Below are 144179 nucleotides of genomic sequence, written 5' to 3'. Positions count from 1 at the left end.
GAATCTAACAAAAACTTTATGTAAATGCATTTGTGGAGAAAGTTATGAAAAATGTTTAACATTAAAGAACACCTAGATAATTAAAAATTAATATCATATTCATGAAATGGAAAGCTCAATTCTGTAAAGAAATTCATTTTCTCCAAATGATCTAGTGCTTCAATGCAACATGATCCAAAGACTTGAGCATGTATTCTTCCCCAGAAGTTGGTAAAGTGATACTAAATTTTCAATAAAAGAGAGCTAAACAAAAGCAGTCAGGACATTCTTAAAAAATAAAAAATTATCATTCTGAAAAGCATACTTATTTTCCACTTTAATAACATGTTGCAGAAAACAGAATAGTTAAATAGAAGAGAGACACCAGAAATGTACTTCTGGAGACTTGATATATGACAGAGTTGACAATGAAAATCTGTGAGGAAATATGGAGCTTTAGGTTTAAATTTAAATATACCTAAAGATGTATGTATCTATTTTCATATTATCTTAGATAACCAGTTCCAGCTAGATTACAGAACCAAATTTAAATGGAAACACAGAAACAATTGATCAGGGGACAATTTCCATTCCCCTTGACTTGGCCTGACCTATAACCTGTGGCACTGAACAGTGATATTTCCCAGAAGTGCTGAGCCAGATCTGAGCCCAGACAGGAAGAGGATTTTTTCCCTAATCACTGACTTTGGATCACAGCACTGTGCTGAGATAAAGACCAAGTCAGTTTACCACAGTCTAGCCAAACGTATATGAAAAACTACGCAGAGAAGCATGCAGGCTCCTCTAACAAGAGCCACATCCAACTGCTAAAGCGGAACTGCTGAGCTGCTCTGCACTGAACTGCAAATGCATGAGAGAGCCCAGCCAAGAGGACAACAGCTTAGTTGAGTGTGGGCTGATTGTTAAACCACAGAATCAAGAGAAGCATAACTGATCTCTACATTAAATCCTGAAATTGGGGAGGGTTTTCTGTGCAGCTACACTAAGAGGACAATATTGGTCTCCCACACAGAAGTCAAAATAGAAACAACCAAGCTAAAGTGGATAAAGTCTTGAAGAGGAGCTTCTCAAAGGCAGAAACTCATGGAAATTAAATGTATGAAGATGAAACCTTGTTAGTATTCAGGGAAATACTCTGTTCACCCCTCCACCATGGTAAGGTACAAGGAGAAGCTTGTGACCTGAAGGAGGGCCCTCACCCAACCACACAAGCCCCCTGACCTCAAGACTCCAGCTTCACAAATGTGAGAAAGAAATTTCAATTTTTTTCTCAGCCACTCAATCTGTGGTATTTTGTTGGAGCAGTCCAAACAGCCTAAAAATTTCACAATTTCATCAATTGAGAACAAAGGAAATAAGATGTCATTTGCACAAGGTGACAGAATAAATTGCAGAAGTAACACTGGAAATAAATCTCTGTCATCTGTCTAAACTTGGCTCAGATGGTGAAGAATTGGCCTGCAATGCAGGAGATTCCAGTTTGATTCCTGGGTTGGGAAGATCCCCTGGAGGAGGGCATGGCAACCCACTCCAGTATTCTTGCCTAAAGAATCCCCATGGACAGACTAGCCTGGCAGGCTACAGTCCATGCAGTCACAAAGAGTCAGACAAGACTGAACAACTGAGCACACACATCTGTCCAATGTTAACCCTCTCCAGCCATGCCACATTTCCTGTTGCCACATCAGGAGGAGAAAACTACCAGGAATACACACAAGGCGTTCATGCACAGGGAGGAACAGGTGACTTGTCTTGACTCAAGGAAAGTCTTGAGAGACAGACAAAGAATGACCCTCGTGAAGGATATTCCTTAGGAGCCCTCTGCCCACAGCCCCACTCGTCATCACCTGTGTGTTCTCTTTGATCCGCTTCTTGTTGAAACTCTTGATCAGAACCACAATCCCACGTTGTATCTGGTAGCGAAGGGCAACCAGAGCTGGGGTCTGCTTGTTCTTTTTGGCAATGGCACAAAGAACTGGGTCCTCCAAGAGAACGGGGTGGTTCTGGTTCATCCTGGAAGGAAATTCAGAAATGCCAAGGAGCTAAGACTAAATTCTCAATTTCGAAGGAGGTTTCTCAAACAGACCAAGTAGGTCCACTCCAGGGACCAGCATCATCAGTATCACCCGGGATCTTGTTAGAAATACAAATTCCATGACTTAGTTGAAGACAAACTGAATCAGAATCTCAACTGGGTCACTTCCCATTCTGTGTTCACAAAGTTCTGCATGTAATTCAGATTCATGATTGAGTTGAAATCACGCCTGCCAAACTCGTGGAATTTTTCCTTTACTTCTCAGTGATTATTTTTCTTTGATAATCAAGACCATGAGTAGAGAAAGAGAAGAAAAATACAAGAAAAAATTCTAATGTTACTTTTCTAGGCTTTGATAAAACCTGAGTAGTCCCAGAATGACAGTCATTTATTTCATCATTATTCTCCTACAGATGTTTACATAACTGGTTCAAATTGAAATTTTTTCTAGCATGACAGACCTAGGAGTTACATATTATTGTCCCAATTTTAGACATAAGGTAAGTGAAGTTTGGATCCTCTATTTTTAGAAATGTGTTCATCAGTTAATAAGCAAAATCATGACATAAGCTTGGGTTTCTGGTCTCAACTGGGAGATTATATACAGATTTTAATGTAATTGATGAATCTACAAGCAGGAGACCTGGGTTGGATCTCTGAGTCAGAAAGATCCCCTGGGGAAGGGAATGGCTACCCACTTCATTATTCTTGCCTGGAAAATCCCAGGACAGAGGAGTTTGGTGGGCTACAGACTATGAGGTTGCAAAGAGTCAGACACAACAAGCAACAACTTTTTCACACAAGCTGATACAGTGTAGAGAAACTGTCTGGGTGATGAGAAGATAAAAGAGAAAAAATCAGTCCACCCTTCCCCTTTTTTCCCCCTGCTTATGAGAGTTATCTCCTGACCACTGAGTACTGTATGATTTAAACCATTTCATCAAAAACTGAATTTTAGGTAAACACCGTGTTGTCTTTCTTAGGGTTCATTACCATCCTTTTACTCTTTGGGATCCCAGAGCACTATAGGCAACAAGAACAATATCGTGTGACTTGCAGAAATTCAGCAGTTTACTCTGGTTGAGATAAGGGTGACATTCCACCTGTAGAATGCCAAGAGAGAAGAGTGTCAGATTATATGGAAAAGTAATATTAATACAACAGAAAATTTAAAAGTTTTAAAAATGCTAAAGGAAAAACTATAACTTCAATGTAAACTTGAAATATCGACATCAAGATAAAAATAGAGAAAAGTGTGCTTAAAAGTTAGTTTTATGATAGACATGGATGAGAGAACCATTCCAAGCTTGAGTAATCACAAGGTGAGCTCTACATATGAGTAAATGTTTCTGAGTAAATATTTTATTGACTGTTAGTATCACCATGAGCCGTTAACTTCAGCCTTTCAACTGGATGACTTTCATAGTTTTCAGCACATTTTCGGTACTGAAGACCCAGAAAAGGTGAAACATTGAAACTAAGGATTCAGCCATCCAAACCCCACGCAAATTTTAAACCAATATTACCTGATTTATCTTTCTTTACACCCCATGCCATGTTTTCGTGGTCCTCCTTCTTGTCCACAATTCCCTCCCAGGCAATTTTAACATCCATTTCTGGACACCCTTTAGACTCAGGTAAACACCACCTTCCTCTAAGTTTTGGGTGACTAGTCCAAACCGTCTTCACCTCCTTTACCTTTCCTCAGTCTCCACCAAAATTTAGCAGGACCCCCTCCCCAGCTTTTCCACCCAGACTTTATCAAACAGAGATACCACTGTGGGTTCTATTCACAATGTTCCATAAATACAGAGGCTCTACTCTCTAGAATATTCTGTCCACAAAGAATGATGACCAGGAAGAACAGGAGGGAAGGGCAGACAGACATCAGGCTCCAGTGCAAGAAAGAGGTTCTGAAGAGCAGGAAAGAGAGGACCGGAGCTGCTCACCTGGTTGCAGACGGGCTTGTACTTGAGCCCCGGCTTGTTCAGGATCTTCTCCAGCTGCTTGTGGTTGAAGTTGGACACCCCAATGGACTTGGTCAGCCCTGCGTCCTTACACTTCTCCAGGGCCTGGGGAGGAAGGGGTGGTGAGCAGTCATTTAGAATGGGCAACAGAGCAAAAATAAATGCTGAAAAATTATCTGTCAACAGGGTCACCCGTCAAGAATTAGCATTGATTATCAAGAGGAAAAAAGAAGTTGTGACACAAAAACAATTACCATTTCCTCCTTAGAAAAATCCCTGAGAAGACATATCATATGGAAGGAAAGAGATGCCTGTCTTCACTGTCCCATATTCTCCTCCTTTGTTCCTCTCTGTGAGCATTCCAGCAATGGTTTCCTCCCCAAAACCCCAGCACCACAACCCTTAGATTCATGAACTGCTGATTCTGATGGTCCACAGCCTATTCTCACAGATGGAAGAAATGAAGGAGGTTCCCCCTCTCCTGGCTCCTCCCCTGATTTTCTCCTCCCCAGACTCACCTCCCACGTGCGACAGAGATCCACTGAGTCTAATATTATTTTTCCATTTTCATCTTTTGGAAGCAATTCCTCCCCTGTCTGGAATAGAAGTAGTCATTTTAGAGATGTCACAAAGTAGTATCTCTACATTTAGCCTGGCTGCTTGGCACCAGGTAGTAAACCTTCATGAAGTAGGTATTATTATATTCTGGATACTAGTATTTGCAAAGTGATTTGCATATATGGAGTTGTAAGCAATGTCTTTAGGAGGGAGGCTTATTCTAATCTCTTATACTTTATATATATATATATGTTGTAATAGATATGTGGGTTTTTTTTTGTTTTTTTTTTTGTTTTTTTTGGTGTATTCTGTGTGGCTTCAGTGGTAGGTAGTGTTTCTAGGTCCTAAAAGGGGATTCCCATGACTTTTGTGGAGTTTGTGTGTTCCTTATACTTGTCTCTTTTGAAATGCTTCTCTTGAGCTGGAAAAGGCAGTAAGTTACATGACATAATTTCCAGAATAAAAATTTCAATCTTGATATGACTAGATAATCAAACTTCCTTTTCCATCTGATCATCAGAAGCCCTAGAGCAGGCATGTGAACCAGCAAGGTTCTCTTTAGGTTGATATGGAATATGGAAGATCCAGACGTGCTCTCAAACATTCATGACCATGAGGCTTGAGCTGCCCCAAGACCATATTTGCCACCAATCAAAAATGTCACCAATGTTCAGTAAAAATAAAGCAAATCATGACCAATGCCATGATGTGTCTGTGTGCTAAGTTGATTCAGTTGTTTCTGACTCTTTGTGTCCCCATGGACTGTAGCCCACCAAGCTCCTCTGTCCATGGGATTCTCCAGGCAAGAATACTAGAGTGGGTTGCCATTCTCTCCTCCAGGGGATCTTCCCAACCCAGAGATTGAACCCACATCTCCTGCAGCTTCTGCATTGCAGGCAGATTCTTTACTGATGAGCCACACGAGAAGCCTCCAATGCCATGATAAGAGATAGGAAAAATAGACATTTCTGAAGAGTACAGCAAATCCTTAAATCTATCCATGATTTGGACTTCCCATCTACATAGTCATCTAAGCTATTTTGCATAAGATGGCTTGAGTAGATTTCTGTAACTTAAAATCAAGAGTTCTAGATAACACAGTTTTTTGTTGTTGTAGTTTCATTGTGGGTTGTTTCTTTTTTTTTTTTTTTTTTTTGTCTCAGGCTTGTGGGATCTTAGTTCCCCAAACATGGATTGTACTCCTTCCCTCAACTCAACTTGCCTCAGCAGTGAAAGCATGGAGTCGTAACTATTGGACTGCCAGGAAATTCCTGTCTACATAATAATACAGTTCTTAAAGTCTAAGTGCAGTCTACAAACTTCATCATGAAGACAAGCAACAGTGTAGGCAAGGTTTCCCAAGTCCCTATGATGTCTGCTAGTTTTAGACCCATCCAGATGGAGCACCACCAAATCTGCTAAACTCAAAAGGGTGAAAGAGGAGAAGAACTCATCACATTCAATGTAAGATTATGTCATTGCTCATCATGGCTGCACCAAACTCTTGTTTCATGAAATCCCTGGAGATTCAGGAGTCATATTCAGGACTGTGTGCAGAACTCACCTGTTTCTATTTCCTCAAGTTTTTAAGGCAGACACTGAGAGATTCTTTAACTCCTTTCTCTGGGAGGTGTGTAAGGGATTCAAAGAAATTCAGTAAAAAGATGATCCTGAATGATTATTAGGGGGATTTTACTCTAGTGAGACCCTCCCTACAACCTACTAAGATAGATCTTAATTCAACCATCCATGCAAGTTGATACACATTCTAAAAAAAGAAGTAAAATAGAAGCGATCATACAAATTTCCAACCTTCATGGCCACTGGGAAATGAATGATATAGAGATCAACATAATCCAGTTGAAGATCTTTCAGTGACTTTTCCAAGGCTGGTCGGACCAAATCTGGTTGAAGGAAAGTGCACCAAAGCTGTAGAGATTAAAGAATGGAAGCTGTGTTAATAATACTTCAGGAAATTTTTTGGGGGGGGAGGGGGGCTTACCACATGGCTTTTGGGATATTACTTCACTGACCAAGGATTGAACCTGGGCTCATGGCAATAAAGCACTGTGTCTTAACCATTGGAACACCAGGGAATTCCAATACTTTAGGAATGTAAGAATAAACATGGGTCACCAAACAACTCTTCACCAAACAATAATCCTATTATATAATAGTCACCTGGGCACAATCTGTTGCCCACATGTGCACACGCACAACACACACACAGCACCTTTGAAGTATAGAAAATGTCTTCTCTCTTCACAGTGCCATCTGCAATCTTGCTTCGAATGGCTTGGCCAACCTGCTCTTCATTTTGGTACAGATGAGCAGAGTCAATATGGCGGAACCCAATCTCTATAGCAAATTTGGTTGCCTCCAGAGCTTCACTCTTAGGAACCTACATGAGCAACAAAGGTAGTACTTACATATTCACGTGGTTAAAAGATTGCTAAAGCACAAGCTTTAATCTTCCCCAGATTCAACTTTTCTTTGGGTAGTTCTGTATGCGTGGTGATGAACCCATAACAGTTTGCTGAACGTTCCTGGTCAGTAATTAAATAAACACCCAGGAACTCATCAACCCCAGGCGATTAGTGGTTGATCACAGGTATCAGAGGACCCGAAGGCCACCTCCAGGTTCAGTGATTTGCTGTTAGAACCCAATGGACTAAACATAAAGTTGTAGTCATGGATAGGATTTACACTGTGAGATGTTTGAGGCAAAATTGACAAAGGTATAAGATGTATGGTAAAAGCATCAAGAAACAAGCTGGAAGCTTCTATGACTTCTGGCTACCACTGAAGCCACACAGAATACGCCAAAAAAATGTATCTATTCAAGGTATACAAAGTGATATTTTCATATAAGTGCAAGTGTGCTTAGTTGCTTCAGTCATGTCCAACTCTTTGCCACCCTATGGCAACCGTAGCCCACCAGGCTCCTCTGTTCAAGGGATTCTCCATGCAAAAATCCTGAAGTGGATGGCTATGCTCTCCTCCAGGGGATCATCCCAACCCAGGGATCAAATCCTTAACCTTTTATGTCTCCTGCATTGGCAGGTGGGTTCTTTACAACCAGCACCAAGTGGCACTAGTGCTAAAGCAGTGTAAGTACTGCTTATAATCACTCACTGTTATTGATGATCACAATCAAGCTACCAGGAGATCCATCACCTCACATAGCTAACTTTTGAGGGTGTTTGTGAGAACACTGAAGATCTGCTCTCTTAGCAAATCTCAAGATAGAATCCATTATTATTAACTGGAGTCACCGTGCTGAACATCAGGGGTCAAGACTTATTCATCTCAAACTGAAGGTCTGTCCCTTTGACCAACATCTTTCCCTTTTTCCCAGCCTTGTCCTCAACTTCTGGTCACCATTCCTCTACTCTCTTCTTCTGTGAGTTCCACTTTTTTAGATTTCACCCATATAGAGATCATGAAGTTTTGTCTTTCTATTTCTGGCTTCTCTCATTTAACTTAATGTTCTCCAGGTTGATCTGTGTGGTTGCAAATGGCAGGATTAACTTTGTTTTTAATGCTGCATAATACTCCATTTCTTTTTATGTGATTCAGAATCTTCCCTGTTTCAAGGAACTAGATGATTGGTCTAACTTCCCTCTGTTGGGTCTAGTCCTGGTTTTTCTTAAATACTCAGGTATTTGGGACTGTACCAAGGAATGAACCAGTGAGCTTCAGTATAGCCTGGTCCCTTCCCTCCTCTCATCCCACTTTGCACTACAAGGAAACAAGCCCTGTCTTCTGTCTTGAAAGAGTCTCTGAATATTTCCTTCTGTTTTATAGATGAAGAAGTGAGACACATAGTTTAAGGACCAGTCAGACCCTTGTCACAGCTACATACTCTAAAGACCAGATGGACAGCAAACTTTCTGGCTTCCAGTCTAGACACTTGTCCACTAGCCCCTCATGTCCAAGCACTGAAAACTATACTTTAATAAAAAGACACTGCAAAACCCAAGAAAACATTACAAAGCCTGGCCTGTAAGACTGTAGCTTATCCCCTCAAATGACACTAGAATTCCCATTAGAAGAAGTAGTCAACAGAAACAGAGGTACAGGGTAAAATACAGCTGGAGTGTGTCTGGTCTGGGACCAAGCAGACACCCCACAGTAGAAAAGCAATTCTCTCCCATTAGTTTTCAGCCATTTCATCTTCAGGACCTTTTACCTCAAACATTTCTCTGGGTCATGTCTTTTTGGAAGATGGAAGGAGGTTTGGAACTAACAAAATACACAGAGAAACCCGACCATTGCAATCCCCCTCAGAGCAAAGCAGCTTACAGTCAGTGTTCTCGACACCCAAGTCTCGCCTCTTCTACAGAGCTGGGGAAGAGATGGAAACTGGAGGGGAACCCAGAGTAATCTGCAGGTAAGCACAGCCTCAGACCCTGATGCAGCGTGGAGACTGGATGCTCTCTTCCCTTTCACAGGGCATGGTTCTAGCCTGGTTAGTGAAACCACGTGACCCTCCCACAATCACCCAGGAACTCAATGCTTGACAACCCAAGTCCCCTTCCTTTCATGTCACATCCACTACTGTTTATATCTCAACCCCAAACCACTACTCTTACCTCCTCAGGTGCATAGGTTCCAAATTCCAGGACAGGAATGAAGTAGCCATCATTAAGCTTCACCTTCTGGCTTTTGAGATCCATTGTCTGTTGCTCCTCTGACTAAGCAGAGTGATTTGATTTTTTTCTTCAACCTTCACAAGTTATAAATAACAGAAAGGTAACACACCAGCTGCACCGTCCAATGATAGCACATATATTATAGAAGGAATAGGATTAAACCCGTACACATGGAGTAAGAAGAGGATTGAAGTGAGTTAAGCAACCTGTTTCCTTTTTTAATCCGTATAACCTTAAGTATCATGTAATGATGAGACTGGCTGAACAATTATTGACCATATGCCAAACTTCCACACAGCAATTGTTGTTCATTTTTCTATTATGAAGCCCAATCTCAATCAAACATCAATTGAAACAACTATCTTTCAGAACAAACATACACACATACACAAATCACACAAACTAAAAGTGTTTAATATGCATTTTTTAAATGTTACCTCTTAATAAAGAATCAAAACTTCAAATGAAACTAAATTTGCCTTTTTACATTTCCCTCGAGCAAAATTATTTGCTTTATAGATCTGACAGTGGTGAAATCCTGAACAGAATATGGAAACCAGACATTTTGGCAAAATACTTATTGGAGGTTAATTATTAACAGCTTTAGGATACCATGTGCAGTGTACAAACAGACTCTTGAGTGTTTATACCTTGTACCTAGGTATATAACTTCTAGAGTACTCTCATAGTGTAACTGATACATATTTTACATAATATACTATCTTGTACAACATTATTCATAAGAGGAAAACCTATAAAAAATTGACAAATTTGGGACAGAAAAGGAAACTGTGATGCACTGATACTTGGGGACATTGTGAAGACAAATAAAATTTAACATGTACAGTGATACCAGCAAAATGGTGAGTTAGGAGGACTGATTTCTCCCTTGGGAAGGCAAGAAAAGGAAGAGAAGGCAGCTGAAAAACCTCATAGGAGTTCTGGGAAACAGTCACAGATATACAGCAACAAAGTGAACACACAACTAGGAAAAATCCAGACTAGAATGGTAGGAAATTTCACCATGTATTTACTCACACGTACTCTCCTCCTGCCTGGGGCAGTGCAGTCTTGATCAGCTCCCAGTTGCCTCCCTCAAACCAGAGTAATCACGGAAAACCTTATCAGCAACCTACTTCGGGGGTGCCTGGAGACTGGTGTCTGTTTTACCGAGCTTAAACAGAAGAGCAGCTGGGATGGGTATTACAGCTGCCAGGGTGCTATATACGGGGCCGGCGACAAAGGAATAAGGGTGGAGACATAGACTATATTGTGTATTAATAAAATCCTAAGTAGAACTGGGGTGTGGATTTGGGGAGATAGTAAGGCACTCAAAAACAGTCATAAGTACACCGGATTCAAAAAGCCACCCAGATGCTGACTCAGAAATGAACTGAATTGCCCTAAACTTTCCTGTTGGGCTGATACAAGGACTGAGAGCATGCCAAGCAAACTAGTGAAAGCCAATCAGGACAAGGAATCAAATCTACCGAGAGTGAGTATTTGCCCATTGTTTCAAGTATCCAACTACGAACACATACACACACACACACACATACAGGAACACACACACACACAGAGAGACACACACAGGAACACATACACAAAGGAACACTCATACAGGAACACGAACACATCTGGATGGGGCAGGGCGGCCATCACAGAAGGGCCCGAGGAGCAGGGTCTGGGGCCTCTGATGGTGTGCTGAGGTTTCACCACATGTGCAGCCACCCGCACCAAGGGCTGCTCCAGCACGCCTTCCTCCAGCTCTGCCACCCTCTGGGGCAAAGGAGCCAGTGCTGGGAGTGGGGGAGGAGGGGAGTGCACACTTACAAGGGGTGGAACCTAGTTAAGGCCAACCATCAGGGCTTCTGTTCCAGCACCTTGGGACCCGCCCAGCCCAGTAGGGTGGGGACAGCCACAGAGCACTAGAGAAACCTGTGCTCACACTGGGCTCTGGCCCTAGCCTCCACTTTCCCCTCCTACCAACTTAAAAGTTGCCAGCAGGCCCTGGGAAGGGATAGCCTCTGACCAGCTCAGCTGCAGCTCTGCCCCAAAGCCTGTGGGCACACAGACTGCATAGAGACACATCTGCACAAGGACACCCCTACAAGACTAGAACAGGAAACTTTTTCAACTAATCTCATGGAAACAGAGGAAATTAAGCAAAATGAGAAGACAGAGGAATTTGTTTCAAGTGAAACAATAAGAAAAACGCATGAAAAAATCTGCTAATGATACAGAGATTAGTAATTTACCAAAATAATCATTTACCAAAATTCAGAACAGTAAGAAGAATGCTTCCCTAACTAACAAATAGAACACAGTAACAGTCACATGATAGGGGTTTCAGGAGGAGAGAGAGAGGAAAAGGGACAGAAATGGATGTGGTGAAATTATGGCTAAAAGCTTTCTGAACCTGGAACTTCCCTGGTGGTCCGTGAGGACTCTGTGCTTCCACTGCATGGGGAGTGGTTTTGAACCTGGTCAGGGAACTACTTAACAAACGTGATTAAAATCATGAGATGGCAGATGTTCCTGGAGTACCTGGATCATGCTAGTATAATCACAAAGTCCTTATACATGGGACCTGGGAGGGTTGTAGTTGAAGAGGAGGTGGAAGATAGGATTAGATAAGATAATCAAAGATTATCTATGCGCTATCTCTGAGATGGCAGGAGAGTCTCCAAGATGGAAAATGAAGTGTTCTCTAGGAGCTGGAAGAGGCAACAAAATGGATTTTCCCCTGAAACCTCCAGAAAAGAATACAGGCCTGCTGGCACTTTGATTTTAGCCCATTGAACCAGCTTTTGAATTTCTGACCTCCATAAATGTAAACTAACACATTGGTGGTGTTTCAAGTCACAAAGGTTTCAGCCATTTGTCGGAGCAGCAACAGTAACTAATACAGATGTGGTTCAAGTCATCCCACCTCCATCTGCTTCATCATAGGTTTTCCTCTCTCTGGGGACTGTTCCTCTGATCTCAGAGGCAGGTGGTCAACTCTCCCAACAGGAAACCTCGTCTCTTGATTCCATTTTCATCTTCAGCGACTGCCAAATTCCTTGGTCCTCATTACAGAAAAGTCTTTGAAAACTTGGCACCATTTCTTGAAACCACTCTACTCAGGGTTTGCCTTCACCACTCTATCAAAGCTGCACTTGACCTTGCCAAGGTTAACTGCCCAATCCAGTGGTCAGTTTCAGTCTTCTTTTACTTGTCCCCTTGGAAGCATTGAACTCTTTTTTCCTTCAAGCATCTACTTCACGTGCCTTCAAAGAACAACCCCTCCTACCTCGTTCACCTCTTCTTCTCTGCCTCATTTGCTGATTCCTCCACTTTAGGAAAAAAAAAAAAAAAATGCCTTCTTAATGCTGGGTCTTCATGAAGCTTGACTTCTCTGTCTACACCACTCACTGTTTAATATAATATCTCTGATTGTCTACTTTCATGACATTAGGTGGCAACTAAATTTGATAAGTCACAAATATAAACATTGTCTAAACTTTTCCTCTAATAGACTTCTATGTCCAACTGTATGCATGCATCTTCACTTGGGTACCTAAAGGCATCTCAAAGATACATGTCTATAATTGAACTCCTAATCTTCCCACAAAAGTGTGCTCCCCACATTGTCTCCATCTGAGAAAATGGCATCTCCTTTTCCTGTTCCTTAACTACAAACACCTGGAGTCAGCTTTGATTCCCCTTTACCTCTCACTGTATGTCTAACATGCCAGACAGTCTAGTTAATGCTGCCCTTAAAATATATCCCTATTCTAATACCTCTGACCACATTTACTGCTCCTTCTGTGGTCCAAGCCAATGTCATCTCTCACCTAGATTCCTATAGAGTCCTAAAAGAGGGCTCTTTTTCCTCTTTTGCTTCTCAACAACCAGAGTGATTCTTTAAAAAACATGTCAGTCAGCTCATGTAACTACTATGCTCAAAACCCAAAATATCGTTCTCCATTTCTCTCACAGTAAAGCCCTTTGAAAAGCCTACACGACACAGACTCCCTAGCCCCACTGGTTCTCTGGCCTTATCTTCAACTCCTGTCTCCCACCTCACTAAAGTCCATCCTCATCAGCCGACTTGCTGTCACTTCAGTGTTACGTGAATACTCTTTCTTCCTGGACTTAGCGTTTTCTGTTCCAGAGCAATGAAGGGAGCCACTGTCTCTGTGCTTTAAGGCTGTTTCTTGTACAAATGAAAAGTGTGGGATGAAGAGTAACTGATGGCTCTGCCTAACAAATGTACAGAAACAGGAGAGATTGTGCACAATTATCTCAACAGGCCCTTACCCATTTCTAACAGCTAAATTCTCCTGATGTCATTCACAGTTTCCTTCTCCACTAGACTAATGATTCAAGACATTCTTTATTTTACTTATTGATATTTACTGATAAAACAATGTCTTACTAAAGAATGTTCAATCAAGTTTTGATGACTGAACAGCAAAATACATAAGGACTCATCAAAATGCTGAATATGGTAGACAAATAAGAAATTACATAAATGAGTAAGATGTGCTGCTTTACAGGAAGCAAAATATAACACTGCATTTTTAAATCCTATTTTTAGCTTATCAAGATACTTATGTTAAGAATATGTAAACAACCTGTGGATTGAAGATTATCTCTATTTGTAAACAAACACACACACATACACATTCGCCCAAGAAAAGCATAAGGACACTGCACCAGAGTTTTGTTGTTGTTCAGCCACTCAGTCCTGTGACTCTTTGCAACCCCATGGACTGCAGCATGCCAGGCTTCCCTGTCCTTCACCATCTCCCGTAGTTTGCACTAAAGTTAAGTATTAGTAAATGGATTTATCACAGCTTATCTTTATTTTCTATCCTTTCCCTTCTACTTTCCAAATTTTCTGTACTTTACCTGTATTTTCTATTTTTTTGTTGTTGTTGTTGTTGTTTTTTTTTGGTATTTTATGCTATGTTAGGCCATTTTATTTCATTTTTCTTAAAACCCTACAGGGTACAAGCAAGTCTGAACATGCCATGACTTAAAACTTCTTTTTTTTTTTTTTTTTTTTATTAGTCTAGTTCAAAATTTCAGTGGGTTTGTCATACATTGATATGAATCAGCCATAGATTACACGTATTCCCCATCCCGATCCCCCCTCCCACCTCCCTCTCCACCCGATTCCTCTGGGTCTTCCCAGTGCACCAGGCCGGAGCACTTGTCTCATGCATCCCACCTGGGCTGGTGATCTGTTTCACCATAGATAGTATACATGCTGTTCTTTTGAAACATCCCACCCTCACCTTCTCCCACAGAGTTCAAAAGTCTGTTCTGTATTTCTGTGTCTCTTTTTCTGTTTTGCATATAGGGTTATCGTTACCATCTTTCTAAATTCCATATATATGTGTTAGTATGCTGTAATGTTCTTTCTCTTTCTGGCTTACTTCACTCTGTATAATGGGCTCCAGTTTCATCCATCTCATTAGAACTGATTCAAATGAATTCTTTTTAATGGCTGAGTAATATTCCATGGTGTATATGTACCACAGCTTCCTTATCCATTCATCTGCTGATGGGCATCTAGGTTGCTTCCATGTCCTGGCTATTATAAACAGTGCTGCGATGAACATTGGGGTGCACGTGTCTCTTTCAGATCTGGTTTCCTCAGTGTGTATGCCCAGAAGTGGGATTGCTGGGTCATATGGCAGTTCTATTTCCAGTTTTTTAAGAAATCTCCACACTGTTTTCCATAGTGGCTGTACTAGTTTGCATTCCCACCAACAGTGTAAGAGGGTTCCCTTTTCTCCACACCCTCTCCAGCATTTATTGCTTGTAGACTTTTGGATAGCAGCCATCCTGACTGGCGTGTAATGGTACCTCATTGTGGTTTTGATTTGCATTTCTCTAATAATGAGTGATGTTGAGCATCTTTTCATGTGTTTGTTAGCCATCTGTATGTCTTCTTTGGAGAAATGTCTGTTTAGTTCTTTGGCCCATTTTTTGATTGGGTCATTTATTTTTCTGGAATTGAGCTGCAGGAGTTGCTTGTATATTTTTGAGATTAATCCTTTGTCTGTTTCTTCATTTGCTATTATTTTCTCCCAATCTGAGGGCTGTCTTTTCACCTTACTTATAGTTTCCTTTGTTGTGCAAAAGCTTTTAAGTTTCATTAGGTCCCATTTGTTTATTTTTGCTTTTATTTCCAATATTCTGGGAGGTGGGTCATAGAGGATCCTGCTGTGATTTATGTCGGAGAGTGTTTTGCCTATGTTCTCCTCTAGGAGTTTTATAGTTTCTGGTCTTACATTTAGATCTTTAATCCATTTTGAGTTTATTTTTGTGTATGGTGTTAGAAAGTGTTCTAGTTTCATTCTTTTACAAGTGGTTGACCAGTTTTCCCAGCACCACTTGTTAAAGAGGTTGTCTTTTTTCCATTGTATATCCTTGCCTCCTTTGTCAAAGATAAGGTGTCCATAGGTTCGTGGATTATCTCTGGCTTTCTATTCTGTTCCATTGATCTATATTTCTGTCTTTGTGCCAGTACCATACTGTCTTGATGACTGTGGCTTGTGTAGTAGAGTCTGAAGTCAGGCAGGTTGATTCCTCCAGTTCCATTCTTCTTTCTCAAGATTACTTTGGCTATTCGAGGTTTTTTGTATTTCCATACAAATTGTGAAATTATTTGTTCTAGTTCTGTGAAAAATACCGTTGGTAGCTTGATAGGGATTGCATTGAATCTATAGATTGCTTTGGGTAGAATAGCCATTTTGACAATATTGATTCTTCCAATCCATGAACACGGTATGTTTCTCCATCTGTTTGTGTCCTCTTTGATTTCTTTCATCAGTGTTTTATAGTTTTCTATGTATAGGTCTTTTGTTTCTTTAGGTAGATATACTCCTAAGTATCTTATTCTTTTTGTTGCAATGGTGAATGGTATTGTTTCCTTAATTTCTCTTTCTGTTTTTTCATTGTTAGTATATAGGAATCCAGATAGGAAAAGAAGAAGTGAAACTCTCACTGTTTGCAGATGACATGATCACTCTCACTGTTTGCAGATGACATGATCCTCTACATAGAAAACCCTAAAGACTCTATCAGAAAATTACTAGAGCTAATCAATGAATATAGTAAAGTTGCAGGATATAAAATTAACACACAGAAATCCCTTGAATTCCTATATACTAACAATGTATTATTTTAATCATCAGAAAAAATGAGTATCCTTACTTTGAAGTCTTTTTTTTTCTCTTTTTTTTTTTTTTCATTTATTTTTGTTAGTTGGAGGCTAATTACTTTACAATATTGTAGTGGTTTTTTTCATACATTGACATGAATCTTTGAAGTCTTTTATTTCATAAAATTTTTTGTAAAAAAAATAGGAAAGGCAAGCTTCCAAAAGTTCAGACACTTCATTTAAGCACCTCCTCTATGTACAAAAACCCTCTTCACAGCCCTAGAAGCCAGAAATTTTTGAAGAACCACAGTGAGAGCTGAGAGTCAATATTTCTCAGAGAATGGATACTCAGGGTAACCGACGCCACTGGAAGAGAAAGAAGTGGATTCATTTATTAACTCTGTCATGTTGTCAAAGAGAAGCTTTATCTGAATGCAGTATGGACAGACTAAAAACTCTAAATTTACAACCATGTCCTGCCATCTCCCCCACCAAGCACACATGTGGGTGTCTGCTGCATGTGCACACAGCACTGCATGCCCAGTCCCAACATTCTGTGTAATATTCACTCCACAGTGACAGGTAGTTTGACTCAGGTTACAATTTATAAAAAGGCACAAGTCCTAGGGCTAACTGTGGAGTTCGTTTCAGCCCCAAGTAGAAGTTTTGACCCTAGATGACGAGAAGGATCACAGTTACAGAATTTGCTGCTCTTTTTCATGCATTCATTCAAAAAAAAAAAATATTCAGCACCCCTAAAATACAGGGTGTCTCCAGTAAGGACCTTTTAATCTATTGAAGAGATACCACATCCACTTGAATTATCATACAACATAAATGGGATTATTATTTTCTTAATTTATAGTTTAGTAAAACACTGGTTATTCAGTAATCTGCATTACTAAAATGAAGATTTAGTTTGCATTTAGATTGCAAACTAAATCATTTTATTACTAATTCTTGTTCCCTTTTCTCTGAACATGTTTTCTGCAGGCAGTTTAAAGTCAAACACCTGGAAGGAAGGAAGAATCATATTAACCTCTCCCCCAAGGAGCCAGCCTCTCCCTGGGGACTGGAGGACTTTCCAACTGGATGGGGACAAGAAGAGGGGACAGGGAAGCTGTGTCTGTCCTCAGCTTTCAGCTGAACCAGCCTGGGACCCTCTGCTGAGTTCTCACCTCTCCTTCCCACACTTTCTCCTTCTCTGTCCACATAAGCAAAGAAAGGCTTGCCATGAATCAATCCCAAACGTTTCTAAGGGAATTGCTTTAGACAGAAAGATCCTCTTTTTCCAGATAAAGAGATAGTTGGACCATCTGGACAGTCTACCTGCACTTGACCAAACTTTACACAGGTTTTTCCTTCCACACGTCCCTCTAGAATTTGGCACAGCCTTGAACTTAAGCAAGCTGGTGGGGAGAGCGACCTCCCTGTCAGGCCCCTCCAATGCTCTGCTGACCTCAGGAAAGAACTCTTCCTGATCAGTCACAGCCCCTGCTTCTCCCACCCCAACACCCTTCCCCTTCTAGTTGTGTTCACCCTTCCCCAGAAAAGTCTTTCCATTAATCTCTGAGATGCCTCTGTCACAGCCATCACCTCCTCCTAGAAGAACCTGCTCTGTTCCCACCTTGTTTCCATCAGCACTGTGAATACTTATCCTCAAAGCATGAACTCCAGCCCATATTCTTCACAAAGCCTATGACCTTGCCAGGTGAGGTTAATCACTTTCTCTTGTGTGCCCTCACATTATTATAGCCCCTATTAATGCAGGTCAAAAGTTCCCATTAGTGAAATTACACTTATAAGGAGCTTGTGCTAGATAAAAACTCTAAGGACTGTTGCTTCATGTTACAATCATGTCATGCTTCCCCACCCAGTATTTGTACAGTTTGACATCTTAGAGCAAACCACAGAACATAACACTGCATTTATCTTATTATTATCCACCCATCCCCCTTGGGTGGTTAAGGTCAGAATTCTGCCTTGATTCGGTTATCCCATATAGTTGGTATTTATTCCATCCCTCTATCAGCTCTAAATTTGATAAGTATGCCCTTTACATTTCCACTGTTAAAAATTAGGAGTAAGTTCTGTGTCAGGTCATGAGAAAATTCTCTCCATCGATGTTGATAGCCTTGAGTAGATCACATTTGTTGAAGACCCCTTGCAAAGTTTATCTGAATTTTGACCTGAATGCTTTGTTGAAAGCAGAGGTACAGTTTCTTCCTGCCTTCCTGATTCACTAGCTAAGGGACATTGTCAGTAAAAGAGAACAAATCAGCCTCTTCCCTGGTAAAGTCACACCAGGCTCTCATGCTCCCTGCCTCTTTTAAAAGGTCTCACAAAACTTGCATTTAAACAGTATCCTGAAATATGTATGGAGATTACTATCATACCTTATGGCTAATAGTTTTCAGCAGCCAGCTTCCCTTTGTAGTTGAGAAGAAATGTATCTTTTCTTCAGACATGTCTCTCCTCTAAGGTTTCTCAAAGGCCACCACTGAGATGGATGCTCTCAAGCAACTCCTGGTCCACAAGAGGGGTGCTGGGCACACAGGGAGACACCCCCTATGATACCCAATTTCATTGACTGGTAGTCATGACTTTGTGAAATACCCTCTCCTTGAGGATGGGTAGTACTTATGACTTGCTTCTAACCAATAGAATGTTATAAGGAAAAGGAATATGATTGCCATTATCAGGCTTTACAAGACTGTGTCCTCCACCTCAACAGTAAACTCTAGTGTCCTTCCAGTTTGCAAGCTTCAATAAAATAAGTGGCGAAGTTGAAGAACCTGCAAAAGATGCAGAGCTGGTTTTCCTCAGCAACACAAGGAATTCCAGTTGGGTGGACGGCCTTGTGGAAGTCATGGGAAGGCGCTGGGTGGTGACAAGTTTGAAAGAATCAAACTCTACTTGAATGAACAAAAGTTTTATTTTACCACAAATAAAACTTTCTTTAAAGGAAAGCTTTCTTTATCTCATCTTCACTCTGAGTGTTTCTCAAAGACTCTCATATTCTGGTGCTTGTTATGGTAGAAAAGGGCTTCCCTGGTGGCTCAGATGGTAAAGAACCCACCTGCCAATACAGGAGATGCAGGTTTGATCCCTGGTTTGGGAAGATCCCATGGAGAAGGGAATGGCTACCCACTCCAGCATTCTTGCCTGGAGAATCCCATGGACAGGAGAGCCTGGCAGGTTACAGTCTATGGGGTTGCAAAGAGACATGAATGAGTGACTAACACTTTCACTCTTCAAGGTAGAAAGTCTCAGTTCAGTGCAGGAGTTTCAGCTAGGTGGACCGATGGCCCCTGAGCACAGCAACCCATCGCTATCCTGCAGGAGGTCTCAATGATGACATCTGTGGGACAGTGAACCCAGCCCTCAGGAGGACAAGGTGGACCCTGACTGAATGTCCTTTTAGGGGACCATCACACATTTCCAACTGCAGGGTCTCAGAAGTATTACACATATTTAAAAAAAAAAAAAAAGCAATGCTTGTACAGAGAAATATATTTGCACAAGGACAGCTCTTAACTCGTTCTCTCTCACACATACACACACGGACACACAATTTCCAATCTGTTCTCCCTAACCAGCCCTTACTATGGCCATAGGTCTTTGCCTCTGTGTGCAGCTGGGGGAGGGAGAGAAGATGAAGGATCTACACTTTCTGACCCTCAATTATCTAAATACATATATACAGGCAGTGCATCCCTCCTTCATGTCATTTTCAGGGTAATATGTGCTACTTCAAGGACTGCAATTTGTTAACTGCCTTTATTTCATCTGGTTTTCATGTCAAATGCAGACACACTTTATGATAAACTTTAAAGAGAGACCCTTGGTCAGTGGCTCCACCACTGCCTTCAGGGAAGCTGGACACTGGTTGTGAAAACACTGCACAAGAGATCCAAGAAACAGAATGATTTTTAAAGTAATAGCCCTCATTTTGTGAGCTTCTTTCCATCCAGTGGGACCAAAAGAGAACCTGTTGGCTTGGAGCCTGTGCAGAAACCCCAGGGCTGTGCTTCCATCACTTCTACTGTGCTCGAAAAATCTTTGTTCACTGTGAGTCAGCAATATTTTTGAAAGAGGGTGGGGTGATATTTTTGACAGCAAAGAGGCAGAAATTTCAAGGTACTAAAAAAACACAGGCAAGTCCAAGTTTCACTCTTCTGTTTTCTCAGAATGCAATGCCAGGTACTAACTGAAAATGTCCATGAACATTGCCCCTCGATAGGAAGGTGGGGTTCTTCAACTGCCCAGTGCTTCTGGGATCCAAGGCTGGCATTGCTCCCTAAGTGAGATGAACGTGGGAAGGAGAGAAGAGTCCCCACACCCATGTCAGCAGGCATAACTGGACAGCGCCCACCCTGGGGAGGACTCAGGAAGGAGAGATGGTTCTGTCTCCTTTATTATTTCACTGAAGATGGAAATTCTGAGCCCATAGTGACATCCAATGGCAATCTTCTCTTACCTCTCTTGGAACGCTGATAGTCAAACTTTTCCACAGTCATGTTTGAGGGAAAGTTATAAAGAAAATCTCAGACTAACCCAGGAAATTCCTCTCCACACATGTAGAAAAGAAACGGTTTTGTTATTGAGTATGCATTAAACCAAGCTGCAGTGACCACTGAAATAATTTGCTAATGAAATTATAAAGACAGGATGGAATCTCGCCCCTTAAATATTCAGATATATATTCTGAAATATTCTGATATACATTTTATATATTCAGCAGATATGGTCTCAAAATACATGATAACTTTGTCCTCAGATGAGATAATGCAACATTTGAGATGCCTTATTTCATAGTTTAATCCTAAACTGACCTGGTCACTGGGGCAGTCATCTATGCTCGTTAATTGCCTTTATCCCAAGGAAAAATGAAGCCTCTGTGGCAACAGGCAATTATTGTTTGGATCAAGGTACCCAGAGAAATAGGAACCTCTTTTCTCTGATGTTTACATTTCAAAGATAAGGTTCCCAGTCCTTTAAGAAAAATTTGCAAAACTGAAAAAACTTTATCTTCACTAACCAATAAAAAGAGGGCCAGCAGAGTAACATCGATCGACTGAGCTGGTCCTGGTTCAGGGCCCAGAATTTGGTATTGATGAAATATAGCCCTCCTCTGTGCTCCACTCAGTAAAGCCAGGACACAGGGTTATGTGAACTTGACAGTGACCAACACTTTGGCCACCTGATGTGAAGAACTGACTCATTGGAAAAGATCCTGATGCTGGGAAAGATTAAAGGCAAGAGGAACAGGGGACGACAGAGAATGAGGTGGTTGGATGGCATCACCAACTCGAAGGACATGAGTTTGAGCAAGCTCCAGGAGTTGGTGATGGACAGGGAGGCCTGGCATGAGGCAGTCCGTGGGGTCACAAAGAGCCGGACACAACTGAGCAGCTGAACTGAACTGAAGACAGTGACCAGAGTAGGAGAACTAGAATGTGTTGAAACTTGCTCCTGGGGAAATGTATTCACAATATTCAAGTCACCTTTGCCAAATGTTGGGATTAGCAACATTTCTGTGGCTTAAGTGTCCTCACTAGAATTCAGTTAGGTAAACAATGAATCTGTTTTAACAGCAAACACCCTTGAGATTTTTTTTCCCCAGGTTGTGCACTCAAGAACAAGCCTGAGAGTTTTGCAATTTGCTTTTGCAGGGCTATATTCTCAGATCTTGCCCTGGCACTTGACAACCATCTTCCCAGAAAGAAGGACAAAGATTTTGTTTGATTTTTTGTTTTTGTTCAGTCACTTAAGTTGTGTCCAACTCTTTGCGACCCCATGGATGGCAGCACACCAGGCTTCCCTGTCCTTCACTATCTCCTGGAATTTCCTCAAATTCATGTCCATTGAGTCAGTGATATCATCCATTGGTGCCAAACAATGCGGATGCCCTTGTTTGTTTTAATTGGAGAATAATTGCTTTACAACGTTGTGTTGGTTTCTGCTATACCATGAATCGGAATGTGTATACATATATCCCCTCCCTCCTTAGCCTCCCCCCACCCCCGCCATCCAGGACCGAGATTTTGAAGTGCTGTGGGAGGGCAACTCTGTAGCCTCCACTGTCTTGCCACTCAGGGACGTTGGAAGGAAAAACCTACAGGAAGAAGAAACTGGGAGCACAAGCTTGTCCTCTCCATTGGCAGGAACCCCCGGTGCAGGATTGAACGGTACAGAGTCACCTCTACAGACTTGCGTGCCAACCCCAGGAGAGAAACCTCCACACCAGAGGCCAGCCTGGGGAACAGCCTCGGGGGAGACGCATAATTAAGGGGACAGGGGAGTAGGGCTCACTCATGAATCAGAACCTGGAAAAGAGGCAGAGCAGGTTTTCCCCCACAACACGAGGAATTCTAGGTGGGTGGACGGCCTTGTGAAAATCAAGGAAGGGGCTGGGTAGTGACAAGGTTGAAAGAACCAGCCTTTACTTGAGTGAACCAAAGCTTTGTTTTACCACAAAATCTGTTTCTTCTTTTCTCTGAGTGTTTCTCAGAGTCTCTTATAACCTGGTGCTTGTTATGGTGAAAAGTTTCAGCTCAGTGCAAGCGTTTGAGCCAGGTAGACCAATGGCCCCTGAGCACAGGAACTGGGTGGTTTCCTGCTGGAGGCCTCACCATTGGCATCAGTGGGACAGCAAGCTCAGCCCTCAGGACAACAAGGTGGACGCTGACTGAACATTCCTATAGGGGACCACCACACACTTCCAACTGTAGGCTCTCAGAGGCCTTACATTTATTTAAAGTAAAAAAAAACAATGTTTATACACAGAAATATATTTGCACAAGGAAAAATTCTGCTGAACACAACTCTTAACTCACACACACACACACACACACACACACACAGGCGTACACACAATTTCCAATCTGCTCTCCCTAACCAGCCCTAACTATGGCCATAGGTCTCTGCCTCTGTGGGCAGCTGGGTGAGGGAGAGAAGATGAAAGATCTATGCTTTATGACCCTCAATTATCTAAATACATTATTTACAGGCAGTGCACCCCTCCTTCCTGTCATTTTTGGGGTAATATTTGCTACTCCTAGGACTGCAATTTGTTAATTGCCTTTATCTCATCTGGCTTCCATACCAAGTGCAGACACACCTTATGATAAATCTTAAAAACCTAAGTGCACCAAGAAACCCTTGGTCAGTGGCCGCACCCTTGCCTCCTAGGAAAACGCACACTGGTCATGAAAACAGTGGAAGAGAGAAGCAAGAAATAGAATAATTTTTAAAGTAGTAGCCTTCATTTTGAGAGCTCCTTTCCATCCAGTGGTACCAAAAGAGGGAGCCTGTTGGCTCAGAGTCTGTGCAGCCATCCCAGGGCTGTGCTTCCATCCCTCTATCCTGCTCTAAAAGTCTTTGTTCACTGTGAGTCAGCAGTATTTTTGAAAGAGGGTGGGGTGTTATTTTTGATAGTAAGGAGGCAGAAATCTCAAGACACTAATAAGTGCAAGCAGATCCAAGTTTCACTCTTCTGTTTTCTCAGAAAGTAATGCCAGATTCTAATCAAAACTGTCCATGGACTCTGGCTCTCAATAGGACGGTGGGGTTCCTCAACTGCCCAGTGGTTCTGGGGTCCAAGGTGGTACCCTCAACAGTCCTATTGTGCTGTCCAAGAGCTTTGTTCACTGTGAGTCAGCAGTATTTTTAAAAGAGGGAGATTAGAGAGCTAATGGTACAGAAACACTTTTGGATTATCACGCTTGGTAACCATGAATGCTTCAGTGAGGACTGGTATGGAGAAACCTCTGCAGGGCGTGTTTTTATAGGAGCCTCTTTAAGCAACTAACGTTTTATGTAAACATTACCTGTTGGTCTTCTTATTGTACTACATGCAAATGGAACAGAACACTGGATTATGTAAGAATGTGAACTGAATGCGTCACTAGGTAGTTAAAGCTTGCTCCTGAGGAAACGCAAAAGCTCTTTTAGCACTGAACCTTGGGATTAGCACAGACAGGGCTGCAGAAGATGTCAAAACTGGAATTCAGTTAGGCAAATACTTACTGAGTCTCTCCTATGTCCAAAACACTGTTTATAATTTTTTTTTAGGGTCACTTAAACAAGCCTAAGTTTTGCAATTTGTAGGACTATATCCTCGAATCTTGCCCTGGATCTAAAATTACAAAACCGTCTTTGCCAAAAAAAAAAAAAAAAAAGGAATAATTGTTGCTGGACCTTGAAGCCCCTGTGCTGTGTGCTGTGCTTAGCCAGTGATGTCCAACTCTTTGCAACCCCATGGACTGTAGCCCACCAGGCTCCTCTGTCCATGGGATTCTCCAGGCAAGAATACTGGAGTGGGTTGCTATGCCTTCCCTCCAGGGGATCTTCCCAATCCAGGGACCCAACAATGCTCATCTCTTGCATCTCCTGCATTGGCAAGTGGGTTCTTTACCACTAGTGCTATTTAGGAAGCCCAATATTGAATATACCTACTCTGAAGAGTCTCTTCTTCTGGCAAAACAACCTCTGTCACTTTAGAAATTCTTTATACTAAAAGTTTAATACTTTCATGATTCACATTGACTTTTTCTAAGCTATCCTGTATTTCATTAGTTGCACATTCCTTCACATAAAATGAAACCAAAGTGCATCTTAAAATTGATAGTATTCCATTGTCTAATGAACAGTTTTTTCTTTCTTAGGTAGAACGTCTTAGTGCATCATACAACCATTTACATCTTAGATTTGAGGAATGAAGGTCACGATGTGGAGCATCACTAACCTCTGCAACATTCAGCTTAGCAGGGCATGCATCCTGGAGCTACTTAATATCATCAGTCATTACTGTAAATCTGTCTTCATACATAAAAATGCATATGAATTCTTCAGAGAGGACTTCCCTGGTGTCCTGGGTCAGGAAGATCCCCTAGAGAAGGAAATGGCAACCCACTTGCCATGTTCTTGCCTGGGAAATCCATGGACAGGGAAGCCTGATGAGCTACAGTCCATGGGGTCTGTGAAGAAGGTGAAGACTAAGACTTCACCTTCCAGTACAGGGGATGTGGGTTTGATCCCTGGTGGGAGGGCTAAGATCCCACATGCCTTGCAGCCAAAAACCCAAAACATAAAAAGTAGAAACAATACTGTAACAAATTCAATGAAGAGTTTAAAAAATGGTCCACAGGATGAAATTAAAAAAAAAAAAAACATGGGGGAAAAAAAAGTCTCCAGAGAGGACATAACACAGAGCTCCATGCTGAAAAGTGAAGAGGTCTTAGAGTGGATTGAATGGGTGGCCCCCAAAGATACGCCCACCCTATAAATGACATATTTCAGGGAAAGGTCTCTGCAGGTGTAATTAAGTTAAGGATCTTGGGATGAGATTATCCTTCATTATCCAGGTGATCCACAAATCTAAGGATGTGTGTTAATCCCTCAATCCTGTCCAACGTTTTTGCTACCCCATGGACTGTAGCCCACCAGGCTTCCCTGTCCATGGATTTCCCAGGCAAGAATACTGGAGTGGGTAGCCATTTCCTTCTCCAGGGGCTCTTCCCAACCCAAGGATTGAACCCAGGTCTCCTGTGTTGCAGGCAAATTCCTTACCATCTGAGCAACAAGGGAAGCCCTAGGTGTCCTTATAAGAGACAGAAAAGAAGACATAGAGAGAAGAGGAGGCTGCAAGAAGATGGGGGCAGAGACCTGAGTGATGCAGCTGCAAGAGGCAGTCGCTGGGGATCAGGGGTCCAGGCCCAAGAACCCCTGGAATCAGCAGAAGCTGCAAGAGGCAGGAGGGATTCTCCCCCCAAGAGCCTGTAGGATGAGCACGCCCTTCATGCTCCACAAGTGAAGACAACAGATATTTCCAAGCCTTTGAGCTCTTCCAGTGGATGTGAATGATTCTAAGTATCCCTTAATGAGACCCTCATCTATCGTGCTCTACCTTAGATTCATGGTCAGAATCCCTATTTGCAAACTCTCACTCCATAGCCACAGGCAGAACTCAGAACATCCTGGGAGGAAAGAAGAGTTTGAGTAAATTGAAGATGCTCATCCTGTAATAAACAAAGATGACACATTGACAACAAATCACTTTAAATGTTGGAGGTTTTCTTATACAGTCTCCTGTTACTCATCCCCACTTGAGACAAGATCAGAACAGCGTATTTCAGGCGGAAGGAGTTCAGACACAAGGAAAGTGATCCTGACCCACTTTGCAAAGAAAAGTTCTGCATCATCCCTTCTAGGGTTAAAAAGTTGGTGGACGCCTCCCCCCAACACCGGCCCTCCAACTCGTGTGCCCCTCTGGGAAGGCTAAGGGAGCCTCCAGTCCAAACAAACTATGACATTAAGCAACTCTCATGCCCTAAAGAGATAAAGAGCCTTCACTCTGCTGCCATCCTCATCACCAATATTTGCTCAAACAAACCAAAATAAACTTGCAAGCTAGAGTCTAGCCGACGTGAACTTCTCAACACTTTAGCCAATGCTTCCCCCTGGTGTGTGGCTGAGATATTGCATGAGCCCAGGATTGGGACTATAAATGGCAGACAAGAGTTTGAGGAAAACCTAGAGACACTTTCAAACTCCTGTCAACCAGCTTATTCCACAGACAAGGAAACTGACAAGACCTGGGTTTCCTTGTGGGTCCCACAGGCAAGGCTGGCGGAGGCGATGGGACTTGAGGGTGCCTATCTCCCATCTTTGCTGCCTGGTCAGATAACAGCCGGGCAGGGCGGGCCAGGTAACAGTGATCCACTCAGACTGCCCAGCTCCCCATTAGGCTTTGGGAAATTCCACAAACCATCAAGCACAGTATTCTCCTCTGCCCCCCAGAAATTTGTCATTGAGAACAGAGAATATGATGACAAATCTCAGTGTGGCTCAGTCAGTAAAGAACCTGCCTGCCAATGCAGGAGACGCAGATTCAATCCCTGAATTGGAAATTCCTTCTCCCTGGAGAAAGAAATTGCAACCCACTCCACTACTCTTGCCTGGAGAATCCCTTGGACAGAGGAGCCTGATGGACTACACTCCATGGGGTTGCAAAGAGTCAGCCATGTCTTAGTGACTAAACAACAACAAAGATGCCTGTGGATTATGAGATAATAAAGATGCTTTGTTAACTACTAAGGAGACACAGGTCTTCCGTGATAGCTCAGTTGGTAAAGAATCCACCTGCAATAAGAAAATGGCCTCTCCAAAATGTCCACTTCCTCATCCCAGAAACCTACAAGATGTTCCCTTATATAGTTAAAAAAAATAAAAATAAAAAGACTTGGAAGGGACTTCCCTGGGGGGTCCAGTGGTAAAGACTTTACCTTTCAATGTAGGGGGTGCAGGTTTGATCCCTGGTCAGGGAGCTAAGATCCCACATGCCTCAGGGCCAAAAAACCAAAACGTAAAACAGAAGCAATTTTGGAACAAATTCACTAAAGACTTTAAATATGGCCCACAGTTAAATAATTTTTTAATAATTTTTTTAAAAGGTGGGGGTGGGATTCCCTGGTGGTCCAGTGGTTAAGACTCCATGCTCCCAATGCAAGTGATCTGGGCTCAATCCCTGATCAGAGAACTAGATCCTGCAGGCCACAACTAAGGCCTGGTGCAGTCAAATAAATAAATAAAATAAAATTTTTAACAAAAGACTTTGGAGTTGTAAGCTAAGGATCTTGCAATGGGAAGAGTGTCCTGGATTATTCAGGTAATCCCCATATAATCATGAGCCTCCTCATCAGAGGATGGCAGAAGGCAGAGCCAGAGGGCCCATGTGACAACAGAAGCAAAGACGGAAGCAGGGGAACTGCCGGCTTTCAAGACAGGAAGGAGCCAGGAGCCCCGGAGGGCAGGCGACTTCCAACAACTAGAAACATCTAGGGAACATTCTCCCCTAGAAATTCCAGAAAAATTGCAGCCCTGCTGACCCGTTCTGGGTGTCTGTCCTCCCCAACAATAAGATGAATCTATGTTGTTCTAAGCTGTCGAGTTCATGTTAATTGGTTACAGCAGCAACAAGAAACCAATAGAACTGAGTTTCAATAGTGTTTGTCTTTTGCAATCCTGTGTATGTTTACTTTATTTTCTGGATTTAAAAACATTACCAAAATAAGGGGACTTCCCAGGTGGCACAGTGGTAAAGAATCCACCTCCCCATGCAGGAGATGCAAGTGTTCAATCCCTGGGTGGGGAAGATCCCCTGGAGGAGGGCATGGCTACCCACTCCAGTATTCTTGCCTGGAGAATCCCATGGACAGAAGAGCTTTGTGGGCTACAGTCCATGGGGTCGGGAAGAGTCAGACATGACTGAGCAACTTAGTACGCACATGATGAGGGCCCATGGGCCTCACTCAACTTGCCATATATCCTGAGGTGTGTATTAATGTTGATATACTTGCCAGAGATCAGTGGTTAGGGCCAGGCTGGAGACTTGGACTCGAGAACTGGAAAAGGCTCGACTTTGGAAAACACTACTGGGAGAGGCGGTCGACCCTGGCCAAGATGTCCTGCACACTCTCGCCAGATGTACTGGTGGTCTCATTGCACTTCCCCAAGGCTTTCTCTGGCTGTGTTCACAGCAAGCTGTGTTCACAGCAAGCCGTCTTCAGGGTGCAGTGACGTCTCTCCACAAACAGCAGGCTGATTCCTCTTGCTGCCAAGGTGGTGATCCCTCCGGGCTCAGTGCACACCCCCTGTGTGTGGGGAATCCCTCCAGGCCCCCAGAAGGTCAAAGTTGCTGACAGGTCAGGCCAAACAGGAGAGAGAATGGACCGCATGATCTGACAGCATGGAGGTCGCTGATGTCCTTGAGAAGAAGGATTTCATGGGGTCAAGGAGGAGAAAGCTCCATGGGAGTGGATTTAAAAGAAGATGGAAAGGGAGTAGAGATATTGGATATTGGATATTTCCTGTTGTTGTTTCTGGCCACAACACTCAACATGCAGGATCTTAGTTCCCCAACCAGGGATTGAACTCCCTGCAGTGGGAGTGCAAAGTCTTAACCACTGGACTACCAAAGTAGTCCCAATAGTGAATATTTTCTAGCACTTTTGCCAAAAAGAGAAATGAGAAAATGAGAAACTCTCTTGTTTGCTCTAAGCATACCTGCTCTTAAATAACAGTTTCGCTATTAAGAGTTGTATAACCCCACACCTGTGGGAAAAACTCGTGCATACCACCTTGGTATGTAACCTGTAAGATATGTACCTCTTGAGGGAAAACAAGGTCTCAGGCCAAAGCTAGGCCACAGGCCCCTGAGAAGGATGCCACACTGCCATCATCACTGGCCAAGCTGGTGGCTAAACCGCATTCCATGGCCAGCACGTGGAGATCTTTGTTTGATTGCCCCTTAAAGGAAATTCTAAGTGCGGTACAAAGGCTTAGAGTGGCAAATGCTAATCAGTTAATATTCCCCAACACCAGGAAGAAATTAAAACAGCGGCAATTAACTGTCTTGATCTTAGAGAGGCCGGTAAATGGTATCAAGTTCCCTATTAGTTCCCACAGCTCATGAGAGAATAACACCAACCTGCCTTCTTATGCTTGCCAGATCCACAGGGTTTCTTTGCTGATCAAGGTGCTCATACCAGTAATAAGCATATTTTAAGAGTTGGCACCAGTGGCAAACCAGCTGATCACCTCATCCCTGAAAGGAAATAGGCATTGAAGTTTTCTTTGCACCAGGAAACTATCCTTTCTCCCCAAATACCACCAGTGTTCTATGGGCTTTCCAACTGTCTCAGACTGTAAATCTGCCTGCAGTGCAGGAGACCAGGGTTCAATCCCTGGGTCAGGAAGATTCCCTGGAGAAGGGAATGGTTACCCACTCTAGTATTCTTGCCTAGGGAATTCCATGGACAGAAGAGTCTGGCAGGCTACAGTCTATGGGGTCTCAAAGAGCTGGACACGACTGAGCAACTAACACTTTTGTTTTCACTTTTCTATGTCAAGAATGAGAAGATGGGATGGGAGAGGACAAATGAACCAGTGGAGGGAAAAAGGGGGATTTTAGAATCCTCCAGCCAGTGGGAATCTTTAAGACAAGCTCCCTTGTTTCACTAAGGCCCAGGGGATCTGGTTGATTCTCTGGAGCTCACCCAGAAAGTCCAGAGCAGAACTGAGATTATAACCCAGGTGACCTGGTGTGCTTTGAAAAATATTACACTATCCAGAAGGACAGGCTAGTGGTAAAGAACCCGCCTGCCAATGCAGGAGACACAAGAGATGCTGGTTTGATCCCTAGGTCAGGAAGATCTCCTGCAGGAGGGCATGGCAACCCACTCCAGTATTCTCACCTGGAGAATCCCATTGACAGAGGAGCCCGGTGGTCTACAGTCTGTGGGGCCCCACAGAGTTGGACAAAGCTAAAGTGACCTGGCACACCCAGAATGATGGCACCATCAAGGGTCTCCCAGAAAGTGGACTGTGGAGCCTGACTGTGGGGCTCAACACCCAGCCCTGACTCACAGTCACCTCGGCAACCTCCTGAAATTTTTCTCCACCTGCAGTAAACGGGACAAATTAGGTACCCTCCATGGGCAGCACATCCTAGAAGTGTTGGGATGTATATAACCTAAACCTTAGCTTATCACATCAACAGCACTCAGAAAATGTTAATTTATTACTTATTGTCTCCCTGGGACATTCCAATCCAAGCACTGGACAACAATTGTACCAGAAATGAGCCCATGTGAGGGAAGGAACAAAAAGTCTAGCAAAATGTGGAATGCCTTGTGACCATGGAGAAGGTCAACAGAAGTTGCAAAATCCTAGGAATGATCACTCTTTCCTTCTAGGCCAGGTTCCTGCCCTTGGAGATGTCATGAGTTCACCGCAAACTGGGTTCTTCAAGCAGCCCCTGAAAATGGCCTCAAGGTTGAGAGAAGAAAGTTCAGTTCAGTTCAGTTGCTCAATCATTTCTGACTCTTCGCAACCCCATGGACTGCAGCATGCCAGGCCTCCCTGTCCATCACCAACTGCCGGAGTTTACTCAAACTCATCTCCATTGAGTCAGTGATGCCATCCATCCATCTAATCCTTGTAATCCCCTTCTCCTCCTGCCTTCAATCTTTCCCAGCATTAGGGTCTTTTCAAACGAGTCAGTTCTTCGCATCAGGTGGCCAAAGTACTGGAGTTTCAGCTTCAGCATCAATCCTTCCAATGAACACTCAGGACTGATCTCCTTTAGGATGAACTGGTTGGATCTCCTTGCAGTCCAAGGGACTCTCAAGAGTCTTCTCCAACATCACAGTTCAAAAACATCAATTCTTCAGTGCTCAGCCTTCTTTATAGTCCAACTCTCACATCCATACATGACTACTGGAAAAACCATAGTCTTGATAAGACAGACCTTTGCTGGCAAAGTAATGTCTCTGCTTTTTAATATGCTATCTAGGTTGGTCCAAGGAGTAAGCATTCTCCAAGGAGTGCTTTCTTCCAAGGAGTAAACATCTTTTAATTTCATGGTTGCAGTCACCATCTGCAGTGATTTTGGAGCCCAAAAAAATAAAGTCAGCCACTGTTTCCACTGCTTCCCCATCTATTTGCCATGAAGTGATGGGACCAGATGCCATGATCTTAGTTTTCTGAATGTTGAGTTTTAAGACAAATTTTTCACTCTCCTCTTTCACTTTCATCAAGAAGCTCTTTAGTTCTTCTTCACTTTCCGCCATAAGGGTGGTATCATCTGTGTATCTGAGGATATTGATATTTCTCTCAGCCTTCTTGATTCCAGCTTGTGCTTCATCCAGCCCAGTGTATTTCATGATGTACTCTGCATATAACTTAAATAAGTAGGGTGACAATATACAGCCTTGATGTACTCCTTTTCCTGTTTGGAACCAGTCTGTTGTTCCATGTCCAGTTCTAACTGTTGCTTCCTGACCTGCATATAGATTTCTCAAGAGGAAAAAAGTTGAGTGCAAAGTCCCTGGATGATGTCCCACAGCCAGCAGACCCGTCTGGTGTGAAGGATGCCGGGGAGTGATCAGACCTGAACCAGAAGCTCAAGGCCAGTGTCAGCAGAGCACAGGGCTGAGGGGGGTGCGGGGGATGGCATGAAGACACAACTCAGTCAAGAACAGCCCTGACCCAGCTGTGGGTCCCAGGGAGAGTCAGCAAGGAGCTGGGAGTGTCCGCCCACTTCAGATCACAGACCCACAACACTGGGTCCCCACTGCCCACCTGCCAAATCTGAAGTCATTTTGCTGAAAAGATAACAACCATGCCCAACAGGCAATATAGTAAAAGTTGTACCCTCTTGACACACTCCCTCCCCCAGAGTCCTTTGCCATGCTTTCTCAGGAATTGCCTTTAAAGGGACTTTTTAATCCATTTTTCTTGTTTCTTTTTTCATGTGCCTGAACATAATTCCAAACATCTCCATCCACCATGCTTTGTTTTCAATCATTCATTCCATGAGCACTGCATGAGCGCTCTTAGTCAGACACCACATGAAGGAAGCAGAGATGTGGGAGCAACTAACCCCAAGAAGAGTGCTGGTACCCAGGTTGATGATGCAGGATGTGTTTCCTAGGTGTGTCTGAAGTTAGGGTCCCCAGACAGACCCTGAGACAGAGAGCTGCATGCAGAAGGTTTGGGCAAATACCCTTGGAGACACACCCATGAGAAGATAAGGATGGTGAGACTGGGCCGAGGGAGAAGCTCGCCTGCAAGCAGGGGCAGCTGAGGCTCCACCAGGCTGGGGATGCTCTTGGCAAGTTGTTGAATTTTGGCAGGGGCCGTGCCCTTGTGTACATACGGGCACCAGTGATCAGTGGCAGGAAATTACCCCAATAGGACATCCAACCTTGGATTGAGGCTGTTTCTTGCTTCTGGGGTCAATCTCCAAGTCCACCAGCAGAGTGGATGAAGAAGATGTGAGATATATATATATATATATATATCTGGAGAAGGAAATGGTGACCCACTCCAGTATTCTTGACTGGAGAATCCCATGGACAGAGGAGCCTGGTGGGCTACTGTCCATGGGGTTGCAAGAGTCAGACATGACTTAGTGACTAAACTACTACTACTACTATATATGTATATAAAATGGAATATTGTTCAGCATAAAAAGAATGAAATAATGTCATTTGTAGCAACATGATGGAGTAGGAAATAGCAACCCACTCCACCGTGTTTGCCTAGAAAATTCCATGGACAGAGGAGCCTGGCAGACTACAGTCCATGGGGTCTCAAAGAGTCAGACATAACTGAGCAACGGAGCAGGTAGCAACATGGGTGGACTTGGAGGGCACTATGCTCAGTGAAACAAGTGAGACAAAGACAGATACCATATGATATCCCTTCTATGTGGAATCTTTTTTTAAAAAATACAGCAAACCAGTGAATATAATGAAAAAGAAGATTCATAGACATAGAGAACAAACTAGTGGTTACCAGTGGAGAGAGTGAGGGATGGGCAACAGAGGGTGGGAGAGTGGGAGACACAAGCTATTGCACGTAAGATGGGCTATAGAGATGTGTCATACAGCACGGGGAGTGTAGCCAGTATTTTGTAATAACTGAAAGTGGAATATAATCTTTTAAAGCTGTATATAAAATGTTAAACATTTTAAAATTTCCAACAGTGAAATTATAATGCCACAGCGGCCACACACATGCCCCCACCCCGCCAAATGTCTGGAGAGCTTACGTCGCCACCCAGGTGAAGGGACCACACCTTCCCCACAATCATAGAACATTCATGGGAGCAGGGTGGCCTGCTAGCATTCCCTCTAGACAAACAAGGTTGTAGACAGCCTGAGCTGATGCTTCACCTTCACTGAGCATTGAATTACCCAGAAGAACATCTATTGCCTCATTAACTCTCTAACTGTGACCACTGCAGTTAGAGACGCAAACACAGCAGCCGGCCAAGGTAAACACAGCCCTGCCAGTTTGCAAGGTTGAGGATGGATACCTCACTGCCAACAGGCAGTGGTCATGAAGGTAGGGAGCTGTCAGCTAATCCTCCCCAGGTAAGCCGGGCAGGGAGGCCCTCTGTGTCTTCAAGCAGAACTCAGAGAAAGGGAGCTAGAGCAGCCCATTGGGAGAGTTCAGCCTCCCCGTGGTAACCCCCAGGAGCCCCCTTTCTTTGTTCTGCTGAGAAGCAGCCTGGAAATATGGAGTCCAAGCACCTTGTCATCACACACCTTCCCATCCCTGGAGGGAAGGCAGGTGCAGGCAGGGGACAGAGGTGGGGATGGGAGGCTGCAGAGAGAGAAATGGGGGCTTTGCTATGTCCTACGTTGATGAGCAGAGCTGAGTCGCATGGAAGAAATGAGGTGTTCTATGGAAAAAGAAGACCAGAACTAGTCTCATCCACTCCCTCATTTCATAGAAAAGGACACTAAAACCCAGAGAGCAGGCACCACTTGCCTGAAGTCACATGCCCCACTCAAGACAGAACTCACATTAAAACTCAGATTCCTTGACTTCCCCTGCAGGCTTCTGGTCACCTCCTCAAAGAAAATGGAGGAAAATGAGAAACATGGGTGACAAAGTGATAAAGTGGTAAACAAAGCGATAAAGCAAGGGGTAAAACAAGAAAAGGGTGAAAAATCCAGCTGGGAAAGGAATGGAAACAAGCAAAGAATATCAAAATCAATGATGATGCTAAAATTCCTGTGCACAGGAAGAGCCAAAAAAAGTGTTGGTAAGGAACAGGATATGCAGCCAGTCCTAAGATTGCAAATATTCTGGACGTACTGTGATTCAGTGTTACCAGACAGGAGCCAACAAATACATCAAAGGAACAGAATATGCAGCCCAGACACAAAGCAAAGTAGACATGGAATTTAGTAACACCCTGAACACACCATTTCACAGGATGGGGGAGGATGAAGAAGCAGTCCTGATAGGCAATAGCACCATAGGCTGTTTGTTTCAGAGGGAATTAAGTTAAATCCCCACTTCACAGTATTCCCCCAAAAGAGAGAGAGATGAATAACCTCATTTAAAATGACAATTTAGCAACATCTTAAAAATACTACAAGAAAAATATAGGATACTCTTTCCAGGAGGATGAGAAATCTTCATAAATAAGGCACAAGAAAGCAAAAGCCAAAAGGGAAAAGACTGATCAGCTTGACATCAGAATTTAAAACCCTTATTTTCTAGTGAGAGACCACATGGATAATTAAAATCAAGGAACAGACCCATAGAAATATCACAGCTATCTAGCAAAGAACTTAAAGCCATAAAAGGGAAAGAATTCCTAAAATCAAGACAAAAAGACTATAGAAATAGAAAACTTGGGCAAAGAACATAAGCAAATGATTCAAAGAAGCAGCAGCAAAAATATCCAATCAACATACAAGAAGGTGGTTGACTCATAACTAGGGAAATGCAGATGAAAGCAAAGTGAGCTATTTCTTCATCAGCCTGGGGAACATGTGCTTGTTTGATGACATGGAGGAGCATGTGGAATTTGTACATTCACACCCAGCTGACGGAAGGAAACTGTGTGTAACTACGTTGAAGGGCAAATTCGTTAAATCTATTGACGCTAAAGAAGGCTGAACGTCAAAGAATTGATGCTTTTGAGCTGTGATGTTGGAGAAGAATCTTGAGAGTCCCTTGGACTGTGAAGAGATCAAAGACTGTGAAGAGATCAAACCAGCCAATCCTAAAGGAAATTGATCCTGAATATTCCTCGGAAGGACTGATGCTGAAGCTGAAGCTCCAACATTTTGGCCACCTGATGCGAAGAGCCCACTCATTAGAAAAGACCTTGATGCTGGGAAAGATTGAAGGCAGGAGCAGAAGGGGATGACAGAGGACAAGATGGTTGAATGGTATCACCAACTTGATGGACATGAGTTTGAGTAAACTCCAGGAGACAGTGAAGGACAGGGTAGCCTGGTGTGCTGCAGTCCATGGGGCCACAAAGAGTTGGACACTATTGAGCGACTGAATAACAACACTGACACTAAATCCCCTGATTTTTACTCTTATGTTTAAGCAAATTAATACATTACTTGCCACTCTTGGAGTAAAGAGAGTCACTAGGACCATAAATTAAAGACTAAATGTCATCAGGCTGGGAGTCTGGACAGGGGAGGATGTCTGCAGACCTCGGCATCTCAGCCCCCAGGAGGGGCCAGGTTGGAGCTGGCAGAGCCAGTACCTGAGCAGGAAGGGCAGGGGACCAACCTGGGAGTCAGCACTTCATCCCTCCTCCATGACCTTCAACACCCTGGATCCGTGGCTGTCCCAAACAAAGGAGACAGCTCTGCCATCAGGTTATCTCATTTTCCAAACTCAGTGGTGAATCTATTTACAACTACATTTCTAAGTGGGGTGGGTCACTTTGGGCTAAATGAAAAAGTTGACTCTGCCAGCAAGAGGGATTCACGTCATTCATCACACCCACAGCAGTTCCGGGTCCACCTCCCTCCCTCGGGCTGACTCCTTCTCCATCTCCTTTCTCTGTGGTCAGAGATGGTGCCTGGAGCCACAAGGGAAGGTAAGTCATTTAAATACCAGTCACCCAGGAAATTGACAATCTACCACGACAGTACTAGGGCACAGAGAGTGAATTGATTTCCTTTAGCGTCTGGACTCTGACATGTCTGGGGGATCATGTCAGAACCAGGGCAGGGAACCAGCACGGCTGAACAGACAGGAGTTGAGAGCAAAGATAGGAGCAGTGGAGGGCGGGTGGGGCACCCCATAGAGTCAGGTGTTGAAGGCCCTGGATTACCTGCATCCCTTGGGAACATGTCTCCTTTGTAGATTGTTCCAACCTTAATGCCCGAATCCTGGGTTTCCCCAGTCATGCCTGACTGCCTCTCACTGTCATTGGCTCAATGCCCTTTGGCATCCCTGACCCTACTTCCCCTCTGCGTCCCAGGAGTACCCACCCTGCCTCTGGTCCAGAGAGAGTAATAACAACCGTTCAGTCCAGACAATCAGTGCAAGCACTTTACATGAGCTATTTAATCAGCTCGGGCTTTCTCACGATGCTGGTGAATGACCACAGACCCCAAGGCCTGCCTCCTCTGGGCAGTGGTGGCTGGTGCACCATCTTCCCGAGGACCTTTGTCAAAACATACCTGCCAGGACCTCACAAGAGCTTCTGAAATAGAGTCTGTAGTGGGTGAAGCCTAGAAGTTCTCCAGATGGTCATAAGGATGACTCCTAGTTCAGAGCTACCATTTGGGCTCTGAACACACCTTGGTTTGACTAATCCCACCACACCAGGGCTTCCCAGGTAGCGCTAGTGGTAAAGACCCTGCCTGCCTATGCAGGAGATGAAGCTTTGATTTCTGGGTGGGGAAGAACCCCTGGAGAAGGGCACGGCAACCCACTCCAGTATTCTTGCCTGGAAAATCCCATGGACAGAGGAGCCTGGTGGGCTACAGTCCATAGGATTGCAAAGAGTCAGACATGACTGAAGTGACTCAGCATGCTGGCACACACATCAGGAAGAAACCGAACTCCTTCTCCTGCTATTAGATCCCCGCTGGAGCCTCCATCAGAGTACCTGGCCTATCTGGCTTCCTCCTCTGATCTTCCCCAAAGGCAGCATTCCGAAGTTTTTTTTAAACATCCTTGAGGGTTAAGTGTTGGTTCAGATAATCTACATCTCTTCTCTCTCTTTTAGACAGTGCTCAGAAACTCCTTCAGCAGGGACCAACAAATCCCAAAGACAACTCTTGAGAAAGAGAGTTTGAGTAAACCCGTTACTCAAAAAGTCTTCAAAATAAAAAATGCTGATGGCAACCAGAAATAGGATAGTTCCGCCCCCAGCCCTCCCAGTAATAAGGAGACAGTCTGTGAATCAGCTTCTCTAAAGGGCAGGGAGTCGGGCAGGGATCCATCACCTGAGGACACCTCCCAACTGCCAGTCTCTTCCCGCATTAAATAGGAAACTAATTAATACTGATGATAATAATAGTTGGGCTATTGTGCTAGGAAGAATGGAGGAGGGATGAGGAGGTGTGCCCTTGACCCTGAGCACTGGGAGAATATAAAGGATGTTTCTAAATGGGGAAGCTGCCCCCCAGCAAACTGTGGAGGGGGAGCGGAGGAGGGAAGTAGGTCTATCCAAAGTGGATGGAGGACAAAGTGAGTCAAACCTTCAGAGGCAGACAGACCTGAACTCAGATCCTGGGTCTCCACTTCCAACCTGTGTGATGACGGGGAAGATACGGCTCCTTCATCCCTAGGTGGGAAGAGTTCCTGTACCTTCATCACAGGGCAAGTGCTGTATACTAATAACCACACAACATGGCTTTGGAAGAAACTTTAATGAAAAAACAGAGAGCATATTCAATATCTTGTAATAATCTATAATGGAAAAGAATCTGAATACATATATTTACATATATAAATATATATGTAACTGAATCACTTTGCTGTACTCCTGAAACTAATACAGTACTGTAAATAAGTTGTGCTTCAATAGAAATAAATAAATGAATAAATATGTAGGAAATGTTTATCTCAGTGCCCAGCGCTGAGTGAGAGTTCAACAGATGGTTGACAATTGCTATGACAGCATAGCTGTCCCCCCTGGACTTCCTCATCTGATCCCTGATGAAAGCTCGGCAGGGACTTCATGACTCAGAGCTTCATGCTCCACACACACACACACACACACACACACACAGAGGATGTAAATAACCTCTGACCCCAATCCTCCTTAAGTCTTTAGTTTCCCAAAGGGCAGGATCCAGGGAAGTGACATTATTGATCTTTGGTCGTAAAAAGAGAGAGCTCTCCCCATTTGAGACAACACGGATGAACCTGGAGAACATTATGCTAAGTGAGATAAGACAAAGACAAATACTACATGATCTCGGGTGTTTGTGGAATCTAGAATAGGTGAACTCGTAGAAGCAAAGAGCAGAAGGGTGGGTGCCTAGGGGTGGTAAAGGGGTACAAAGTTCAGGGTACAAGATGGGTACGTTCTGGAGACCCGATGTAAGGCGTAGTGACAAAGTAAAAACTGTATTCTGTACTTAAATTTTACCAAGAGGGTAGATCATGTGTCCTCTATACACCCTTTGTGACCCCATGGACTGTGGCCCACCAGTTTCCTCCTTCCATGGGATTCTTCAGGCAAGAATACTGGAGTGGGTTGCCTTTCCCTTCTCCAGGGGATCTTCCCGACCCAGGGATCAAACCCAGGTCTCCTGCATTGCAGGCAGATTCTTTATCATCTGAGTCACCAGGGAAGCCCCCCTATATATCCTAGCCATATATTTATAAGTGAAATTTAATTCATAATTTAAAATCTTATTACCCTGACACCAAACCACACAAAGATATCACCAAAAAATGAAAGTGCAGGGTTATATCCCTCGTGAACATATGTATAAAAATCCTCAACAAAATAAGCAAACCCAATAATATATAAGGAGGATAACACAGTACAATCAAATGATATTAGGTCCCAGAAATGGACAGAGAAAAAGAAATTTTTGGATACCATTGATTCTCATTATTTGTAGCAATGATGTTTGAAAGAATTGCTGTGAACACTGAATCGGTGAATCAGAGCCATCTGCTCTAGAGTGGTTAACACCCCTCACTTCCCCAGCAAGCTTAGAGGAAATCCTGGAGGCAGTGCCATGCCTCTTGGCTATTCAAATCAGGGGAGGGAAGGATGGCTCCCAGTTACCGGGTTCCTACCAGGCAGAAATCACTTGCATATACACAACTTCATTAAATCCTCACCAAAATCCTGCCAAGTAAATACAGTGTTCTCCATTATACACATGAAGAAACAGAAGCTTTGAGAAGGTAATTCACTAAAGGCAAGCTGGTAAATGAGAGAACTAGGATTTGAGCTGTTGACTGAAAAAGATGCACAACGTGAAAGTTGGTAATTAAGTTCTACTGGGGGCAAAATGAAGACTGCAGCTCTGAGAAACTGCTCGAAAGAGGTAGGGGGGAAGGTCAGTATATATGTGATTTTGGTGAAGGGGGAGTACAATCAAGCACATGTTTTTTCAGACGGTTTCTATGGTTTTATTAAGTGTTGCTAGTCACGCGGAGCAGTCGTCACCAGGAAGGATTTTAGTGCTTTTCTAGATATGGGGAGATACAAGACAGGTTGATAAAATTGGCTCCTGAAAATATCTATCTGAAGACCCATCCTGCCAGTTTTCCCCAAGTACAGAGCACCTCATTTCTGCTCTCCCTCCTGAGCACATTTCAGGGGGTGTTGGAAGTCAGCTGCTGGAGCAGCACATGATATAATCCTTGCAGAAGCACAAGGCAAGTGCCAGTTTGTAGTTGACAGAGCTCAGGTCTGTTTACTTTCAAAGTCTTTGCTTATAGGGTGAGGAAATGAGACTCAGAGGCAACAACAGATAGTAAGCAGCCAGTAGCTTCATTTTGGAAGACTGTCTGCAGTTTCTCACCAAACTAAACATACTCTGATGCAATCACACTCCTAGGTATTGGCTCATATGAACTGAAAATGTTTGTCCATGCAAAAACCTATACAGATACTTACAGTGGCTTTATTTGCAAATGCCAGAATCAGAAGTAACCATGATGTCCTTCAGAGGGTGAATGGACAAATAGACCGTGGTCCATCCAGACAAAGGAAATGTGATTCACGACTAAAAAGAAATTAGCTATCAAGCCATGAAAGACATTGAGGAAGCTTAAATGCTCATTCCTAAGTGAAAGGGGTCAATCTGAAAAGGCTACAGCCTGTGATTCCAATTACATAACATCCTAGAAAAGGTAAAACTACAGAGACAGTAAAATGATCAGTTGATGGCGGGGGAGGGGGGTTGGTTTGAGAAAGGGAGGGATGAACTGGTGGAAGAGAAGATTATTAGAGCAGTGATCCAATTACATTTGCTATTGTAGTGATGGATAGATGTGAGTATACATCTGTCCAAACTCACAGAATACTGCTCACTGGATAAGAGCAACACCTAATGTAAACTCTGGATTTTAGGTGATGATATGTCAACCTAGGTTCATTGATTGTAACAATGTACCATCTGGTGGGGGATATTGATAGTGGGGGAGGCTGTGCACATTGTGGGGCAGAGGGGGAATGGAAAATCTCTGTACCTTCCCCTCCATTTTGCTGTGAACCTAAAACTGCTCCTTAAAAGTGTGTATTTTTGTTTTCAGAAGGGAAAAAAATGAATTTTAAAAAAAAAAAAATTTAATCTCTACTCATTCCAAAGACCTAGTCGTATAAAGTTAGATAAATGATCAGATAAAACAACCAAGAATTTTATATCTCTTCACTTTTTCATTTAGAGCTTGACTCTAAACAGACAAACAAACAAAGACTATGATGGTTTTTGAAAAGAGGTGACTGAATTTCAAGTTACTTTAGAGTCATCTAACGCTCTCCTAAACAGAGATGGAGCATTTTTTAAAAAATGAGTTTAGATTTTTAAAAAATATCATTTCCTAACATTGGTGAGTGTAAAATCCATGTAAAATGGATGAAAGGAGAATGTGAACTCTGCTTCTTTAAACATTTATGGGGTGTTTGTGAAAGAAACACTCATGGAGAGGGTGATGGAGTTGGAAGGTCCAGGGGTTGTTTGAATTCCCAGGGGGGCCAGGGTTCTGATACCATCTGAGCTGCCTTGTGGAGTTAATGAAGAGGAAGTTTGCCCCACTGTGAATGAAGCAGCCTGTTTCATATACGTTTTCTGTATTAAAGTAAATTTGCACTTGTTCAAATCACTGCACTACTTTAAACAAAAACAATTTTTAAAAAAAAGGAAAAAGAGAAATTGAAAACCACTTACAAAGGAACCACCTTTTCTTCTGAACCTGAAATATTGATTTCTTTTTTAAGAACAAAGCAAAAGAAATGTTGTTTTACACAGTGGGCAGCCAATCTTTGGAACTTGCTTCCCTCGGAGGTGTTACAGATTGAAAAACTCGGCGGTTCACACATCTTGCTCGCCAATTTATTGTCTGTGCCAGGGCTACAGTGTCAACAAGATAGGTGTGACTCCTCCTGCAAGGACTTTATATGTGTGTGTATTTTAAGATTTTTTGATGTGGACCAGTTTTAAACTCCTTCACTGAATTTGTTACAATATTGCTTCTATTTCATGCCTTGGTTTTTTGGCCACAAGTCATGTGGGACCTTAGCTGCCCGAACAGGAATTGAACTCACACCCCCTGCATTGGAAGATGAAGTCTTAACCACTGGACTGCCAGGGAAGTCCCAAGTTATATATTTTTAATAGCATTAAAAGAAAATCATGAAGTAAGTTTCAACATTAGCAAAGACAAGAAGGGAATTTCTTTGAAGTCTTAAAATGTGAGCTTCCACAGACCAGAGGCTCCAACAGCCCAGCTTATTCTTCTCACTTCCCTAAAATACCAACTTTAGAAGGAAATGACCCCAGCAGTGTTTGGAATTAGAGCCACCACAGGACAAGGTTGTGAAGCTGGTCTGGTTTGTCTTGAGTTGACTCTTAGCTCCCCTTCTTTCTCCCCTAAATGGCTTTGTCCCATCACCTCCTTGTTTAGCTTTTCAAGGCTTCCCATTCCAGTGATTGTTGGAGGAATTACTCTTTCCATGACATTTGCATCTAAGACTGACAAGTCTTAGGGCAGGAGATATCTAATGGTTTGATTATGTACACAACGATCGGACAGTGGGGAAATAATTTTGAGCTCGGCTTCTAAAGTGACACCCTGCCTGCTCTCAGGGCTCCAAGGATGAGGACAGAGAACAGACACACAGGTCCTCGCCAGGAGGGAGCACAGCACTGCTCATGAACCTCACATGGGTGGAGAGATGTGTGGAGAGATGCTGCCCCAGGACTGCATCCCTGCTCTGTTTTAACCTCTCTTATCTGACCTCCCGACAGAGGCCCTGCCCCTTCTCTGGGTGTGTAGGACCAGTACCACCTCCTTCCCCCGTGGAAAGTGATGGAAATGCCCAGCACAGCCCATGACTTAAATGAGTTTCTCTGTTCCTCAGTGATCAGATTTGACCTTGATTGGATTTCCAGATGCAGAGAACACAGATCAGTCACAATGCTGGGTTTAATACAATTGCAGCCCCGCTCTCACGTCCACATCCTGACAGGAGAGAAGGGAGGGAGCAGAGAAAACTCGAAGTATAAGTCTGTCCATTCACCCCAGTTGGAGAATGAGACCTATCAGGACCTGCCTTATTCCTGCCTTCATTAGACATCATGGCCCCACCTGGGGACAGTGCCTACCTTCCACGGATAACGATGCTGAGATGGATGGATTTTCGGTTGGCAGAGCTTCTCAAAGTTTCCGGCGTGCAGGGCCCCCTCCTCCCAACCCCTCTCATCTCTAGCACATCTCCTGACCCCTCTGGCCAAGGTTTCAGCCCCCTGCCAGTTTATATATATAACTGAGTCCCTCTGCTGTACAAAAGAAATTAACACAACATTGCAAATGAACAATGTATTTCAATAAGAATTTTTAATGTTATGCTTTGAGCCACTGAACTGAATCTTGGGCATTTATTCCCAAGCCAATACTTCAGAAATAAGAGGGCGGGGGGCGGGGGGGGAACGCTATCTAACTAAAGGTATTGTGTACCAAGGCAGTCACAAGAGAGAGAAAAAATCTTTAAACAAAATACTCACAAATTGAGGAGAGACAAAATATAGCAACTTCAGGAAATATTCTGCAGCCATTTTTTTAAGATACATGAAGACAGACACAGAGCAAGGTGCTTATCATGTAATATTGCATGTGTGCTCAGTCACTCAATCATGTCCAACTCTCCACAACCCCATGGACTGTGGTCTGCCAGGCTGCTTTGTCTATGGGATTCTCCAGGCATGAATACTGGAGTGGGTTGCCATTTCCTCCTCCAAGGGATCTTCTCGACCCAGGAATCAAACCTGCGTGTCTTGCTTCTCCTGCATTGGCAGGTAGGTTCTTTACCATTAGTGCCACCTGGGAAGTCCTATCATACAGTATTAAACAAAGTGAAATGTGTCCTAAAATTATAGCAAAAGTATTCATTTATGTCAGAAGATATTAAAAGGATAACTAATTGAAAGTAGCTCTACATGAGTTTGAGACAAATATTTAATCTTCTAAAATGTCATCATGGTTTAAAGGTGATGTAATAACAGCCATTTTTTTGAATTTAAAATAATGAGTTATGCAGAAGAGTTGAGATAATGAAGGTGGAAATCTTAAGTGAAATTGATCTGGACAGCTCCATGTTCATATTTCTGAGTGCTCCATAACCATGAACCACAGCACACCAGGCCTCCCTGTCCATCACTAACTCCCAGAGTCCACCCAAACCCATGTCCATTGAGTGGGTGATGCCATCCACCTATCTCATCCTCTGTTGTCCCCTTCTCCTCCTGCCCCCAATCCCTCCCAGCATCAGGGTCTTTTCCATTGAGTCAGCTCTTCTCATCAGGTGGTCAAAGTATTGGAGTTTCAGCTTCAACATCAGTCCTTCCAGTGAACACCCAGGACAGATCTCTTTTAGAATGGACTGGTTGGATCTCCTTGCAGTCCAAGGGACTCTCAAGAGTTGTCTCCAACACCACAGTTCAAAAGCATCATTTCTTTGGTGCTCAGCTTTCTTTATAGTCCAACTCTCACATCCATACATGACTACTAGGAAAATCATAGCCTTGACCAGACGGACCTTTGTTGACAAAGTAATCTCTGCTTTTTAATATGCTATCTAGGTTGGTCATAACTTTCCTTCCAAGGAGTAAGCGTCCTTTAATTTCATGGCTGCAATCACCATCTGCAGTGATTTTGGAGCCCCAAAAATTAAAGTCAGCCACTGTTTCCCCATCTATTTGCCGTAAAGTGACGGGACCAGATGTCATGATCTTAGTTTTCTGAATGTTGAGCTTTAAGCCAACTTTTTTTTTTTTTCTTTTTTTTTTTTTTTTATTATTATTTTTTTTTTTCCAGTGGGTTTTGTCATACATTGATATGAATCAGCCATGGATTTACATGTATTCCCAATCCCGATCCCCCCTCCCCCCTCCTCTCCACCCGATTCCTCTGGGTCTTCCCAGTGCACCAGGCCCGAGCACTTGTCTCATGCATCCCACCTGGGCTGGTGATCTGTTTCACCATAGATAGTATACATGCTGTTCTTTTGAAATATCCCACCCTCACATTCTCCCACAAAGTTCAAAAGTCTGTTCTGTATTTCTGTGTCTCTTTTTCTGTTTTGCATATAGGGTTATCGTTACCATCTTTCTAAATTCCATATATATGTGTTAGTATGCTGTAATGTTCTTTATCTTTCTGGCTTACTTCACTCTGTATAAGGGGCTCCAGTTTCATCCATCTCATTAGGACTGGTTCAAATGAATTCTTTTTAACGGCTGAGTAATATTCCATGGTGTATATGTACCACAGCTTCCTTATCCATTCATCTGCTGATGGGCATCTAGGTTGCTTCCATGTTCTGGCTATTATAAACAGTGCTGCAATGAACATTGGGGTGCACATGTCTCTTTCAGATCTGGTTTCCTCAGTGTGTATGCCCAGAAGTGGTATTGCTGGGTCATATGGCAGTTCTATTTCCAGTTTTTTAAGAAATCTCCACACTGTTTCCATAGCGGCTGTACTAGTTTGCATTCCCACCAACAGTGTAAGAGGGTTCCCTTTTCTCCACACCCTCTCCAGCATTTATTGCTTGTAGACTTTTGGATAGCAGCCATCCTGACTTGGCGTGTAATGGTACCTCATTGTGGTTTTGATTTGCATTTCTCTAATAATGAGTGATGTTGAGCATCTTTTCATGTGTTTGTTAGCCATCTGTATGTCTTCTTTGGAGAAATGTCTGTTTAGTTCTTTGGCCCATTTTTTGATTGGGTCATTTATTTTTCTGGAATTGAGCTGCAGGAGTTGCTTGTATATTTTTGAGATTAATCCTTTGTCTGTTTCTTCATTTGCTATTATTTTCTCCCAATCTGAGGGCTGTCTTTTCACCTTACTTATAGTTTCCTTTGTAGTGCAAAAGCTTTTAAGTTTCATTAGGTCCCATTTGTTTAGTTTTGCTTTTATTTCCAATATTCTGGGAGGTGGGTCATAGAGGATCTGGCTGTGATTTATGTTGGAGAGTGTTTTGCCTATGTTCTCCTCTAGGAGTTTTATAGTTTCTGGTCTTACATTTAGATCTTAATCCATTTTGAGTTTATTTTTGTGTATGGTGTTAGAAAGTGTTCTAGTTTCATTCTTTTACAAGTGGTTGACCAGTTTTCCCAGCACCACTTGTTAAAGAGGTTGTCTTTTTTCCATTGTATATCCTTGCCTCCTTTGTCAAAGATAAGGTGTCCATAGGTTCGTGGATTTATCTCTGGGCTTTCTATTCTGTTCCATTGATCTATATTTCTGTCTTTGTGCCAGTACCATACTGTCTTGATGACTGTGGCTTTGTAGTAGAGTCTGAAGTCAGGCAGGTTGATTCCTCCAGTTCCATTCTTCTTTCTCAAGATTACTTTGGCTATTCGAGGTTTTTTGTATTTCCATACAAATTGTGAAATTATTTGTTCTAGTTCTGTGAAAAATACCGTTGGTAGCTTGATAGGGATTGCATTGAATCTATAGATTGCTTTGGGTAGAATAGCCATTTTGACAATATTGATTCTTCCAATCCATGAACACGGTATGTTTCTCCATCTGTTTGTGTCCTCTTTGATTTCTTTCATCAGTGTTTTATAGTTTTCTATGTATAGGTCTTTTGTTTCTTTAGGTAGATATACTCCTAAGTATTTTATTCTTTTTGTTGCAATGGTGAATGGTATTGTTTCCTTAATTTCTCTTTCTGTTTTTTCATTGTTAGTATATAGGAATGCAAGGGATTTCTGTGTGTTAATTTTATATCCTGCAACTTTACTATATTCATTGATTAGCTCTAGTAATTTTCTGGTAGAGTCTTTAGGGTTTTCTATGTAGAGGATCATGTCATCTGCAAACAGTGAGAGTTTCACTTCTTCTTTTCCTATCTGGATTCCTTTTACTTCTTTTTCTGCTCTGATTGCTGTGGCCAAAACTTCCAACACTATGTTGAATAGTAGTGGTGAGAGTGGGCACCCTTGTCTTGTTCCTGATTTCAGGGGAAATGCTTTCAATTTTTCACCATTGAGGGTGATGCTTGCTGTGGGTTTGTCATATATAGCTTTTATTATGTTGAGGTATGTTCCTTCTATTCCTGCTTTTTGGAGAGTTTTAATCATAAATGAGTGTTGAATTTTGTCAAAGGCTTTCTCTGCATCTATTGAGATAATCATATGGTTTTTATCTTTCAATTTGTTAATGTGGTGTATTACATTGATTGATTTGCAGATATTAAAGAATCCTTGCATTCCTGGGATAAAGCCCACTTGGTCATGGTGTATGATTTTTTAATATGTTGTTGGATTCTGTTTGCTAGAATTTGTTAAGGATTTTTGCATCTATGTTCATCAGTGATATTGGCCTGTAGTTTTCTTTTTTTGTGGCATCTTTGTCTGGTTTTGGAATTAGGGTGATGGTGGCCTCATAGAATGAGTTTGGAAGCTTACCTTCATCTGCAATTTTCTGGAAGAGTTTGAGTAAGATAGGTGTTAGCTCTTCTCTAAATTTTTGGTAGAATTCAGCTGTGAAGCCATCTGGTCCTGGGCTTTTGTTTGCTGGAAGATTTTTGATTACAGTTTCGATTTCCTTGCTTGTGATGGGTCTGTTAAGATCTTCTATTTCTTCCTGGTTCAGTTTGGAAAGTTATACTTTTCTAAGAATTTGTCCATTTCATCCAAGTTGTCCATTTTATTGGCATAGAGCTGCTGGTAGTAGTCTCTTATGATCCTTTGTATTTCAGTGTTGTCTGTTGTGATCTCTCCATTTTCATTTCTAATTTTGTTAATTTGGTTCTTCTCTCTTTGTTTCTTAATGAGTCTTGCTAATGGTTTGTCAATTTTGTTTATTTTTTCAAAAAACCAGCTTTTAGCTTTGTTGATTTTTGCTATGGTCTCTTTAGTTTCTTTTGCATTTATTTCTGCCCTGATTTTTAAGATTTCTTTCCTTCTGCTAACCCTGGGGTTCTTCATTTCTTCCTTCTCTAATTGCTTTAGGTGTAGAGTTAGGTTATTTATTTGGTTTTTTTTCTTGTTTCTTGATGTAAGCCTGTAATGCTATGAACCTTCCCCTTAGCACTGCTTTTACAGTGTCCCATAGGTTTTGGGTTGTTGTGTTTTCATTTTCATTCATTTCTATACATATTTTGATTTCTTTTTTGATTTCTTCTATGATTTGTTGGTTATTCAGAAGCGTGTTATTTAGCCTCCATATGTTTGAAGTTTTAACAATTTTTTTCCTGTAATTGAGATCTAATCTTACTGCACTGTGGTCAGAAAAGATGACTGGAATGATTTCAATTTTTTTTGAATTTTCCAAACCAGATTTATGGCCCAGGATGTGATCTATTCTGGAGAATTCCGTGTGCACTTGAGAAAAAGGTGAAGTTGATTGTTTGGGGTGAAATGTCCTATAGATATCAATTAGGTCTAGCTGGTCCATTGTGTCATTTAAGGTTTGTGTTTCCTTGTTAATTTTCTGTTTAGTTGATCATCCATAGTTGAGTGGGGTATTAAAGTCTCCCACTATTATTGTGTTACTATTAATTTCCTTTCATACTCGTTAGCGTTTGCCGTACATATTGCGGTGCTCCTATGTTGGGTGCATATATATTTATAATTGTTATATCTTCTTCTTGGATTGATCCTTTGATCATTATGTAGTGTCCTTCTTTGTCTCTTTTCACATCCTTTATTTGAAAGTCTATTTTATCTGATATGAGTATTGCGACTCCTGCTTTCTTTTGGTCTCCGTTTGCGTGAAATATTTTTTCCAGCCCTTCACTTTTAGTCTGTATGTGTCTCTTGTTTTGAGGTGGGTCTCTTGTAGACAGCATATATAGGGGTCTTGTTTTTGTATCCATTCAGCCAATCTTTGTCTTTTGGTTGGGGCATTCAACCCATTTACATTTAGGGTAATTATTGATAGGTGTGGTCCCGTTGCCATTTACTTTGTTGTTTTGGGTTCACGTTTATACAACCTTTCTGTATTTCCTGTCTAGAGAAGATCCTTTAGCATTTGTTGAAGAGCTGGTTTGGTGGTGCTGAATTCTCTCAGCTTTTGCTTATCTGTAAAGCTTTTGAATTCTCCTTCATATCTGTATGAGATCCTTGCTGGGTACAGTAATCTAGGTTGTAGGTTATTCTCTTTCATTACTTTCAGTACGTCCTGCCATTCCCTTCTGGCCTGGAGGGTTTCTATTGATAGATCAGCTGTTATCCTTATGGAAATCCCTTTGTGTGTTATTTGTTGTTTTTCCCTTGCTGCTTTTAATATTTGTTCTTTGTGTTTGATCTTTGTTAATTTGATTAATATGTGTCTTGGTGTGTTTCGCCTTGGGTTTATCCTGTTTGGGACTCTCTGGGTTTCTTGGATTTGGGTGGCTATTTGCTTCCCCATTTTAGGGAAGTTTTCAGCTATTATCTCCTCGAGTATTTTCTCATGGCCTTTCTTTTTGTCTTCTTCTTCTGGAACTCCTATGATTCGAATGTTGGGGCGTTTCACAGTGTCCCAGAGGTCCCTGAGGTTGTCCTCATTTCTTTTGATCCTTTTTTCTTTTTTCCTCTCTGCTTCATTTATTTCCACCATTTTATCTTCTACCTCACTTATCCTATCTTCTGCCTCCGTTATTCTACTCTTGGTTCCCTCCAAAGTGTTTTTGATCTCATTCATTGCATTATTCATTTTTAATTGACTCTTTTTTATTTCTTCTAGGTCTTTATTAAACAGCTCTTGAATCTTTTCAATCTTTGTTTCCAGGCTATTTATCTGTAACTCCATTTTGTTTTCAAGATTTTGGATCATTTTTATTATCATTATTCTAAATTCTTTTTCAGGTAGATTCCCTATCTCCTCCTCTTTTGTTTGACTTGGTGGGCATTTTTCATGTTCCTTTACCTGTTGGGTATTTCTTTGCCTTTTCATCTTGTTTAGATTGCTGTATCTGGAGTGGGCTTTCTGTATTCTGGAGGTCTGTGGTTCCTTTTTATTGTGGAGGATTAACCCAGTGGGTGGGGTTAGACGATTGGCTTGTCAAGATTTCCTGGTTAGGGAAGCGTGCGTCAGTGTTCTGGTGCGTGGAACTTGATTTCTTCTCTTTGGAGAGCAATGGAGTGCCCAGTAATGAGTTTTGAGATGGGTCTATGTGTTAGGTGTGTCCTTGGGCAGCCTGTATGTTGATGTTCAGGGCTATGTTCCTGCGTTGCTGGAGAATTTGCGTGGTATGTCTTGCTCTAAAACTTATTGGCTCTTGGGTGGTGGTTGGTTTCAGTGTAGGTATGGAGGCTTTTGGACGGTCACTTATTACTTAAAGTTCCATGTAGTCAGGAGTTCTCTGGTGTTCTCAGGTTTTGGGCTTAAGTCTCCTGCCTCTGGATTTCAGTTTTATTCTTCCTGTAGTCTCAGGACTTCTCCAACTATACAGCCCTCCTTTTGAAGACAATGGGCTGCTTTTCTGGGCGCCTGATGACCTCAGCTAGCGATCCGAAGTTGTTTTGCGAAGTTTGCTCCGTGTTCAGTTATTCTTTTGATGAATTTGTAGGAGAGAAAGTGGTCTCCCCGTCCTACTCCTCCGCCATCTTGGCTCCTCCCCCCTGAGCTTTAAGCCAACTTTTTCACTCTCCTCTTTCACTTTCATCAAGAGGCTCTTTAATTCTTCTTCACTTTCTGCCATAAGGGTGGTGTCATCTGCATATCTGAGGTTATTGATATTTCTCCCGGCAATCTTGATTCAAGCTTGTGCTTCTTCCAGTTGCTCCCTTACACATCCCTAAACTCTGCTGAGCACAAAGAGCACCCCAGAACCATACCCCTGAGCTCAATTCCTGCTGATGAGTTCAGAGGCCCTAGTTCTTTTTATCTTCCTCTGAATTTATAGGATTAGATTTAGAGCTTTAGGATTTAGACCTTTAGGATCCTCCTTGCCATTAAACGCACTTGTATAAGTCTACAATTTTGTGCCCACAATGTAAACCTATAAATGAAATGGTTAACAATAACAAATTCACTCACCAAATATATATCAAATAGCAGGCACCATAAGCTAGATCCTAACATTTTATTTTTCTCTCAACAAGGCTAGGATTCCTGTAACTTACAGCCCAGGTGTAACCAAGCAGCACTTCATATGGCCTTCCCAGGACAGGCCTCACCCCACCTCCATCCTTTGCTTTAGTTCTTCTATAAAGTACCTAGATAATAGTATTTAATACACATTTCCTGAGTTGTTTTGCAGATGTAAAAAACCTCCCCATATCCAACAATGGAAGATATTAACTACTTGAGGACCATAAGCACATAGCCCCAGGACTCCAGGAGTGCTCAGTCTCTTCAGTCATGTCTGACCCTGCAACCTCATGGACTGTAACTCGCCAGGCACCACTGTCCATAGAATTTTCCAGACAAGAACACTGGAGTGGGTTGCATTTCCTGTTCCAGGGGATCTTCCCTACTCCAGGGGATATTCCCCACCCAAGGATCAAACCCACTTTTTTTGCATCTCCTGAACTGACTGGCAGACTCTTCACCTCTGAGCCACCTGGTGGGACCTAGTTCCCCAACCAAGGATTGAACCAGGGCCCCTGCTCCTTTCAACCACACTCCAGTTTATGCTAATAAGGTGACTTTTGGAAAAAAGCCCTCGGAACCAGCCAGGGAAACCAGTCACTGATTAGAGGGTTGAAACTTTCAGCCCAAATCAGAGCTCAGTTCTGTACAAGTGAAATGTGAGATGCAGAAAAGACACTGAAAAGGACTGTGGACAGTTGAATTAGAAGACAGGTACTGCCAAAGATATGACTATATAAATGTGGGAATCATAAGCATTGGAGGAAACAGCTGAATCAAACATTCTTAAGAACACATATCTACAAGAGTAAATAGATCTCAACGTTATATACAGAATGCTTGTTCTGTCTCTCATTCAGGACAAAGTGCATGTACAGACAGATTGTCTATCATGTCTGCTATCACAAAGGCTTTTGCTCTGGACTTCAGTGATACTCCTCACCAGGCTCGTCAGTTTTTTTCTGGCAGTAGTTATTTTGTCTGACAGATTGCCTGCAAAGGTCTTTTGTTTTATGAAATACAATGGAAATTTTGCTACTTGGCAAGCAAAGCTGAAATACACCCACACAAACGTGTCAATTCTACTCTATGTAAATTTAAATAAAAATATGTATTTTTAATTCTTCAGCCTCACAGATTCTGCCTGTGAAGCTTTCCAAAGGAATTCACCAACCTAAAGAGAAGAAATGACCTCCTCAGGCAAGATGGTGGTTGTTGTTCAGTTGCTAAGTTGTGTCGTGTCCGTCTCTTTGCGACCCCATGGACTGCAGCACGCCAGGGTCCTCTGTCCTTCACTATCTCCTGGAGCTTGCTCAAACTGATATCCACTGAGTCGAAGATGCCATTCAACCACCTCATCCTCTGCCATTCCCTTCTCCTCCTGCCCTCAACCTTTCCCAGCATCAGGGTCTTTTCCAATGAGTTGGCTCTTCACATCAGGTGGTCAAAGTATTGGAGCTTCAGCTTCGGCATGAGTCCTTCCGATGAAATTCAGGGTTGACTTCCTTTAGGATTGACTGGTTTGATCTCCTTTCAGTACAAAGGACTCAAGTAAGATGAAAGTGCAGGTATTTATAAAATGGGGTGCCTGTGACAGGGGAGCTTCTTATTATTTGGGGTCTAACTGAACCAAAGCCCCTTGTTGTATAGGTGAGAGAGTCACTTCCTAGGCAGGCTGATAAGAAGTCCAGGGGTCCCCAAGGAGAGAGGGGTCTGGAATTCTCAAGGAGGAAGAAAGGACAAACTTTTTTCCCTCTACATTCCTTAGGATTATATAACAATAATGTATCCTGCTTGCAAATAGTCTCTAGAAAAAACCTTCTGGCTAATCCTGTTATCTTAAAACGTAAATTATGGGAGTAGGTCTAGTGAGGTCTTCACAACCTCCAGACATTCTTTTGATTCACTGTAATAATTAATTAGAGAGTATAAAACTCCATGACTAACACTAGCAAGGGGGTACTCTTTCTGCCCCCTTCTGATGCCTATGTCAGAAGCTTTCCCTATCTTCTTTATACTTTAATAAAGCTTTATTACACAAAAGCTTTAAGTGATCAAGCCTCGTCTCTGGCCCCGGATTGAATTCTTCTCCGGAGGCCAAGAATCTCAGAGTTTTTACATGGTTCAGCAAAAACCTTTAATAGGTTCATAGATCTAATTTTGCAGCATTCAAACTGGAGGCTGAAGGCGGCCTTCGGAGATGGCACAGTCACCTCGTCATCCATCATTGTGCTGCCTCTAACACTAAGATCATGGCGTCTGGTCCCATCACTTTATGGCAAATGGATGGGGAAACAGTGGAAACAGTGGCTGACTTTATTTTTCTGGGCTCCAAAATCACTGCAGATGGTGATTGCAGCAATGAAATTAAAAGACGCTTACTCCTTGGAAGGAAAGTTATGACCAACCTAGATAGCATATTAAAAAGCAGAGACATTACTTTGTCAACCAAGGTCTGTCTAGTCAAGGCTATGGTTTTTCCAGTGGTCATGTATGGATGTGAGAGTTGGACTATAAAGAAAGCTGAGCACCAAAGAATTGATGCTTTTGAACTGTGGTGTTGGAGACAACTCTTGAGAGTCCCCTGGACTGCAAGGAGATCCAACCAGTCCATCCTAAAGGAGATCTGTCCTGGGTATTCACAGGAAGGACTAATGTTGAAGCTGAAACTCCAATACTTTGACCACCTGACGAGAAGAGCTGACTCAATGGAAAAGACCCTGATGCTGGGAAAGATTGAAGGCAGGAGGAGAAGGGGACAACAGAGGATGAGATAGGTGGATGGCATCACCCACTCAATGGACATGGGTTTGGGTGGACTCTGGGAGTTGGTGATGGACAGGGAGGCCTGGCGTGCTGTGGTTCATGGGGCCACAAAGAGTTGGACACGACTGAGCAAATGAACTGAACTGACCTGAACTAAGTAACACACCCTAGACTGAAACACCTTAACTGTCTCATAGAATTGTAAGAAGAATCACATGAGAGAGTCAATAGCTAAGGACAGAATTAAGAGCCTTACAAGTGGAAATTTTTCCATTTCTTCCCTTTCCCTGTGAATCCAAGCTTACCAATCATTTCTATCAAAATCATAAAGTTATCAAGAATCAACATACCTCTTTAACATTTAGCATCAGGATTCCTTTACTGTATTTACCATTTCCCAGAAGTGTTGGCTTCAGCATCATTTTGTTTCCTTTCTAAAACTTGGCAAAGTTATTGAACTCCTGTTAAGATTACTCTCTGACTCCCACATCCTCTTTCTGCTCATCCTATCCTTGACTAATGTGTGACCTTTTTTGGACTTATTGAAATTCATTAATGGCCTTATTGTCCCTGATTGCTGGCATTTGTCAATTGTGCCGTGGCACTCATCAAGCTCTCATTAGCCCCAACAAGGATCACTTCCGGCACTGACCGAACTTCAGAAACTAATTTTCCTTAACCGCATCAGCTCAGCTTCAACAGCCCTGGCTAATAAGCTACTAATGAGTTTGCTGTTGAGTTTGTAACAAAAAGAAATAGAACTAGTGAGTATTCAGCAAAATTAAAAGATATTGAACTTTCAGAAAAGGATGTCATTTCTCTAGAGCACTGTTCTATAGAATGCCTTCCTGTGGAAGGGTAGTGGGATGGCAGGAAATGGCTTTACCCCTGGGGGTGGGGGTGACAGTCCATATCCCCCTTCCTTTAGCCCTAATAATGTGATGTGTCTACATCTAAGATGACTTCTGATCATCCCAGAGCCCAGAAAAGAAAGGCATTTACGTCAATGTGAAACAGTGGGGACGCTGACTCACTTCTCGAAGGAACCTTAAGTGATATCTTTATTGCTCAAATAGCTTCTGAGAGTTTGAAAAAACGAATCTTGCCTTCAAAGCATAAGGTTTAGGTTCTTACTAGCCATTGGGCAAATGATTTAACCTCTTAACCTTGGATCCAGGTACGTCTTCAGTAAGATAAGGATAACAAAACCTCACTTGCTGCCAAGGACAAAATTTGGTCAGATGAATTCTGCCCAATGTCTCCTCAAAGATGGAAAGGTGGGTACCCCACAGATTTTGCTTGTTGCTGTCCTCACTCCAACACTCACCTCCTTCCTCATTTTCACACCAAGAAGGTCAAAAGTTTCCTTCCGCTATGGCTGGAGGAATTTGGCTACATTGTGGTGAAAAGCATAGTTTTCATGGACAATCTGCCAAACTCCTCTAGTTTTGAAAGGGAATGACCTCTGTGGTAAATACCAAGCTGAAAACTCGCCAAGATTTACTTGTTGTATGTCTCAGGGAACTCAAACAGGGACTCTGTATCAACCTAGAGGAATGGGATGGTGAGGGAAATGGGAGAGTTTCAAAAGGGAGGGGACATATGGACACCTATGGCTGATTCATGTTGAGGTTTGACAGAAAACAACAAAATCCTGTAAAGCAATTATCCTTCAATTTAAAAATAAATTAAAATTTAAAAGAAAAAAATACCCTCCAGGGTTTGAACAAAAAAAGTGGTGGATAGGAGAAGCTCTAGGATGGGCAGGAGAAGGTGCACTCAACATGCAGGGAATCTTGACATTTCCCACCATGGTCTGCCCTCCTCCACAAGGCTTCTGTCACTCTGATCCTGGTCCCTGTTGGTCAAAGTTGGCCCCCCAAAATGGTGTGCTCCTTCTAACAGCTCATCCTCCTTCAGTCAGCTTCATCTCCTTAGTTCTCGACTTTGGGATAAAAGTCCTCGATTAAACAGGGCACAGTCCTTGACCTTGGGAAACTCACAAGATAATAGAGGCAGAAGCTGGGGAAAGAGACAGTAATAATGACATGAGATAAGTGGTCTCATGAGAGGACATACAAGGTGATACAGCAGGATCAAGGAGGAAAAGACCAGCCTGCAGAAAACTTTCATAGAGGACATTAGTTTTCCACCACATACAGTTGACATCACAAAGAGTCAGACATGACTGAGTGACTGAACTGTACTGAATAGTTAACATCTGAGAAGAAGGACCCCTGTACGACCTGGCTCAGCCTCCTGAGATTAGTCCCTTAGTGATGTGGGCACCAGGAGGTACAGCATCCACCCCAGTCTGCCCTCTGCAGCCGGTGAGGGAGGGGTTGAGCTGCTGGCCTCGCCCAGCTGCGGGCTGGGGGCTGATGCTACCACCTGTGCTTTGCCTTTACCATCAGCAGACAGCTCCTGGAGATACTTGGAAACAACATTGCTTGGAAAGTATTGACATATATTAGTATAATTTCTAGAAGAATTAGTAGAACCATATTATCCATCAGAGTATTTATAGTCAGGGTTCACCCACTGGAAATAGGCACAATTTCTTTCTTGGGAATCCTAAAACCAAATAACCCACAGGATGCTCATCTTAAAAATCATAATGCCATCCACTCCCAAAGCCACTGCCCTAGTTAAGACTCTCATTACCTTTAATGAAATTCTTAGGGCACACTCCTAACTGCTTCCTTCACTCCCAGATTCCAATATTAATGCTGACAGTCCTCCTCAGAGTACAGCTAAGACCACAGTCGTTAATGTCCCCTACATTGCAGCTGTCATACCCAAAATGTTCTATCTCTCCAGCCTTGTCTCTCACCGCACCCCACCACAGCCCAGTCCATTGGTCTCGCTGTTCCACGAACACCCTCGGCTTTTGCTCACATATTCCCTCCACCAAGAATACATCCCACACCCCACAACCACAGTCTTTGCCTTTCAGAGTTTTTCCTTGATGTCCAGGCCTTGCAAAGACATCCTCCCTGATGAAGCTCTTGACATCTTCTTATTCAGATGTGATATTTCCTCCTCTGAGCCCCCATCTCAATTAGCTAGGAATTCTCTTGTGACCCTTCACTTATTAGCACATGACCCTGGGAAAATCATAAGGGATTTGATTTAGGTCATACCTGAATGCTCTAGTGGTTTTCCCTACTTTCTTCAATTTAAGTCTGAATCTGGCAATAAGAAGTTCATGATCTGAGCCACAGTCATCTCCCAGTCTTGTTTTTGCTAGTGGTATAGAGTTTTTCCGTCTTTGACTGCAAAGAATATAATCAATCTAATTTCGGTATTGACCATCTGGGGATGTTCATATGTAGAGTGTTCTCTTGTGTTGCTGGAAAAGAGTGTTTGCTATAACCAGTGCATTCTCTTTGCAAAACTCTATTAGTCTTTGCCTTGCTTCATTCTGTACTCCAAGGCCAAATTTATCTGTTACTCCAGATACTTCTTGACTACCTATTTTTGCATTCCAGTCCCCTATAATGAAAAGGACATTTTTTTGGGTGTTTGTTCTAGAAGATCTTGTAGGTCTTCATGAAACCATTCAACTTCAGCTTCTTCAGCATTACTGGTTGGGGCATAGACTTGGATTATTGTCATAATGAATGGTTTGCCTTGAAAATAAACAGAGATCATTCTGTCATTTTTGAGACTGCATCCAAGTACTGCATTTAAGACTCTTTTGTTGACTATGATGGCTACTCCATTTCTTCTATGGGATTCTTGGTCACAGTAGTAGATATAATGGTCATCTAAGTTAAATTGCAGCCATGAAATTAAAAGACGCTTACTCCTTGGAAGGGAAGTTATGACCAACCTAGATAGCATATTAAAAAGCAGAGACATTACTTTGCCAGCAAAGGTCTGTCTAGTCAAGGCTATGGTTTTTCCAGTGGTCATGTATGGATGTGAGAGTTGGACTATAAAGAAAGCTGAGCACCGAAAAATTGATGCTTTTGAACTGCGGTGTTGGAGACGACTCTTGAGAGTCCCTTGGACTGCAAGGAGATCCAACAGGTCCATCCTAAAGGAGATCAGTCCTGGGTGTTCATTGGAAGGACTGATGTTGAAGCTGAAACTCCAATACTTTGGCCACCTCATGCGAAGAGTTGACTCATTGGAAAAGACCCTGATGCTGGGAGGGATTGGGGGCAGGAGGAGAAGGGGACGACAGAGAATGAGATGGCTGGATGGCATCACCTACTCGATGGACATGAGTTTGAGTAAGCTCTGGGAGTTTGTGATGGACAGGGAGGCCTGGCGTGCTGCGATTCATGGAGTCACAAAGAGTCGGACACAACTGAGCGACTGAACTGAACTGAAGTTAAATTCAACCATTCCTGTCCATTTTAGTTCATTGATTCCTAAAATGTCGATGTTCACTCTTGCCATCTCCTCTTTGACCACTTCCAATTTGCCTTGATTCATGGACCTAACATTCCAGGTTCCTATGCAATATTGCTCTTTACAGCATCAGACTTTACTTCCATCACCAGTCACATCCACAATTGGGTGTTGTTTTTGCTTTGGCTCCATCTCTTCATTCTTTCTGAAGTTATTTCTCCACTGATCTCCAGTAGCATATTGGATACCTACCGACCTGGGGAGTTCATCTTACAGTGTCCTATCTTTTTGCCTCTTCATACTGTTCATGGGGTTCTCAAGGCAAGAATACTGAAGTGATTTGCCATTCCCTTCTCCAGTGGACCATGTTTTATCAAGTTAGATCTGATAGACAGAGTGCCTGAAGAACTATGGATGGGGCTTTGTGACATTGTACAGGGGGCATTGATCAAGACCATCCCCAAGAAAAAGAAATGCAAAAAGGCAAAATGGTTGTCTGATGAGGTCTTACAAATAGCTGAGAAAAGAAGAGAAGCGAAAGGCAAAGAAAAAAGGAAAGACATACCCATATGAATTCAGAGCTCCAAAGAATAGCAAGGAGAGATAAGAAAGCCTTTCTCAGTGATCAGTGCAAAGAAATAGAGGAAAACAATAGAATGAGAAAGACTAGAGATCTCTTCAAGAAAATTAGAGATACCAAGGGAACATTACATGCAAAGATGGGCACAATAAAGGACAGAAATGGTATGGACCCAACAGAAGCAGAATATATTAAGAAGAGGTGGCAAGAATATATAGAAGAACTTTACAAGAAAGATCTTCATGACCCAGATAACCACAATGGTGTGATCACTCACCTAGAACCAGACATCTTGGAATGTGAAGTCAAGTGGGCCTTAGGAAGCATCACCACGGACAAAGCTAGTGGAGGTTATGAAATTCCAGTTGAGCTATTTCAAATCCTAAAAGATGATGCTGTCAAAGTGCTGCACTCAATATGCCAGCAAATTGGGAAAACCCAGCAGTGGCCACGGGACTGGAAAATGTCAGTTTTCATTCCAATCCCAAAGAAAGGCAATGCCAAATAACGCTCAAACTACTGCACAATCACACTCATCTCACAAGCTAGCAAAGTAATGCTCAAAATTCTCCAAGCCAGGTTTCAACACTAAATGAACTATGAACTTCAAGATGTTCAAGCTGGATTTAGAAAAGGCATAGGAACCAGAGATCAAATTGCCAATGTGATTGGATCATCAAAAAAGCAAGAGTTCCAGAAAAACATCTACTTCTGCTTTATTGACTATGCCAGAAACTGTGGAAAATTCTTAAAGAGATGAGAATACCAGACCACCTGACCTATCTCCTAAGAAACCTGTATGCAGGTCAACAAGCAACAGTTAGAACTGGACATGGAACAACAGACTGGTTCCAAACAGGAAAAGGATTGCATCAAGGCTGTATATTGTCACCCTGCTTAATTAACTTATATGCAGCGTACATCACGCGAAATGCCAGACTGTATGAAGCACAAGCTGGAATCAAGATTGCCAGGAGAAATATCAATACTCAGATATGCAGATGACACCACCCTTATGGCAGAAAGTGAAGAAGAACTAAAGAGCCTCTTGATCAAAATGAAAGAGGAGAGTGGAAAAAGTTGTCTTAAAACTCAACATTCAGAAAACTAAGGTCATGGCATCTGGTCCCATCACTTCATGGCAAATAGATGGGGAAACCATGGAAACTGTGACAGACCTTATTTTGGGGGACTCCAAAATCACTGCAGATGGTGACTGCAGTCATGAAATTAAAAGACGTTTGCTCTTTGGAAGGAAAGTTATGACCAACCTAGACAGCATATTAAAAAGCAGAGACATTATTTTGCCAACAAAGTCTAGTCAAAGCTATGGTTTTTCCAGTAGTCATGTACAGTTGTGAGAGTTGGACTATAAAGAAAGCTGAGCACTGAAGAATTGATGCTTTTGAACTGTGGTGTTGGAGAAGACTCTTGAGAGTCCTTTGGACAGCAAGGAGACCCAACCAGTCCGTCCTAAAGGAAATCAGTCCTGAATATTCACTAGAAGGACTGATGCTGAAGCTGAAACTACAATACTTTGGCCACCTGACGTGAAGAATTGACTCATTTGAAAAGATCCTGATGCTGGGAAAGATTAAAGGCGGGAGGGGAAAGGGACAACAGAGGATGAAGTGGCTGGATGACATCACCAACTCAAAGGACATGTGTTTGAGTAAACTGTGGGAGTTGATGATAGACTGGGAGGCCTAGTATGCTGCAGTCCATGGGGTTGCAAAGAGTCAGACACGACTGAGCAACTGAACTGAACTGGGAAAATCACTTAACCATAAATAGAGAATCATACCTATCTTACATGGTTGTTGAAAGGATTAAATGAGATTAAAAATAACTTGGAGGGACTTACCTGGTGATCCAGTAGTTAAGACTCTGAGCTTCCAATGCAGAGGGCATGGATTCATGCCCATTCAGACCATGTCTGGTCTGGGAACTATGATTCCACATGCCATGCAACCAGCCTAAAAAATAAAATAAATAGAAAATATAAATAAATAAATAAAAATAACTGTGAGTAGTGCCGGGCACATGAAGTACTCAATCTATGGTAACTTTTCTGGTAGCTATTTTTTTTTTTTTTTTTGTCTCTAATCTCTCTCACACACACACACACACACGTACACTGTGAGCCCTGAGGACAAGTGCCAGTGCTGTTCATCTTTGTGTCCCTTGCAGGACCTCTCATGTGGTTTGTCTTCAAAAAGCATTGATCGAATTGGAAATGCCAGCCTCCCAACTATAACAGTAATTCTTAACATCTAGAGAAAAAGCTCTAAGAAAGGAAAAACTCACACCCTTTTGTTACTACATGCAGGCTTCATCAATACATCTCTTTTACCTCCTTGAGTCATTTGTTGTTGACAGACTAGGTATTGTCTTACCTAATAAGGACACTGACATATACCCAACTCATATCGCAACTACTTGATTTCTAAAGCATCTCAAAAATGTAAGGGTATGTCTCTCAGACTGAATTGTGTGATTTCTATTTCCTCAATTTGTGTAGGGGTCACAGAGGAGGGTGGAGTGACTCTCTCTCCTCTGTTTTAGTAGTGAGGACCCAAAAACAGATCTCAAAACAGAACTGTATTCCAGAAAACGCTCCCTAGACATTGTTGAGCCAGACTGTCACTCATATTTCTTCTTTTCAAGTTGAACAAGCTGATGGATATTCATGCACATTTCTTAGTGAAGTTTCTAAGGAAGCCATAGATCAGTCTGGGAGCAGTGGAGGCCCAGCCGAGACTGGCAGGTCTCTCTCCCCTCAGCTTTGTCCTTACTTCATTGTCCTCAGGACAGCTTGCTCACATTTCCTCCTGCACAGCCCAGACAGGGGCAAAGGTTCTTGGATGTGCTAAGGCTATCAGGGCTGCGATACCATTTGGAGTTAAGTCTTGATGGAGTGTACTAAGAAACCATCTTGTTATGTTGGTGTTCTCAAAGCTTTTCTGCCCTCCTGTTCATTCTATCAGAAGCCGATCTGAGGGGAGGATATTAAACCATCCATCAAAGGTCTTTGCTTGAGGGAAACAATCATAAAGAACATATTTGTTAAAAGTGTTTTGCTGTTTAATTGGAAGAAGAATAGGTACATGTGTTGGGGCTTCCCAGGTGATAAAGTATCCGCCTGCCAATGTAGGAGCACCAGAGATGCAAGTTCTATCCCTGGGTCGGGAAGATCCCCTGGAAGACCCCCTGAAGGAGGGCATGGCAACCCACTCCAGAATTCTTGCCTGGAGAATCCCATGGACAGAGGAACCTGGCGGGCTACAGTCCATGGGGTCACAGAGTCAGACACAATTGAGCACCTGAGCACAGAGCATACAAGGCACACGTGTGTGTATAATGAATAAATGAATGTATAAATATATAAATGAATCACTTGGCTGTACAGTTGAAATTATCACAACATGGTTAATCAATTATACTCCAGTATGAAATGAAAAATTTTTATAAAAGTACTTTCTTTTTAAGTGCATGATCAAGAAAAAGGAAGAAAAATGCCATCCTTTCATGCATGCAGAGAGACAGGAAATCTTATCTTCATCTGAGATTTAGAGAGAGAAACATTAGAGACTAAACAAGACAGCAACATACCCCAGAGAAACGGTGAACTTATTTCCTATTGGAAATGGATGAGTCCTGTTCATCCTCACCTCTCATACTAAGTGTGAATTTTGATATCTGAGTCTTTTGGTGGCCCCCAAGATTGGACTTGGATGTCCTTAATGTACCCTGTCTTTCCCTCTTATAGTAATGGTCACCCCACTGTCCAGTCACTTCCTCTTTATCCATCCTCAGCTTACTCCAGCCCACCTGGCAGGTGCTTCAGATTCAAGAGACCTTAATTTGCATTCTGATATATTGCTATTAAGACTGAAAATTGCTACTTATCACTATAGAGGACAATTGGTGATATTTGTCTAATCTTATCATATCTTTTGGGCTGCCCTGGTGGCTTTAAAAATTATAAAAGAACCGTCTTTGATCTGGCAGTTCTTATACATCTAATCTTAATCTTAATCTTAACACTTAATCTTCCAAGTGAAGGATGAACAGGAATGATCCTCTCTCAACAGGAAATGAGTTCATCATTTGTTCTGAAAAATGCTGCTTTGAAGGCAAGAATCGTGACTGTCCTGCTCCATCTTCAATCTTCAGAAGTCAAGACTGTCCCTAACACCCATAGGCATTCAATAAATATTTAAGTGAACAAATGACCTTACCAAAAATTCAAATTTCCTTCATCATGTAAAACCTATTTTTATAAACTCAGTGTGCTCCTCTTCCAAACGGGACAGTTAACTAGTCCTATTGTTTTGAAAGGGCAAAACAGGGCGTCTCTGAAGCTCTTCCTGAGTTGAAAACTGAAACATTTATTACTGACATTTAAGTGTTGCTCCCACCTACTCTCCCTTTGCAAATATTTCTGAAGAAAATTCATTTCTATACGGATATATCCTCATTTACATCTAATTCTCTGCATATTACACTCAGTGGAGGAGGGCCAGCAAAGGTTAGAGCATTGGAGAAAGGTGACAACCAGAGACTCGAGTGAATGCAGAGCTTTAATTGGCAATTAGTCAGAATGAAGTAAGAGATGGTGGAACCGGGTGCCTGTTCTAGTACGCAGCAAAGAACTCTGCATTGTGACGGCAATACAAAGAATACAGAAGATATCTTTCCGTTTTATCTAAGTCAATGTACTTAAGGGCAGAGAGGTGTTTGTCACAGTTATTACTGTCCTGAAGGGTCAGTAATGAAGTCCCTCTTGGATTCCTGATATCAGTAATTTGGGTCTTCTCTCTTTTATTCATGGTCTAGCTGGAGGTTGATCAATTCTGTTGCTCTTTGAAGAATACCACCTTTTTTTGTTGTTGTTGTTTCTGTTTTTGTTTTTGTTTTTCATTTACTTTTATTAGTTGGAGGCTAATTACTTTACAATATTGTAGTGGGTTTTGTCATACATTGACATGAATCAGCCATGGAGTTACATGTATTCCCCATCCCGATCCCCCCTCCCACCTCACTCTCCACCTGATCCCTCTGGGTCTTCCCAGTGCACCAGGCCCGAGCACTTGTCTCATGCATCCCACCTGGGCTGGTGATCTGTTTCACTATAGATAATATACATGCTTTCATGCTGTTCTTTCGAAACATCCCACCCTCACCTTCTCCCACAGAGTCCAAAAGTCTGTTCTGTACATCTGTGTCTCTTTTTCTGTTTTGCATATAGGGTTATCATTACCATCTTTCTAAATTCCATACATATGTGTTAGTATGCTGTAATGTTCTTTATCTTTCTGGCTTACTTCACTCTGTATAAGGGGCTCCAGTTTCATCCATCTCATTAGGACTGATTCAAATGAATTCTTTTTACCGGCTGAGTAATATTCCATGGTGTATATGTACCACAGCTTCCTTATCCATTCATCTGCTGATGGGCATCTAGGTTGCTTCTATGTCCTGGCTATTATAAACAGTGCTGCGATGAACATTGGGGTGCACGTGTCTCTTTCAGATCTGGTTTCCTCAGTGTGTATGCCCAGAAGTGGGATTGCTGGGTCATATGGCAGTTCTATTTCCAGTTTTTTAAGAAATCTCCACACTGTTCTCCATAGTGGCTGTACTAGTTTGCATTCCCACCAACAGTGTAAGAGGGTTCCCTTTTCTCCACACCCTCTCCAGCATTTATTGCTTGTAGACTTTCGGATAACAGCCATCCTGACTGGCGTGTGATGGCACCTCATTGTGGTTTTGATTTGCATTTCTCTGATAATGAGTGATGTCGAGCATCTTTTCATGTGTTTGTTAGCCATCTGTATGTCTTCTTTGGAGAAATGTCTGTTTAGTGAAGAATACCAGCTTTTGTTTTCATTGTTCCTCTCATTTTCTAGTCTCTATTTCATATATATATGTATATATACACAATGATATATATCACACTGTGTGTGTGTGTGTGTGTGTGTGTGTGTGTGTGTGTGTGTGTGTGTGTGTGTGTGTGTGTGTGTGTGTGTGTGTGTGTGTGTGTGTGTGTGTGTGTATATATATATATATATATATATATATATATATATACTCTCAAGCTGAAACTCCAAGACTTTGTCCACCTGATGCGAAGAACTGACTCATTGGAAAAGACCCTGATGCCGGAAAAGGTTGAAGGCAGGAGAAGGGGGTGACAGAGAATAAGAGGGTAGGATGGCATCACCAACTTGATGGACACGAGTTTGAGCAAGCTCCGGGAGTTGGTGATGGACAGGGAAGCCTGGCATGCTGCAGTCCATAGGGTCACAAAGAGTCGGACACAACTGAGTGACTGAACTGAACTGACTCTCATCTTTACTACTTAAATTCCTTACTTTGGACTTAATTTGTTTTTCTTTTTCTAGGTGAAAGCTTAGATCACTAGTTTCAGGCCTTTCTTCTCTTCCCATATAAGCATTTAAAGCTATAAATTTCCTCTGTATGCTGCTTTGAATACATGCCACAATTCTTAATATATTGAAGGAGCAATTCAAATTTCAAGGCATATGCAAGTCAAGCTGTGTTCCTCAAACAGTTAAAAAGCTGATCATTTCCTCATACAACACCCCCGACACACACACACACACACACACACACACACACACACACACATACAGATTCACAATGTTGATATTTGGTTAATTTAGATAAGGAGTATACCTTTGTTCTTCACACTCATTTCTACTTTCCTGGAAACTTTTAAAAACAATTGGGGTTTAAAAAGAGTGCACAGAAAGTTACTGGGGCAACTGCCTTGTTTTACAGGGCTTCCCAGGTGGTGCAGTGGTAAAGAACCCGCCTGCTAATGCAGGAGACATGGGTTCATCCCTGGGTGCAGAAGATCCTCTGGAAGAGGAAATGGCAACCCACTCCGGTATTCTTGCCTACAAAATTTCAAGAACAGAGGAGACTGGCAGGCTACAATCCATGGGATCGCAAAGAGTTGGATACGACTGAGCACAAATGCTTGTTTTACAAGGGGGACAGTGGGCTTGCAATCATGGTAAGGCACTAAGAAGCCGCCATCTTCAATAACAAGGTTTGGATGGTTGAAAACAAGCCTAGGAGAGAAGGACCAGCTGGTGGGAATGAACAATGGACCATCATGAGGCAGGATCTCATTTTCACCTCTGAGCTGCTGCAGGGAGACTCCAGGGTGCAGTTATGTTCTCGTTAGCAGCTCAGGATCAGCTCAGGCTTCTCTACCTTCTACACCGTGTAACATCAGCACTATTTCCTGCAGACCCCAGGACCTCAGCAGGCACCCGCTGCTCACCAAGATAACTGTGGAGACCTCCCTTCCCAAACGGGAACATGAGTAATCCTGAGAGCTGCCCACCGTCCAGAGTGTGACAAGAAGGAACAGATGTCATCAGCCCCGGGACAGAGAGTGGGTTGAAAGCAAGTCTGGGATGAACAGAGAGAAAAGCAGATTTTTAAATGTTCACAAATGCAGGGAGAGAGGGAGAAAGGGCAGAATACAAAGTAACACCTATGCTATGGCAACAAATTCATGCACCCATGTTTTCTCAGGTTACCAGTTCAGTTTCTCAGGCCTTGGTCTGATGACGTGGGACCTGCGGTCCACACCACCTCCAAGGCCCAACAAGCTATTTCTGGGTGTGTCTTACTGAACAATACTTTTAATTTCATCCACATTTGGCCCCTCACCATGGTGAAAAGGTGTCCTTCCCAAAGTTACAGGCCCTAATGGGACCAAAGTAACACTGAGCTTTCACTGGGGGGTAAAGTCAAGCTGTGTTCCACAAAGGATTAAAAACCTGATAACGTCTGGGCTTCCCCAGTGGCTCAGTGGTTAAGAATCTGCCTGCCAATGCAGGAAACCCAGGTTTGATTTCTGGTCCAGGAAGATCCCACATAGCCGGCCAGGAGCAGCTAAGCCCGTGCGCCACAACTACTGAGTCTGAGCCCTAGAGCCCGGGAGCCGCAACTACTGAGCTCACGACCACAACAACTGAAGCCCCTGCACCTAGAGCTCTGCCCTGAGACTCACCGCAATGCGAAGCCCATACCCCACAACTACAGCAGAGCCCCCACTCGCTGCAACTAGAGGAAAAGCCTAAGCGGCAACAAAGTCCCAGCACAGCCAAAAACAAAGAGAATTATTTTAAAAACAAACTAAAAGCTTATCATTTCTAATCTTGTGAGGTTTTCTTCCCATTTAACTACCTCATTCCTCAAACTTGTCTACAAACATACTCCTGCGATACAGCCTTTGGTGAGCACTTCCAAAGGCTATTCTTCTCACCTGAGGCTCTCATTAAAAGGAAGAGTTAGATTCATTAGGTCTGAGGTGAGAGCTGAGATTCTGCATCTCTAAAAGCTCCCAGGGATGCTGAGGTTGAAGGTCCATGGACTACACTTTGAGCAGCTGGCTTCATAGTTCTTAGTACTTACTATAGTCCTTAGTGTTAAATATTTAGCACTTGTGTTTCTCGTCCTTAGTAGGTCTACAATAAACCTGACTTGGAGGGATGGCTTTTTTATTGAAGTATAGTTGATTTACAAGGCTGTGTTAGATTTTGCTGCTGCTGTTGTTGTTGTTGTTGTTCAGTCACTACATCGTGTCCAACTCTTTGTGATCCCATGGACTGCAGCTCACCAGGCTCCTCTGCCCTCCACTATCTCCCAGAGTTTGCTCAAATTCATGTCCATTGAGTCGATGATGCTATCCAGCCATTTCATCCTCTGCCGCCCCCTACTCCTTTTGCCTTCAATCTTTCCCAGAATCAGGATCTTTTCCAATGAGTTGACTCTTCACACCAGGGGGGCCAAAGTATTGGAGCTTTTAGCTTCTGCTGTGCAGCAAAGTGAATCAGCTATGTGTATACATATACCCCTCTTTTTTGGATTTCCTTCCCATTTAGGTCACCACAGGGCATTGAGGAAAGTTCCCTGTGCTATACAGAAGGCTCTCATTGGTTATCTGTTTTATACATGGTGTCAATAGTATATATATATATATATATATATATATATATATATATATATATGTCAATCCCAATCTCCTAATTCATCCCATGGAGCTATGATTGAATTTATTAAACGTTTCTACAATAGTAGAATAAAGAGGGAAAGCTTTACCAAGACATCAGTCTTTCATCCTACTCATGTTCCCTCTCTTTTCTTGGAGTTAAGGAAGCCAGGGCATCATTGGGTGGAGGCAGACTTGGCAAAGTGGTGTTTCTTTTCTGGCTTATAGAGCAAAACAAGAAAGGTTGGAGGTGGAGTCAGTGGTGGAGGTCTCTGACCATGATCCAGCATCATGGGATGAACCTGCTTTTCCTGTTTGTAGCAGCTCTCCTCCCTAACCTCATGACAATTACTGGCCAAAATTGTAGAATTGTCTGCTTTTTACTCTCCCCCTACTGTCTCTGTCTTGTACACCTGTATACGCATGAGTGTACTCCCTGAAATTTGAATTGCTCCTTCTGCCTCTATAATGGGAACTGTAGAATTTTATACTCTCAAAAGCCAACTATAGTGATGACATCACTGTCTTCTAACCCAGCCTCGCTCTGCGGAGACCTGCACACATATCCTTCACCCTCTCTTGATTATTAGAGATGAAATGAAATCTCAATGCAATCTGAGTCCCTGTAATTTGTCTTTTTGAATAAACCTCTAATAATCTCTCTTTTTAATTTCATTTCAATACTATTATCTTCAATTATGGGGCTCCTTGTCTACAACAATCCCTCACTCTCAAGGCCAAGTTCTGTTCTCTCCTTGTGGCTGGAGATGCAGGCTCATCCAGCTTTGCAAAAGAGATCATCCTTGAGGATGTTGGAGGCCTGAGAACCAAGGCTCACCCGTGTGTGACCCCAGCTAAGTGACTGAACAAGAGCATGAACTCTCTTTTAGGCCAGCATTCTGTGATTCTGGAAGAGTTCACATAAACAAAAGCATTTAAAATACTAAAGAATGTCTGTTGGGACTTCCCTGCTGGTCCAGTGGCTAAGACTCCATGCTCCCAATGCAGGGGGCCCAGGTTCGATCCCTGGTCAGGGAACTAGATCCCACATGCCACAGCTAAGACTCACTGCAGCCAAATACATTTTTTTAAATACATATTATCTGTTTGGGTATATGTGATGGGTTGCAATTGTATATGCATATACACAGAGCTACTGAATAAGAAGAATCAACCTCACTTGTTGAGTCTCTACTATATAGCAGATGCTGTGTTCGTGATGCTTCTCCTGGCATAGACTTCAGTCTCAAGCTGCTTACAGACAAACGGACACAGGCAGGAGTGGACCACAGCCAGTTTCAAAGCCTAGACTTGCCAAGGGAAACAGATTATAATTCACAGTATATAGGAACATGCTGGTTTATTTCTGATTGATTGATTGGTGAACTGATTAAGCATAGTCCCTGATTAGCTGGCAGGCATGCAGGCATACTTTGGCCACCTGATGAGAAGAGTTGACTCATTAGAAAAGACCCCGATGCTGGGAAAGATTGAAGGCAGCAGGAGAAGGGGATGACAGAGCATCACGAACTCAATGGACATGAGTTTGAGCAAGCTCCAGGAGCTGGTGATGGACAGGGAAGCCTGGCATGCTGCAGTCTATGGGGTCGCAAAGAGTCAGACATGACTGAAAGACTGAACTGAACTGAATAATAACATAGTGTGCTATGTATCAGGCTTCCCCTCGATGGCTCAGTGGTAAAGAATCTGCCAGCAATACAGGAGACATAAGAGATGTGGGTTCAATCCCTGGGTCAGGAAAATCTCCTGGAGGAGGCCATGGCAACTCAATCCAGTATTCCTGCCTGGAAAATTCCATGGACCGAGAAGCCTGGTGGGCTACAGTCCACAGGGCTGCAAAGAGTCGGACATTACCGAGCAACTGAACAACATGTAGATAAGAGATTCCGAAACATGTTCAGGGGTGGGGGTGGCAAAGTGCATGTATTACCCTTGGAAGAACGTGGGCTGCTTGGTTACCATTACTACTGACTCTGCCCATGAGCAGAACCACAGTGAGCTTGCCGTCCTGGCCCCATCTAGGAGCACGCTGCCCAGTCCACTGCTTTGTAAGATGTTCAGAAGAGTTTCCAATTCCCTTGTCACTAGAGAAAACATGTCCCCTAAGTGTATCTGCTGGTGTTGATCCCCTTGTCTACAGGTCATTGTAGTGCCCTGTAAACAGGGCACTTGTGATTATGCCCACGTGTGGAAAATTGGCTATGGGGCAGTATGCAAGTTTACCCAAGAAGGCAACATCCTCCCCTTCCCCTGGAGGGAGACAGAAAGCTTTTTTTTTCTTTAAGGTTATTACTTTACTATTTATTTACTTGGCCACGCAACATGAGGGATCTTAGTTCACTGACCAGGGATCAAACCCACACTCCCTGCAGGGGCAGCATGGAGTTTTAACCACTAGACCATCAGGAAGTAAGTCCCAGACAGAAAGCTCTGATGCTGTTTCACGAGGCCCTGAGGGAGGCAGCTGCCTCTAGCCTGTGGCTCCCAGGAGCTTTGCTCTAGGAATCATCAGCCACTAAAAGTCCATCAGAGAGGATCATAAAATGTCTGTAATTCACCACGGCACCTGGACACAGAGATAGGCTGGAACTGTCCCCACCTGTTCCCACCGCTGCTGGTTCCAAGGGGGATGCAAAGTCCAATGAGACTGATTCCTGATAGGTGGATAGGAGACAGCACTGGAGAACCCATATCAGAAAGGACTGGATGTGAATGCAGGATCATGGGTGTGCTGTTATCATAGAAGTTCAGTTACTAATAACTAAATCAGTCCTGCCTGTTGGAAGAAACAGGAGTCAAGGCAAGGGTCTCCCCTTACCCCATAGACCAGAGAAATTTCACCAGGTTACAGGGGGCTCTGTTCATGCGTGAGGTGTAGTGAATCAGTGCCCAGAACAAGAACTGTAGTTTTTGCATGCTCACTTGCTCAGTGATGTCCAACTCTGTACGACCCCATGGACTGTAGCCCACCAGACTCCTCTGTCCTTGGGATTCTCCAGGAAAGAATACTGGAAAGGGCTGCCATTTCCTCCTCCAGGGGATCTTCCTAACCCAGGGATCAAACCAGAGTCTCCTGCAGCTCCTGCATTGGCAAGATTGTTCTTTACCACTGAGCCACCAGGGAAGCCCCAATTGTAGCTTTAAATGTTTATATACAAACTAATAGTGGGGAAAATGAAATGAAAATTTAATCAGTCTAGAAGAACACAGACAAGGAAAAACAGAAATAAACAGAAACAGAGGGGGAAAGCAGACCAAATAGGAAGTGTTTTACAACATGAAATAGCAGAAAATAATCCAAAAACATCAGTAATCATTATTTGCACAAATGTGTCACGTCAGTGATCACTATTAGTACAAATTAATACAGAGACCTGTATTAAGGCCTTGTTAATACAGAGATGGTTGATTAGATTTTTTTTAATTTCAGTATATACCCTTTACAAAAGAACTTTGACACAAAAAAACTGGAAAAAATGCTCCAAGCAAATGTCAACCAAAGGAAAACTGGAATAGCTGTTTCAATATCCGGCAAAGCAGACTGTAAGACAAAAAGTGTTATTTTGCTTGAAAGGGTTTATAGTCAAATTATTAAAGGGGTCATTTGCATTGAGCTGGCCAAAAAGTTCATTTGGAATGTAGCTAGGCTGTTCAATAAAGGTCTTGGTGAAAATGAAAACTGTGCCTAAGCCCACACACTGCAGCTCCTGAGCCCATGTGCCACAACTAGAGAAACCTGCATGCTGCCATGAAGACCCAGAACAGCCGAAATAATAATAAATACAGTGAAGTCACTCAGTCGTGTCCGACTCTTTGCGACCCTGTGGACTGTAGCCCACCAGGCTCCTCCGTCCATGGGATTCTCCCGGCAAGAACACTGGAGTGGGTTGCCATTTCCTTCTCCAGGGGATCTTCCCAACCCAGGGATCGAACCCAGGTCTCCCACATTGCAGGCAGACACTTAACGTCTGAGCTACCATAAATGTTGCCATTGCTCAGTAGCTAAGTCGTGTCTGACTCTTTTTTGACCCCATTGACTGCAGCACACCAGGCTTCCCTGTCCTTCATAACCTCCCAGAGTTTGCTCAAACTCTTGTCCATTGAGTCAGTGATGCCAAAGAAATTAAAAAAAAAAAAAAAACACGAATCACAGGACAGCATACGAACTTTCCCCTCTACTTTCAAGTAGGTGTTGGCTCCAGAAAGAAGGGTAGAGAGGCTGAAGTTAGTAAGAACGAAGATGAGTAATGAAACTCTTCAAAGAAACTGCTTCTCAGTTCAACAGAGTGTGTTTTTTTTTCTTTTTATCAATGAAGCCAGTTGCTAGGGCAGGAAGGGCAGGTGGGGGTGGGGGCGGTGATGGGAGGTCTGGGAGAGAAGGTGGGTAGGAGCGGTCAGAGATGCTGATAGCTTGTCGTCTCCGTGACGTGCACAGCTGCTTAGGTTGTATTTTAAACGGGATCACATCCCAGGGTAGACACGGCGTCTGGATTTATGATCCACCCCGTGATCTGTCACTTTTATGTATATGCACACACACACGAGGGAGTGGAGTGGTTTCCATAGAGAGGAAAGATCACGGCCCACTTACAAATAATTCAAGAAAAGGAGCCGGCGACCCCAGAGAAGACAGAAGTTCGGCGGGATGTTCCCGGGGCAGACCTCTCGGTTCTGAAGCTTCCGGCCTGCCTCACTGAGCGTTTGCACTTCAGAGGGACGTCTGCTCACAGGTAAGGCTCTGGTTGGGGACTTCCCTACGAAGGATAACTTGATTTGCCCTTAATTATGCAGGAGATGCTGGGGACTGGATGGGGTGAGTGATAAGAGTTGCAAGCACCCCTGGGGGCACTGTGCTGAACGGTCAAGGTCTGTGTTTTAAATGGGGAGAAGGCAGCCCCAAAGGGATCAGGGGGAAGTTTCTCAGGGGGGCAAGAGCATCCTCCCCCCATTAGTAGACAGGCCTGCTTTGCAAAAGGTAATAGATCGGAAGCAGGATGGATTCTCACAAATGTGTTTTTCTGAACAGAGTCCAGCTGTGAACATGAAAATCATGTTTCCAGATGGGGTGGATGGGGAAGATGGGGGTGGAAACCGGGGTACCATTCCCCGCTGCCTGACCGACCGGGAAGATACTTGCATTTCCTGGTTGCCAAGGCATCTCCTTTCGTTCTCTCCATACACCTGCGAGGCAGGTAACGTTTGCTTTTTAAGATGTGGTGACTGAGAGGTTAAGTGACTGATGGAAGGCATTTGAGGGTGAGGGAGGTTTGCAGCCCAGGTCCTCTGCCCTCATAGCCTGGAGTCCTTTCCCCCTGGCCACTGGGGACACTGGAGGAAGGGAACAGATGTCTGTAATAATTAGGTGCCCCCCGCCTTGAAAGGGAGAGGCCATGAAGATGGATGTTTGATGTCTCCATTTGATGTCCAAGTGTTCTGAGAAATCCTGTCTGCAGGGTTCTCCTGTAACACAGCAATCTAGCCAGCATCCCACTTCTGAGGATGAATGGAGTCAGAAAAGCAACACAAAAGCTGCCAGTAACAAGTGTTGTCTAGATCTTGTCAACTTTCTCCTGGCTTTTCTCCCTCTTGGGGGGAAAGGCCTTTCATGAATGAACCCCCTCTGCTCGCTCAAGTGTGAATTGCTAAGAAGTGTGTGTGTGACACATAAATGCTTCCATGAGTCTGCAGCTCATTACTATAATACCATTCAAAATGCTTAAAGGGTCCCTGGGTTCAGCAGTGACTATTTTATAAATTGTTTTTTTAATTCAACGTCTTACCCGTGTTTGCAGACTGCGAACTATCTCTGCCTTCCTCGATGCTGGAGAATGGGGCTGCCTCTGGGCAAAGCCCATGGTGTCCTGCATTTGCCTCTAGCTTCACTTTTTCCCTTCGGGGACACTCTCTCTCACAGGTGCTTTGAATTTTAGACCAGATGAGTCCCTCAATGCCTGTCATTCTGGGCGTGACGTGACTGTCACAGCTCTCAGAAGCAAGTGTCCGTCTCCAGAGAAGCACTATCCTAATAACCCTCAAAGAATGGCCGAGTGTCAGGTACCCAACTGAAAAAAATGAAGATGAAGAACTTTTCCCTGTAAATCTAACTAGATGGGGACCACATGTTTTCAGAGCAGGTAGCGGGGAAATCTTAAACCTTTGTACTCTTGCACTGTGGTAAGGGCAAAGGAATCCAAAGAATGTAAGAGGAGAAACTTGCTTAGGAATCAGACCTGAGTAAGGAGGAAAGGACGTTTCTTTTCTTTGACAGTCCTCTCTGTTCCTGGTATTGGCTCCAGGACCGTCACAGATCCCCAGCTGCTCAAGTCCCTTATATAAAATAATGTATTGTTTGCACATAACCTACAAACATCCTCCCATGCAGGGGTGAGTGCTAAGTCACTTCAGTCATGTCCAACCCTTTGTGACCCTATGGACTATAGCCCGCCAGGCTCCTCTGTCCATGGGATTCTCCAGGCATGAATACTAGAGTGGGCTGCCATGTCCTTCTCCAGGAGATCTTCCCCCCCTAGGGATTGAACCCATGTCTCCTGCATTGCCAGGCAGATTCTTTACCACTAGTGCCACCTGGAAAGCCCCACAATCTCCCATGGTTTTATGCAAATGCTAAACAAAGCTAAACTGGAGAGAGAGGGAGAAAAGGAGAAAGAGAGAGGAGAGCCCGGAGCTCAATCCCCTAATCTCACAAATGGGAACACAGGGACCTGGGGTATTTAGTCACTGAGCCAATTAGTGGGGGATAGGGCCAAGCCTGACCCATGAAAAGAGCAGGGGAACAGGGGAGAGAGTGACAATGGGAGAGAGTGACAATGACAGAGAGAGACAGATCCCCTCCCACCCCATCCCCGTCCCATTATTAACCATTTCTCTGTGCATTCGTTTTTTATTTTTTAAATCTTTTCAGGCTTAACAAGCCCTTTGAGAATGCTCCCAAGCTTTAAGATGCCTTCAAGGCATAAGGCAGCTAAAGCCACAATTCATGGATGTTTATGCAAAACAACTAAGGACAGCCTCAGTGAATGAGGAAACCCCAAGTCTGGGTATTGAGCACAATATCAAAAGAAAGGATAAGTCCATTCTTTTGCAGTCAACAGAGCCCTGTAAAATGTTCTCCAGGAACTGGGCACACAGTTCTAAGGACCTCGGAGATGGATGGGAATGCTGAGAAAGTGGTTCACAAAGTGTGGTCCATGAACCCACAGCATCAGCATCCTTCAGGGATGTGTTAGGGATGCAGATTCTCAGGCCTTGCCCCAAATCTACTGATTCAGAAATGCTGGGGATGTGGCCCAGCAGCTGGTGTTTGAACAGTCCATTCACGTGATTCTGAACACTCTGAAGCGTGAGAACCGCTGACTTAGAGTTCAAGGCACGATAAGCCTACCTGGGTAAGAGTGGAGCAAACAGATAAAAAAGAAAAGCCAGAAACGCAACACAACAAAGATAATGGTCTGCAGGATCAAGTTACCTGGCATACTATACATCTATATTTATATTCGTATGATTTATATTCATTAGTTATATAATGTATAGTACATTTACAGATACAGAGAGATCACTCCTGAGATGGCCACATGTGTACTGAATCTTATCCTAATAGCACCTGGGGATTATTACATGTAAACAGTCATGAATCAACATGCTTCATTAAGTATTTGGTTAGACAGGGAGCTTTTCCATTTTAATTTAACCTTTATGAAGTAGTACCTATTATCCCCCATTATTATTATTATTACCATTAATATTATCAGATGAGGAAATTGACGTTCTCAGAGGTTAAGTAATCTGCCCACCACCCTCAGGCAAACAAGGACCCAGTTGGAATTTGAACCTACCTCTGTCTAACTCCAGAGCCTGTGTTGCTTTCCATGTGCTAGTTAGCTAGTTCCTACATCTGGACCATTCCTACATTTGGCAACAATCCGTCATCAACAGGCTTGTTAACACGCAGATTGCTGGCCCCAGAGCTTCTGACTGACCAGCTCTGAAGTAAGACCCGAGAATTCTTTGCATTGCTAACAAATTTCCATGAGACGCGGCCTGCAGGTCCAGAGAACACGCTTTCAAAACCCGGCAAAGCTGAACGTGCACAAAGCCTGGTGGATCTGCCCCATCTCCCCCTGAGCCCTAAGACCCTCTCACACGTATTGCTCTTTTCCGCAGCAGGGAGAGATGCTCGTGCCGGCCCCCTTCCTGCTGGTCTTGCTGCTGCTCCTCGGGGCCCCCCAGGCGGGCCTCTCCCAGAGGTCCTCCAAAGCCGGGTCCAGCCTCAGCTGCCTCCACACAGCCCTGCTCGAGGCCGAGAAGAGCCAGCGGAAGGACACATCGCTGCTGATCAAGCGGGCCTTCCCCGCCTTGCACCGCGGAGACCTGGAGGACCAGGAGGGCAGGAGGAGGAGGACACAGAGAAAAGGACCTTCCCTGGCTCCGGGGGTGGCGGCGGGGGTGGCGGGGCTGGCAGCACCCGGTACAAATACCCGTCCCAGGCACAGTTCCAGGGGCGGCCATCCCAGGACAAGGCCAAGAGTGACCGGCGCACCAAGGTCACTCTGTCCCTGGACGTCCCCACTAACATCATGAACATCCTCTTCAACATCGCCAAGGCCAAGAACCTGCGAGCCAAGGCCGCCGCCAATGCCCACCTCATGGCCCAGATCGGACGGAAGAAGTAGAGGAGGAGGCTGGGGACCCCCTGGGATGAGGACGGAGGTTGGGGGGGACAGGGAGGGTTGGCCCGTTCCGCCGGTTTGTATCAGAGGGATCGGCCCTGGTTTCCAGGCTCTCCACCCCTCTGCGCCTTCCCGCCTCCGGCCGGGCCCCCCAGCCCTCTATACCTACGCACACCAGCGCCGTGTTGTCCCAGATCCACATACGGAGGCCACTGTACTGATACTGAGACACTGAGGTCTACCCTACACGTCTCCTCTCTCCTTCCCCACAAGGAGCGGCAAAGGTCATGCCTTCCTACCCTGCACTCCACTCTCTGACCCCAAGAAGAGGGGTACAGGGAGGCCCTCCCTCCCCACACCAACACCAGCCCAAGCCAGAAGGCGAGGGCGCTGAGCACCCTGCCCCCAGACCCTCTCTCCCCTCTGACCCACATTAAAACCCATGGCTTCTTGAACCCCTGGCTGGTTTCAATTCCTCTTCCTTCAGTCGGCTGCCTTCAGGCCTCCGAGCTTGGAAAGGGGCAGCTAGTGAAACAGGGTACAGGTGAGTCCATTCCTGACCCTCCCAGGACGAGAATGGTCCCTGGAGGTCTTGGGAGGCATGAAGAGCTTGGGAAAGGCCAAGTTGGCAGGACCCTGTTGGCCATCACTGGATCTGAAGCTGGCTGTGTGGCCAGGTCCCACCAGAGGCACAGCCTGGGGTCTGCTACAGAGTGGGCCCCTGAGTAGAACAGGAGACACCCCCAGCTCCTCCCTGGCTTGCTAGGGCCTGGGCCCCTAAGTCTGTCATAGGTGTTTCTAGAACTGAACGTCACTGTCCAGCCCTGTGCTGGGCCTGGTGAGGGATACTGAGGTGGGAGGCATGAGGCCCTTGCTGTCCATGAGTCAACAGTCTTAAGTGAACAGACAAAAACAAAATATGAAAAGAAGCAATTTCTCCAGGGAGTGTATAAGTGATGAACTGCAAGGTGATCGCAATTAGTGTAAAAAATACAAGGAATTCAGAGCAAGATGAGAAGGCTTAATATGAGAAGCAGTTCACTAAAAATGGACATCAGCAAAACACTTTGATGACCTCTAGCAGCAGAGCTTTCTGCATGGTGACAAGTCATGAATACACACAAGGTTTATGAAATAAACCTCATATACACACACCACCACCATCAGACACAAAGTCAAGAGACAAACAGACAACAAATTGGAAAAATGTTTGCCACACAGGCAAAAGACAAGTATCTTACTGATCAAATATATAAAGAGCTAATAACTTCCCAGGTGGCACTACTGGTAAAGAACCTGCCTGCCATTGCAGGAGACATTCGATCCCTGGGTTGGGAAGATCCCCTGGAGGAGGGCCCAGCAACCCACTCCAGTGTTCTTGCCTGGAGAATCCCATGGAGAGAGGAGCCTGGCGGGCTACAGTTCATAGGGTTGCACAGAGTCGGACATGACTGGAGCGACTTAACACACACAAACACACACACAAAATAACAACTGAAAAGAACAATCTCCCTCAAAAAAATAAGCAGGAACACATATATCACACACACACACACACACACAAACACAAGTGATCCTTAAATGTACAAACAGATGCTAAACTTCACTGCTAAAAAAAAAAGAGAAACTGAACTCTTACAGAATTTGTCAAAATCTGTTTGACAATAGGCTCACACTGTGACTGACGAGGTGCAAAACCTCCTTCCTTCACTGATGGTTGGTGGGAATGTGAATTCTGAGAGGCAGTTTGGAAAATCCGTATCAAAATCACAAATTCACTTTACCTTTAACTCAACAACCCTGATTCTGGTGGACATTATTGGAAAAAGCAAAATTGTGCAGTTTTTTAAATGGTAAGCTAACTTGGAAATGAAAAATACCCCATCTCTTAACAGAACCAATGCTCAAAAAGCTGAAACGCAACTGTTTTTTCTATCCTGGGTCAGGGTGCGGGGTGGCGCGGGGTTGGGGGAGGGGGGCGGTGGGAGGGACCTTCATGGCACAGCAGAAAGAATCCTGCCGAGACTCAGAATACCTACATGAGTCTGGGTTCCTCCTCTTCTGTGTCTCCGAGCAAATCCTTTAACTTCCCTCAGTGCTGGTGTGCCAGGAACCCTCTTTAGGAACGTGACCTCACACAATTCTCACAAGTATATTTAACATTTATTTTTGTTCTAACAGTGCTTGCTGCATTCTGCTCACGCCGGAGGTGCAAAGGACAGGAAATGGGGGGGATTAGCTTGGTTAAAGAAAACCCAAGCAGGTGTGACATTTCCCTGAACAACCAAAAACGCCAGGAGAACTTCCAAGTTGGGGTTGGTATCTGCAAGCACACCCAACTTCACAGCTATCTCCCCTTAGGGTCTTTGGCTAGGTGAGCAAAGCCTTGAAGATAGCAGCCTCTAGTGGACTTAGATAAGTGGCTTTAAAAAGTTTTGTTTCGCTTTTTTTTTTTTTGTATTGGAGAATAGTTGCTTTACGATGCTGTGTCAGTTTCTGCTGCATGGCAAAGTGAGTCAGCCATGTGTGTACATATCTCCCCTCTTCCTTGGATTTCCTTCCCTTTTAGGTCATCACAGTCCACTGAGTAGAGTTTTCTGTGCTATAACATCGGTTCTCATATTTTGCTTTATTTTAAATCATGGTTCCTGCATCACAAAGCTCCAATCAAGAGGGTGATTAAAAAAAAAAAAAAAAGGCACAGATCATTGCAAATGCCAGAATCACACACCTTGCAGCCAAAAAAACCCTGAAGCATAAAACAGAAGCAATATTGTAACAGATCCAATAAAGACTTCAAAAATGGTTCACATCAAAATAAAATAAAATAAAAAAACCGTGGAGGAGACTGCCACACCCAGAGGCCACTACCACTGCCTTCTACCACCCCTGAATTCACCTTGTAAAACCAACATTCTCTTGATTTCACTTTGTAAAATCATTGATGGGAGCAGGGGAGTTGGGGAGAACTGTGCTGGTTTGAGTTCCCTTGAAAAAACTGTTTTAAGCTCTCTTTTTAAAATAAAAAAGGGTTTGGGTGGGCTTCCCTGGTGGCTCAGACAGTAAAAGAATCTGCCTACAATGCAGGAGACCCAAGTTTGATCCCTGGGTTGGGAAGATCCGCTGGAGAAGGGCATGGCAACCCACTCGTGTATTCTTGCCTGGAGAATCCCACTAACAAAGGAGCCTGGGGGGCTACAGTTCATGGGGTCGCAAAGAGTCAGACATGATTGAGAAACTTTTACTTAAAACAAGGCTCAAATGCCAAGTGAACCTTCTCCAAAGAGATCAGTGCCTGGAAGACAGGATCTCTAAATGTTCTACCCAACAAGAAACCCCAAAAACAAATACTAAAGACCAAAAATGGTTCCTGCTTCCTGATAGCAGAACAATTTTGGAAGCTGTAACAAAATAATTAGCAAAAGCCAAGTTATACCCAGAATTCAATCAGATACTTTATATAATTCCAAGAAATGGGAGGTACATGTGCTCTAAGGTATGTAGTATTAAACTAAAAGACATTCATAGATATTAAGAGCCGAAGAAAAGCAAAATCTAATCAAATGGTGTAGCTAGCTAACTCTAAGAATTACGGATGGAATCAGAGTTGAAAAACTAAACATGTGGCTCAAATCTAAGTGTGCTATGGGACATTTCGTTCTTTTTAGAATTTATTTTTGTTGAGGTGTAATCGACATATACCATTGCACTAGTCCCAGGTGTATGACACAAAGATCCAACATCATCCTTTAATTAATGAAGTCCCTGTTACAGACAGTTGCTAGGGTTCAGCACGTCCATTAGAGCCACAAAGATCCTGTCACAGCATCGTCACTTAGGAGCTGCAGCAAGCTGAGAAGACAAAAGACAAAAAAGGTATCTTGGGAAGATAACCCAAGCCTATGGGATGACACAGTGTGTTTTTCTTTTGTTTTCTTGGCCATGCCTCGAGGCACGTGGGATCTTAGTTCCCTGACCAGGGATCGAAACTTCATCCCCTGCAGTGGTAGCATAGAGTCTTAACTGGACGGCCATGGAAGTCCCAGACACAGTGTTTTCTTAAGGAGTGAGCATCTTTACATACTCAGGAAATAGACCCCCAACTTCACTATCATATAAACCGTGAGGGCAAGAATTTTTTTTTTTTTTTTTGTTCACTGTTTATCCTCAGTGGTCAGAATAATTAGGAGCACATGACAGGTGTTCAGAAAATAACTGGTGAATGAGTGAATTGAATCCGGGTCATTAAAGTTCTTATGACATAGGAATCGTGCATATTTAGCATTTAAAGTGCAATGTGTATAATATTTGACAGTATTTGGCCTAACAGAAGGACTTCCCTGGTGGCTCAGACGGTAAAGCGTCTGTCTACAATGCGGGAGACCCAGGTTCAATCCCTGGGTTGGGAAGATTCCCTGGAGAAGGAAATGGCAACCCACTCCAGTACTCTTGCCTGGAAAATCCCATGGATGGAAGAGCCTGGTAGGCTGCAGTCCCTGGGGTTGCTACGAGTCGGACACGACTGAGCGATAATTCCAATTTAAATACATATTTTGAGTAAAGGTGAAGAAGGAATTCATAGGGCCTGGACTCCATCTTAGGCCTGTTCATGCTGATCATGCTCGGCCACCTCTCCAATGGACTCTGAACTCTGTTTAGTGCCTATGGAAATGACAGCAGACGGATAAGACCCCCTCCGGACAGGGGAACCTTGCAGGTTGTAGCCAGGTTACTCCTTGCCTAAGAGAACACATATACTGATCACTCCTTCCTTCAGACAGGCCACAAATTTTCTGTACCTATCGGAATGTAACCTCGGGCTTATTAATTATTGGCTAATTGTTTAACTGTCTAAGCACATGGCATATGAATGATGGGGTTATTGGAATTATATTTACCCTTCCTTTGTTTATGTAAGTCTCAAGGAATTTGGGGTGATGGGTTCCGACACATACACATGGGGTATAAAAGATTTTCACAAATGCTGGTCGGGGTCACTAAGAGGAGACTCTGCCTTGGGCCCGCTGGCGTAATAAACTGCACTCCACTATCTGCATTGTCCTTCTGAGTTTGTTTCCCGGAACGCGTGGCTACAGCAAAGGATTTACACATGTGATCTTAAATAAAAATCTTATTAATTATAGACAGTTTGGAGAACATAAGAATACGAATCACCACATTTATAGTTTAGTTTATTTGATTTTAAAAGAACTAGAGCTCTTGGGAAGGTTTGTCAGATAATTAAAGTTCTTAAAATAAAATAAAATGAATATAACATAAAGTATTTAAGCATTTATCTAAGATTGCAAAGGGGACCAACAATTCATACATATTTAAAATGATTATTTAAATGTTGCTTAACTTAGAAATAAGATTTACAAACTGAACTTAAAAATTTAAGAAATTATTAGGCTTTTAATCTTAATTTTAGTAGATTACTAATTTAAAAAAAATGAAAGGAAACTTCTAAAAGGTCTTTTCTGAGTTTTTTAAATGTGTTTTCACACATGCATACACACACATACAGAGATACAAATGCCCTTCAGTTCAGTTCAGTCGCTTAGTGGTGTCTGACTCTGTGCCAGTACGCCTGGCTTCCCTGTAAACTGAGCAGTTATTTAAGCATTTCACTAGTGCCCTCTAGTGTCTAAATAGAGAAATGGCACAGGTAAACAAAACATTTTCACTTGGTAAAAGGCCTCTAGTTCAATTCAGTCGCTCTGTCGTGTCTGACTCTTTGCGACCCCATGGACTGCAATACAACTCCCTGTTCATCACCAACTCCCGGAGCTTGCTCAAACTCATGTCCATTGAGTCAGTGATGCCAACCAACCATCTTATCCTCTGTCGTCCCCTTCTCCTCCTGCCTTCAATCTTTCCCAGCATCAGGGTCTTTTCCAATGAGTCAGTTCTTCATATCAGGTGGCCAAAGTATTGGAGCTTCAGCTTCAGCATCAGTTCTTCCAATGAATACTCAGGACTGATTTCCTTTACGATTGACTGGTTTGATCTCCTTGCAGTCCAAGGGACTCTCAAGAGTCTTCTCCAACACCACAGTTCAAAAGCATCAATTTTTCGGCACTCAGCTTTCTTTATAGTCCAACTCTCACATTGATACGTGACTACTGGAAAAAGCATAGCCTTGACTAGACAGACCTTTATTGGCAAAGTAATGTCTCTGGTTTTTAATATGTTGTCTAGGTTGGTCACAGCTTTTCTTCCATGGAGCAAGCATCTTTTAATTTCATGACTGCAGTCACCATCTGCAGTAATTTTGAAGCCCAAGAAAATGAAGTCTCTCACTGTTTCCACTGTTTCCCCATCTATTTGCCATGAAGTGATGGGACCAGATGCCATGACCTTAGTTTTCTGATTGTTGAGTTTTAAGCCAACTTTTTCACTCTCCTCTTTCACTTTCATCAAGACACTCTTTAGTTCTTCTTCACTTTCTACCATAAGGGTGGTGTCATCTGCATATCTGAGGTTATTGATATTTCTCCCGGCAATCTTGATTACAGCTTGTGCTTCATGCAGGCCAGCATTTTGCATGATGTAGTCTGCATATAAGTTAAATAAGCAGGATGACAATATACAGCCTTGACGTACTCCTTTCCCAATTTGGAACCAGCCTAATAAAAGTTCAAATTACTATATACGATATTTACATGAAAAAATATATTTTATGAGTGAGTATTTTCAACACAGTGGGAAACTTCACAGTGTACCTTCACTCTCCCTGTATTTTGGGTTAAAGTAAGTGAATTCCAAAGAGGCTACACACAATAGGTGACACCTGAACTGGGTTCGAAGTTGGAATTATACCCCACAGTCATAGAAGGAAAGAAAAGAGAAAGCAGGGAGAAGAAAGAGTGAGAGAGGAGAGAGAGAAAAACAGAGAGAGAGAAGCAGTCAAGAAAGAGAAAAATGTGGGAAGGGGCAAGCTGTCTAGCTTGATTGGAGTGTGTGAGAACACAGTGAAAAGTGTGTTTATAAACATCATTTCCACCAAATTGCAGTCATTGTCCTCTGTGGTAACAACAGTGTGAGCTAAAAACAGGCAAAGTGGTACGTTGTTGGTATTTTATTTGTTTAATTATTTATTTTCCACAACATGTGGGATCTTCCCAGATCAGGGATCAAACCTGTGTCCCCTGCATTGGCTGGCAGATTCTTAACCACTGGACTACCAGAGAAGTCCAGACTTACTGTTAATGTTGACCCCCATTTGATTGAGCATAGAACTTGGGGTCTTGCTTGACTTAATTTCCTTTTTCGTCTCATGAAGGGAACTCTAGCCTTGAAACATAAAGCACGACACCTCAACTCAGCATTCATTGTTACTGGTCAGATCTGCATCAGAGACTTCTCCCCATTTCCTCGTAATCCTTCTCCAGGACCGCCAAGTCCTCCCTGGCCTCTGCAAACTCGCCTTCCTCCATGCCCTCCCTGATGTACCAGTGCAGAAATGCCCTCTTAGCAAACATGAGATCAAACTTGTGGCCCAGACGGGCCCAGGCCTCTGCAACCGCCGTGCTGTTGCTCAGCATACAGACTGCCCGCTGGACCTCAGCCAGGTCCCCTCCTGGCACCTCCCGGAGGGGTCGATCGTTGATGCCCACCTTGAATCCAGTCGGACACCAGTCTACAAACTGAACAGAGTTCCTGGACTTTGTGGCCGCAATTGCCGCGTTCACCTCCTTGGGGACCACATCCCCTCTGTAGAGCAGGCAGCAGGCCACGTACTTCCCCAGGCGAGGGTCACACCTGACTAGCTGGTGGGAGGGCTCAAAGCATGCAGCTGTGATGTCCAACACAGACGGCTCCTTGTGGTGGTTGCTATCGGCAGACAGGATGGGGGCGAAGCTGGTCACTGGGAAGTGTATCCGCGGGTAAGGCACCAGATTGGTCTGGAATTCGATCAGGTCCACGTTCAGGATGCCTTCAAACCGGAGGGAGGCAGTGATGGAAGATGCTGCCTGGCTGATCAGCCTGTTGATGCTGGCATAAGAGGGGCATTCAAGGTCAAGTTTGCCATGACAGATGTTGTAGATGGCCTCGTTGTCCACCAGGAAGGTACAGTCCACGTACTCTATGGTGGGGTGGGTGGTGAGGATGGAGTTGTAAGGCTCCACTACAGCGGTTGAGATCCTGGGGGCTGGATAGACGGAGAACTCCAATTTAGTCTTGCCACTGTATTCTTCGGAGAGCTGCTCCAACAAGAGAGACGTAAATCCCGACCCAGTGCCTCCTCCAAAGCTTCGGAAGATCAGAAACCCCTGAAGCCCACTGCAGTGTTCCGCCTGGGGAAAGTATTCATAAACAAGAAATGAGAATTCAGCCAAATAAACCCAGAAGCAGTGGTAACTGTGGGACACAACCAGTACCCAAAAACAGAAAGTTCTGGTTTACTGTTGTTATCACCATCACAAACACATTTACTTTGAAACATACTTGAGTGGTTACTTCTGGAGTGGGGGAAATGCTTTAGAGTTTTGCTATAAGCTGGGCTTAAACATTCTACTGTCTTTTGCTGCCCTCTATGAATGTACGTGTATGTGAGCTAAAGTATAGGTATATGAGTATACAAATGTATATGTGAGCTAAAGTAAGGTGTTTATCAATAATGAAGAAAATGACAAGCAAAATATTAAAGCAATATAGTTCCCCACCACCACCCCTCAGTAGATGAAATATCTGTCACTTTTGTACCCAATCTACTGTGCTAGTGTAAAAAAGCACGGTATTCTCTAATGATGATGCCAAACACCAAAATATTTACTAGACAGAGGATTCTCCAGACAGGATTTTAAAGAAGAATTTACTGTCAGTAAATGGGGGAACTGATCTCCAGGGAGGATGTGCCTCCTGTTAACTTTACAACTCATGGTCACTATTGGAAAATGACAAGTTTCAGAGGGAAGTCTCCGATAACCAGAGAAGTCATGAGTCAGCAGAAGCAAGAGTAGACGGTGGCTAGTCGTTTAAAAGAAGGAAATCCTGCCATTTGCGACAACATGTATGGACCTCAGGGGCAATTAAGCAAAGTGAAATAAGTCAGACAGAGAAAGACAAATATTGAATCATCTCACTGACATGCGGAATCGAAAAAGGCCAAACTCATAGAAACAGAGAGAACAATAGTAGTTGCCAGAGGGTGGGGGGTGGAGGAAAAAGGGGAGATGCTGGTGGTCAGAGGGTATAAACTTCCAGTTATAAGATTAAAAACTTCTGGGGGTTTAATGTACAGCATAGTGACTGTAGTTAACAGCATTGTATAGTATACTTGAAAGCTACTAAGAGACTAGATCTTTTCTTTTTTAAAGATTTTTTTTTAATGTGAACCATTTTAAAGTCCTTATTGAATTTGTTACAATATTACTTCCATATTATGTTTTGGGTTTTTTTGGCTGAGAGGCATGTGAGATCTTAGCTCCCTGAGGAGGGAACAAACCCCATCCCCTGCCCTGGAAGGCAAAGTCTGGACTTCGAGGGAAGTCCTAGAGAATAGATCTTAAATGCTGTCACCACACAAAAAAAGGTAATTATGTGAGGGATGGATGTCTTAACTATCCTGATGGTGGTGATCATTTGATAATATATATGTATGTTTGATAATATGAATTAAATCATCTTGCTGTACACCTTAAATTTACACAGTGTTTGCCTGGTGGCTCAGATGGTAAAGAATCTGCCTGCAATGTGGGAGACCTGGGTTCAATTCCTGGGTTGGGAAGATCCCCTGGAGAAGGGAATGGCAACTCACTCCAGTGTTCTTGCCTGGAGAATTCCATGGACAGAAGAGTCTGGTGGGCTACAGTCCATGAGGCTGCAAAGAGTCAGACACGACTGAGCAACTAACACACTCCACTCCATATGTCAATTATATCTCAATAAAGCAAGGGGGGAATGAAATAAAACATTTCTTCATGCATGGGAAAAGGAATAAGAAACAAAGGAGTTGACTGGCCCTTGGAGTAAGTGTGAGGCTTCTCCCCTCCCTAGTAAGGAAGGTTAGCAGTTCCAGCATCAGGACCAGCCCAGCTCTGAGCATGTGCATGTGCGGGAGGCTTCAGGGTAGAAACCGAGTGATGGAGGGGAGGGAGAAAGTGCTGGTGCTGGCTAGGCGGGTCCCCAGGGACCCCGGGCACTCTAAATGGTCCTGGAAGGAGAAGGGAGCCACTTGCCATCTTGCGGATCCTCTCCAGCACCAGGTCGAGGATCTCTGGCCCCACAGAATAGCGACCTCGGGCGTAGTTGTTTGCAGCATCTTCTTTTCCACTGACGAGCTGCTCAGAGTGGAAGAGTGAGCGGTAGCTGCCTGCACGCACCTTGTCTGCAGAGGGGAAGGGTGGTCAGTGCCACCCACTCCATCCCACCCCTAACTTGTGCCCAGCCCCCTTTCTCTCCACCAATATCATAGGAAGAAATGAATTTAAACTGCCCAATTGGCTTTTTTAGTCTAGGAAAAGGTGTAATTATTCCCACATAAATGGAAAGCACGTTTTTCCATCATCCCACCCTTCATTAGTTTATCGGGGCTGCCCTAACAAATGACAACAAACTTGGCTTAAAACAGGGAAGGCTGGACTTCCCTGGTGGTACAGTGGATAAGAATCCTCCTGCCAATGCAGGAGATACAGGTTCGATCCCTGGTCCAGGAGGATTCCACATGTCACAGAGCGACTGAGCCCATGCACCACAGCTAGAGAGTAGCCCCCACTCACCGCACTGAGAGAAAGCCTGAGCACAGCAACAAAGACCCAGCACAGCCAAAAATAAAATAAATTAATTTACAAACAAAACCAAGGGAGGTTTATGGTCTCATAGTTCAGGAAGCCAGAAGTTCAACGTCCAGACACTGGCAGGGTTGGCTCCTTCTGGAAGTTCTGATGGAGAAACTGCCCCCTGCCTTTCTCCCGGCTCCTGGTGACTGTGGACAGTTCTTGGAGTTCCCAGGCCCACAGCTAGTCATGCCAGTCTCTGTACTTGTTTGTTTGGGTTGTGGACCCAGTTAAGCACACTGGAACGTACATTACCTATGACAGTAGGCTCCAGGTCCATGAAGAGTGCTCTGGGCACATACTTCCCAGCTCTGGTCTCACAAAAGAAGGAATCGAAAGATGCACCCATGGGCTCTGTTTTAGCAGGTGCCAGCGGATCCTGACCGCCGTCGGGAACAACACCATCTGGCTGGATTCCGTGTTCCAGGCAATAGAGCTCCCAGCAAGCACCCCCAATCTGGACACCGGCCTGGCCAATGTGGATAGACAGGCACTCCCTCTGAAATGAGCCATAGTAAGAAGTTACAACTGTGTGTGTGCATCCTCCTAACGTGACAACATGAACTACATCACTCAGCATGTCTGCTCATGACTGACAGAAACCAGGCTAGCCTATGCCAGCAAGAGAACTTGATGATAAGGCTAATGAAAGCTGTGTCATGGAAACCAAAAACCAGGATACAGGCAAGCTTCAGGAATAATTGAACTAGACTTCCCTGGTGGTCCAGGGGTTAAGACTCCACACTTCAATTGCAGGAGGCATGGGTTCCATCCCTGGTTAGGGAACTAAGATACTACATGCTGTGTGATGCAGCAAAAAAAAAAGAAAAGGAACAAGTGAATCAAGGACTCTAGTTCAAGAAACATAAATTAAGCACCTATTGTGTGATGAGCTAAGAATGAGTTAAGACATACTATATAAGAATAAAATCAAGCTTACTCACCCAGAAAAAAATTAGTTATTGGAAAGGAATAAAACCAAAATTGATGTACAGCCTGATACATATTAAAATCCACTGCAGTAAATTAAAGATGTTATCATTTCATATCTTGAGATTTTACTTTTCTTATGTGCTCTAAATAAGGAAGGAAGTTCTAAGCTTAAAAGTAGAGCAAATTTCGCCAAGGAAACAAGCTAGAGATTTAACAACCCCAAAATACAAAACCTCCATACCATAATAGGCAAAAATGTTGATGTATATAAAAAGGATTTATGTATAACTCTTCATATGTAAGAGCTATGTATAAGGCAATTTTATATACATCATTTTAAAAATACTTGATATATCTATTAGAAAAATGGGCAAATGACATAAGCGAATGAATTACAAAAGAAAGAATCTAAAATGAAAACATTTAAGCAGAGTGGCATTCACAGTATCATTATTTGCAAGGGTGAAAACCAAGAACCAATATAGTTAACCATTCACTTTTTGGTGGCATTTAAAGGAAAATAATACAATGGCATGTTATGCAAATTTTTATATTTACCCCCCCCACCCAAAAAAATAAAAACTATATGACATGGGAAATGCTTATGTTAAAATATTGAATGAAAAGTATATGTTACGTAATTTATATAAAGTATGATGTCAGATACATTTAAAAATGAACTTACTCAGCCATAAAAAAAAGAATGAAATTATGCCATGTGCAACAACATGGATGGACCTGGAGATGATCATATGAAGTGAAGTAAGTCAGACAGAGAAAGACAAATATCATATGATAGCACTTATATGTGAAATCTAAAATACGATAAAAATGAACTTATTTACAAAATGGAAACAGACCACAGACATACAAAACAAACTTATAGATACCAAAGGGAAAGTGGGGAGGGATAAATTAGCAGTTTGGGATTAACATACACACACTACTATATATAAAACAGATAAACAACAAGGTCCTATTGTATGGCACAAGGAACTATATTCAATGTGCTGTGCTTAGTCTCTCAGTCATGTCCAACTCTTTGCAACCCCATGGACTATAGCCCATCAGGCTCCTCTGTCCATGGGGATTCTCCTGGCAAGAATACTAGAATGGGTTGCCATGCCCTCCTCCAGGGTATCTTCCCAACCCAGTGATCGAACCCAGGTCTCCTGCATTGCAGGCAGATTCTTTACCATCTGAGCCTGTAATAAACCATAATAGAAAAGAATATGAAAGCGTATATATATATATACATATATATACACTTCAATAAAAATAAATAAATGAAGTAAAATAAAAATAAGCATAGAAAAAGTCTTTAAAATTCATTAAAACATTAACTCTAGTTATATCTGGGGAGAATTTCTTTATCCTCTTTAAACTTACCTATTTTCTTCATTTCCATTGGCCTCCCCCTCCTCTCACACTTTTAAATCACCATTCACTCCTTTTTTTTAAGGCAAACAACTTTTTTTTGTAATTTAAGTATCTACTCATCTTAGAGCCAGGAGAAAAAGTTAAATCCTAAAAATCTAAAAGAATAGCAATTGCTAGCTTTAGTATCATTGTGTTCTGAATGCCAATTGTCATGGAAAAAGTCTATGCAGAAGGGTAAATAGACTATTTGCTGCAGTATCAGGACCCTTCAGGCTGTCTCTCTGATCCACTAATAAGCAACCCTGCCCTCGTCTGTCCATCCATGGCTGCACTTTCCCAAGGTCTGAGTTGTTGTTCAGTCCAACTCTTTGTGACTCCATGGGCTGCACCACGCCAGGCTTCCCTGTCCTTCACTATCTCCCAGAATTTGCTCAGATTCATGTCCATTGAGTCAGTGATACTATCCAACGATCTCATCCTCTGCCATCCCCTTCTCCTCCTCCCTTCAATCTTTGCCAACGTCGGAGTCTTTTCTAATGACTCAGCGCGTCGCATCAGGTGGCCAAAGTATTGGAGCATCAGCATTAGTCCTTCCAATGAATATTCAGGACTGATTTCCTTTAGGATTGACTGGTTTGATCTCTTTGCAGTTCAGGGGACTCTCAAGAGTCTTCTCCAGCACCACAGTTCAAAAGCATCAGTTCTTCGGAACTCGGCCTTCTTTATGGTCCAACTCTCATATCTGTACATGACTACTGGAACAACCATAGTTTTGACTCTACAAACTTTTGCCAGCAAAGTGATGTCTTTGCTTTTTAATATGCTGTCTGGGTTTGTCATAGCTTTCCTTCCAAGGAGCAAGAATCTTTTAATTTCATGGCTGCCGTCACCATTCAAAGTGACGGAGACTGAACCACAAAAAGACACCAGCTGGAGGTTGGGAGTAGTTTCTCTGGCTGGTCACACCCCCATCATCTGACCTGGACTCTGCTCCTGCTTAGCTGCACAAACTCTGTACTTTGTCTCTCTGAGTCATGTGGCCTAACAGTGCGTTATGAGGAATTCCAGTGCACAAGTCAAGTAGAACTTCCCTCTTGTTGCTTTTCTGTGCCACCATGTCTCTCACGACAAAGGCAGTGAACCTCACTTAGTATCAACCAATTTTTCCAACCTCTTTCTGGCACAGGAAAACCTAAACAGCACATTCCATCAGCAGCCTTCTCACACCCCATCTGCAAAGCACAGCTTTCTCCTCTCCCCTCAGGAAGGACTCAAGATGATCTCAGTACATCAGCTACTGTAATCAGATCAAAAGTTACCTACATCTCGAGATTCAGGTACAAACTTGAAAGCAGTAGGGGTGGGGTGGAGGTTTGTTGCTTATACATCATTAAAACCACTTACATGTGGACTTCTCTCACAACATCCTCCCCTGACTATTTTCTACCCAATCCACCAGTCCACAGGACACTTGCTCTTAATTATTCACACTAAAAATAAACACCAACATGGAAAAAAATTGCTGCTCTTCATGGGGACTATTCCCCAGTGTGATGCATACATAGGAGTGAGACTGAGCCTTTTGAACTTAGCAAGAATACTTGGCCCAGGAAGGACAAATCTTGCCCACGCTGGTTGCAGAAGCAGCTGAGTTTATCTCATAACTATGTCCCTAGGGACAGAAGGCTATCTCCACCTTATTCTTCTCTTAGCCTCTTCCTCCTTTCCAAACTATCTGTTAAAATAATCACACTATTTAAAAAAAAAAAAAAGTTGCCCACAGAATATCAGTAGTGATGTCCCAGCACTAATAAATGCAGCTTTAAAGCTTACTGGAATTACTAGGACAGCACAGTTTTCTAATTACTTTTTATTTTGAGATAAATATGAATCATAGATTCATGGATCTCTCACCCATTTTTCCACAATGGAAATATCTTGCAGGGTCACACCCAGAATATCAAAGCTGATACAGTCAAAACACAGTGGGTTTCCACTGCTGCAAGCACTCCTCGTGTAGAAAAGCATAATTTTTCAGATCAAAACAATATAAAACAAACATCCTTAAATTTGGAGAGAATATCCAACAGGCAGAGACGATAAAAGATGAAAAAAAGCAGTTTGAATACTTGCTTTCATTGAAGAATTAAAAAATTCTAAGATACTAAAATTTACTGTGACTGGAACATAAGAGATTACACTGTTGGTAGGAATGTAAATTGGTCCAGCCACTGTGTAAAACTAAATATAGAACTACCACTTAACCCGCAATTCGACTCCTTGTATTCCAAAAAAATAAAAACACTGATTCGAAAAGACACACGCACCTCAGTGTTCATAGCACCACTATTACCAATAGCCAAAAAATGAAAGCAAACTAAATGTCCATTGACAGATGACTGGATAAAGAAGAAGTGGTATGGTACAGTGGAATATTACTCAGCTATTAAAAAGAACAAATTTTTGCAATTTACAGTAAACTGGATGGCTGCTGCTGCTGCTAAGTCACTTCAGTCGTGTCCGACTCTGTGTGACCCCATAGACAGCAGCCCACCAGGCTCCCCCGTCCCTGGGATTCTCCAGGCAAGAACACTGGAGTGGGTTGCCATTTCCTTCTCCAATGCATGAAAGTGAAAAGTGAAAGTGAAGTCGCTCAGTCGTGTCCGACTCTTAGCGACCCCATGGACTGCAGCCTACCAGTCTCCTCCGTCCATGGGATTTTCCAGGCAAGAGTACTGGAGTGGGGTGCCATTGCCTTCTCTGGGATGGACCTGAAGTGTATTACAAAGTCAGACAAGGACAAATATTGCATGTTATCACTTATATATGGAATCTAAGAAAAATAAGCAAATAAATATAATAACCGAAACAGACTCACAAAGAGAACAAACTACTGATTACCAGTGGGGAGAAGGATGGAGGGAGGTTCAAGACAGGAGTGGAGATTAAGAAGTACAAACTATTATGTACAAAAAATAAGCTGCAAAGATATAGTACACAACACAGGGAATATAGCCAATACGTCATAGTAATTATACATGGAGTATGACCTTTGAAAATAATGAATCACTATACTATATACCTGTAATTTACATAATATTGTAAGCAACTATATGTCAACTAAAAAAAGAGAGAATGAAAGGAAAGTGGATCTTAAACGGTGGTCTCCAAACAGAATTATTGTAAGTAACTGTATTAATTATTGTCCACAAAGAACTACACTCAAGAGAGAATAAGACAGAGGTCCCCGTACTTCACCCGGCCACGCATTTGTGAGCTTAGCAAGAGCAACCTGAGTCTGAAGTCCCCAGAAACTCTGAAAGCGTAACTAAAAGCAAAGCTACTGATTCCTACAGAAAGGTCAGCACACTTGATCTAAAGCAAATGTAAAAACTAAAGAAAGATCTTGCCTCCGTGCTTCCATTGAAGGCAAATCAATGAAGATTTTCCCCAAAGCAGCAGAATTATAGATGAACAGGTGAAATTCAGAGTAGATTTAAATCTGATCTAAACACGGATATTGAAAGAAACAAATGTCTCTAAATATTTTGTCTCTTGTATGAAGAATTTATGAAGAATTGTTTGTTGGGGAAAAGAAAGACACAGGATGAGTAAAATTTGCTATAACTATAGACAGCAGCACTTACCATGCTGATCTGAAGGTGCCCCACTGCCCGTGGTAATGACAGGAGGCGCCTGCCCAGGTAAGCTTTATCACAGGGCAGGAAATGACCCCACCTGAGGGCTGCACACTTAAAGCACCACAGTCTCTTTTCAGTTTTTCACTTTTCTGGGGTCAAAGGAGGTGTGACGGGCCTGCCTGAGTCCCCTGGGATAAAATCTGTGCACAACCACTGATGAATTTGCTAAAGTTTATCCAAATCTGCTTCCAACATATACCTAGGTTGAAAATAAAAAAATAATCTTTAAAAAAAATAATCCTCCTCTCATATTAAGAATGTATGACAACCAATGAATGTTTCACTTGGTAAGTAGTTTTACAAAAACACTGATTTTTTTTCCTCTTTATTCCTTAACTTTACTTTCTATCTCATTACATTTTGTGTATATCTGTTACTGCCTCTATGAATCCTGTTTTTGAATTTTTAATTGGAAGGTAATTGCTTTACAATGTTGTGTTGGCTTTAGAATGATTGATTTACACATTAATTTATATTAGAATACTAGTTGTTGAATATATGTAATATCAACCTACACAGTGATCGGTGTAATTGCATACAGCTGAAGATTCTGGAAATAATCTAGAAGGAAATCCCCCTAAACAGTATTTGTAAATCTATGGTTGTAAATCCATGATTAAAGGAATTTGGGTGATATTTAGATCCAGTTAAGGTAACAGGAACATCTTCTCTGAGAGGGAAATCTAGAGTCTGATTATTACAAGAAAAATAATGAGAAAAAGAGGATTCAGGGAATGTTTGTCATGTATTCAGCATTGTCCTAGGCAGAGTAAGACATTCCATTCGGGACCGGGATTTAGCAATAGAAAGTTGATCTCTTGTGGGATCAAGATGGTTCATCAGACTTTTCACATCTGTGAGTAGCCAGCCCTCATACTAATCCACTCTCCTCAGCTCTATTTCTGCAGTACCTAGTAAAGTTTGTCTTCTGTTCATCACTTCCCTACTGTGTAGCCAGGGCATCTTATAGTAGGAATTCAATAAATACTTGTGAGTAACTGAACAAAATAGTAGGTTACCAAGTGTCTAAAAATAGGAAAGGGAGGCTCTGCCTAAAAAGACAGTATTCTCCTTACTGATAAGAAACCCCTCCCCACTGAGAATCCCAGTCGACATCCTGGATTACCTGTCACTGTGGGAACTGGTGCTCACAAACCCCAAAGGACTGTTTCCTTTTACACCATCAAAGAGCTAAGGACAGATTCTAACTTCAGAAAATCTCAATGAAGTACTAGTTTGAAAGGGTGAAATTGTTGTTTCTGTGAGTAAAAAGATCAAATGTCAGCAATTTCTTAGGTACCATTGACATCCCTGCATGTTCTGAAGGCCTGTCTGGATGGAGACCAGCTCCCTAGATGACAATTCTGTACTCCTTTACTCAAACTGCTCCAAAGCGGTATAGAGATGATTCTTAGCTATCAGCTTCTTACTCTCTAACTTCTCACTCTTTCTAAAACTAAAAACTATTTCAACATTTTGTACTAATCTGTAAGGGGAAAAAAATCTGAAAAGGAATATAGAAAATATATATGGTGTATATTCCTTTATCTGAATCACTTCTGTCCATTAACATGATATTGAAAATCAACTAAACTTTAATTTAAAAAAAAAACTTTCTTCCCTGTGTCATGATTCTAGTGCAAGTTCAGTCGCTCAGTCATGTCTGACTCTTTGCAATCCCATCAACTGCATCATGCCAGGCTTCCCTGTCCTTCACCAACTCCTGGAGTCTGCTCAAACTCATGTCCATTGAGTTGGTGATGGCATCCAACCATCTCATCCTTTGATGTCCCCTTCTCCTCCTGCCTTCAATATTTCCCAGCATCAGGGTCTTTTGAAATGAGTCAGTTCTTTACATCAGGTAGCCAAAGTACTGGAGCTTCAGCTTCAGTATCAGTTCTTCCAATGAATATTCAGGACTGAGTTCCTTTACAATTGACTGGTTGGATCTCCTTGCAGTCCAAGGGACTCTCAAGAGTCTTCAACACCACAGTTCAAAAGCATCAATTCTTCAGTGCTCAGCTTTCTTTATAGTTCAACTCTCACATCCATACATGACTATGGGAAAAACCATAGCTTTGATTAGATGGACCTTTGTTGGCAAAATAATGTTTCTGCTTTTCAATACACTGTCTAGGTTGGTCATAGCTTTTCTTCCAAGGAGCAAGTGAAAGTGAAAGTCTTTCCATCATGCCTGACTCTTTGTGACCCCATGGACTACACAGTCCATGGAACTCTCCAGGCCAGAATACTGGAGTGGGTAGCCTTTCCCTTCTCCAGGGACTCTTCCCAACCAAGGGATCAAACCGAAGTCTCCCCCATTGCAGACAGATTCTTTACCAGCTAAGACACAAAGAAAGCTCAAGAATACTGGAGTAGGTAGTCTATCCCTTCTCCAGCGGATCTTCCCAACCCAGGAATCAAACCAGGGTCTTTTGCATTGCAGGCAGATTCTTTACAAACTGAGCTATCCAGGAATCCCCCTCCAAGGAGCAATCATCTTTTAATTTCGTGGGTGCAGTCACCATCTGCAGTGATTTTGGAGCCCAAGAAAATAAAGTCTCTCACTGTTTCCACTGTTTCCCCATCTATTTGCCATGAAGTGATGGGACCAGATGCCATGATCTTAGTTCTCTGAATGTTGAGTTTTAAGCCAACATTTTACTCTCCTCTTTCACTTTCATCAAGAGGCTCTTTAGTTCTTCACTTTCTACCATAAAGGTGGTGTCATCTGCATATCTGAGGTTATTGATATTTCTCCAATCAATCTTGATTCCAGCCCGTGCTTCATACAGCCTGGCATTTCGCATGATGTACACTGCATATAAGTTAAATAAGCAGGGTGACAGTATGCAGCCTTGACGTACTGCTTTCCCAATTTGGAACCAGTCTATTGTTCCATCTCCAGTTCTAACCATTGATTCTTGACCTGCATACAGGTTTCTCAGGAGGCAGGTCAGGTGCTCTGGTATTCCCATCTCTTGAAGAATTTTTCACAGTTTCTTGTGATCCACACAATCGAAGGCTTTGGCATAGTCAATAAAGCAGAAGTAGATGTTTTTCTGGAACTCTCTTGCTTTTTTGATCATCTAATGGATGTTGGATAGTTGATCTCTGGTTCCTCTACCTTTTCTAAATCCAGCTTGAACATCTGGGAGTTCATGGTTCACTTACTGTTGAAGCCTGGCTTAGAGAATTTTGAGTTAGCGTGTGAGACGAGTGCAATTGTGCGGTAGTTTGAGCATTCTTGGCATTGCCTTTCTTTGGGATTGGAATGAAAACTGACCTTTTCCAGTCCCGTGACCACTGCTGGGCTTTCCCAATTTGCTGGCATATTGAGTGCAGCACTTTCACAGCATCATCTTTTAGGACTTGAAATAGCTCAACTGGGATTCCATCACCTCCACTAGCTTTGATTGTAGTGATGCTTCCTAAGGCCCACTTGACTTCGAATTCCAGGATGTCTGGTTCTAGATGAGTGATCACACCATTTTGATTACCTGGGTCATGAAGATCTTTCTTGTAAAGTTCTTCTGTGTATTCTTGCCACCTCTTCTTAATATATTCTGCTTCTGTTGGGTCCATACCATTTCTGTCCTTTATTGTGCCCATCTTTGCGTGAAATGTTCCCTCAGTATCTCTAATTTTCTTGAAGAGATCTCTAGTCTTTCCATTCTATTGTTTTACTCTATTTCTTGGCATTGATCACAGAGGAAGTCTTTCTTATCTTTCCCTTCTATTCTTTGGAACTCTGCATTCAAATGGGTATATCTTTCCTTTTCTCCTTTGCCTTTCACCCTCTTAGGGTATCCAGTAAGCATGAGAATATAAACGACAGAAGATGGATTAACAGGAGAAAAGCAAACAGACTTTGACATGTACAGAGGAGGCTCCATAAGAAAACAAAGATGCAAAAAGGCAGCAAAACCTCAGTGCTTATGCATGAGGTGGGACAATGAGAGGGAATTATGGAAAAGTAGGTAAAATACACAGGGCCACCAAAGGAAGAGAGAAGCTACTTAAACAAGGTCTGTTTGCACACAGTTCTCTGTCTCTTGGCTCTGCTCATCTCTGGTGACAAGTGTGTGTCTTTCCCCCTGATGCCGGGAGGGCCCCTCTCACAAGGGAAGTTTATCTCCCACTTTTAGGAAGAAAGGGCAGGTCAGAAGGTGCTTCTGGCACCTGTTGTTCTTCAGCTCAAAATAATCCTGCTGCCAAAGCAACATATATAGGGCAGCACATTCTGCCACCCTTCAATGTGTATATAATTTTATTTCTTGGGATAGATTCCCTTTCTGGTGTGAAAGAAGAAGCTATTTCTAAAGGCTTTGAACACCTACAAAACAGTATTTTGAACCAAAGAATGTACTGTGTAGCAATTGTTAAATTGTCTTTTTCATTTAAGAAGATCCTTTAGGTGATGTGGTCCTTTCTTATAATTAGAGGATGAAGCGCTTTCACTCTCTTTTACCAAGGAGATGCTGTCCCCTCTGCACCAGGAGGCAGGAGGTCTCAGAATCAGATTTACTATTTCCTAGAGACAGCCTGAGAATTCATCTTCAGTACCTTTGGCAACCGGGGATTTATTGAACATGAATAATTCATTTTAGGTCATGACTTTCAACCTCTCTTCTCCCCAAAGGTTAAGAAAGATCTAAAAGTTGAACGGTTCCATGAAGACTACAAGACCTTCTAGAACTAACACCAAAAATAGATGTTCTTTCCATTATAGGGGACTGGAATGCAAAAGTAGGTAGTCAAGAAATACCTGGAGTAACTGGCAAATTTGGCCTTGAAGTACAGAATGAAGCAGGGCAAAGGCTAATAGAGTTTTGCCAAGAGAATGCACTGCTCATAACAAATACCCTCTTCCAACAACACAAGAGAAGACTGACTCTACACATGGACATCCCCAGATGGTCAATACTGAAATCAGATTAATTATATTCTTTGCAGCCAAAGACAGAAAAGCTCTGTACAGTCAGCAAAAACAAGACTGGGAGCTGACTGTGGCTCAGATCACGAACTCCTTATTTCCAAATTCTGTCTTAAATTGAAGAGAGTAGGAAAAGCCACTAGACCATTCAGGTCTGACCTAAATCAAGTCCCTTATGACTATACAGTGGAAGTGACAAATAGATTCAAGGGATTAGATCTGATAGAGTGCCTGAAGAACTATGGATGGGGCTTTGTGACATTGTACGGGAGGTAGTGATCAAGACCATCCCCAAGAGAAAGAAATGCAAAAAAGCAAAATGGTTGTCTGATGAGGTCTTACAAACAACTTTGAAAAGAAGAGAAGCAAAAGGCAAAGGAGAAAAGGAAAGATATACCTATCTGAATGCAGAGTTCCAAAGAATAGCAGGGAAAGATAAGAAAGCCTTCCTCAGTGATCAGTGCAAAGAAATAGAGGAAAACAATAGAATGGAAAGACTAGAGATCTCTTCAAGAAAATTAGAGATACCAAGGGAACATTTCACGCAAAGATGGGCACAATAAAAGACAGAGATGGTAGGGACCTAACAGAAGCAGAATATATTAAGAAGAGGTGGCAAGAATACACAGAAGAACTATACAAAAAAGATCTTCACGACCCAGATAATCACAATGGTGTGATCACTCACCTAGAGCCAGACATCCTGGAATGCAAAGTCAAGTGGGTCTTAGTGCTTCCACTGAAGGCAAATTAATGAAGATTTTCCCCAAAGCAGCAGAATTATAGATGAACAGGTGAAATTCAGAGTAGATTTAAATCTAATCCAAACACAGATATTGAAAGAAACAAATGTCTCTTTAAATATTTTGTCTCCAGTATGAAGAATCTATGAAGAATTATTTGGTGGGGAAGAGAAAGACACAAGATGAGTAAAATTTGCTACAACTATTGACAATAGCACTTACCATGCTGATCTGAAGGTGCCCCACTGCCCGTGACAGGAGGCACCCACCCAGGTAAGCTTTATCACAGAGCAGGAAATGACCCCACCTGAGGGCTGCACACTTAAAGCACCACAGTCTTTTTTCAGTTTTTCACTTTTCTGGGGTTAAAGGAGGTGTGACAGGCCTGCCTGAGTCCCCTGGGATAAAATCTGTGCACAACCACTGATGAATTTGCTAAAGTTTATCCAAATCTCCTTTGACTATGCCAAAGCCTTCACTTGTGTGGATCACAACAAACTGGAAAATTCTTCAAGAGATGGGAATACCAGAGCACCTGACCTGCCCTGAGAAATCTGTATGCAGGTCAAGAATCAACAGTTAGAAATGGACATGGAACAACAGACTGGTTCCAAATCGGGAAAGTACTACGTCAAGGCTGCATACTGTCACCCTGCTTATTTAACTTATATGCAGCGTACATTATGCAAAATGCCAGGCTGTATGAAGCACAAACTAGAATCAAGACTGCTGGAAGAAATGTCAATAACCTCAGATATGCAGATGACACCAACCTTATAGCAGAAAGCAAAGAAGAACTAAAGAGCCTCTTAATGAAAGTGAAAGAGGAGAGTGAAAAAGTTGCCTTAAAACTCAACATTCAGAAAACTAAGGTCATGGCATCTGGTCCCATCACTTCATGGCAAATAGATGGAAAAACAGCGGAAATAGTGAAAGACTTTATTTTCTTGGGCTCCAAAATCACTGCAGATGGTGACTGCAGCCGTGAAATTAAAAGACGCTTGCTCCTTGGAATAAAAGCCATGACCAACCTAGACAGCATATTAAAAAGCAGAGACATTACTTTGCCAACAAAGGTCCGTATTGTCAAGGCTATGGTTTTTCCAGTAGTCATGTATGGATGTGAGAGTTGGACTGTAAAGAAAGCTGAGCACTGAAGAATTGTGCTTTTAAACCGTGGTTTTCGAGAAGACTCTCGAAGAGTCCTTTGGACTGCAAGGAGATCCTACCAGTCCACCCTAAAGGAAATGGGTCTTGAATATTCATTGGAAGGGCTGATGCTGAAGCTGAAATTCCAATGCTTTGGCCACCTGATGCAAAGAGCTGGCTCATTGGAAAAGACCCTGATGCTGGGAAAGATTGAAGGCAGGAGGAGACTGGACGACAGACGATGAGATGGTTGGATGGCATCACCAACTCAATCGACATGAGTCTGAGTAAACTCTGGGAGATAGCGAAGGACAGGGGAGCCTGGCATGCTGCAGTCCATGGGGTCGCAAACAGTAGGACAAGAATGAGTGAATGAACTGAGTTGAAAATGCTTCCAGTTTCCCTTGACTTGTGGTGAAAGTCCTAATGAACTACACACTAGTAATCGGGCCTTGGCGATTTAGGAACTAGACCCTAGACCACCAGCTCATCAGCCGGTCGACCCTGGGGACCAGGCTCCCCCTCACAGATTCCGCGCAGTTTAGCGCCCGAAGGGAGGAGAGGGGCGGGACTCCACGTTCCTAGCAACCGCGCCGCGTCCCCTGATTGGCTGGTCGCCGCGCAGCCGCCATTTTCAAACCCCGGAAGATGGCGGCGGCGGAGGTGGCGGCGCCGTCCTGACAGGAACACGTCTCCGGGCCGCAGCGGCCGGGAGCCGTGCTGCTCCCAGCGGGCCTCCTGGGCACCCAGCCACCGCGCCGCCCCCTCCACGCCATGGAGCCCGAGCTGGAGGCCCAGGAGCAGAGCCGGCCGCGGAGGCGAAGCCGCCGGGCCTCGGGGCTCAACGCCGGCGGCGCCGCGGAGCCAGCGGCCGACACCCCCGGGCCCGGCCAGGACGGCAGGTGAGCGCGGGGTCGACGGCGCTTGGGGACTTGGGGTGTCGGGCCCGAGGCTGGGGAGGGGGCGGCGGGCAGGGAAAGGGCCGGGGGCAGGGAAGAGCCGGGCTACCTGCTCTCCTTCCTCCTCTCTCCCCTCGTCCCCCTCTTCCGATCGTCTGACCCTCCTTTATTTTTACCTCCGGTTCCTCTTCCTCCTCCCTCTTGTCTCCTCCCCTCCCGGCTCAGGGGCTGGAGGTCCTCTCTGCACACCCAGCAGGTTTCGGGCTGGATTGGGGGGGCGGGAGGGGGCGCGGGTGGCGGTTCCTAGACGCCCACAGAGAGCTGCTGGCTCAGGGGACTGGAATCGTTCCTGGGGCCGGAGAGTTTCTGTTAAGTTGCTCAGTCGTGTCCGACTCCTTACGACCCCATGGACCGCAGCCCGCCAGACTCCTCTTGTCCATGGATTCTCCAGACAAGAATCCTGGAGTGGGTTTCCATTCCCTTCTCCGGGGGATCTTCCCAGCCCAGGGATCAAGCCAGCATCTCCTGCATTGACAGGCGGATTCTTTACCATTGTGCCACCAGGGAAGTCCCCGAGGACTTCTACCAGACACCAAACTTTTAGCCTAAAAGCAAGCATTAAAATGAAAAGTTTCGCCGAGGTCAGAGTCCCTCCTTTCGAGCCTCTGACCAAGTCCGTGATCAGGGCGCAGCTCAGGGCCCCAGCCTCCCTGGTAAAGAGGACGCAGAGGCCCGTCTTGGACTTTTTAGCTGTTGACACATTTCATTCTGTCCGATGCGTCTGCAAAGGGAGGACACCGACCGAGGGTGTTAGAGGCTGTGTCTGCCAGCGAGCGGTGAACAAGGGCTGGGAGCATTGCTTTTCCGTCAGGATGCTGCAGGCCCTAGGTTCCTGTGACCTGTCGTTGGACCTTTCATCTGTAAGATTGGGTCCTCATCCGTCATATGGGGTTGAAATAGTACCCACTTCCTCCAAGTTGTGCAATTCAGTGAGGTCATTGTGTGAGCCTGTATGCAGGGAGCTCGCAACAAACTGTTATTTCCTGATTTTTATCTGTAATTCCATATCTGCTTCTCTTTTCAGAAGTTCCTGTGGTCCACTACTTAAACTACAGTTCCTTATTGACGTTACATTCCAGTCATTCTTGGATGTGCCAGTCATTTTTTCAGAGAAAGGAAAACACCTTACTTTCTTGGACAGGGCATTTGTAAACTCACTGTTAATAAATCATCGTGCAGAAAACTAGACTTTTTCATTAGGTATTGATTTTTTATTTTGAAGATTAGGATAATTCTTGCCTGAAACCTTTATACTGATTACAACTTATATTTAAGAGGTAGTGAAAGAGCAGAAAGACGTCATCATCCCAGAGACTGAGAAATAGAATCAGGACCATGTAGTGAAGGGAAGAAGAACGGTGATAAATTCATTCTGCATTCATTCAGTAAAGCTTTTGAGCATTTGCCTGGAAAGATCCCCAGAGGAGGGCATGGCAACCCACTCCAGTATTCCTGCCTGGAGAATCACATGGACAGAGGAGCCTGGAGGGCTAGGCTGTGGGAGTCACAGAGAGTCAGACACAACTGAACAACTAATACTTTCGCTTCACTAGATCTTCACTTTGTTGTAGATATTGGAGATTTTGGTGAAAAGATGAAGTTTCTGCTCTCATAAAGCTTACATTCTAGTTAGGGATGAAAGACGATGATGAAATGCCAGGTGGTCATCCTGTGAGGAGGATTAAGGCATGTTAAGGGCAGGCAGAGACAAGGAGAGGGGCAATGTTGCTCTTTTTAAAAGATCAAAAAAGTCTCCTCCATGGTAATGATGCGTTTAAGCAGAGATCTGAAGGAATGAAGGAACTCAGCCATGTGAAGATGTGGAGAGAAAGGCAGTAAGTGCAGGGCTTCAAAGTAGAATCCTGTTTTGTGTGTTCAAGGACTGTAGAGAAGCCACGGTAACTGGAGTGGAGCAAAACAAAGGGAGAAAGGTGGACGGCGAGGTTACAGAGAGGCCTGGGGTCAGACCGGGTAGTACATGGCCAACCACCAAAAACACTTCAAGTTTGAGTCTGTGGTTGGGAGACAATAGAAAATTGTGTGATGTGTATTTTAAAAGGATTGGTCTGTAATGTGGCAGGGAGAAAATCAGGGAGACTAATGAAGAGGTTATTGCAGTTTGAGACATCTGAGTGGTAAACATGGTGGAAAATACTCCTATTTGGGATGTATTTTTCAAGTAGCACTGACAGGATTTGCACATGGATTCAGTGTGGAGTTAAGAGAGATGGAGGAATGAAGAATGATTCCGAGGTTTTTAATCTGAGCACCAGAAGAGCAGGTTTCCATGTTCCTGGAGAGGAAAGATCTGGGGAGAAGTTTGCTTTGGAATATGTTATGAGGCTCCTATTAAGGAGTGTATCACAACAATTTTTTCCCCCTTTTCTCTTTTTTTGCTTTTTTCTCTTTAAAAAAAAAAACTTTAAAGTTTAAGTCAAGTTTAAGTCAAATGAAAGAGTGCATGAATCATAAGTGTTTTGCCCAGTGAAATTTCACAAAGTAAACAGATCTGTGTAACCAAATATAAATTGAGGGCATATCAGCAAATAGACTTGAAATCACAGCACTGGGAAGTCATCTAGATAGTCTGAATAGAGGAGAGTTTGGGGCCCAGACCCTGAGACACTCCCCACATGTAAAGGTCCAGGAGATGAACAAACTCGGAGGAGCCGCAGCTGGTGAGGAACCAAGTGAGATCAGTGTCCAGGAGGCCAAGTGGCAAAAGGGTTCTGAGAAAGGACATGGGAAAGTTTGTCAAGTGTTAGTGATAAGGAAGGAATGAACAGGTTAGTGAGATGAGGAATGAGTGACTGTTGAATCTGGTCGTGAGAAGAGCATATTGACCTCCAGTAGTTTCCATAAAATAGTTAAACTATTAAGAATGTTTGTAGTGGATTGAGAAGAGAATGAGGTGTGGTTTATTCCAGAAATGTGTAAGTGTCAGACACTATAAATATGGAGATGCAAAATATAGTCCTTACTCTGGGAGTGTTGCTGAGATCCCAGCCTCTGTTCTCTGGTGCCAGATAGAAACAGAGACGAGAGTTTTGGATGAAGTTGAACAGAGTAGCTTTGTTTTGCCAGGCAAAGGAGGCCGCAGTAGGCTAGCGCCCTTAAGACTGCCCTCCCTTGGGAAAAATAGGAAGGGAACTTATAGTTCAGGAGGGGAAGGGAGTGCTGTAGATAAGGAGTAGGGCAGTAGCAAGCTTACATTCCTCTTTCCTGTTGGAAAATTTCTTCATGCTCTAAGTTAGTGTCAAGCTGTCTTGGGAGGAATGCAGTAGTCTTTGAGGCTAACACACTGTGCCTTTCTTTCTAGAATAAAGAATGCTAACAAGAAGGGAGTGTTAGGAAGTGCTTCCTCAGAGAAGCGAACACCATATGCATTGTACACAGCTCTGATTAGAAAGTAATCATTTTCAAAATGTAATTGAGTAAGCAAGAGAAGCTTTTCTGAGAAAATGGCTTAGTGGACTTAAAAGAATAAGGCCTAGCCTGTTGGAAGCAGCCTTAACCAATTTCTGCTCTTACAGAAGAACTTACAATGGTATAGGGAAGAAACTTAATAATCATAATCGTGTATGATGACAGTTACTATCGTGTTAGGTATATGATGCCATAGATGCAAATAAAAGGAGAAATTCTGGTTGGAAAGGACAGGAAATGATTCCCTGTTGTAACCCTTGAGTCTCAGAGGGCCAATTTAGAGAGTGGATGTGCATGGGTGATATGTAGGGGGAAGCATTTAAATATTAAAAGGCCCTTTACACAAATGAGCATAAAGAGTTGAAGGTATCATGACACTGACTGTGTAGGGAGGAGACTGAGATGGGGATAGAGAGGAGGTAGTGATTGGAGATGATACTGAAGAAGTGAGAGCCACATCACTGAGGGGAGCCTTGTATGCCAAGACACTAAATCTGATGAAAACTAGCCCCCAAACAAGTGCTCATATACACAAAATTTGTGGACCCTTGCAGCCCAACTATGAAACCAAATTAAAAGTCGCATGTGAATTCATCATTGGCGGGAAGTCAATTTGCAGTCACCTGGATGGGTGTTTGACTCTAATGGCTGGCAGTGAGGTTGGAGAACTGGAAACACTGGGTTACACTTTCAGGAAGTCTCACTGCAACCCGAGGGCAAGAAAGAATAATGGAGGTAACACCAGCTTGTGGGGTAGATTCTGAAGAAGGGGTGAACTTGATATGGGGCAGATGGGGGAATAAGCAAGTACAAAGAGAGGTTGAAGAGACAGGAGGGAAGAAAGGTGATAAAATAAGCAACCAGAAAGAGAAGGATGGACTCCTAAGTGTAAAGGTAGAGTCTAGCCTGTCTGAGAGCTGTGGACAGTAGCCTTTGGGGTAAGTTTGGGGAATGTGGGATGTTATGAGCAGGAATTTGGGGGCTTTCCCACCAGGGTTCTGTTTTTTAGGTGAGGTTGTAAATTATGTCAGCTTTGAAAAGGGTGATGACATAGGCTTCCCTGGTAGCCCTGTGGTAAAGAATCTGTCTGCAATTCAGGAGACATGGGTTTGATCCCTGGGTCAACAAGATCCCCTGGAGAAGGAAATGGCAACCCACGCCAGTGTTCTTGCCTGGGAAATCCCATGGACAGAGGAGCCTGGCAGGCTACAGTCCATGGGGTCACAAGATTCCAGCATGAGTTAGTGACTAAACCACCACCTTAGGCATCGTTAGGAGAATAATGAAGTTGTCCTACTTCATTACTCTCTATTCTTTTTTTTTTGAAGGACAAAAAAAAAGAAAATGAAAGTATCACCTTTTTAGAAAACAGTGTTCACATACTATACAGTTTTACCCACTTGAAGTGTACAATTCACTGTTTTCCTCTAGATTCAGGACATGTGAATGTCCTCTAGACATATGCAACCATCACCAGGCAATTTTTGAACATTTTTTTCACCTCAGAATGAAAGCCCATACCTCTCTCCCTAACGCCTCTCTCTTCTTTACCCCAAACTCTAACCTGCTTCCTGTCTCTATGAATTTCCCTGTTCTGGACATTTCACATGAATGAAATCATATGTGGCCATTTTTTAGTGAGCCATCCTTTGCCCATTTTAAAAATTGGGTTATTTATATTTTTTATTACTAAGATCTAAGAACTCTTTAACTCTTGATAACAAGTCCCTACATGGTTTGCAGATACATTCCCCTTTTTGTGGGTTGTCTTTTTTTTTTTAACTGAAGTCCAGTTGATTTACAAATTGTGTTAGTTTCTGGTGTACAGCAGAGTGATCCAGCACGTGTGTGTTTGTACACATATTTGCATGCACACTGCTGTTTACAGGCCTGCCATTTAATCAGCCTGTCCACGTGGTTGGAGCTCATTTTCAGCCACATCTTTGCTAATTGTTAATCCCAGCCATCCAAATGAGAAACGGGTAGACTTGAGAACGAGCTCAGGAGTTGGAATGGCTAATACTTGCAGAACCTGAGAGGGCCTGCTGTACCAGGTTAAATAACGATCATGATGCTCATCTGCCTCTGCTAAAGACTGATCCTGGGCATTGCTTCACACAGGTAAAAAAAAATTTTGAACATAACGTGAATGCTGACTACCACAGGACATGGCTGGGGCAAGATAATTAGGGAGAAAAAGCGAGTAGAGACAGCTGGAATCCACTGGGGGTCTAAGCTTGCTCTGCGGCAATGGCTCTCGGCTGCTTTCTCCTCCTCCTTGTCCCTCTCTGTTTGTTCTGGGTAGTAATAGGCCAGGGTCTTGTCCACAAGCGACCCTGGGCCCAGCTGCATGGCTCAGAACTCAGAAAGCAGCGTGCTTCTCTGACCTAGTTTTCCTGACACTGAGTCTGCTCTAGCCCCGGCTTTGATTCAGCTAATTACTCTTTCTGGGAATGGACATTCTTTTAGACTGAGATCCAAAGCTGAATAAAACATTAGTGTTTAGAGTTTAGGCTTTACAGTGAGACTCCTTGGGTTCAAATTCTGGCTCTTGAGGATTTAATCTCTTTAAACCTCACTTCATACTTTCTGGCTCATTAGTAGTATCTGTCTCGTCAGGCTGTGATTAATCTCTTTTAAATCTCACTTTATAGTCTCTGTCTCGTAAGGTTGTGGAAATTATAAGAGGTAATTCATGTAAAACATGAGAACAGTACCTAGATATAGCAAATGCTCCATAAATCTTAGGTATCATTATTTTCATTTTCTGCAGGAAACACTAAGAACTATAACTTACCCTCTATCAAGGAGTATTTGCAGTTATATCTGTTATCAGTTTTGTAGAGGTGGATCTCTGACTAGATGCTAAATCTTTGACTTTTGTTTTTCTAGTGAAACTGATGGGTTTGTAGAGTGGACATCCAGAGTTAAATGTATATTCTTAAGCCAAATTCTGTTAATTTTGAGCTAAGGGTTCCTGTTCCCTTTAAGAGAATTTAAGTTCTTGGATGGACTGTTTTTTCAAAACATTTAAAAAACCAAATTAAACAGAAATTGAGCCAGTCCTTGATAACCCGGGATTGTCATCATTATTACTATTTATATTAATAGATTCTGAAAATAAAAGGATGCTCCCACTAGCTCCTAAGGCTGTTTCCTCCCACATCAAAATGACTGTACTGTTTGACAGTGTTATTGAGACATAATTTGCATATCATAACATTCACCCATTGTAAGTGTGCAATTCAGTAATTATTAGTAAGTGTATAGACACAGTCCACCATTAGATCATTCATCATCCCAAATACTCCCTCAAGTTTGTTTGCAGTCAGTCCTTCTACCCCCAGGCCTAGGCAGCCACTAGTCTGCTTTCCATGTCTGTAAATTTCCATTTTTGGACATCCATATAAATAAAACCACCCAATATAATCTTTGACATTTGCATATTTTGCAGTATGCCCATGTTAATTACCTGCCATGATAGAGGAGGGCAATGACATAAGTCATAATCTCTGAAAATATAATTTGGCTTGAGAATGAAATAACAGGTGATTTTCTGTGGAACATCAACTGTACCATTTTATTTATGCTTTGTTTAGACTAAATCTAGTTGAGTGTAAAAATAATTTACATAGTTTGAAAATACATCAAATGACACAAAAAGAAGTATGTAAAGACCCAGGAGTAATCAGTGGGGCTAATAGGAAACACAGTTTAATATATCAAGCTAGTTCCTTCAGGTTATGCCTTAAATGTTAGTAATTAATTGGATATATGAAAAAAGAAGATTGGACAAAAATTCTTAAAAAGATGAACTGTCACTTCTTATTTCAGCCTTTGAGCTCCTTTTTAAATGGACTGTACTGCATATCTTCTAAAGGCCACTTTTAATGTTTTATGAAATAAAAAATTTTCCCACAAGGATTTAAAATAGCTGCTACATTTTGAGTGTGACCCCTATGAAGAAATGACTATCTTTCCAAGTTTTTGAAAGCTGGCACTGACTCACATACTTTCAGGGCACAGTTTGTTTTTTGGGTTCCTATTTTCCATGAGTTCTCAAAATAAATAGGTACTTGCTTTTCAAATGGGAAAAAATAGCATTACTATAAAGCTGATTACAGCTGGTGCTGGAAACAATCTTGCCATCCAGTTGGAAATATTTTTCCAGTTTGCAGTGTGTTTAAAATTCCTAACAGCTAATTCTTTCCAGCTTTTAAACATCAAATTCATTCTGAGGTCAGTATGGACAATTCTAGGGAATAAAGAAATGAATATCTTTGGTTTTGTGTTCTACTTGTCTTATATCTGAAAGGAAGCACTCAAAGTGCCACTATGATTACTACTTTGTAATGAATATTTGTATTACTTTAAAAATAATCTTCTGAGAAATCATAATTTTTGCTTCTCAACCCAGTCCCCAGTGGTGGCTCTTTGTGTAGTATATGATACCTGGAACAGTGTTTTCAAAAAGTAATCATAACATGAAGGTTCCATTTGCCTTGTAATCCTTTGGCATTTGATTATAGTACTGTATCTCTGTATACTCTTATCTATGTATTCTTTGGTCATATGAATTATAATTTATTGCTGATATCTTACTGTTTTATCAGAAATCGTGCGATCTTCATTGTTACTTGACTTTTCTATAGTGGCAAGAAATCATCAGTTCCTTAGTTTATTTTGCTTCACTAAAGAGGCCCTTAAAACAATTTTTGAGCTACAAATAATTATTTAGGGAGCATTTGCTTTAAATATCTTAAGATCTTTCTGCATCTGTTTCTAATTATGATTAGTGGCATCCTATTTCACTGTGCCAGGACCCTTCCCAGGAACTGGACAGGCCTTGGGAGGAAGGGAGAGTTCTCCAACCGGACCTTGAGCCCTCTGTAGTCACCTCCCCTCTCTGCCGTTGCTGCTGTCCCTCCGCCCCTCGCCATCTGTTGTCAGCAGTATCAGAACTGCCTCTTAACCGGCCTCCTGACCAGCGTTGCCTTCTTCCAACCCAGCCTTCTTGTTCCTTAGAACTCAATTGCTGACAGCTGCCATACGTATTCAAGATCAAGTTCATATTTTTAAGGGTTGTACATGAGGCCTTTTATCATGATGGAGCCCTGTTTTATTTCTTTTGATGCTCAAACATAAAGAGCTACTTGCAGTTTCCTGTATACAATTCATTTCACTCCCCCTTCACATGTGCCTTTCCCTTTCCCCACAGAGCCTGCCTGGCTCTTATTTGCTTTGCTGATTGCAATTTCTCTTTGCTTCAGTTTTGCAGTTACCTCAGTATTAATTCTTTTGTGAAGCCATTTTGCTGTCCTCTTTCTCCTTGTAGCCAATTTCACTTGTGCTCCTTGTCAAAATATAAACAAACTTCTGCTTTATATTTAGCTTAGAAAACTACAAAAGCCTGTGTTTGATTTAAGCTTGTAAATGTCTGTAGAAATAACCACCATCTGTGGTGTTTCTGTAACTTATAGTGACTATGAGAATGAAGGTGAGAGACGGAATACACAAGTGGACAGTGGCCTGACAGTGCAGGAGCTAAGCAATAACTTCTGTAATAATTGGCCCCAAATGGCCAAGACTTGATCAGCAACAGCCAGCTTCCCCAGTTTTTGTCTTTGGTTCCAACTTAAGAATCTGCCTGCAATGCAGGACACCTGGGTTCGATCCCTGAGTCAGGGAGATCCCCTGGAGGAGGGACTGGCAATCCACTCCAGTTATTCTTGCCTGGGAAATCCCATGGACAGAGGATCCTATAGTCCATGGGGCTGCAAAGAGTCAGACATGACTGAGCGACTAACACTTCACTTCCAACTTAAAACTGACTCGCGCAAACCCTGTCTGCACCCAGTAAATCATATAGGAGCCCCAGTCCCACTTAGCCTGCCTGCACCTTCCCCCTGCTGACAGCCTCCAGTCAGAACACACCTGAAGCCTTCCCTTGTTCCTCATTCCCCAGCCTGCCTTTCAGTCTCCCTAAACACCAGTGATGGTGGCTAGCTCCCTTGCTGTAGCAAGCTCTGAATTAATAACCTTTGCTTTTTCATAAATATAGTTTATAAGGGCTTCCCAGTTGGCGCAGTGGTAAAGAGCAGGAGATTTGGGTTCAATCCCTATGTCAGGAAGATCCACTGGAGGAGGAAATAGCAACCCACTTCAGTATTCTTGCCTGAAAAATCCCATGGATAGAGGAGCCTGGCAGGCTACAGTCCACAGGGTCATAAAGAGTCGGTCAGACACAACTTGAGTGACTGAACACATGCACATAGTTTATAAACATTTCCTGCACCACCTATGTTTTGTGATTTTCTACATGTTTGACAAACCTAGACAGCACATTAAAAGCAGAGACATTACTTTGCCAACAAACGTCCGTATAGTCAAAAGCTATGGTTTTCCCCATAGTCATGTATAGATGTGAGAGTTGGACCATAAAGACGGCTGAAGGCCAAAGAATTGATGGTTTTAAACTGTGGTGTTGGAGAAAACTCTTGAGAGTCCCTTGGACTGTACGGAGAACAAACCAGTAATCCTAAAGGAAATCAATCCTGAATATTCATTGGAAGGACTGATGCTGAAGCTCCAATACTTTGGCCACCTGATGCGAAGAGGTGACTCATAAGAAAAGACCCTGATGCTGGGAAAGATTGAAGGCAGGATTGGTCAGTCACTAAGTTGTGTCCGACTCATGGACTGAGCCTATCAGGCTCCTCTGTCCAGGGAAGCCCGTGTCACTTAGTAGTAAAGAACAACATCCTAGTCGAATTTTAACCTTACTTGAGACCTTTGTCTCAGATATAGTTATTCAAAGCTTTTAATTTGGTCTATTAAGTCATAACACTAAAAAAATATATATCAGTACATGGAAGAGATTTACACATACAATACAAAATAAATGCATTTAAGTTTTGTTTATTATGTTGAGTTTTTTTACTATTATTTTTAAAATATTAAACATGAATGCCGAATTTTATCAAGTAATTTGTTGCATCATTTACTGTTTTCTTACTTAACCTATTAGTGAAATATGTAAAATATATTTCATATCATTGAGCCAGGTATATGTTTCTATAATAAACTCTGCTTGTTTTGGTGAATTAGTTTAATCTACTAGTTTTATAAAGGCTTTTTCACTTTTGTAATATTTCTGAAAATTTCCAAAAGTGACCAGAACCTATACACTGATTTTTTTATTTCCGTTTTTGTGGGTTGTTTTATTTTTAAATACTCTCCCTCTTATTTCTACAATTGAATGATTAATAAGGCTACTTTGAAGAGTTTTGAAACTACGAAAAAGATAGCTTCTTACCTGTTAGTGCTTAATTTTACTGAAGTTACTCTCAATATATTTGTTTGAATTTTCTGTTAACAGATACTCCCTTCGGAGAGGTAGCTCCTTCACATTTTTAACACCTGGCCCCCATTGGGATTTCACTTTGGTGAGTAGACACCTGGGTTTTTATTTCAAGACATTAGATAGAAATAATTCCTGGGCTGTCCTTCAGTCTAGTTGTCTGTACATCTCTGAAAATATTAAGGTACAGAGTTTCTATCACTGTCTTTGGCAGCCTAATTTAACTCTTCTCTGCTAACAGACTGAAATTTTTATTTCAGTTAAATGTAAAATATATTTTGAAAAGTATTGGATCTATTCATCTTTATTCAATTCTTTCTTATTTCTACCAGTGTTAAAATTAATACATTATGAAACATGAATATATTAATATTTTTATGTACATACTCTGACAGTTTTCTCATTTGTTTAAAAATATAAAAATGATTGTAGGTAATACATATAATGAATGAATTATTTCTGTTATTAATAATCTTGGTATAGAGGGACTGCTTCATTATTTTTAGGAGACTTTCCAGAGGCATCCAACCTTATGGAAACTAACACCAGAAAATTGGAGCTTTTTAATAATTAAAAACTAAATAATTAAAACCTCATTGCTTCATAATACTCATATAAATAAAATATGTACAAAGAGATCATGATTGTTACGCTTTTCTTATTTGGGGGAAATAGCAAAAATGATTCTGCTTCTAGTATGCCAAACTTTACCTGTGTGCGTGTATTATGATGTGCTGATGGTCCAATAATACATGCTTCATTTGTATTCTGTTCTCTTGTATTTAATTTGATATTTTAGTGTATCAAAACACAATACTCAGAGTGAGGTTAATGAGAGTGGACATAATGTGTATTTCAGATATCCAGAATAATTTCACAGTTGGGGACTGACTTCTAAATTAAAATGTGGGTGATGATGAGCTTGTCATCTGTATATTAAATTTTAGTAGCTCATTTTAAGGAATAAGAAATACATAGAAATGAAGTTCTAATATTTTACTCCTGTACTCCAGGGAAGATATCTTGCATTTACTCTGAGATAGGTGCATCTCACTTGTGAAAACACTTCTATAGAGGTCTCCATGAAAAAAGAAATATCTCATGGTTCATGTATTAACACTTTTGAAATATGATTAAGAAAACTTAAGAAGGAGATTTGTTACTTTTTAAATATATAGTTGGAGAAAGGAAAAGAACAAAAATTAAGCATCTAACTCAAGGGGTGAGGAAAAGAACAATAGAGTGAACTGAAGAAAAGAGGAGAAGTAAGAGTGGAAAAGTAAAGTCAACACCCAACCATGGTAAAAGTCTTGGCAAACCAAGGTTAGAATATAGAATAGAACATTGTACTTAGCCTGAGACCTACCATAGCAACATACATGATGATAAAGTGCTAGCCATGTTCCCTTCCATGTATTTCCCCCACTTCTGCCTGGACTTTATCTTTCCTTTTCTCAGTTGTCCCCATCCTGCGCAGTGTAGATTCTATTCTCCCAGTTCCTCCTCTGTGGAGAGGCCAGGTCCTGGGAGGGAGCCCTGGCTGCTCAGTGTTGAGAGTTCACAGGAGCTGGGCTATGTCATATTCAATCTGAAAATTACTTTGAGATATAGAAGAACTGTTACTTAAGGATTCTTTTTCAGTATTGACTTTGTTCAGTTGCTAAGTCATGTCTGACTCTGTGACCCCATGGACTCCCTATTCCTCATCATCTCCCAGAGTTAGCCCAAGTTCATGTCCATTGAGTGGGTGATACCATCCAACCATCTCATCATCTGCCTCCCTCTTCTTTTGCTTTCAATCTTTCCCAGCAATATTGACTCAGGACTAGAAGTTAAAGCTATATACACAGTTTGGTCACTGCTGGCACTTGTAGGGCTGAAGGAAAGTGGTAATGATTACTGGAAGGTTCTCTACGTACGTACATGTTCTTCCAGCTGAAAAGTCCTGCTTCGGGCAACAAACCTTAATTACTTGGACCAGGAGAAAAGGATATTTCTTTCCTAGTGAAATCACCCCCTCATAGAATAAATAAAATGTGTTCCTTTTTAAAAATACTTCTGCCTGTATATATAAAATATATTTTACTCTTTCTCTAACAAGTATAGGCTTGACTTGCATAAGAGTGCTGTTCTGGAAAACTTTAGATAAGTTTTTTAGTAGAGTGGAATCACTTCACACCAGCTGATTCAATCTGAGGGAACTTTTTAGAAAGTATATAGTATGTGCTAGTGATAAATTATGAGTATCCCTCATAAAAATAGCTTTCTTATGAATACAGCCTAAGGCTTCACTTTTTGAAAGTGATTTTCCTTCTATATAAGAATGAAATCTTTTCCTTTTTTTATAGAAAAGAAAACGAAGAGAGAAAGATGATGATGTCGTAAGCCTTAGCAGCCTTGATCTGAAGGTAAGCCTTACTGCTCTGGCAAAGTTCAGCTTTTAAGAATATGCAGATAGCACTTTGTTTCTGTGCTATGAAAATAGCAAATGCTGAGTTTTTTGCATTTTGCATTTTCTAAGTGGAGAACTGAGTAGTATTGGCTCTTACAGATACCCTCCTTTTTCTATTCTACTTCTCTGTGAAGAATGAGCAGAAAATGTCACTCGAAACAGTAGTGACTGCAAGCTCCTGTACCTGAGGAGACCAGGCCTGTCATCTGTGCAGAGGAAGCGGGGTAGCTGATGGATGGGAGAGCACATGCCCCTCCTCTGAGAGGCAGTTTCTCCTGTGCCCTAGCCCCAAATCTGGGGTTTTGTATGAAATCCTAAATTTTAAATGTTGGATCAGATTTGTTCTAACAATTGTGCAAGCCAAATAACTTACCTGCAAGCCAGATGTGGCCCAGGGGTTTTCAGTGTGTGATGTATGATCAACCAGAGCTCAGTGCACACTTAGAAACAATTATGTCTCCTCTTCTGTAAAACTGTAGTTTAAAGTCCAAAACTCTGCTGTCCTGGAATTACTTATTTCGCTCTTGTCACTTGGAGGTTTTACAGAACCACCTTGGTTTTAAGGAACCTTGTTTTAAAAGATTGTTATGAAAAAATTATACATTTTTTAAGTGAGGTTTTTAAAAAAATGTTTGCCATCATGTTTAATGATAGGAGCTGCTATTTCTTTTTAAAGACAGGTATTTTTTAAAAATTAGATTTTTTACAGGTCTGCCCCTCAATATTTTAGAAAATCTGGTTAATTTGCTTGATTATCAAAGATTAATTGTCATTGCCTAGATTCATTTATTCATTGACTTTGCAGACTAGTTCTATTGTGCCTTTATCAGCTCTTTCTTAACTGGAACACTTCTGTAAAGAGAAAATTCCTCTCATCAACCTTAGTTACTCAGAGTACTGTTTTATAATAAAGACTGGACAAGTGCTTGATTTCTTTCCTTTATCAGTTTTCAAAAATAATGAGTTTTAGTCATTAAAGTCCTCTAAAAGTAAGTAGCGATTTTCCTTTTTAATAGTACTATGAACTCATGGATATGAACACTTTTGTTGTGTTTTGATCCATTTTAGTTGTTACTCTTACTGGGTTCACATTGTCCCATCTTTGGCTTCCAGATGCCTTCTCAGGATGGCTCCTATGTCCCTTTCCCCCAGCTCTAGTAAGATATAATTGACGTACAACATTGTGTAAATTTAAGGTGTACAGCAGGGTGATTCCCCATGTCCTTTTGATACCCTCGCCTCACACCCAGAGGCTAAATGGCCTCCTTTTCTTCCTGGACGAAAAGTTATTCCAAGCCTTTGTGGGTCATATGGTCTTTGCCTCGTGTTATTTTGTCCCCAGTCTGGTGAAAGGGAAATTCAGCTTTCTTCTAAACCTGATGTCATTTTAGAAGTTTTTACTGACATTGAATTTATGGGAATTATTTGAATTACTATAATTTTTAGGGTAGATATTATATTATGAACTAATATTCACCAACTAGCCAAAGACAGGCTTCTGTTGCCCTTCAGAATTTATTAATAGTACATTTTAGGGCAGTAGTTGTATATTTGTACATACTGTTGTTAACCTCCTTAAAACTGAGGAATTATATTCACGAAGGAAATCCTTATAAAATTTTAGTTGCATTAAATACATGCCCAGCTGCAAAGAGAATAATGCAGTGATATGCAGTCTCCATTTGTTCCAAAGCCAAGGATTCATGTACAACTATAGTAAGGAAAGAATGAATTTGAAATAATTATTTATTCAACAACATCTTTGTATACTCAAAACTTCATTGAGGTCTGATCTAAATTCTTTCTTTTATTCTTTTCTTTTTTTAATACCACAAACATTCACAGAGTACCCACAATATTTCAAATACTATACTGGATCTTAGAGGTAAGACTGTATACAAACAGGAAACAAGAACCTCTGACAGAATCATACCTGCATAGATTACAGTAGACTGTGCAGAAGTACCAATTGGTATTAGAAGGCGTTATGACAGTAACAGAAGATACTGTCAGTTCAGTTCAGTCGCTCAGTCGTGTCCAACTCTTTGCGATCCACAGCACGTCAAGCCTCCCTGTCCATCACCAACTCCCAGAGTCCACCCAAACCCATGTCCATCGAGTCGGTGATGCCATCCAACCATCTCATCCTCTGTCGTCCCCTTCTCCTCCTGCCTTCAGTCTTTCCCAGCATCAGGGTCTTTTCCAGTGAGTCAACTCTTCTCATAAGGTGGCCAAAGTATTCGAGTTTCAGCTTCAACATCAGTCCTTCCAATGAGCACCCAGGACTGATCTCCTTTAGAATAGACTGGTTTGATCTCCTTGCAGTCCAAGGGACTCTCAAGAGTTGTCTCCAACACCACAGTTCAAAAGCATCAATTCTTCAGCGCTCAGCTTTCTTTATAGTCCAATTCTCACATCCATACATGACCACTGGAAAAACCATAGCCTTGACTAGAGAGACCTTTGTTGGCAAAGTAATGACTCTGCTTTATAATATGCTATCTAGGTTGGTCATAACTTTCCTTCCAAGGAGTAAGCGTCTTTTAATTTCACGGCTGCAATCACCATCTGCAGTGATTTTGGAGCCCAGAAAAATAAAGTCAGCCACTGTTTCCACTGTTTCCCCATCTATTTGCCATGAAGTGATGGGACTGGATGCCATGATCTTAGTTTTCTGAATGTTGAGCTTTAAGACAACTTTTTCACTCTCCTCTCACTTTCATCAAGAGACTCTTTAGTTCTTCTTCATTTTCTGCCATAAGGGTGGTGTCATCTGCATATCTGAGGTTATTGATATTTCTCCCAGCAGTCTTGATTCCAGCTTGTGCTTCCTCCAGCCCAGCATATACTGTGGAGGTCTTGATTTGGAGTTGGGTGTTTGGGAAAGCAAACGTGAAGTTGGGAAAACCAGCCCAGATAGAGAAGGGGCATCTACAGGTACCAACAGTTCAGATCAGTTATGTTAACATAATGATGAACAAGTGATTTGAAGAGAGTCCCAATATATGAAGAAGAACTAAGAAATGAAATACAGAGGGCTAATTGCCCACTTAGTCAAAGGCTATAAATGATAGGCTGAAGAATTTATTTATCTCCCATGAAAAACAACAGAAGCCAACATTCTGGATTCTTGGAATAATTTTCTGAAATATAATCCTTCTGTTTGTGTAGCAAGTCTAGGTTAATAGTGGTCTGGGATAGTCTAGTCTAAACTGCTGTGTGATCTAAAATACTTTTGTCTGTTTTTTCATTGTGAAAGTAACACAAATGCATTTTCCTTGTACAAAATTAAAACTTTTCAAGTCTCCAGTTTTCACCTCCATCCTCTGAAGCAACTAGTTATTATTTTATGTGTTCTAGGCCCTTTTTATTTACCTACTTTCACACAGTGTGTATAATGATGACATATATGAGTATACTGTACATATGCTATAGCTTGCTTTTTTAAATTTATATCTTATCAATATATATAGGGCTACCTCATGCTTTTTTATAGTATTTCATAGTATTAAAGTACCAATTGCCTGTCATAGTCATTCAAGGATAAAAATACATAATTTAGTATTAGGTGTAATCTAAAATTGTAGAGTATATCATTATATTCTACAAATTGGTATACAGTTTGGTATACAATATTCAAAATGTAACCCTTCAATGCACTATTAACTTTTAAGAAAATGAGATCCCCAAATCTGAACCTTCAGAGAAAGAACCACCACCTCCTTGCAGGAGGCTTAATAGAGGTACAGTAGAGATCACCGCTCTTGCCTGCTCCAAATTTGATGGCTGTCTCTGCAGTTTCTCTCGGTGTGCAATATTGCTTCAGTCTCTTACCTTGGCCCAGGGGTAGAGGGTTAAATTTCAGGGGCTCCCACTTTGCCCTTCCCTCTGTAATAACTCAGAACATGAAGGTTACCATCTTCTTTTTCAGTCTCTTAAAGTAATTAACAGAAGCCAGCCAACTCTGTAGTCCTTACAGTTTGTTGCCCCCATGTCACCCCTGCTACACATGCCATTGCTTCACTGCTCCATCTGTACCAGTCCATACCTGTGGTCCTTGTCACCACTTCATCCATGAGTGACCAGTTCCAGACTCCATCCCGAGTGTCTGGTCTCTAGGGCCAGTCTCCATGTCAGTGTCTCAGTCCGTGGTCCCTGCAGAAATCTGAGCCTGAGGCATGAGGTAGTGGACAGGTAGTTGGGTTCCAGGTGTGTTGCCAAGGAACACGGAGGCGGCTACTGCAAGTGTCTAGTTTGGGACCTTCTAAAGAGCCACATAAAATACACCACACGGTTGTCTTCTCAGGGGACTCACGGGGGAGCTTTTACCCACCAGCTTCTGTGCTCCATTAGTCAGTGGGTGTCCCAAGGGATGTTAATCCCTCACACTTCCAGGTAACCATGTGTAAATGCCTCTCTCCGCCTCTGAGAAGCCCACGGTGAGAACACGACACAGCTGGGGTCAGGGGCTGTCTGAGGCCAAGCCATTGCTGTAGCAGCTGCTGGAGTGAGATGTAGGCTGAGAACACAGGACTGGCTCAGAGCAGTGCATTTGGTCTTTGGGTTTGGGCCTTAGCTGAGTTTTAGGGAAAAAATTTGGAAATCTCACTTAACATTATGGTATTAATACATAAGCACAGGCCATCTTACATGATGCAAGAAATGTTATCCTGTACACTTGAGATAAAAAGTCATCACTAACAGCAGCAGTATCTGATTCTGTTTGCTGCTTGGGTTATCATTGCAAAGAGAACTGTGGTTTTGATAATACCAAGCTTCTTAGCCTGTCAGCTATTCTGATTATAGTCTTTCTCATAGTATTAACTGATCTGAGTTGATCTTTTCCCAAAATAAATTCTTCGTAAAGCTTATCCACATATAGTTTCTTTACTGACTTCTTTCATACGCATCTCGCCCAAATGTGAATGCCTTTTTTGGTGTTGTTTTTAACTCATTACTAGGTATTGTGGAACTCTCATTCCTCAGAAGTCCCACTTTGTTAATATTTCAATCAGTGTTTCCTTTTTTAGTAAGATTTGAAATTCTATTTTTAACTCGAGTATTTTTAGTGAAGTACAGTAGTTTTTGTAATCTTGAACTCAAGTTTTAAAGTTGAACATAGTTTTTTATATTTATAAAAAGTCCCTAAAATATATCTTGTGAACTTTGCAATCCCTTTATATACTTGTACAACTTTAAAATATGTTTAATTTAGCAATATAAAACATGAACGCTATACAAGGGCTTAAAGATAAACATTTTACTGACCTCAATGTAAGATCCTTACAAAGTTGAAGAAAAGCAGGTTGGCAGTTGCATTTCACACTATCCCTTGTAGAGGGCAGCAGAGAGCTTAGATTTTGTTTTCTTCTTTACCTTTAAGAAGGGTTTCCTAGCCTAAGTTCCAATTGCTTGTTATTGTTCCAAACAAAAGTAAATAAGAACAAATAGTATCTAGACCCAAAAAAAGTAATGATTATTCTTCAGCTTTAATTCATATCTAAATTCCAGAATTCTTGTTTCACATTAAAAGGAGAAAAAAGGTAAATAGGCTAATAGTCCTTTGTCTATAAAGACGGAAAACATCTTTCACTTCACAGTATTCAAATTTTAGGAAAGTAAGCATTGAAGGTACCATGCGAACAGATGAACAGAGGCTATCATTACACTTGGTTTTTGGAAAACAGTAATTTTACCAAAAACTTGATTTTTTTTTTTTAACAAAGTTGCATTACTATTTTTAGATAATGTAATTTTGTTTTTATGTTTATAAATTCTAGATTTTATACACAAAGACAAGACACTTAACCAGTTTGTGTTCCAATTATGCCAGTTGTTGAAATTCAAATTGCTGTTAATAGCATCTTTAAAGTAAACTGTTGATTGAAATAGGATTTTTTTCTAAAACTTAAGCAGCTGGAACTATTTCATTATTATCTTTTTATTTACCTACCTATAATACAAATAATCTTTCTACTATGGTTTATATGGTTTGCTTCCCTGTAAACTGTTGGCAGTTATTTAGCAAAACTAGCCTGGGACTAAGAGATTGGATTTTAAACTCATCTCTGCTCCTAACTCACAGAATGACAACTAGCCGTGCCTGAGCACTGAGCTGAAGGTGCTACACAGACTGTCTCATGGGGAAGGGACACTGCAGCAGCAGTAGTTGAGCAGACCAGATTCAAACCTGTCTAGTCACTGACGACCCCTGAAACTTGGGACAGGTTTCTCAAACTTCTGAGGCCTGATTTCCTCCATCTGTAAGATGAAGGTAATAATACATACTTCATAAAGTCGTGTGAATAAGATAATATGCATAAAGCTTCCAGCACAGAATAAGGACTCACATTTCCCTTTTCTTTTCCCCACTGTCCATTTTCCTCTTGTTTTCTTAGGAGAGTGAGTTAGCAGTCACAAGGGACCTTTTTCAGCCATTGGATTTTAATAGAGCATTGTTAAGAGTCAAGAGTCCCTCAGACTCATCACTCAGAGTGCTCACTGAACTGAACCCCAGGGTCACTGTTGCTTTTATAGATGCTCTCTACAGTTGTCTAAATTAGATGTAGACCACAAACCTGGACATCCAAACTGAAGCTAAGATTTTAGGTTTTGTGAGGTGAGATATTTTTTCCACTGGGACTATCACTATACCTCCTTGACTTTCATGGCTATTTCTACCTTTATCCGTTACATCCTTACTGAAGGAGAGAAGTGAGAGAGAATCGTTTCCCCCCATTACCTTGGCCTTACCTCTATCAGAACTAAATAGAAAAACAGCCTTGAGAAGGATGTCAGGTGAAAGACCGTGAGAACACCCTCGCAGCTTCTTCCCTCACCCCCTCTCTGCATAAGTCCTTTATTCCCTATGAAACTAAGTAGCCACAAGGTATTGGCCTTCCTTGCAACTATGTGTTAATGAATGAAACTAATTGAACCAGGTTATTGTACCCTATGAGCTCCGAGGGCTTAAGCAGATCAGTGTTCTCACCTGTAAAATGAGGGGACAAGATTCCAGGATCTCTAAGGTGCTTCCACTTTAATGCTGTGTAGCAGAGAACTGTCTACTACAAGCAGCCTCTCTTAAGGCCCCATGCGTCACAAATGTTGCCCAGGTGTGACTTGGTAATAAAGATTAGTTGATGAAATATAGCCAGTCACCATCACTCTTTCCAAGTCTCAAAGCAGACAGATTATTAACACCATCCTAAATGCAAAGCACATTGGTGTTTATGGAAGGACAGCATTCTTCCTCCCTGCAAGAAGTAACACTGTTCTGCAAATCTTAATAAATTATTTTTTATAGATTATTTGTCATTATAGTCTATGCCTACTGTTGTTCTGCTTGATTCACTCTTCAACCTTTGTGGTTTCTCTTCTGTCTTTATTCTGCTGAACTAGCACACTTGAGGTCTTCATTAGACCTATAATCAGTAAATCCATGAATCTTTTCTTACCCTTTGTAATCTTTTTGCCATAATTAACACCTTTTCTTCCCTTGACATCTTGTTTTGTTTCCTTCCTTTTGACTGTTCCTTTCGCAAAATTCTTTTTCCCTTGGCATTTCTCCAAAGTTAGATCCTTGGGCCTCTTTTCTTTTTGTCCAGCTTTTCTCCCCCAGGCATCTCATTCACTCCCAGATCTTCAACTCTGATCCCTGTGTCTCTGATTCCCCAATCTAAATCCACTCTCTGACCTCTTCATGAGTCTTTGTCCAACATTTCCAACTACTCACTCAGTAGTTTTATTTTCATGTTTTTCCACCACCTCAGACTCAGAATATCTAAAATGAAACTCAGAATGTCCTTTCAAAGCTGATTCTTCTTTATTTGCATTAACAGTTACCCTCCTAACTTTACAGTCATCGGAATCTCTAACTTCTTGCACATGTTGTCTCGCACTTGTCCTTTGCTTTTCCCACTGGCCTACCTTAGGCAAAGTTCTTGATACCTGGCTATGATTTTTGCGTTACGTTTCCAGCCATCTTTTAAACCATCATAAACACCACCTTACAACACACCTCTTATTATCTCTCTCACCTGCTCAGTAAAACCCTGTGCTCATCTGTCTCTATCCAAAGCCTGTGACCTCATGCTGTGAGTTTGCTCCCTGTGCTCCTTTGGGAAGGCCTTGCACTTTTCCCTTGCTCAGACCTATGGAAAACACAACATGACCTTCCAAGCCCTGAAACAACATCTTACAGCCCCTCCCCCAATGTCTTTCCCACCCTCCTCTCAGCTGGGTAGACCCTGGAAGTGGTCTCTTCTCCTGAACGCCTCACTAGCCGTACAACTTATTTGGGACTTGTAAGAAGCTGTCTTGCATCACTTATCTCTTTGTGTGGCCTTGCTTTACACAATGATCTGTTAGCACTTCAGGAGTGGATGTGGAACCTATTGTTTTCTATCACCTGCATCATCTAGAATAATGCCTTTAAAGAGATGCCTCCGATTTCTCTGATCCAAGTAAATTGAAGGCAGGAGGAGCAGGGGATGACAGAGGATGAGATGGTTGGATGGCATCACTGACTCAATGGACATGAGTTTGAGCAAGCTCTAGGAGGAATTGGTGATGGACAGGGAAGCCTGGTGTGCTGCAGTCCCTGGCGTCACAGAGTCAAACACGACTGAGCTACTGAACTGAATAAATCCTAAGAATTATTTTCACAAATTACCAGCATCCTGTCATTCATAGTGCATGTGTGCTTAGTCGCTCAGTCGTGTCCAGCTCTTGTGACCCCAAGGACCCTCTAGGCTCTTCTGTCCATGGGATTCTCCAGGCAAGAATACTGGTGTGGGTTGCCATGCCCTTCTCCAGGGGATCTTCCCGACCCAGGAATCAAACCCATGTCTTTTGAGTCTCCTGCATTGGCAGGCTCACAGTAGCATATAATTAAGAGAAAATTCTACTTTTCAAAATGGAATACAGTACTTACTGTCTAAGAAGAAAACCTGCTCAGTTGTAGGCCTGCCAAACCAACAGAAGTAGGGTTGCTTCATAGAGGCAAGGTTATTTAACTCTCAATTACGATTTTCTTAAAGTTGTCAAGTAGTCCATAATTTATTTTTTAGGTAACAGGGTTTTATAGAAAAAGTATCCGTGTCTGCAGCTAAGTACTAGAAAAGGTAACCTGGATAAGCAGTTTGTTTGTCTCTGGGAATGCTTTTTAAGTCAGGAAGAGCCTTACTTTAACCCAGTTTCCTTTTCCCCTCTGGCCTCACTGTAGAAATTCCAAAACCACTGATAGAGAGCTTTCTCTGGCAGGGAAAGCGGAGAAGCCTAGGTGCGCCCTGCTGTCAGTTAAGGCGGTCACGTGTCCCCGGGGCCCCGCCCACCTAGCCCGCCCCGCCCCCAGAGCCTGGAGGCTGCGAGCCTGGCGGGCGCCCGCAGAAACTGCAGCCGCGCCGAGACTGGCTGATGGCTGCGGAGGCCGGTTGAGCGCCCCGCCGGGAGGAGTCAGCAAAGAGGAGCCGGGGGATTCGGGCTAGGGGTGCGGGGGCATTCGGGAAGCATGGTGGCGCACGATGAGGTCGGAGGTCTCCTGCCCATTAAAAGGACTATACGAGTCCTCGACGTGAACAACCAGTCCTTCCGAGAGCAGGAGGTAAGACTGGAGGAGAACAGCCCAGGGAAGGTTTCTGACGCCACGAAACTTACCCTCTTGAACAGTGTATTATCAGTATGACGCTAAACTGAACTTTTGCTCTTACTGAGCACTAAAGTGGCCTTGATTCACATGCAGGTTTGAAATGTGTTTATGCATAGCGTTGCTTAAGTGTATATAAACTTTTATACAAAAGAAAAAGATTTTAAATGTATATACTTCAGTTTGGTTGAATTGGTCACATTTCTGATGTTTAATTCAGTTTTTTGTTTGGTTAGATTTTGTTTTTTGGGCTTTTTTTTTTTTTGTCTTGCATTTATTTCTGTTATCAGTCTTAGGAACTGGGCTGTGGAGTAAGCAGAAAGTAGGAATCCCTTAGTTACAAGTTAATGCTAGTGAACAAAATGCCAGCGTTCATTTTTAATTTTCTTTCTACATCTGATAAGTTCGTTGTGTGTGGCTTTGTCCTTCAGAAAGAAAAATATGTTAAATTCTTTAAGCCAGCGAATCATTATTTAGGTACTTCTGCCATCCTTGCTTTAATTACCTAAAGTTACTGTACTTTTTTAAGGTCTTTATGAACATTTATCAAATTAAGTGACTTTTATGCCACTTATTTAACTTTAATAGTTAATGCTATGTGCTCGTTCTATATATATAACAGCAATAGATATACTCTATGGTATGTACTTTGTCATTGCTGATGGAATAGAAATATCATTCCTGTATTCAGTTAACTATATGCCGCTGCTTTGAGGTGATGGTTTTGTGGCCATGTACCTATATCAAAACTTACGTAATTATACATTTTAAATATGCACAGTGTATTGTGTGTCTCAGCAAAGCTGTGTGTGTCTCACACACACACACACCTTTGGTAGTTAAAATAGCTGCTATCTTTAAAAGACGTGATTTGGCTTTGGTTTTCATTTTTCTGTTTGGTTTTGGCTTTTGTGTTTCAGTTTTCGCAAAAGTGGTCATCAGTGTAAATACTAAAGCGGAACTAGTCTTGTTTGGTATCAGACACTGACCTTGTTTACGGCATACTTTTATTCCAAAGATTAAAAACACCAGGAATGTCATCAGGCTTTTAGCAGCACAGCCTTAAATAAATAACTATATTTGACTATTTATTACTAAGATGAAAGGGAAGAAATCCTATGTGATCATAACTCATTTTTATCTTTTTATAAATAACTTTTTCTTTTCATTCTTCTTAAAGCTTTTGCCAAATAGAGGAGAAAATTATTTATCCAGTAACCCAAATGAGTAAACCCAAACACATACTTGTTTTTTTGTGTCTTGATTTGGTTGATTCTAGAAAAGACGACCCCCCCAAAAAAAGTATATCCTCTATGTGACATCCTGAGGAGAAAAAAAACCTCTTTACAAAACGGGGTTCACCTCAGAACTTTTCCATATTGTTGCTTTTATGCACAAGGTACATCCCAGTAAAAGACTTTAAATTGTTTTTAAGAATTTTCTGTTTGTAGCTATACAGAAAATATTTTAAGGCATAAAATCTGAGTACAACTGGGTTAGTGAAATAAATAGATTGATTAAATACTAGGTCTCAAGTCAGATTCCCTATAATAATACATGTGATTGCCTGGCTAACCTAGATAGTCTGGTTAAAAGCTAACCTAAATAAACAACATAAATTTATATTAGAGGGTGTTGGGTTTTTTCCCTCTAAGTGAACTTTAGCCCTAGTGAAAGGTTGCCGACTGTAGAAAGTTCCTTGAACATGTGAAACTTGTTCATGTTCTTTATTGTTCCCCTGGGTTTTCAGATCATTTTTTTGAAGGAGGGTATCCAGTTTCACTATCTGTACCCATTCTTTAAGCTTCCTATGTTTACTAAGTGTTGAAGTGTTTAGTATGTTTGAAGTGTTGCTAACAACACTTCAAAACAAAAATAACACGACAGTAAAACCAGGAAGAAAGCCTTATTTGGGTACTGGTAAGGCAGGTAGACTCCTACCTTCTGTTCCTTCGCCTGCAGAGGGACAGACATGGGTGGATTCCCAGCACTCCCCACCAGAAACCAGGGTAGGTTAGATGGCTCATCTCAGCCTCTAAAGAAACACTGCTCTTGGTTGTAGCTCACACAGACCAAATTCTAACCCATAAAAGACAATTTGTTGTCCCTACCTTATAGGTGACCTATAGCACTTTTCCGTAACAGTTGTCTCTGATTTTTTTCTTATGTGTTTATCCTGAGATTAGTGAGCCATAGTCAGCATTACATCTTTGCCTTTCAATCATACTTTTTGAATTAGTTATTCGTTAAAGTTTTCTGTACTTTTGTAATAAGTATATATGCTAAAAGTTTGTGTTGCATCTTACAAGCATTCTTCACATGTGAATGTTTAGTAAGGCATGAAAATTACTTTCAGATACCAAAAGCCAGTGTGGAAAGTACGAAGATGCCCTCTCACCCCAGGCCCTCCTCCATGTACTCCTGATTCAGCACTAATTTGGTACAGACTTAAGAGTATCTTGCTCTGTGACAGAGCTAGCCGGGTGCTCCTCCCAGACGTTTTAGATTAGATACACTCCTGAGACTGGCATCTCCTTTGTGAAGCAGTGAGATTATGGGTGGGCTTCTCAAGGGCTGAGAACATATGTAACACCATACATATACCCCACCACCCTCAGAGAGAGAATCCACATTTCAGTTTTAGTTTCAGAAAGATGCTTTAGATATCTTTACATTTAATTACCTAAATTAAATTCAGTAGTTTTCATTTTAAATATCACAGTTTTACGTTACCGGGAAATTAGTAGTTGTACTGACTGATCCAAAGATAAGTTTTTATTTTATGTATTAAAATAGATATCAGAAATTCCTTTCCTTCCAGCTAAACTTAACTTTTCCTTTCAAATTCACTGGGAAGAGCACGTTTCCAGAGACTTTTCAATTGAAATTAAATATTTTATGATTTACCAGGAAGTCAGATTGGTTATGCTCTAAACAGGGATGAGGAATTAACCTCTCCTTCCAATCGGTGAAGCAGATCTTTCTGACAACTGCTCTGTTTCTCCTTGGCGCTGGCATATCTTACTTTGTGAGGTAATTCTATCTCCGTTCACACAGAAGCGTCTTTGTCCTGTCTTTACTAAATAGAAAGGAATGCCTTCTGCCTGCCTTCTGCCCGCGCATATGTCCCTTCAGTCTTGCACAGATGGGTCTGGTAAAGGCATTCACACATGTCCTCAACCACACAGTGCATCATTTTAGTACATATCTCGGGAGGTTTCTTTTTCAGTTCATTTAACATTCGCACACTTGTGGCTTTATAGTCACAGTTTTACTTCGGAGTCACTTATTTGGGGTGGGGGTGGGGGCTGGCCTGCTGCACTACCTCTTCAGGACTGACCCAGGGGCCTGGAATGTGTGGTCTGTCTGCAGAGCCTCCTGGCCATGGTCAACTGTGTCCACACCTTCGGAGCCTCGATAGGTCTCTTTGCTTGTTTGGATATTCCATCATTTAAGTTCTTTCTGGAGGATTTTAACCCTTTCTGCCACTCTATGCTCAAATTATTCTCAAGGGATTATTTTTACTCACTTACCTCTTTTTCATGACTTGGGTCATAGCAAAGATTTTTTAGAAAAAAATTCCATCTGTCATTTTTCAGTAGTGAGTTTTGTATAATTTTTCATCATGTACCCTTCTGTAGCCTCATTAAAATTTTGTCAAGTATGCCACAATTGCCAAAGGCACCAAAAATTACAAACAAATAATTATGCACCATAGACATTATAAAGGGTAGGACTGTTTTATGATCTAACCTTCATTACCTAGGCAGCTGTGTGAGTCACCTGGTGGAGTGCCTCCTCTCTCCTAGCTGTAAAGTTAAAGAAATGCAGTTTGTAAGGTTTTGGAATCTTTGGTAAATGATGTGTTTGCTATATTATTATTGTTTTAAAAGCAATATATGTAAAATAATTATATTTTCTCAATCTGTGTATATTTTTCCTTGATAATTAAATGTATGAGAGGATCTAATTATTTATAAATATCAGCGTTTGCATAGTAAGTGGAAATATTCCTGAGAAAGGATGTCAGTAATAGCTAAAACTCAGTATGTTCCAAGAACTATTCTGAACCCTTTAAACATCTTATTTAATCTTCATATCACCTTTATAAGAGAAGTTCTCATGTTAACCCCATTTTACAGATGAGAACATTGGGAACCAGGACGTTTCCTGTCAAGTGTCAGAACCAGGATTTGGGCCCAGTTGGTCTGAGTCCAGAGGCTCAGCCTCCTCTTAACCACTGTTCTACCTGTGCTTGAACACCTCCCACCACAGGGACCTGGCTGCCTTGGAGCTGACTCATCCCAATGTCAGATGCCTTCATTTAAAGGCTGTTCTTTAAGTGAAGTATTTAAGAGTGAAATGATAGAAGGTCTGGCATTTGCTGTAAAATATTTCAGTATAGGCACAGATGAAACCAGTTGTTAGACCAGGATCCATTATGCAATTCTCCCCTTTTGTGAATGTTTGATTTTTCATAATAAGAAGGTGTTTTTTTAAAGTTACTCTCTATATTAAGCTAAAAGTTTCTGTGGGATTTTAGAATCTAATTCTTTTGTTTTAATTTTGGATTTTTTTTTGTTGTTGTTGTTTAATGATATAGTATGTTATGTTCTCAGTGATGTTCAGATATTTGACCTTTCTTGTACCATTTATTTTTAAATTTTCTGTTCCTCATAGTGTTCTTCATATTTTAACAATGAGAAACAACATTCACTTTCAGAATTCCATGTTTCTTCTATATACTGTACAAATATCTGACTTTTGAGAGATCTTAAAGTTTTGTCCAAACTTGCTTGAAATCATTATACCTAAACACATGTTTAGTATAACTTGTTTTTGTTTTCACAGGAGCCAAGCAATAAAAGAGTGCGACCTCTAGCTCGGGTCACATCCTTGGCAAATCTAATCTCTCCTGTAAGAAATGGAGCTGTCAGGCGGTTTGGTCAAACATTACAGGTAGGAGCAAGTAATGCGGTGAGGTGACTTTTTATAGAAGCCTAAAATTTGCATTTTCTTTGAGCTGTACAGACAGGTTTGTACTGTTATACTTAAATATAATTTTCCTCTTTTGGAATAAGCTGTTAAGTAATGTTGTTGTCAAAACAGTATTTATATAATCTCATTATATTAGTTTACATCTTAGAGCAAAGCAAGAACTTGGATAGTTTTTATTCCCAGAAAGTAATTTTGACTGACAAATACTTTATAATACTGTCAGATTGAAGCTGACATAAATGACTTTTATGCATAAAGAAATTGTCAGAACCTTTTTTTTTTTTTTTTTTGAGGAAAAAATAAATAGCTTCTGTATCCTCCAAAGCTTTTTCTTTTTCACTTTTTTCTTTTCTCTTAAGTCATTTACCCTTCGTGGTGACAGCAGATCCCCAGCTTCAGCCCAAAAGTTTTCTAGCAGGTCGACAGTCCCAGCACCTGCCAAGAGGAGAAGCAGCGCCCTGTGGTCGGAGACGTTAGACGGCAGCATGAAGCAGTCTCTAACCTCCAGGGAGATCAGACGTCAAGAGGTGTGCGCCCCACAGCAAAACTGTGTGCACTAGCATAAACTGAAACATGGACTCTGATTCTTAAACATGTGCTTTGCGGGAAGAATAGCAAACTAACACCTCCGGCAAGATAGACTTGCATTTTTGCATTTGAGTGACCGTTTTCAGCACTTGCAGAGGGTGGTGGTCATTTGGTTTAACACCCTGATGGGGTAGAATATGAAACGTATGGCATCCTCTTATTAGAAGTTCCATTCTGAATTATAGTGTTCAGACTGAGTCACTTCGAAAAGCGCTGTTCAAGCATCAATTAAATAATGGTAACTATCCATTGTATGTGATTTTCCTTTCTGAAAGGAAGGAGTGACCTGTGATGTTTGCTGGATTTTTTTTAGGCAATCTATGAAATGTCCCGAGGGGAACAGGACTTAATTGAGGACCTCAAACTTGCAAGAAAGGTCAGTAAAGAACTTTCTCTCCTGTGCCATAGGTTTTAAAAATTACATTCCACAAATTCTAAAGGGTATTACCTTTAGAAGTTGAAAAGTAGAGACTATCTACTGGTGAATACTAATTTTAGATGAGGTTTATTAGAGGCATTTCTTCAAATATGAATATCAGGAAGAGTTTTTCAAGATTAACATGTACTTTAATTTCTATTAGGTATAAAATAATATCCACGCTGGTTTTTACATAGTCAGGCTTAATTCACATTCCGACCTCTCTTCGTATTTTATTTGTTTGATCTGTGTGTGACGCACTTCTCCCCTCCAACAGGCCTACCACGACCCCATGTTAAAGCTGTCTATTATGTCAGAAGAGGAGCTCACACATATATTTGGTGATTTGGATGCTTACATACCTCTGCATGAAGGTAAGGTGTGCTCCCTAATTTTTGTAAGATTCTGAACAGCAACAACAATTTTAAATCTAAACTTCTAATTTAATTCAGCATATTTTTGAAATTTTTATTGACATAGAGTTGATTTACAAAATTAGTTTTAGGTGTACAACATAGTGATTAATATTTTTAAGTATTATACTCCATTTAAAGTTACGGCTACATTCCCTGTGCTGTGTAGTATGTCTTTGTAGCTTATTTATATCATACACAGTAGTTTGCACCCCTTAATCCCCTACCACTGTCTTGCTCCTCCCTGAATTGTTTTTAAGTAAACTTGTTCTTGGAATTTCTGCTTTCTTACACTTCAGATTTGTTGGCAAGAATAGGAGAAGCCACCAAGCCTGGCGGGACAGTGGAGCATGTTGGCCACATTCTCGTGAACTGGGTATGTAGCATGTTTATGCAGACAGGGCAGGCTTGTCACTTGTGATCAGGATCACACTGATTTGATCCAGTTAGTGGATTCTAAAATCAGATAAATGGGACTCTAAAACTGAACAAATGTACATAGAAGTTACAGTCACTGTTTAAGAAAAACATATCATGAATGACACTGTTTCATTTGTTTCAAGAATATGTTCCTCCTTAAACAGAATTCCCACGTTACATGCTGTTAATTACCTGTCTTACTCTCTCAGTTAACATCTGAGTGCCTGCCGATGCCAGGCCCGGTTCTCGGAGGGACAGCTGGGGTTTGGTGATGAAAGACAGCCTTTGCATGTACAGTCAAGTGAGAGAACAGTCACCCATTATCACCTGCAGGAAAATCTTCACAGCTTGTTAAAACTTTCATGAATAGCTCTAAGTTTCATGTCGTATGCTTGCAATCTCACTAATGGACTATACTTTGATTTCTCTTACTGCTGTTTAGTTGCCAGGCTTGAATGCCTACAAAGGCTACTGCAGTAACCAGCTGGCAGCCAAGGCTCTTCTGGATCAGAAGAAACAGGACCCAAGAGTCCAGGACTTTCTCCAACGGTGCCTGGAGTCTCCCTTCAGCCGAAAACTGGATCTCTGGAGCTTCCTGGATATTCCTCGAAGCCGCCTTGTCAAATACCCTTTACTGTTGAAAGAGATTCTTAGACATACTCCCAAAGACCACCCAGATGTTCAGCTCCTGCAGGAGGCTGTAAGTAGCCCAAGAAGTGGTTCCTGTGCTTTGCCAGTTTGCATGTTAGCTTGCCTGAGAAAGGTACACAGCGATCCCCTCACAGCTTCTGCATGCTGAATGAGTACATGAACTTTCAGTTCTCGTGGGTTAGCTCACTGTGCACTAGTATAAAGGTGTAACATGTTTTATTTATGTTTTAGTTGGGAGACTGGGTTCTAATCTGACCTCTTCCATTAGCTAGCTGTGTGACTTAAGGCAAATCACCAGTGTGGCTGACAGCGTAAAATGAAGGGATTGACTGAATTATCTGATTTCTGGGGTCCCTTCAAGCTGTAAAATTTTATCATTTTAATGCAACATTTTAGTCCTGTAGGAAAATAAGGATAAATTAATATGCTGAAAATGCACCAGAGATTTCTTTATATATATATATAACTTTTTAGATACTGATAATACAAGGAGTTCTCTCTGATATCAACGTGAAGAAAGGTGAATCAGAATGCCAATATTACATTGACAAGCTGGAGTATCTGGATGAAAAGCAGAAGGACCCTAGAATTGAAGCAAGCAAAGTGTTGCTCTGCCATGGGGAACTGAAAAATAAAAACGGACACGTAAGTGCATCTAACACTAATATGAAGTGAGCAGTTCCTGCCCTCTTCCCATTGTTTAGTTTTTTCCACTTGAATTATGAAGCAGGTTTATAAAATAAACTCATCACATACTGAAAGTAACTGGATTTTATGTTATCAGCTTTGATAAAGTAAATAGTTGGTTTCTGTAAGTGACTTAAATGTCTTGGTGAAGAATCAGTAATTATTTTTTAGTTTTGAAGCATAAGTCAACTTGTTTGGCTAGGGGTTCCTTTCTAAATAACTTACTAGTTTTATGATGTTTAATAAAAAAGTAAAGTACATTCTTCGGAATAATTTTTTGAAGAGTTTATAGTATTGGAAGTTTTTAGCACTATGAAACAAACTTTTACAGCAGACAGAATGATAGCAGACTTCTTTTCTCAATCTTAGTTACAAAGGTACCTGCTGGAACTAAGTATACACATGGAATGGTTTTTTTATTTCATCATGTGCTTTTCACAAGCCCAATTCGTAAGTTGAGGTTATTTTTAGAAAAAGTTAATCTTCCATCTCTGATTTCTCTTACAAGGCCTCATTGTTCTGTAAAAGCTTAGGTTTGTCTCTGTTTAGAGAAAACAGAACCATTAACATTTTTACCAGCTTACATTTTTAAGTTCTCACCCTGTTAGAAGACTGTAGTGTACAGTCCTGGCATTTCTAGTCACGCCGCCACCGACAGGTCTTTGTGGTGCGTGGCGTTTGCTCAGCTGCTGCTGATCTAATGTTACACATGGACAGAAAAGTGGTGTATAGTCTACAGTGAGAAAAACTCTCCCAAGGAGAACGTGCATTGCTTTTAAAGCACCATCTTTATGAAGTCATTTGTAAGGGGATCTTAGTAAATCAATTTGATAAAATTAAGATCCAGTCACGTTTTTTTAACAATGGATTTCACTCAGAGTCACAAAGTTCTACATTTAAGAAGTATTTGTTTCTTGCTTCTCCAGAAACTGTACATTTTCCTATTTCAAGACATCTTGGTGTTGACTCGGCCTGTTACTCGAAACGAGCGTCACTCCTACCAGGTTTACCGGCAGCCCATCCCCGTCCAAGAGCTGGTCTTGGAAGACCTGCAGGATGGAGACGTGAGGATGGGAGGGTCCTTCCGAGGGGCTTTTGGCAACTCAGATAAAGGTACCAGTCACACTTTAAAATGGTTTCAAAGATCATAAACTCAGAACCTAAATGATTTCAGCTTTAATAATTAAGAATCTGTCCCCAGACAAAACACTAAACATGAAATGGGTTCTGTCGTCCCGACCTGGTCCACTTGCTGAGTTGTCAGGTGCTGTGGCGCTCTGACTCCAGCATGTGTACGTGATACACATGGGCACTGCCTCATACATGCATAATACGCAGGGCACTGCCTCCTAGATAGATGTGCCTGCTGTGGCAGACCAGCACCCATACTCATGTAGTCTGACCACATCATCTAGGATAAGCTTTCTAAGTCTGATTTCCTTTTGTCAATGTTTATTTTTCTAGCTAAAAACATCTTCCGAGTTCGCTTCCAGGACCCCTCTCCGGGCCAGTCCCACACTCTCCAAGCCAACGACGTGTTCCACAAGCAGCAGTGGTTCAGCTGCATCCGCACCGCCATCGCCCCATTCCGACAGGCCACCGGCCCCTCAGAGTTCCACGAGGAGTGCGGGGAGAACCCCACCACCACCAGCAATGCTAGGGCCCAGAGACAGGCGTCCACGGCCTCTAGCATGACTCAGGGCGAAGCTGATGGAGACGCTGCCGAGTGTGGCGCCCCGGTGTACACAGCAGACAACACTACGGGCGTGAAAGCACCCCGAGCCCAGACCAGCCTCCGCAAAGCCAGGGACAAAGCCCAGGTCAGTGGCAAGCGGAAGGAGACCCTGGTATAAAGGAAGCTCTGGCTAGCAGCTGGAAGAGACTTTATTTATGACCTTGTACAGTTTTTCTTTCTGTCCTATGAGCACGGCAGCGTTACTTAGTACCGTCTCTTGTCTTCTGTGTGTGTGGTTGGTTTTGGTTGTTGTTCTTTTATTTTTTTTAATGGCAGCTAAAGATATATATACAGATTACTGTTAAACTGCAGTTTTTTGTTTTTGTTTTGTTTATTTTTTTCCTTCTCAGATCATTTAGAACGTGCAAACCTGGTATTTTTAATCAAATGAAATACTTAATGGGTATTCTCATTCTGCATTCATCATGACTTTTTAATACCAATTGTGATACTTACAGTATTTGCCAAAACTTAAAATTTTGCAAATACCAGGATTTTGCCAGTGTTTCTTTGATGAACTTTGCATGCAGAATTTGAAATCGTTAACATTGGCATCTAAGATCTACTTGGAATGTCTGTAATATTTCAAAATTTACATTGAAACATAAGTTCCTTGGAAAACAAACAAAACTTAATAGGTTTTCCATTTTGCCAACTGGAATGCTTTTTATTAGTTTGTTTTTCACTGCACATTCCTCATTTTTCATTGATTTAACCTGCCGATTATTTAATTTTTTTTTATTGTAAAGTAGTTTTTAGTATTTCCTTTTATTTTTTTACTTTGATCCGTTTTCAAATTGGCATGTCTTTAAAGTATTTTTCTCCCTTGATTAAAAATGTGTGTGTGTGTGTTTTTTTAAATCATATTAACTTTACCAAGTGAAATCAAGCCATACTGTTTTTGAGCCAATTAAGAAGATTACGATTTTTAAAATGTAGTGTTTCAGGGTGGTGGACACACATGAAATGACTCAGTGTGTTCTGAACTACTGAAAGAAAACCATCTTAAGGATTTCATGGAAAGTTAATATTCTCTGAAAAGCAAGAGGGAAGGCAATTGACTGGTAATAGGTATTTTTTTAAAAAAACAGATGGAAAAAGAGTGTAGTTTTGTCTTAAAGTAAAAATGTCTGATTGTGCCAGACATTTCTGAGAAGAGATAGTAAAAGCTGAAGTCGAGAGTATGTAGTAAGTCGTAGAAGGCTTGGGGGATGTGAACTGTGTTTGCCTTGATTTACAGTACTTGCAAATAAGGGGTTTGAAAAGAAAAGGAAATGTGTTGAAAATTTGACCATATTAGATGCATTCTGGCAGATTTATTCGTTAAGAGGGGAAAAGAGATTGGTGAGTGTTTTACTCTGAAATGTTTCTGTTCAGTTGCAATCATTGTCTTGGATGGGGGAGGACTGAAAACCCATGTGGAAGATTTGTCATGGTGACCGTTCCAGTAAACGTGGACTGTTATGTGAACTGTATCTGGCCAGTGGAAATGAAAACTGAAAAAGACTGTAAATAATTAATTCCAAATGATTTCTCTGTATAAATGAATTATACAATTAAAAAAAGAGTCACACCCATAATCACCCTAAAGGTTTCCTGACTGGTGGATGTTTGCTGGACCTCTGCCAGAACATGCTGCTACAGCCAAGGAGGTGATGACAAGCCTCACAGAGGTTTTAGAAGGTCACAAATATGCCTTCAAAATGCATCAAAAAGTAAGAGAAAGATTAGATTAGGTCAAGTTTTTTGAATCTTATTAAACCAATTAGAACACACTCTAATCAGAAACAGCAGTTGAATTGAAGACAGCTGAACACCTGGCCACTTTCTGGATATAGTAGTCAAGCTAGTAACAAAGGACCTTCATTCATTAATTTCAGATTTTAATTTAGGTAACTCTAGCTCTGCAAATTCAAACCCAATAGTGTAGATTACACCAGTGGTTGTGATCGGAAATCAGCAAGATTTCTAGTCATTCCTAGAGATGTTGTAAGATACAGTTTCTTCCAGTTACCTTGATAAAGTTGTTGAAACAATAATAGTTCAGATGTTCTTAATCAAAAGATGTTTTATTGGAAACTATAGCTTTCTTGGGATTGCTCTAGGGAAGAAATAAGACCCAGAAACTGAGTAACTGTGTAGAATGAACACCCTTCAGAAATTGCATCTGTATTTGAAAATCTCTGATTATTTATTCCAGTAGTTCTCAAGCCTGTTTGGGCATCAGAGTCATGAGGGGTACTTTGAAAAAAATAAAGGTAACTGGGCTTCACCCCCAGCTCCCCTCCCCCAGTTTCCACACCTGTTTTACTGAATCAGTGTGTGGGGGGTGGGGAGGTGGGGTACAGGGGTCATAATTTATATTTGTCAACACTGCCCCCCCCGGTAATTCTGATACAGAGAATTCCATGAGTCAGCTCTTAAGTCATCACTGATCCAACCTGTAGCCATTAAGCAAATGATACGTAGGAAGTACTGACATATCTACTTACTGTCTTCTCAGTTTGCCTTTAAACTCTTCACAGAGTCTGAGTTGAATACATACAAGCAGAATACTCAAAACACTGTGTTTGTCTGTTTTGAGCAAAGGGTGGTCTTTCTGAACCTTTGGTCTGGTTGTGTGCACAATGGGAGGGGAGGCACGGGCGCCTGGGTAAATTGTCAGCCAGCGGGGCACCAGTGTCACCAAGTCCTACCTTTGAATCGATTAAGACGCGTCTCCTTGGCTGATCCAGGTGACTGGCCACTCTTGTGCTGACTTAGCTCTCCTGTACATTTAGTGCTTGGGCGAATGTGCACACCCAGCACAGTGCTTGGTTTTCTGTACATATACCTAATGCTAATGTGACTTGAGTTCATTTTACAACCATCAACAGATGCCTGGTCTGGGCTGCCATTGTTCAGTCTTGGTAACCGAGATGCAGACCAGAGTGGGCATCTCTCCGGTTCTCTTCCTCATCAGAACTCCTCCCGGCCCCTCAAGGAGACACTGTCCCATTGTCCCACAGGAGACAATACCACTGGATGGGTGGTATTGTCTGTTAGGGTTACAAGTCCTGGAGGTGAAAATAGCTGATAACATCCTGCAAACTTAGGCTTTTCTTAATCAACATTAAAGAACACCCTAGAAAGAATCACATCCCTTTGTCCAGTGAAGCCAGTTCCCGTGAGCGGAGTATCCTAGCAAAGAAAATCTCCCTCAATCCTAGATCACAGACCTTCCCAGATCAGAGGGGCTTGGGGTTTTGCCTGCATGTGTGAGCAAATCCAGAACTAACTGCAAGTCTTCAGACTTACCAGGTACAGTTTCCTCAGGTTCAGTGTCCATAGTCCTATTTATCATGAGGCTTTGAGACAATGGACACATTCACTAGGATAATGAGTGTTTAAACCCAGAGCTGCAAAATCCGTAAGAAGAAAACCACTTTTTAAAGGCCCTTTGGAGTATCTCAGGAAACCCAACTCCTTTGAAGACTGGTAAACATTTATTCTGCCCTTTCTTCCACAAACCATATCTCAGGATAACTAGACAGTTGAAGGGAATGTTTTCTTTAGAGCAGTGGCCCAGCTAATCAGTGAAGAAGGCATGATATAATATCACCGTTTTGTAAGCCCTCATGACCTGGTGGATCTAGATGTCAACCATTAATAAAGACCACCATACCTCCTGACAGGGGGCCCACCCCCCACCTAAGCAGTCTTGCCAAGAAAGTCAGCCTGAGTTTGATCTGCAGGAAGTTAAGACAAATGAGTTTCTTCAGCAAAGTAAAATTAATTCGAAGAGAAAGATGGAGGAATCCTACATCTAAGAGACATATCAAACCATTGTGATGTATGTATGGACTTATTTGGATCCTAAATTGAACAAATTGTTTTTTAAATAAGACTATCCAAAATATCCAGAATTGACTGGGTAGAGTGCACAAGATATGGTTATATTTTTATGTTTAACAGAAGTACTATGATTGCAATCTCTCTAGGGAGACACACTGAAATCTTTATGGATAAAAATCACATGAGGCCTGAGATTTCCTTCAAAATTATAGGGCAAGAGCATAGTTGGGGATAAAAAGGAAACCAAACCACATAAGTTGAGAACTGCTGAAGCAAGATGAGGCATCATGAGAATTCATTATACTCTGCATATCTTTTTGAAATGTTTGAAATTGTTCATTAAAAATGCAAAAGTTAAAAAGAACTCAATGAAATTCCAGGATTGTATCCAAGTCCTTAATCTCTTAACCCCCTCTGAACCCCCAGGCTTCATTTTTCATAATAAACGCAGACTGTTCATCAAATACAGATGGTCTACTCTCTGCCCTCTCACAGACACACAAACCTGCCTCAACAACTTGACATCCGTGTCCCCTGTTACAGTTTGGCAATGGGATCAGAAAAATCTGGATTCTGGTTTAATCCACACAGCCTTTTCTTCTCTTTCTCTTTCTTCCCCTGTTTGCCTTTCCTTTCCCTCTCCATCAGTGGCTTCCTTCGCCTGCCCTCTTTCCCAGACACACATACATGGGTTCCCCCTGGAGCTGAACCAGTGAGGAAGCAGATATTTCCAGGTCCCCCAGGGAAGCTAATCCACGCAGCCCTACCCTGAGATCTTCCAGCAAGGTGGTTTAGTCACTAAGCCATGTCCGACTCTTGTGGCCCCATGGAATGTGGCCTGCCAGGCTTCTCTGTCCATGGGATTCTCCAGGCAAGAATACTGGAGTGGGTTGCCATTTCCTTCTCCATGGGTTCTTCCCAACCCAGGGATCAAACCCTGGTCTCCTGCATTGCAGGCAGATTCTTTACCAACTGAGCTACAAGGGAAGCTTCTAGCGAGGACCAGACAGTAAACCACCTCCCTGCCCCTTAAAAGTCTCATGTCCATACAAAAACTTGCACATGGGTGCTTTTTTACAGCGACTTTATTCATAATTGCTAAAACTTGAAAACCAAGGTGTCCTTCAGTAGGTGATGGATTAATGAACTACAGGGCATCCAGATGGGAATACTATTAAATGCTAAAATAAGCAAGCTGTCAAGTCATGAAAAGACATGGAAGAAACAAAGGCTATATGCTATATGATTGCAACTATTTTGACGTTACAGAAAAGGTAAAACTATGCCAACAATAAAAAGGTCTGATTTTGAGGGTTTGTGGAGAGGGAGGGATGAACAGGTGGAGAACAGGGGTTTTTTAGGGCAGTGAAACTTCTCTGTATGATACTGTATTGATGTATAATATACATGTCATTATATGTTTGGCCAAACCCACAGGACACACAACACCTACAGTGACCCTGATGTCAACTGTGGACTCTGGGTAATGATGACATTTCCATGTGGGGTCATCAGTTGTAACACAAGTACCAACCGGGGGAGATGACACCGGGGAGGCTGTGGGTGAGAGGGAGGAGGAATATTGAAACATCACACTTTCTACCTAGTTTAGCTGTGAACCTAAAGCTGCTCTTAGACGTCTGTCTTTTAAGAGAAAGAAAAACATTACCCAGACCCAGTGTGCTGTTAGGAGCACACATCCTTCAAGGACAGTCTGCAGAGATCAGGAGTAACAGTGTGCATGCTCTACAAACATGGCCAACAGGTGCCCTGCACAGTGACCCAGAAGCCAGACTTCAGGCTCTCATGCCAGCCCCAACCCACCCAGGGCAGCCACTCCTGAAGGGTCAGCATCTAAGACAGGCATGCGTCCTGGGCCTGCCCCACAGTCTGGGTGGGAGGGGCCCCAAACTGCCTTCTGTCCACCCCTGTGGAGTCTGGGTTGGAGACTGTGTTTCAGCTGAGCTGGGGTGGACCAGCCCTGGGCAGAAATCCTACCTCTCTCCTGTCTTCTCTGCACTCGAGGATGGAGGACCATGGGGTCTCCCACTCCGGCCCCTCCCCAGCAGGGCTGTATGATGGGATCAGGAAGCAGCAGGCCTCCCCCACTGGTTGGAGTAGCTCTCTCCCCTCTGATTCTCAGGCTACAGCTGTTGGCTGAATGTGACTGGAGAAGCTGGAAACTGCTCCAGGGCTGGAAAAGAGGCTGTTATCTGCCAGCATGTGACTTTGTGAACATGAGCTCATCTTCTCCCTGCCAGGCTCCATCTCCAGGTATGATGCTCGGCCCTCAGCTCCTCACCCACCTGCCAGAGAAAGACGTGGAAGCCGTGATGACAGGGAGGGGCAGGGAGCAGACGGGCAGGAGGCACCCCCAAGGTTGATTCTGCAGAGTTGGGGGCACCCTCACCCCCGCTTTCTTCCCACTCCACCACTGTGTTTTCAGGGCCCTACTGAGCCCCAGGACAGGAGGGGGTCTGCCCAGAGTCTCTGCCCAGAGGAACGTGTGGCCTAAGACAGGAGGCCGTGAAGCCACATGGGACAAACCTCACAAACCACAGGGGTCAATGAATAGCCAGCGGTGACTTTTTCATAGCATCAGAGGTGCCCGCATCTCACAGGGAGCAGCACAGCTTCATGCTTCGGGGGCACGGCAGGCCGGGGTCAGGAGAGGCCTCTCAGACCTCCATGTGCCTGATCCCAGCGGGCAGCGCGCTGTTCCAAAACAAGGGAAAGAGACCCACAGGCATGTCAGTACACACTTCAGGACCGCAGCTGAGCGACTGGGCAGAGTCCCTGAAACGTGACGTGCTGTGTGCCTGCGGGGCAGGGGCGTAAGGCGATCGTCTCCACAAGTGGAAGCTATTTCAGCAGCCATGCTTCAGCACTAACACAGCCAGGTCCTCCAGGGCGGGAGCTCCCAGAGAACTTTCCAGTCACTTTCTTTGTTGCAGGAACAGACTAGCAAGGGCAGCTGTTGGCATCTGCCTGCTGATCAGCATGGGTCCAAAGGGTGTGGAATGAGGTTCTTAAGTCAGAGCCGTGGAAAGTGACACCCTGACCCGCAATGCCCCGCACCCTGAGCCCCCCACCCCGAGCAGCCAGGCGGGCTCCCCGACCTGGGAGAGTGCTACTCCTTCCCTCTCTCCCCTCCCCCTCCCTCCCTCTCTCTTTCCCCCTCCCCCTCTCCCCTTCCTCCTTTACCTCCTTCTCCTCCCTCCCCTTCCCGTTTCCCCCACCTCCTCCCTTTTCCCCTCCCCTCCTTCCTCCTCCCCTCCCCTCCCTTTCTCCCCCTCCCTCTCCATTCCCCCTCTTCCATCCTTCTCCTCCCTGCACTTCCACACATTCCCCCTCCCCCTCTTTCCCCCTCCCTCTCCCTCCTACCCTTCCTGAACCAGGCTCCTCTTTACCTGGGTGCACAGCAACTCAAAACACTGAGACATCAAGGTCTGCCCCAAAGAGAGGGTCCATCAGCAAGGCCGCCAAGCAAGGAGATGGGAAAACAAACCTCAAATCCAGTTCCCCTCAGGCAAGGGGCCTGTGTGTTTATGGCATGAAGACTGAAGAAGCAGGTCGTCTGAGACACGGGGACTGTGGGGAAGGGTGATGGAAAGGGTGTCACGATCCTCGCTCTGCACAGGCATAGCTCAGCAACAGGCCTCTGCACGTTCGCACACTCAGTTGAAAGGTCAGTGGTCCCAGCCAGTCTCAACCAGCTCAGCTCAAACTGGACACCGCTGACTCTTGCTCAGCTGAACTAGACACAGCTGACTCCAGCTTTCTAGAAAACTACCAGAGCAAGCGTCTCATTGCTTCGGCGCCTTGCAGCCTGGAGGAAGAGCCAGACGTCTGTAGCAACAATTAAAACCACCTTGATGAGTAAAGACAGGTGCGATGGGTTTGACTAATCCTTGGTTTCAATCCCTCAGACCCAGCCAGGCCTCACCTGTTCCAGGTTGCGCCTCCGAGGCCCCGTTGACCCATCCCCCCACTGGTCCCCCCAGGGATCTGTTGCTGCCCCTATGACACTGAGCACTTCCCACCGTCAGCATCACCTTCTCTACTGGTCTGTAAGGTTACTGTCCTTTGCGTCCCACCCACCAGTTCTCCTGACACAGAAAAAGTGCTCAGACATATCTGCTGGATGAACCAGAAAGGCCACGATATCTCGGCTCAGCCTTAGTGAGAGTCAAGGTACCAGATGGAAGCTGGTCCACGCAGACCCTCAGTGTCAAGGTACCAGATGGAAGCTGGTCCATGCAGACCCTCCGTGCTGTGAGGGCCCTGTGGCAGCCAGGCCTGCCATGAGCCGCCGTCCAGGAGTTCAGACCTTCCCCCGCCCCCTCCTGGAGTGCCTCAGTGCTGGCCTGCATGACCAACAGAATAAGATGGAGGTGACAGCTCGTGACTCTGAAGCCGCTTCTGCCTAGCTCGGTCCTGGAGGGAGCCAGACACCAGGCTGTAAGGACACTCACGCTGGCCTGTGGACAGGCCCCCAGGCAGAGGAACTGCGTCCTCATGCCCACAGCCAGCATCAGCTTGCCCACAGCGCGAGGGAACCACCGAACAGGGGAGGAAACCTTGAGCCCCAAGCCAAGCCTTCAGATGCTGTAGCCTCAGCCACCACCTTCTTTTTAAATTTTTATTTATTTTGCTGCACTGGATCTTAGTTTCAGCATGTGGGATCTAGTTCCCTGACTGGGGATTGAACCCAGGCCCTCTTACATTGGGAGCGTGGCGTCTTAGCCACTGGACCACCAGGGATGTCCCAGCCACTGGCAACCTCATCAAAGACACTGGTCCAGAACTACTAGCTACTTTGCTCCTAGAGAAACTGAAAGTAGGGCTTCCCAGGTGCCTCTGGTGGTAAAGAACCTGCCTGCCAGTGCTGGAGATGTAAGAGGTGCAGGTTCACTCCCTGAGTTGGGAAGATCCCCCTGGAGAAGGGCATGGCACCCCACTCCAGTATTCTTGCCTGGAGAATCCCATGGACAGAGGAGCCTGGTGGGCTACAGTCCATGGAGTCGCAGTCAGACACAACTGAAGAGAATTAGCAAGCACGTTTTGAAACCTAAGGTTTTGAAACCAAAGGAAATCGTTAAATCCCTTACACCTATACCTGTCCTCATTTATCAAGCTTGCTTTCGCTGCCACCACAAAAGGCTTGCGTGTCCTCCACACATCACCGAGCACAAACAATAAGATGTTTGCCCGAGTTGTTTTCCAAGAATTTGGAGTCAGTTGTGTCTGGTTCAGGCTCCAGCCAGTTAAGGCTGGTTGGGTCCACCAAGCCTCCCACTGGGCAAGCACGAGTGTCCGCCTGGTAACCTTTGAGACATCGGAGCCCAAAAGGCTACCTTCAGAATCTGCTAACTGCTCCATCTGCTGAACAAGCGTCCTGTGGAAAAGCCCGCAGCTTAGTCAAGACCTGCTCAGAACAACAGTGAAACTCACCTTTTATTTCCCATCACCTTTCCCCTTTCCCCATGCCTCAGATCACGCTGCATCCTTACCCTGTGAATACCCCAGCCCTTCACCTTTGGGAAGGTAGAGTTCAAGCGGGGTTGTTCTCCCTTTTCATGTCCTGGGGCTTGGCCCAAAGCAGAGGGAGCAAAAAGTAAACCTCAGGGAGAGAAACCAAGGCCAATCTCCAGGGCAGCGAACAGGGGAGTAGGTCACAAACATGGACTGTGGCCTGAGGCCTGCCGCCCTCTGCCCCTGAATCCTGCATCCCACAGGACCAGGCCCACAAGCTGACCTTGAACAGCCCACTCTTACTCAATCTCTTGACTTTACAGCGGAGGATGGTCTTGTCCTCGGAGTTGGGTGGAAACCTATAGGTCACGAGGCAGAAAGTGGTTCCCGGCGCTTGTGCGAATGAGCAAAAACAAGTTTTGAGACCTCCAAAAGTTTCTGAAAAACTTTGAAAAGGATCTGAAGTTTTGGAAGCTGTGTTTTTAAAGGGTCCCCCTGTGGCTGTGGCCAGATCTTGGCCTCCAGCTTGAGTCCCGAGCTCCCCTGGGGCTTGAGAATGGGGCAGGAGGTGACCATGCTGGCGCCCTCCCC

General features: G+C 42.7%; 4 protein-coding genes across 8 annotated transcripts in view; 2 read left to right on the top strand and 2 right to left on the bottom strand.

Annotated features, from left to right (window-relative positions):
* Positions 1 to 10449, bottom strand: part of LOC122448583 (prostaglandin F synthase 1-like) — a 13268-nt gene extending 2819 nt beyond the window's left edge. Inside the window, exons 1-8 of the mRNA XM_043480007.1 lie at positions 10254 to 10449; positions 9156 to 9289; positions 6794 to 6961; positions 6373 to 6489; positions 4521 to 4598; positions 3985 to 4107; positions 3029 to 3138; positions 1848 to 2013 (exon numbers count right to left, since the gene is read on the bottom strand). Of these exons, the coding sequence (XP_043335942.1) occupies positions 1848 to 2013; positions 3029 to 3138; positions 3985 to 4107; positions 4521 to 4598; positions 6373 to 6489; positions 6794 to 6961; positions 9156 to 9239 (846 nt within the window). The 5' untranslated portion in view covers positions 9240 to 9289; positions 10254 to 10449. The remainder of the gene's footprint in view (positions 1 to 1847; positions 2014 to 3028; positions 3139 to 3984; positions 4108 to 4520; positions 4599 to 6372; positions 6490 to 6793; positions 6962 to 9155; positions 9290 to 10253) is intronic.
* A 62379-nt stretch (positions 10450 to 72828) lies between these two features.
* Positions 72829 to 77263, top strand: UCN3 (urocortin 3). The gene is given in 3 exon segments (XM_043480364.1): positions 72829 to 72946; positions 76398 to 76607; positions 76610 to 77263. Coding segments are annotated over 2 exon segments (498 nt in total). The 5' UTR covers positions 72829 to 72946; positions 76398 to 76406; the 3' UTR covers positions 76907 to 77263.
* Positions 77264 to 83416: 6153 nt separating this feature from the next.
* On the bottom strand, positions 83417 to 101837 carry TUBAL3 (tubulin alpha like 3). Of its 4 annotated transcripts, none has more exons than XM_043479343.1 (4): positions 101602 to 101837; positions 87940 to 88183; positions 87088 to 87236; positions 83417 to 85203 (listed from the first exon to the last, which is right to left on the bottom strand). In XM_043479343.1, the coding sequence occupies exons 2-4, from the start codon at positions 88031 to 88033 to the stop codon at positions 84259 to 84261; spliced, it is 1188 nt and encodes a 395-aa protein (XP_043335278.1). In that variant the 5' UTR covers positions 88034 to 88183; positions 101602 to 101837; the 3' UTR covers positions 83417 to 84258. The 4 variants fall into 4 exon arrangements, with proteins under 4 accessions (XP_043335278.1, XP_043335277.1, XP_043335276.1 ...); XM_043479342.1 differs by lacking the exon at positions 101602 to 101837 and adding an exon at positions 99600 to 99613; XM_043479341.1 differs by lacking the exon at positions 101602 to 101837 and adding an exon at positions 93645 to 93661.
* NET1 (neuroepithelial cell transforming 1) lies at positions 101169 to 135859 on the top strand. 2 transcript variants are annotated; one of them, XM_043479339.1, is made up of 12 exons: positions 101169 to 101428; positions 112290 to 112356; positions 114620 to 114679; positions 129221 to 129328; positions 129727 to 129894; positions 130269 to 130331; positions 130651 to 130747; positions 131086 to 131162; positions 131649 to 131906; positions 132332 to 132502; positions 133471 to 133657; positions 134009 to 135859. In XM_043479339.1, exons 1-12 carry the CDS (start codon positions 101301 to 101303, stop codon positions 134395 to 134397), a joined length of 1773 nt encoding a protein of 590 aa, XP_043335274.1. In that variant the 5' UTR covers positions 101169 to 101300; the 3' UTR covers positions 134398 to 135859. The 2 variants fall into 2 exon arrangements, with proteins under 2 accessions (XP_043335274.1, XP_043335275.1); XM_043479340.1 differs by lacking the exons at positions 101169 to 101428; positions 112290 to 112356; positions 114620 to 114679 and adding an exon at positions 124111 to 124327.
* The last annotated feature ends 8320 nt before the right edge of the window (positions 135860 to 144179 follow it).

Source organism: Cervus canadensis, chromosome 10 (genome assembly GCF_019320065.1).
Source record: "Cervus canadensis isolate Bull #8, Minnesota chromosome 10, ASM1932006v1, whole genome shotgun sequence".
Classification (NCBI taxonomy): domain Eukaryota; kingdom Metazoa; phylum Chordata; class Mammalia; order Artiodactyla; family Cervidae; genus Cervus; species Cervus canadensis.
Note: the sequence above shows the minus strand (reverse complement) of the source record. Positions and strands in the feature narration are given on the sequence as shown.

What these genes read in the sequence shown, in the direction of transcription:
- TUBAL3 (XM_043479342.1), bottom strand. An exon ending in CCTGGAGCCTACTGTCATAG is followed by an intron (nt 87,237 to 87,939) that starts GTAATGTACGTT and finishes TCCCCTCTGCAG; the next exon opens with ACAAGGTGCGTGCAGGCAGC. An exon ending in TGGAGAGGATCCGCAAGATG is followed by an intron (nt 85,204 to 87,087) that starts GCAAGTGGCTCC and finishes TACTTTCCCCAG; the next exon opens with GCGGAACACTGCAGTGGGCT.
- NET1 (XM_043479339.1), top strand. Translation starts at nt 101,301, where the DNA reads ATGGAGCCCGAGCTGGAGGCCCAGGAGCAGAGCCGGCCGCGGAGGCGA. An exon ending in ACCTCAAACTTGCAAGAAAG is followed by an intron (nt 130,332 to 130,650) that starts GTCAGTAAAGAA and finishes CCCCTCCAACAG; the next exon opens with GCCTACCACGACCCCATGTT. An exon ending in TGAAAAATAAAAACGGACAC is followed by an intron (nt 132,503 to 133,470) that starts GTAAGTGCATCT and finishes TTGCTTCTCCAG; the next exon opens with AAACTGTACATTTTCCTATT.